The sequence below is a fragment of the Pleurodeles waltl genome, chromosome 1_2 (genome assembly GCF_031143425.1).
Source record: "Pleurodeles waltl isolate 20211129_DDA chromosome 1_2, aPleWal1.hap1.20221129, whole genome shotgun sequence".
Lineage (NCBI taxonomy): Eukaryota > Metazoa > Chordata > Amphibia > Caudata > Salamandridae > Pleurodeles > Pleurodeles waltl.
The window spans coordinates 856,336,066-856,480,244 of NC_090437.1; positions in this window are offsets into that span (position 1 = coordinate 856,336,066).

Here is a 144,179-nt window from a genome sequence, read left to right on the forward strand (position 1 = left end):
CTGGGGGAGGTGTTAGCATCTCCACCCAGTGCAGGCTTTGTTACTGGCCTCAGAGTGACAAAGGCACTCTCACCATGGGGCCAGCAACATGTCTCTAGTGTGGCAGGCTGCTGGGACCAGTCAGCCTACACAGATAGTCGGTTAAGTTTCAGGGGGCACCTCTAAGGTGCCCTCTGTGGTGTATTTTACAATAAAATGTACACTGACATCAGTGTGCATTTATTGTGCTGAGAAGTTTGATACCAAACTTCCCAGTTTTCAGTGTAGCCATTATGGTGCTGTGGAGTTCGTGTAAAACAGACTCCCAGACCATATACTCTTATGGCTACCCTGCACTTACAATGTCTAAGGTTTTGCTTAGACACTGTAGGGGTACAGTGCTCATGCACTGGTACCCTCACCTATGGCATAGTGCACCCTGCCTTAGGGCTGTAAGGCCTGCTAGAGGGGTGTCTTACCTATACTGCATAGGCAGTGAGAGGCTGGCATGGCACCCTGAGGGGAGTGCCATGTCGACTTACTCATTTTGTTCTCACTAGCACACACAAGCTAGTAAGCAGTGTGTCTGTGCTGAGTGAGGGGTCTCCAGGGTGGCATAACACATGCTGCAGCCCTTAGAGACCTTCCCTGGCATCAGGGCCCTTGGTACCAGAGGTACCAGTTACAAGGGACTTATCTGGATGCCAGGGTGTGCCAATTGTGGAATCAATGGTACATTTTAGGTGAAAGAACACTGGTGCTGGGGCCTGGTTAGCAGGGTCCCAGCACACTTCTCAGTCAAGTCAGCATCAGTATCAGGCAAAAAGTGGGGGGTAACTGCAACAGGGAGCCATTTCTTTACACAAGCCCCCCCAGCCCACAGGCCAGGAGACTCAGCCAAAGCTGGGAGAGTCTTCCTAGTCTGGGAGGCGAGGAAGAGTAGAGGAAATAGGCTGGTTTGTTGCAGGGCCTACTCTGCCTTGCATCCTCCTGCTCAGGTCATTCCCTCTGGGGAACTGACCCACTTCCACAGTGATAGGACCTAGTCTGAATTGCCTCTTGTCTGTGTCTTTAATGTCTCCACCCATTCTCTCTATTTTGGGGTTAGAGGTATCCACCTCTGCTAGTCTTATTTTAGCCAGGGTCACCCCTAGCTTACCCAAAGAGGTTACCCAGAGCTGGAGTAACCCCACCATGACCAACAGGGTCAGGGGGCCTAACTTGCTATGTGGCATGGGGTCAGACCACCATGCCAAGGATAGTGCAGCCATAAAGGCTAACACCCAGCAGAGGCCACTGACAGCTGTCAGTGCCCAGAACCACACCTTTAGCTCTTCACCTACAAGGGAAGGGGCTAAGTTACAGGCTTCTTTGAGTTCAGGGTGCCTGTCTGCTGTATTAGAGTGAGGGGTTACCACATCTTGTAGTAAACACCCTTCTTCCACTCTTTCTTCCGTTAGCTGAGGAGCCATCCACTCATGCTTAACAGTTGCCTGACTAGCCAGGACTTCTTGTAGGTCAGGTTGGACTTTACCAGTGCCACTTTTGGAGTTCTCCCCTACTGGAGCAGAATCTCCTTGGCTTGCTGGAACCTTGGCTAAAGGTTGTCCACCCTTCCTGCACTGTTTTTTTTTCTTTTTCTTCTGGGGCCTACTTGCATTTACTGCAGAGGCAGGAACTCCAGAATATTTGGGAGAGGACTGGCACTGGACCAGTTCCTCTCTTGGGCTCTGACTAACCTCTGGGTAGTCATTTCCAAGGAGACAATCAAGGGGGAGGTCTGTACTGACTACCACCCTTCTCCAGCTAACAGTCCCACCCACTTCTATGGGCACAAAAGCCACAGGCCTATCAGTGACCCTGTCTGGGCTAACTTTTACTCTGGCCATCTCACCTGGGATGTACTGGTTTGAGAACACCAGCCTGTCATGCACAATAGTGTGACTGGCACAAGTGTCTCTCAGGGCAGTGGCTGGGATTCCATTCATCTGTAGGTGGTGGAAGTGTCTACTTCCCTCTGGAATCTCCAACTCACCTGTTGGGCCCTTTTTCCAGTTGAAGGCTATGAAGACCTCCTCATCTGAGGAGTCATCCCCAATGGCTACACTGGTTACCCCTGGGATTTTGCTAGGGGGTTTGTTTTTGGGACAAGAAGTGTCCTTGGTGTGGTGCCCTGTCTGTTTACAGTTATGGCACCATGCCTTAGTGGCATCCCAGCTCTTACCCTGGTACCCACCTTTGTTTTGGGTTGTGTCTCTGGGCCCACCCACCTGGTCTGGTTTTTGGGGGCCTACAGGGGACTCTTTTTCTTTGTTTCTAGTGTCACCCACTTTCTCCTGGGGAGGCTTTGTAACCCCTTTCTTTTGGTCACCCCCAGTGGACGTTTTGGTTACCCTAGTCTTGACCCAGTGGTCTGCCTTCTTTCCCAATTCTTGGGGAGAAATTGGACCTAGGTCTACCAGATACTGATGCAAAAAATGTGTTCTTTCATAAACAAATTATAAAGCCCAACATAGTCATACACTTCATTTCCAGTTACCCAACCATCCAGTGTTTTCACTGAGTAGTCAACATAATCAACCCAGGTCTGGCTCGAGGATTTTTGAGCCCCCCTGAATCTAATTCTATACTCCTCAGTGGAGAATCCAAAGCCCTCAATCAGGGTACCCTTCATGAGGTCATAAGATTCTGCATCTTTTTTAGAGAGTGTGAGGAGTCTATCCCTACACTTTCCTGTGAACATTTCCCAAAGGAGAGCACCCCAGTGAGATTTGTTCACTTTTCTGGTTTCACAAGCCCTCTCAAAAGCTGTGAACCATTTGGTGATGTCATCACCATCTTCATATTTAGTTACAATCCCTTTGGGGATTTTCAACATGTAAGGAGAATCTCTGACCCTAGTTATGTTGCTGCCACCATTGATGGGTCCTAGGCCCATCTCTTGTCTTTCCCTTTCTATGGCTAGGATCTGTTTTTCCAAAGCCAATCTTTTGGCCATCCTGGCTAACTGGATGTCCTCTTCACCGGAGTTATCCTCAGTGATTTCAGAGAGGCTGGACCCTCCTGTGAGGGAGCCAGCATCTCTGACTATTAATTTTGGAGTCAGGGCTTGAGAAGCCCTGTTCTCCCTAGATAGGACTGGTGGAGGGGATTCTTCCTCCAGTTCACTATCATCCTCCTCTGTGTTATCCACAGAGGGGTTGGCTCTATCATACTCTGCCAACAGCTCCTGGAGCTGTACTTTGGTAGGTCTGGAGCCCATTGTTATTTTTCTTATGTTACAGAGTGACCTTAGCTCTTTCATCTGGAGATGGAGGTAAGGTGTGGTGTCGAGTTCCACCACATTCATCTCTTTACTAGACATTATTCTTCTAAAAGTTTGAATGCTTTTAAGAATCTAAAACTAGTTCTAGAATCTAATTCAAACTTTTACAAACTTGTAAACTCTAAAAGAAATGCTAACAGGGACTAACACAAGGCCCTAGCAGGACTTTAAAGAATTTAGAAAACTTTTCAAATTGCAAAAATCTATTTCTAATGACAATTTGGGAATTTGTCGTGTGATCAGGTATTGGCTGAGTAGTCCAGCAAATGCAAAGTCTTGCACCCCACCGCTGATCCACCAATGTAGGAAGTTGGCTCTGTATGTGCTATTTCAAAGTAAGGAATAGCATGCACAGAGTCCAAGGGTTCCCCTTAGATGTAAAATAGTGGTAAAAAGAGATAATACTAATGCTCTATTTTGTGGTAGTGTGGTCGAGCAGTAGGCTTATCCAAGGAGTAGTGTTAAGCATTTGTTGTACATACACATAGACAATAAATGAGGTACACACACTCAGAGACAAATCCAGCCAATAGGTTTTGTTATAGAAAAATATCTTTTCTTAGTTTATTTTAAGAACCACTGGTTCAAATTTTACATGTAATAGCTCTTTTGAAAGGTATTGCAGGTAAGTACTCTAGGAACTTTGAATCATTACTTTAGCATGTATACTTTTTACATAAAACACAATAAGCTGTTTTAAAAGTGGACACAGTGCAATTTTCACAGTTCCTGGGGGAGGTAAGTTATTGTTAGTTTCAACAGGTAAGTAAGGCACTTACAGGGTTCAGTTCTTGGTCCAAGGTAGCCCACCGTGGGGGGTTCAGAGCAACCCCAAAGTTATCACACCAGCAGCTCAGGGCCGGTCAGGTGCAAAGGTCAAAGAGGTGCCCAAAACACATAGGCTGTAATGGAGAGAAGGGGGTGCCCCGATTCCAGTCTGCCAGCAGGTAAGTACCCGCGTCTTCGGAGGGCAGACCAGGGGGGTTTTGTAGGGCACCGGGGGGGACACAAAGTAGCACAGAAAGTACACCCTCAGCAGCGCGGGGGCGGCCGGGTGCAGTGTGCAAACATGCGTCGGGTTTCCTTCAGTTTTCAATGGGAGACCAAGGGGTCTCTTCAGCGATGCAGGCAGGCAAGGGGGGGGCTCCTCGGGGTAGCCCCCACCTGGGCAAGGGAGAGGGCCTCCTGGGGGTCACTCCTGCACAGAAGTTCTGTTTCTTTAGGGGCTGGGGGCTGCGGGTGCAGGGTCTTTTCCAGGTGTTACAGCTCCTGCCTGGGGGAGGTGTTAGCATCTCCACCCAGTGCAGGCTTTGTTACTGGCCTCAGAGTGACAAAGGCACTCTCCCCATGGGGCCAGCAACATGTCTCTAGTGTGGCAGGCTGCTGGGACCAGTCAGCCTACACAGATAGTCGGTTAAGTTTCAGGGGGCACCTCTAAGGTGCCCTCTGTGGTGTATTTTACAATAAAATGTACACTGGCATTAGTGTGCATTTATTGTGCTGAGAAGTTTGATACCAAACTTCCCAGTTTTCAGTGTAGCCATTATGGTGCTGTGGAGTTCGTGTAAAACAGACTCCCAGACCATATACTTTTATGGCTACCCTGCACTTACAATGTCTAAGGTTTTGCTTAGACACTGTAGGGGTACAGTGCTCATGCACTGGTACCCTCACCTATGGTATAGTGCACCCTGCCTTAGGGCTGTAAGGCCTGCTAGAGGGGTGTCTTACCTATACTGCATAGGCAGTGAGAGGCTGGCATGGCACCCTGAGGGGAGTGCCATGTCGACTTACTCATTTTGTTCTCACTAGCACACACAAGCTGGTAAGCAGTGTGTCTGTGCTGAGTGAGGGGTCTCCAGGCTGGCATAACACATGCTGCAGCCCTTAGAGACCTTCCCTGGCATCAGGGCCCTTGGTACCAGAGGTACCAGTTACAAGGGACTTATCTGGATGCCAGGGTGTGCCAATTGTGGAATCAATGGTACATTTTAGGTGAAAGAACACTGGTGCTGGGGCCTGGTTAGCAGCGTCCCAGCACACTTCTCAGTCAAGTCAGCATCAGTATCAGGCAAAAAGTGGGGGGTAACTGCAACAGGGAGCCATTTCTTTACAGTAGGTCCTTGCACCTCTTCCTGCAATGCAGGCTGCATCGTTTATGGACCCCCAGAGTCTTCACCTTCTTGGCAATGGGCTTCAAGATTTCATACTTTTGATAGGCTTTGACATGCATAGATGAGAAAAAATAAAACCAAAATATGTTGTGAGTGATTTTGTTTGTCTGTAATGCTGTGACACAATTTTGTTGCACATCTCATATGCATTATTTGCACATACCTCACACACAGCTACATTGGCTTAATGCCTAGTGCTAAAAGAGTCAGATACTATGATCTGAACCACAAACAGTGACTATGGGCAGTCTGGAAGGGCTGCCATGTGTGTCGCTGAGTGCATGATTTTTGGTGATGTGTGAACAAATGTGTGCAGTAATGAGCCTGTGTAATTTTGACTTGCAACAGAGGCAATACCTTTCCCCGTATGATGTGTTGAATACATGCAGATGCTCTCCTTTCAAAATATAGGCTGTAGTTTAACTTAAAAGGAAAAACATCAGTCAACTGCATAACTTAAATGTTTCTTCTTACAATTCACATTTCTCCATTTTGAAATGGGCTGTTTGTTTTCACTTATGCTACTGGTACAATGTATACTGGCCACTTGAAGTAAGGGGCCTGCAGTTCGTCAAATGAAATCTGGAATTGTGAGTAAGATTAACTTAAAATTCGATTTATTCTTTAAGATGATTTTTAATTTCATTGTACACACATTTCGAACATTATCAAATAACATTCTGTCCCCAGCTAAAGTATCCAGTTCACTATACTCCAATCACAACCCCTTCACTCATGAACAAAAAGGGACAAATTAACCTGTGTAAAAAGTTACTTAGTAAAACATTTTCTACTCAAACATGTACCTGTTGCTCTGGGTTCCCATATAGCTGGACGTACAGGGACAGGACTTCAGTAGTGAGGATTTACAGCTCCTCCGGTGAGAAGGCAGGGGCCCAGCATCCTGGCACCCAGAGGTCGTTAACAGCAGCAAAAGTTTAGGAGGTGTTGCTGGCTGCAGTGTTGGGAGGCAAGTGACCTTTTTTTGATACACTGCGTACAAGTATCCAGCGTATATGTTCTGTTATGGAGACGGACACTTGTGAAGTGCTACATCTACTACAGGTAAACCTCTGCTGACTACCATCAGATAGCAAATATTGTGATGGCAAGATCAAACGGCCATCACTTTAGGATGTGAAGCAGAGTATTTTTTAATTATTTGTGCATCTCACCATTCAAAAAGGTAGCTAGTTTGTTTATGAATGTCAGATATGTACAACAATGTTTTTGCTAAAATATGACACATGAAAAAGTGAACCATTATTGTGTTTAACGTTAATATTGCTGGGGTGTATGTTATAAAAAAATAACAATGTTCAAACAAAACATTTTAAATGTAATATTTACACATTATTTGGTAAACATGTCATGTCTGTCTGAGATTTCAAGTTGCAACATTTTGCAAAATTATGTGTACCTATATGACACAATAAGATTACTACTTTTACTAAGACATAGGATGTTTGTGGGATATCAAAGTATTGTGTGACCATTTTAAGTGATAGTTTGCTCTCCTTAAATGCAGACAAATGAACTGAGGGATGGGTAGAAAGTGACAGCCTCGAGTCTTCTGACCAATTCCAGACTTTGCCCATGGAGTAAAGGGACATAATTAAGAAATTCAGATTAAATAGACAAACTATACTGGATTTATGTCACCAGCTGGAGCCTGATCTCCTGCCTCAGAATAGGAATACGACAGCAATAACACTAATAGTGAAAGTTGTGGCAGTACTTTATTTTGTGGCCACAGGATCTTTCCAATAGACTGTGACAGTATAAGTATGCATGTCACAACCAACTTTCAGCGGTGTGCTACAAGAAGTCCTTTCTTCAATGATGAGACACATTAACAGTTTCATCCAGTTTCCAAGATATCAGGATTTTGCCAATATGAAGGGAGATTGAGGTGGAATACTACATGTGGTTGAAGCAATTGATAGCACTCATATTGCCTTGGTGCCAGCACACACCAGGAACATGTTTACTGCAATCACAAGAACTTACATTCAAAGTGCAAGTTGTCTGCTTACTTGATTTTTACATCTCAAGTGTGTGTCCCCATTTCCCATGGTCAATACATGATTCTGTTATACTATGGAGCAGCACCATACCCCTGCAAATGTCACAACTTAGATCTAAGATGGTGTGGGTTGTTGGTAACTAGAATATGATATGAGGATCATTTTCTTTATTTACAGGTGAGGAATGTACAATGGGATGAAATATTTTTGCTCAATATATTTTTTACTTTCAAATAGGAGACTCAGTTTATCCTAATCGACCATGGTTGTTAGCACTGCTGAGGTATCCAACAATGCCAGGGGACGTTTGCTTTAATGAGGCCCATGGAAGAACACGGAGACCAGTGGAGTTGGCTTTTGGGCTCCTGCAGGTCAAATTTAACAGCTCCAAGAAGGCCAATGGAGCCCTCTTTTACTGACCCGATGACATGTGCCAAATCACAGCTGTTGGTGCATGTTGCACAACATTACCCTGCAATAGAAGATCCCAACCATCGCAGAGGATGGCGACCATTAATAGCCACCAGATGAGGATATTTAACTGCAGAGTGAAGATGACAGTGGTGAAGAGAAAGGCATTTACCTATGTTAAGATGTTATTGACCACTTTTTCATCTGAGTGTAAGTTTACCTTTCCATGTTGTAACATCAAATGTCAGAACAATTTGTGACATACTGAACATATCAAATGATAATTTGGTAGGAAGGGTCAGTTCAGAAAAGTCCAAGGCAGAGATGTTTGTTGATCAAAGTTTCCATATACTGACTATTGTGTTTATTGACATAGATTATCTTTGCTTTGCTAAAAATATGTGTCTTCCTAAATTAAAATTTGTCTTTTGTGAAATCATTAATTTTCCCTTCTTCTTCCATTTTATGGTATTTCACCATGTCATCTTCATTTAGACATTTCAAAGTTATGACATTTGCAGCAATATGTTGTTGTTGGAAAGTACAAAGTAAACATGGGATGATCCTGGGAGAGACACACACTTTGGTTGTACAGAACTTGCACAGTGATTGAATGGAAGTACTTGAGATTGTATCAGACATGTTTTCTGTTGGATGTTGCCACCAAGGCAATATGTATTGCTTAACTTGCTCTAATCAGATGTATATTTCAAGCCATTTCATACTGATCTCCCTTCACATTGGCTAAATCTTCATTTTGTGTTGAGTGTTTGAATTTCTTGAAGTATCTCATCATTGTAGAAAGAATGTTTTTAGCACACCACTGTAATTTGGTTGTGATATTCCTCTAGATACTGTCACAGTGTATTGCAATGATCCTGTAGCCTCCAAAATGTAGTACTGCCATGATTTTGACCATTGGGGTAATTGATGTGGAATTCCTATTGTGAAGCAGGGTGGCTACATCCAGCTAAATATTTGAAGCAATAATAGTTTGCCTATGTAATATGTTTATTTGGAATATTTACCCTTCATTCCATGGTGCCAAGGCCTTGGAGCATCAAATTCTAAATGTCACAGACTATTTGGGTTATGTATGGATTGTAGAAGATTTATGTGCAAATTTCTCTACAATTCAGATAATTGAATAATTGTTGCTAACAAATGTATGACACCGATACATTGAGATTTCTTTTATGTTTGTTTGTAAGAAATGTGAAAACACATAACCTAAATGTGATATCTTATTTTTGTTGGAAACTTATTGATTAATATATTTTTTTTTAAATGAAGGAGGCCATAAAAAGGAAATGCCACATCAGTATTTAGACCTCATTACAAGTTTGGAGGTCAGACCGCCATGTTGGCACCATGTTGCTGGTCTTGCAGACCGCCCTATTATGAGTCTTAGGCAGGATCGCTGATCACCAATCAAAAAAAGATAAATCAGCAGTAGCGCTGAGGTCTGGAATTAGGCGGTCCAACCTCCAGTGCCGACAGCACCATGACTAACCATTGACCTATTACAAGCACACAGTCGCCATGGCGGCCAGCCAATTGCAGTCCTAACCATGTACGCCTGTGGTCACCAAAGTAATACATAACTGCACATTGGATGAATTTGAACACAACACAGCTGACACACATTGCCACACTGAACAAACCTGCAAAGGACACTATAAAACACACCTCTTCACACAACATAGTCCTTTGCATTTACACTGTAACACACACAAACAAACCAAATTATTTACCACACAGTGCTGATACTAGGCACCATTTTTTCACCATTCCATACACACCCTGCACACACTTTTGTCCAGTAACACCGTTTTGCACTTCTCTGTAGCAAGTCACCCATTTTTCCCCCCACCATGGCAAGTTGAAAACAAATCCTTGTTTTCTGAAGATGAAATATGACTCATGGTAGATGAAATCATAAAAGTAGAGTCACAATTGTTTGGAGCACAAGTCTAGCATACTCATCTCAGTAGGAAAATTGAAACGTGGGATAGGATTGTTGACAGAGTCAATGCTGTAGGCACCACTCTGTGCACATAGGGGGACATTAGGAAGAAATAGAATGACCTCAGGGGCAAGGTCTGTTCCCTGGTCTCCAGATACCAGCTGCAGGCCAAGAAGACCGGTACCCTCCGAGTACCCCATCACGTCTCTTTCCCTGGGAGGAGAAGGTCTTCACCATCTTGTATCCTGAGGGCTTGACAGGAATACCTGGGTGAGTGGAGTCTGGTAAGTCAAAACACTATAAATGCCACCAAATGATATGACATGCATGCTCATAGCTCACATTTTGACTCATTTACTGGTATTAAACTCCCCAGCCCAGTGTTCACCTGTCCAAAGACCTCTATTGTGCAAATCACATTTAAAGTGCACTCACTTCGGGAAATGACATTTGTATAGTGTGTGTATTACAGTAACTGATAAGACAACAACTCCCAGCAGGCCCTGTTCCATAACTCCAATCATCAGACCAGTGGTCATCTCTCCAAATGCCCTAGTTGTGTACATATTAATTTTAGGGTACACACCTGGGGAGATAACATTTGCATAGTGTGTGTAGTACAGCGCACAGCAGGCACTAGTTCTGTAACTACAAACACTAGCACAGTGGTCACATGCTATAATACATCTGTTAGTGAACTCTCAATTGAAGTGTACTCACCTGGGGGAGGACATTGGTCAAGTGTGTGTACTAGAGAGAGTGACCTGACTGCAACACCCAGAAGGCCCTGTTTCAGTAACTCCAACCACCAGCCCAATGTTCTCTTGTCCAAAGACCCCTATTTCTCATTTCCCAAATGCCGTTTACTCACCTGGGGGATACCATTTGTCAAGTATTGGGAGTAGTGGGAGTGACCTGACTGCAACTCCCCGCAGACCCTGTTTCTGTAACTCCAACCACCAGCCTGGTGTTCTCTTGTCTAAAGTCCCCTGTTTGTCAATTCCCAAATAATATTTACCAACCTTGGGGAATAAAATTTGTCAAGTATTGGGGTGTATTGAGAGTAACCTGACTGCACTCCCAGGAGGCACTGTTTCTGTAACTCCAACTACCACCCCAGTGTTCTCTTTTCCAAACACCCCTGTGTCTTAACTTTCTATTGAACTGTACTCTCCTGGGGGGATGCCATGTGTGTGTGTAGTGCAGGGAGTTACATGACTGCTAAGGCCAGGAGACACTGTTTCACTAACTCAAAACACCAGTCCAGTGTTTAGTTCTCCAAATACCCTTATTTCAAAACTCAGAAATGAAGTGAACTCACCTGTGAGGATGACATTAGTCAAGTGTATAATGTGGAGGGAGTGACATAACTGCTAAGACCAGAAGGCTCTGTCTCTCTAGCTCATAATACAAACCCAGTGTTCTCATGCCCAAATACTCCTGTGCCTTAGCTCTCAAATGAAATTTACTAATCTGGGAGGATATCATTTCCATGGGGGTGGGAAGTAGTGGGAGTGACCGTAATTCAAAACCTGAGTACCTGTGTCCCTAACTCGAACCACAAAAACAATGTTCACCTGCCCCAATCTATCTATTTCTGAACTCTCAATTGAAGTTTAGTCATTTGGGAAGATACCATTTGTCAAGTGTGTGTAGTATAAAGAGTGACCTGACTGTAGCATTCAGGAGGCACTGTTTCAGTAACTCCAAACAGTAGAACAGTGGTCACTTGTTCAAAACCCCTTGCCTGCTAACTCTCAATTGACGTTTACTCAAATGGGAGGGGCCAAGACACAGATCATGCTCAACTCGGAGATATGTCAGCCATCTAGCTCCATCTTGACCAGGTAATCCAAGATGAAACTATTGAAGACAGGAAGAACAGCTTACCAGGTAAATAAAACAATAATCCCTAATGTCTCAAGATACATCACCAGAATGATATTAGCAGCAGACATTCACAATGCATTGGCTACATGATGACTCCAGTCACACATACTACAAAGTCCTGGGTCTGCCTGTATAACAATCAACTATGCCTCAAAATGGGCAAAGACATATTTTGCTAAGCCACTGTTTTGCTTGCACTTGTGGCAAGATGGCATTCTCAGGCCACCCTCCCAAGAGCTAATGATCTGCACATTTTAGCAGCTGTTTCACTTAGAAGGTTTTGGCATGCTTCACAATTGTCAGGTCAAGACAACACATATCATAGCTACTTGCCATGATAAGAATGACTGCAAAATAACTTTGTACAAGGTCTATGCTTAATAAAACACTAATTTGTTAGAGGTAGATGCCACAATACAACCAATAACATTATATCTTTCACATCAACAGGTCGAGCTGCCACTGGGCACACAGAGGACACAGAAGAAACTGCCACTGCCCCCCTGGATGAAGACTGAAGTGAAGAAGACACTTGTGGACATCTGGGCATGGAGGACGTTCTTGCCCATCTGGGCAGCCTAGTCAGACCCAACAGTGAGTGTCACTGGGCCACATCAACACCTCTCAGCCCGGTTGCTTTAACATCATAGGCAAGCATTCACCCCCAACCTATGTGCCAAGTACAGTGTTTACCATCAGTCCTGGATCCAAAGTTGCAATGGCACACTTCCAACAATGAGGGTCCAGGACACAGATGAAAAGTGCACCCTGTGGCAAGGGCACGGGGCCATGGGGGTAGGGTGCATAGGAGGGATGCTGTGGGCCAGTGGAGTGAGTCCACTTGGGCTGTTCCTGGCAAGGACACCATCAACCACTTCTTGGGGGTCTATCCAGAGTCCCAAGGTGTGATGGGGAAGAGCATGGCCGAACTCCAGGAATTCAAGCAGCTACAGTGGGACATCCATAAGGATATGAGTGAACAGTCAGAGGTTCACAATACCAACATGGCTTCCCTAACAGGAGGGATCAGGGACATAAACACTACCCTGAACAGGGCTCTACAACACTACTCTACCCCTTCCTTTGGCGCATCAACACCAGGCCCTTCTTCATCGGTGCCAGCCACTGAAAGGAAGGCCCTGCCAGAGGAACAAGCCCCAGACAAACCTGACTCTGTAGTAGCAGATCCTCCCCACCACACAAGCAAGGACATCCAGGGAAGAATACAGGAGGTGCAGATGGCAAGACACCTACCACTGCCAGCAAGTGACCTCTTCCTAAATGAACCCATTTGTGTGGCACACATTCACTCCGTTGACTGATCCTGAACTACCCACCAGTTCCAAAGAGTAATCTGGATTTTGGATTCCAATTAGTGTGGCATCTACGCCAATGATTTCATTCACCATGAATGACACAGTCACTTACATTTTTTTCTTCTTTCTTATCCAAATTTTATTTACTGTATCCTCTCTGAAATAAATTCTCCTATCTCAAAATTACTGTCTGCTTGCTTAATTTCAACATTGTGCTATGTAGAGATGTAAGACCATGTGAACCATATGATGAAGACATAACTTACTTGTGCAAGGAGAGATATGTTAGAGGTACACAGTGTCCTGCTCAGAATTACAACCATCGCACACAAATACTTCAGTACAAGTGTCTAGTCACAACAAACATTTTATTCTAGTAGACAGCACATAGGCGGTCCATATGTCTGGACTATTGTAACATAAGAAGATGTGAGTCATACTGAATCAAAGTACATATTCCTGGGTACAGCCCCCAGAAGGGAGGGAATTGTCAGAAATTGTCCTGTAGAATAGGCAAACATTAAAGTGGATGATGTCAACAGCCTGAGCCTTATCACATACCACACAAAAGTAATCCAACATCACATAATCCAAGATATTGCTGGGTACAGCCCCCAGAAGGGAGAGATTTGTCAGAAATTGTCCTGTAGAATAGACAAACATGATGTCAACAGCTTGAGCCTTATCACATACTACACCAAAGTAATCCAACATCACAAAATACAAGATACAGACAAATGGCAGTACAATAGACCCTGATCACAGGCTCATCATTATCCAATGAGCATGCATCTGGTGGTATGACACAAACATATATCAGTGTTATGGCGCATGCACTGTGGCCTGCAATGATGAAACACATTTACAGCTACATAAAGGTCTTTCAAAAATAGTGGTTAGCCAATGTAAAGGTTGAATGCCTTACTCACAATCAATGATTATATATTTCATGCCTACATGATGACAAACATAATGCAATCAGCCCAACACAGAACACAAAACAAGTCCAATGTGCACTTCTGACCTTCTATTAAAATACTGTGCAAGCTACCTGGCACAGGTCTCATACGCTCCAAATCTGTGACATACATTACCTGGAACAATCCATGTCCACTTTGTGTGTCAGAACAGCATCAGATACCTGTCAATGTTGTAACTCTGAAAAGCTCATATGAGGATGTCATGGTGAAGGCAACTGTACAAAGACAAAACAAGGAGTATAGGCTTAAAAATATACCTATTACACAAATCACTTAGCAAGCTACTGGAAATGTAATTACATTGGAAAAAGACTGACACACACAAAGCAACATTATCAAGGTGGGGATGTGCCAACGGCTAACTCTTCAAGCAGCCTTAGGCTGAATATTGCAGAGTATCAGCTCCCTAGTTGTTGGCACAGAAACTGAAATAAAAGACAAAGGTGGTCATTCCAACCTCGGTGGTAAAAGGCGCTTACCGCCAGACAGAAGACCGCCATAACACCGCTGTGGTCGCGGTAAACCGCCACGGTCATTCTGACCCACAACAGGCAAACCGCCAAAATACCGACATCCACAAAAGTCCGCCACACCAAAGGTCAGCGATAAACTGGTGATGACCAAACCTCCACCGTCAGGCCAACAGAAATACGCCCATGCCATTATGACCCACGAATCCACGCGGCGGTCTTTCAACCGCGGTATTTTATTGGCGGTACACACCGCCGCGGTCGAAATACACATACTCGTACAAAACACTACTACATTGGACAATTCGAAATACCCACACCTGATACACATACACACACCACTCCCACACAACCAACACAATATAAAACACACACCCACATCACCCACAAACTTCCACTCCTAGAGATTCGTGAACACGCACCGAGAAAAGACATCCGAGCACCCAGACGCCCAATTCACTGTCACCCTGCAATATTAGCACGCACTTCACACAACACAACAATACACATCACCACACTTAGCACCACACAATCCATCCCACACATCACCCACACCACCCCATGGCACCTCAAAGACACCCCAGGTTCTCAGATGATGAACTCAGGGTCATGGTGGAGGAAATTGTACAAGTAGAGCCCCAGCTGTTCGGGACACAGGTGCAGCACACCACCATTGCCAGGAAGATGGAGCTATGGAGCAGAATAGTCGACAGGGTCAGCGCTGTGGGACTGCACCCAAGAAATCGGGACGACATCAGGAAGAGGTGGAACGACCTATGGGGGAAGGTGCGTTCCATGGTATCAAGGCACAACATCGCGGTGCAGCGGACTGGCGGCGGACCCCCACCTACTCCCCCACAATTTACAACATGGGAGGAGCAGGTCTTGAACATCCTGCATCCTGAGGGCCTCGCAGGAGTAGGCGGAGGAATGGACTCTGGAAAGTCTCCTCTTCACTACTTCATCCCCCCCACCCCACCTGCATGGCAACTCATACCCCCACCCTCACCCCCACCCCCATCACAACTACCCCTTGCAAATGTCTCACCATCACAACCCACCCATCCCAAAACTTAGCCCTGCATTCGACCCCAAAGTATGGACATCCATCACCAAAGCATGCCCAATGCACATCCCCATCACCCCCCCCAAAACACCGTCACAACAGCCTCTACAAAGGAATGCCAGCACTGGGGTACACGGGCACCCACCCATTGCACGCCATTGGCACACACAGAAGCAATAACTATACTTTTATACCCCTGCAGGACCCGAACGCCAGGTCACCGCGCAGGAGGGTCCACAAATGTCCACTCCACCCCCAGAAGAGGCCCACAGTGATGACAGCAGCTCTGTCTCCCTGGATCTAGATGACCAGCCCGGTCCATCGGGGACCTCGGGACAGTCGGTTCCCCTCAGACAGTCACAGGCCACAGCAGACCTTCCCCCCTCTGGGAACACCAGCACAGCACCCACCCAGCGGGCCCATACCTCTGTCCCCATGACACGTCAATCAGCGGTGTGTCCACCACTACAGGGAACCCAGGCTAACCCACCACCCCAACAACAACAGGGACCTGGGGGCAGTGGTAGTGGGCACACGGTCCAGGGGACAGAGGCCCAGGGAAAGAGGGGAACTGGGAGGGCTGCTGTGCGACAGGGGGGGGACAGGCCAAGGGAACGCACTCTCCACGAGGCCCTCTCCTCCATCATGGGAGCATACCACTGCTCCCAGGAGACGATGGCGACGGTCCTGGCCAGGTTTCAGGACATTCAGCTTCTGCAGGAGCAACAGTATATGGGGTTCAGGGAGGAACTAAGAAACATCAGTTCCGCCATGGGTACCATCGTAGTGGCCCTGAATGAGTTAATCACCACATTGCAGAACACTGTGGCACCTCAAAGGGACCCTGTCACTAGTATGGACCAAGAACTGGCTACCACCTCCGCCGGCGCTAGTGGACAGGAGGCACAAGACCAACAGGCCACCAGAACCCCACCCCCTGCAGAAGGAGAACCACCCCGCAAGCGGGCCCTGAGATCCAGGAAGAAGACAGAGTAAGATGTCAAGACCCCCGCCAGCAAAGGATACCGCCCTGATTGTCATCCCACTGTCCCACATTGTCACCCAGTCCATTCTTATACTGCCCATGCTCCACTTTCCACAGGCATTTGGACAATGCACCTGTGATACTGATAGTCTGGAATCTGCCATGGACAATCCTCCACCATCACCCCTCACCGATTTGCAACCACCCATCCAAATTAGAGCACTTGAATAAACACACTTATTGCACATAAACAATCTGGAGTCTGTCTGTGATTTTAACAAATGTATTAGACATGACAGTGCCAAACTTTTTATTCACATTGTGATGCCAACAAACCGCTGTCACACAGCTGTAGTCCATGGGGAAACAAAGCAGATGTCACGCAGTGGGGCCCACATCTCTGAAAACGGAAGGGAAAGTCACAACACAGTTACCATACACTGGGGGAAAAAGTCAGACAGTAGAGAGGTAGGAGTCTTTAAGTAAATGTAATATGCCGGTGTGTACTCTTACCTGTGTGTCACTGAAAATATTGCTCTATTACTGTGTTCCTGTTCTCTATGTCGTCCTCTTCGGCTTCCTCTTCTTCACTCTCCACAGGCTCCACAGCTGCTACAACACCACCATCTGGACCATCCTCCTGCAGAAAAGGCACCTGGCGGCGCAAAGCCAGGTTGTGAAGCATACAGCAGGCCACGATGATCTGGCACACCTTCTTTGGTGAGTACATTAGGGATCCACCTGTCATATGGAGGCACCTGAACCTGGCCTTCAGGAGGCCAAAGGTTCGCTCGATCACCCTCCTAGTCCGCCCATGGGCCTCATTGTAGCGTCCTCTGCCCTGGTCCTGGGATTCCTCACTGGGTCAGTAGTCAGGACAGGTTGGGGTAACCAGAGTCCCCTAATAGCCACACACGGTGCCTCTGGAGTTGACCCATCACATACGGGATGCTGCTATTCCGCAGGATGTAGGCGTCATGCACTGAGCCAGGGAACTTGGCATTAACATGGGAGATGTACTGGTCTGCCAAACAGACCATCTGTACATTCATCGAATGATAACTTTTCCTGTTCCTGTACACCTGTTCACTCCTGCTGGGGGGTACCAAAGCCACATGTGTCCCATCAATGGCACCTATGATGTTGGGGATATGTCCAAGGGCATAGAAATCACCCTTCACTGTAGGCAAATCCCCCACCTCAGGGAAAACGATGTAGCTCCGCATGTGTTTGAGCAGGGCAGACAACACTCTGGACAACACCTTGGAAAACATAGGTTGACACATCCCTGATGATATTGCCACTGTTGTTTGAAATGACCCACTTGCTAAGAAATGGAGTACTGACAGCACCTGCACTAGAGGGGGGATCCCTGTGGGTTGGCGGATGGGTGACATCAGGTCTGCCTCCAGCTGGGCACACAGTTCATGTATAGTGGCTAGGTCAAGCCTGTATGTCAGAATGACATGTCGTTCCTCCATTGTCGACAGGTCCACCAGCGGTCTGTACACGGGAAGATTCCTCCATCTCCTCGCTTTGCCCAGCGGACTGTGCCTAGGAAGGACAACAGCGAGCACAGAGTCAATCAACCCACATGTACGTTCCCACAGCTTGCACATAACACGATTCACTATGCATTGAATGGTTTGTATGAGTGTTGAGGAAAGGCCTAGGTATGTGTGACGCAGTAGAAATTAAGCCATGTGGGCCCTTGAAATGGCGGCTGCCTGACCTGTGAAGTGTGACAATGGGATGTGATGTCAATGCGCTGGCGTGGCACACCGTGGCGGTAGGCGGTCGAAGACCGCGGCGCAAAGCCGCATTGGTTAACATTGAACCCTATGGGTTTCACGAGCCAATGACGATGTGCGCCGGCGGTCGCGGTACGCACCGCCGCGGGCGTGACCGCCATTTTCTATCTACTTAATCACTCGATACCTGATCTTCCACAGGAGAGGACCTACACTGCAAGTGCTGCTGTGACCTCGGTCTGGAAGAGACAATGGCTGCTGCGACTGGGGAAAGGGCCCCTGCCTTCACTTTTGAAGAATTGGAGAAACTCGTGGATGTGGTCCTCCCCCAGTATGCGCTACTCTACGGTCCTCCAGACCAACAGGTAAGTTCACTGGGACCATGCTTTGTGGGCAATGCCTGGGTTGAGTCGGGTGGATGAAAGATGGTGGGGAGGGGAGCGATTGAGGCATGCATCAGACGACAGATGAGAGCATGTGCCACATGGCAAGGGTGGGGATGGGGGGCCACTCACATCGAGCATGCAGAAGGTGATGATTTTTTTTCTCCCCCTGTACATGTCACATAGGTCAGCGTCCACCAGAAAGTCGCGATTTGGCGTGCCATCGCCAAGGACGTCCGGACCCTGGGGGTCCACAACAGACGGGGCACCCACTGCCGGAAGAGGTGGGAGGACATCCGATGCTGGAGCAGGAAGACGGCGGAGGCTCAGCTGGGGATGGCCTCCCAATGTAGGAGGGGTACTTTGCCCCCTCTTATGTCCCGGATCCTGGCGGTGGCCTACCCCGATTTGGATGGGCGCGTGAGGACATCACAGCAGACACAAGGGGGTGAGTACACTCTCATTCTGGTGACTTTGCACGCAGTGGAGGTGTCTGGGTGGGGGAGGTGGGCTGTGGGTATCCCTAGGCCAGGGCGATTTCTGTAGGCTAGGCCCCTCCGTAAGGCATGGCCCTGTGCCCCCGCCCCCCACCTCTGTAAGGTGCCAAGTACAGCTATTCATGGCCCTGTGTCATCTATGTGTGCAGTTGTCGTCCATAGGCTTGTAGGCCATGTCCCACTGATTGAGTAGTGGACCCCAAGTGCGCAGCGTAGTGCAGGGGTCTTCTGTGTCTGTCCTCTCCGCCAACGGTGTCGCCTATGCATGCACTCAACATGTCTTTCTTTCTCCCCCCCCTTTTTTGTGGTCTTCCTGTTCATGTGTGCATTAGCATCATCAGGCAGAGGAGAAGTGGCATCGGAGCACGAGGGAGCTGCATCAGGGCCATGCAACGGACTCTGAGTACACCAGTGGGACGGAGGGCGAGGGGAGCTCCACAGCGGGGACTCGTGCTGATGTCAGTGGCAGCGACTCGTCCTCTGAAGGGAGCTCCCTTGTGGTGGCGGCAACATCCGTGCCCCCAGCGCACCAGCACCGCCCTCCCAGCAGCCCCTCAGCGTTTGCCCCGTGCCCGCTCACCCAGGAAGGTGGGCAACTCCTTCGCCCCAGGCACCTCAGGCCCTGCCCCTGACACCCCTGCTGCCCTCAGTGAGGCGTTCATTGACCTCCTGAAGACTATCATTGTTGGGCAGTCTACCCTTTTGAATGCCATCCAGGGTGTAGAAAGGGAGGTGCACCGGAGTAATGCATACCTGGAGGGCATTCATTCAGGTCAGGCTGCCCATCAGCGATCGTTCAACGCTCTGGCCTCAGCACTGACGGCAGCAATTGTCCCTGTCTCTAGCCTCCCCCCTCCAACTTCCTCCACCCAGACCCAATCCCCAGTACCTCTGCCTATCCCAGACACACCTACAGACCAGCCTGCACACACCTCAACACCCAAAGGAAGCTCATCCAGACATAAGCACCACACATCACACAAGCATTCACACAAGCAACATCCACATGCAGACACACCAACAGCCACTGCCTCCACTGTGTCCCCCTCCTCCTCGTCTCCCTCCTCCCTCCCTGTGACGTCTCCACTCACACTTGCATGCACAACATCTTCAGCCACTACGTCCATCACCAGCACACCCACCAGAACACTCCGCACACGTGCAGTCACCACCCCCACTACCATTTACACGTCCCCTGTGTCCTCTCCCAGTGTGTCTGTCACCCCCTCTTCCAAACCACACAAACGCAGGCAGCCACCCACCCAACAGCCATCCACCTCACGACAGCCCCCAGCCCAAGCACCTGCACCCAAAGACACCAGACTTCACACTCCTACAACCACATCCTCATCCTCCACTCCCATACCCACTACACCTACCCGTCCCTCTCTTTCCAAATTGATTTTCCTTTCCAAACTTGACCTCTTACCAACAACTCCCCCACCCCGTCCATCTCATAAGACTGCAATCAGCACCTCAGCCACCACCAAACCAGGACCTATCAAGACTGTTGTCCCAGGACTGTGGAGTCCCCCACCCTCAAGGGCAACTAGTTCTGCTAGGAGCCAAGGCACGGCCAGCCCACCCCCGAAAAAGCCCCCAAAGATTACCAGTGCCTGGCGCGAGAGGCCAAGGACACCAGGGACCAAAATCCCTACCCTGGCTCCGGCTGGAAGTGGGGTGCCACCTGGCACACCGCCAAAGGTGGGAAAGGGCCACAGATGACCAGGGAAGGGTGGGAAGGGCAGCACGCCCGACAAGTCCGGCAGCAGGCCAGCTGCCCAGGAGGGCCCCACCAGCCCCATCCCAGGTGTGCAGGAGGACACCCAGAGGCCCGGTACGGCAGCCCAGGAGGGCCCCACAAGCCAACAGACAGATGGGCAGGAAGGCCCCGCCAGTCACATGTCAGGTGGCGAGTGACATCCATGCCTGGGCCGGAACCGCTGCACTGGACACTCATCTCAAGCACCGCTGAACTGGGCCCTTTCACTCAAGCACCGCTGAACTGGGCCCTTTCACTCAAGCACCGCTGAACTGGGCCCTTTCACTCAAGCACCGCTGAACTGGGCCCTTTCATCTCAAGCACCGCTGAACTGGGCCCTTTCATCTCAAGCACCGCTCCGCTGGGCACTGCCGTCTCAAGCACCGCTGAACAGGGCACCGCCGTCTCAAGCACCGCTGCACTGGGCCCTTTCATCTCAAGCACCGCTGAACTGGGCCCTTCATCTCAAGCACCGCTGAACTGGGCCCTTCCATCTCAAGCACCGCTCCGCTGGGCACCGCCGTCTCAAGCACCGCTGAACAGGGCACCACCATCTCAAGCACCGCTGCACTGGGCCCTTTCATCTCAAGCACCGCTGAACTCGGCCCTTCATCTCAAGCACCGCTGAACAGGGCACCGCCGTCTCAAGCACCGCTGAACAGGGCACCGCCGTCTCAAGCACCGCTGCACTGGGCCCTTTCATCTCAAGCACCGCTGAACTCGGCCCTTCATCTCAAGCACCGCTGAACAGGGCACCGCCGTCTCAAGCACCGCTGAACAGGGCACCGCCGTCTCAAGCACCGCCGAACTGGGCCCTTCATCTCAAGCACCGCTGAACTCGGCCCTTCATCTCAAGCACCGCTGAACAGGGCACCGCCGTCTCAAGCACTGCTGAACAGGGCACCGCCGTCTCAAGGACCGCTGAACTGGGCCCTTCATCTCAAGCACCGCTGGCCCATTTGCGGAAGGGGCAGTGCCGCATCTGTGTCGGGCAGGGCTGCACGAAGCACTCTGGGCACCAGTCCCCCTCCAGAACCAGTGGACACTGTCATCCACTTGAGAGACTGTGGCTTTGCACTCCCCAGGATGCTACAGTGGGCAAACCACCCACTGTATGGACTTGAGAGACTGTGGCTTTGCACTCCCCAGGATGGTACAGTGGGCAAACCACCCACTGTAGAGACTTGAGAGACTGTGGCTTTGCACTCCCCAGGATGGTACAGTGGGCAAGCCACCCACTGTATGGACTTGAGAGACTGTGGCTTTGCACTCCCCAGGATGGTACAGTGGGCAAACCACCCACTGTATGGACTTGAGAGACTGTGGCTTTGCACTCCCCAGGATGGGACAGTGGCCATGGAGGCCCCTCGTGGATCTGGCGTCGTGTACTCATGTGGCTGAGGTGCCCCCCCTTCCCCCTGAGGTGCCTGTAGTTTTTCTATCTGATGCCCCTGCAGTGTTCTCTCCGTTGGTGTCAGGTATCCTGTGTGGGCCTTGCCCATGTGATTTGGGCCCAGTGGTCCACGGACAATGACTGCTAAAAGTATCGGACTTTTAATATTTATGTATATATTAGTTTTAAATGTGTGATATTTTTATATGCCAATAATACAATATATTCGACTGTTTATGATCATTTCATTTTGTCTTTGCATTCTTCCGGGGGTTTGGGGGTTGTAACAGTGATGTATTGCTATGCATTGATGTGTGTGTTGTAGTGGGTGAGGGTGGTGGTGGGTGTGTAGCGTATGTGGGCCCGTAATATTTTCTCCTCCCCCTCCCCTGTGTCGTAGGTGCAGTACTCACCGTAGTCTTCTGCGCCGGCGTTCGTGCTCCTGGAAGAGGAGCAGGAATACAATAGCTGGTAGGATGTGTAGTTCGGGTTCCATGCTGTCCAGATTCCTCGTGGGGTGTATGGAGGTGAGCGTTTTCCGTTTGAAATGTCTATTTCCGCCGTGTTTTTATCGGCGGGGCTACCGCCCCGGAAAAGGTGGCAGATTGGTGGGTTGTGATAGGGTGGGCGGTACATTGACTCCCGCCTGTCTGTTGGCGGTGACCGCCGCGCTGTTTGTTTGTCCCGCCGTGGCGGTCGGAGTGTTAAAGTGGCGGTCTCTGTTGGCGGTGTCCGCCAGGGTCAGAATTCCATTTTTTTAACCGCCAGCCTGTTGGCGGGTTAGCTGCCGCTTTAACACCGACCGCCAGGGTTGGAATGACCCCCAAAGTTTATTAAACCTCATGAGGTGGTACCACAGTTCAAACAGCACCCTTCGGTAATGTTTGAAGTAGCACACTGAACTAAGAGAGCATGGTCTTTTATACCCACGCAGGGGCTAAAAAGAAGGTGGTACAAGTATAGAAGCAAGACTTATATACATATAAGGTCATATGGAAATGCACAGTCAACAGGTAGGAGGGGCTAACAGTTTTCAAGGACTAGTAGACACATTACTGTCTGTTACTAATTACTAACAGCTGCAGACCTCACTGGGCATGTGCGAAAGTGGGAGATGCTAAATATAACTTGCCACTAGACAGATTTTCAAGAGCAGTAAACAGGAAGATAGGACAGAGTACATGGCAAGCACATGGCAGCATGTGGCAGAGATAATAGCTGCCATGAATACAAATGGATTCCGCGAAATGTTCACAATAGTTGCTAAATACAAGATGTCTTCTGCTAATGCTTAATCTAATCGCTACAAAATTACAACAGCAATTTATGACAAGACATGATTTTAACATTAGTCAGTGTGTCCGCAGACACATATGTGATGCACGTCAACGATATCATGTGACAAGGCATTTCTGAATGTATAGACATGGCAACCAGGACACATCACAGCTACAAATAACACAAGGGTCACATGTGCCCCCGTAGTTTTTCACACATGTGGTCACACAATGTATGTTGACAAAACTCAAAGATGTGCAACACAATTGCCCCTTGAAATGTGACTGGATATCCCTACCGCCAAACTGACCATTAGCGGTGGTGTACTGTTCCCCACTGTTAAATATCATCTGTGCCCTGCAACATACTACTATGGTGTTTGGGTAGTAGGACCTACATGACAAGAAAGGATAAGCATGTTTGAGAAGTAAAAAAACCTTTTACGCAGGTGTGATGCAGTTTATATAGACCAATATAGCATTTCAGGCCACCACAATGGTGGCTGCCTGACCTACTCCACCAGACATTATGAACAGCCCATGACCGCCGATGGAAGTGTTCACGGCAGTAGGTAGTTGTAACCACAGCAGATAAAGCCATAGGCTAAAATTGTTGCCAGCGGCGGTCTCGGGCCAACTGCTGTGTCCATTGATGGCGACAACAGCATATTTAGCGGACGAGTCAGCCATGTTCTGTAGATTCACTCACTTTACTCCTGACACTGCTGCCAGCAATACCTCAAGGACCTCAGCTTCTATGTGCCACGTCTGGGAGCAATTATGCCATGTCCAGCAGGTGATAGGGCCCCTGCCTTCTCTCCAGAGGAGCTGTAGAGGCTAGTTAATGAGGTCCTACCCCTGTAGGAACAGCTTTGTGGCTCACCAGAGGAGCAGGTAAGTACCTCATGTGCACAATTAGTTTTGTACTTCACCATCCTTTCCCTCCTCACAGGTTAGAATGTGCCCATGTGTATCAGTTAAACTAGTCGTGTACCTGTTGTTGCAGGCTGTGTGGCATCAAATGGATGGACAATGTACAGGTATTGGTGTCCAGTGCCACATGTTAAGTTCAGTCACATTGTGTTTTGTGGGATTTTTTGGGTCCTAGATCCTCGTGTTGGATGCACAAAACTAAGTAAGGAGACATTACTGGCATCCACTGACATCTCTTGCCTTATGATTGTTGTAAATATCAGACAACATGTATGTGCATGACAGCATAAGCTGTGCATGCATGTTGTATGAGTCAGTTGAGAGTCATGTGAGCAATGTTTATAGTGCCACAGATCAGTTAACCCAGATCTGCCCTTGCTACGTTTTTGTGTGGAAAGCATACCATGAGTTACTCTGCCCTTCAGGTTTTCACACACACCACATGACAAATTGCTTTTGGCAACATCATGTACTGTCATGCATAGATGTGATAAAAATGTGAGTGTCATGTAGGTTCTGTCAGCTCAGTCTGAAGAGGCCAGGGCCTCTCAAATGTATCTCCCAGTATAGGACCTAGTCTAGACTGTGGGAGAGTCACTGTGGCTATGCAACTGTGGTACTGTGCCCACTCCCTGTACCCCAGCAGACCCTGTCATGTGGCCAATATGAGAATCTGGTGGCAAAACCCTCCCTGACTACCTCATTCATTTGACTAGATTAGGAATGGGTTCAGAGATAAATCCTTTAACTAGTCCATATGTGCATTTAGCATCATTGGCAAAGTGTGTCTTAGACTCATCACACATTCCTTACTCCCACAGCTCTGTTGTCACCCTCATACAGATCATATTTGTCCCGTACAGGTGTATTGCATAACTGACAGTACCAAAGTGTAGGCAGTGTATAGATACTTGAAAGGTGATGTATGATGGAACAACGCATGCATATATAACGCATGCCTTTACAACGCGGTCTCTACAACAACTGCGTCTTTATCACACATGCTTTTACCACGCATGCATTTACAAATACATTCTTTGTAAAAGCATGTTTGGTAAAGGAACATGCGTGGTAAATTCCCACTGCATCCTACATCTGACATCATACTCCACCCGCCCAAGCACTTAAAACTGCCCCTTCCACCCACTCCCCTGAGCCCTCAACCCGCTCTACCGTGCCCTGTCCTAAAACCGACACCACCCCGTCCTAAAAGCGACCTGATCCCCGCTCCCACCCTAAATCCTAAAAGCTACCCTGCCCTGTCCTAAAACTTACCACGCCCTGTCCCAAAAACTACCCACCCTAAACGCCCACCCTAAACAGTAAAACCTACCTGTCCTAAAAACGATCACTCCCTGTCCTAAAATCTACCCCGACCCCCGCCCAGAAACCTAAAACCTAAAAACCCTACCCTACCCCAGCCCCCACCCTAAAAGCTACCCTGCCCTGTCCTAAAAACTACCCCAACCTCCTGTCCCCACCCTAAACCCTACCCTGTCCTAAAACCTACCATGCCTTGTCATAAAAAGTACTCTGATCCCCCAACCTAAAACCTACCCTTTCCTAAAAATTACCCCACCCTGTCTCAAAAACTACCCTGACCCTCCGCCCCACCCTGAACCCTAAAATCTATCCCGCTGTGTCCTAAAAACTACCCTGACCTCCCGCCTTCACCCTAAACCCTAAAACCAACCCCACCTTGTCCTAAAACCCGTCCAAAAAACTACCCAGCCCCCTCACCCTAAACCCTAAAACCTACCCTGCCCTGTCCTAAAACCTAACCTGCCCTGTCCTAAAAACTAACCAACCCTAAACACTAAAAGCTACCCTGCCCTATGCTAAATCCTACCCAGCCCTGTCCTGAAAGCTAACCTGATCCCCCGCCCCACCCTAAACCCTAAAACCTACCCTGTCCTAAAAACTACTCCGACCGCCGCCCTGAAACCTAATACCTACCCCACCCTGCTCTAAAAACTACCCGACCCCCACCCTAAACTCTAAAAGTGACCCTGACCTGTCCTAAAACCTACCCCACCCTGTCCTAAAAACTACTCCAACCCCCACCCTGAACCCTAAAAGCTACCCTGCCCTGTCCTAAAACCACCCCGCCATGTCCTAAAAACTACTCCACCCTGTCATAAAAAAATACCCGACCCCCAAACCCTAAAATTTACCCTGTCCTAAAACCTAGCCCACCCTGTCCTAAAAACTACCCCGAGCCCCACCCTAAACCCTACCCTGCCCTGTTTTAAAACTACCCATCCACCACTCTAAACCCTAAAGCTACCCTGTCCCGTCCTTAAACCTACCCAGCCTTGTCCTAAAAACTACCCTGCCCCCACCCTAAAACCTACACTGTCCTAAAAACTACCCCACTCTGTCCTAAAAACTACCCCAATCCCCTGCCCTAAATCCTACAATCTACCCTGCCCTAAAAACTACCTCACCTCCCACCCTAAACTCTAAAAGCTACCCAGCCCTGTCCTAAAACCTACTCAGCCCTGTCCTGAAGGCTAACCGGATTTCCCCGCCCCACCCTAAAATCTAAAACCTACTCTGTCCTAAAAACTATCCCGACCGCCGCCCTGAAACCCAATACCTACCCCGCCCTGCTATAAAAACTGCCCAACCCCCTGTCTTTAAAACTTTCCCAATCCCCCACCCTAAGTCCTAAAACTCACTCTGGACTAAAAACTAACCCGACCTCCCACCTTCGTCCTAAACCCTAAAAGCTACCCTGACGTGTCCTAAAACCTACCCCACCCTGTCCTAAAAACTATCCTGACCCTCCACCCTAAACCCTTACCTGTCCTAAAACCCACCCCCTCCTGCCATGAAATCTACCCTGCCCCAGCCCTAAACCCTAAAAACTACCCTGTCCTGTTCTAAAACTACCCTTGCCCCGCCCTAAACCCTAAAAACTTTCCTAAAAACTACCCGATCCTCTGATCCTGTCCTAAAAACTACCCCAAACCCCCCCAAAAACCCTGGCCCCACTTATCTCTCTCTCCTCTGGTCGCTACTCCTTCCTGTTCCGCCCAGACTGCTGTCTCTGCCGTCACCACGCATATGAAAGGTAAAGACATGCGTAGTAAATGAATATGCGTGGTCAATGTGTAGCATTGCATTGACCGCTTTGCTAGTGATGTTTCCCCTGAAAGGCCATGATGGACACATATGTCCAAAGGAGTGTTCTGAGCTACAGGTACATAGCACAGAACCCCACACATTCACACATGCACAAGGAAGACAATTTCTGTACCCACCATGCCAGCCCCTTGATTGTTAATCATGTGTAATGTTGAAGTTTGTACTATGGCAGTTGCCTGTAGGGACTGCATGCAGTGAGTTATTCTCACTGAGTGTGAATGTGTTGGTCCATTAATGCCTAAGGGGTTTATCCTTCAGAAGCCACATAGTGGCTCATATCACAGGACAGATTGCTAGAGCATGGGATACCTGATGTCAGTACGTTGGCTCAGTCATTGTAGGCCCTGAGCAGGGTAGTGGGTTATTCTGCAGATGGAAATGTATATGCTTGTCCCTATACTTATTGGCTTGTGTGTGTTTCACACATGGGGAATATTGAAAAATAGAAAAGTCCTAGCATGATGTTACTGACATGTATGCGACTCAACCATTTGTGATGAAACTTATGATTACAATCTCTAGATTTGTGTTTTGCATCCATGCAGGTCAGTGCCCATTAAAAGAGGGCTCAATGGAGCACCATCGGCAAGAAGGTGCGGACCCTCGGGGTCCACAGCCGGCAGAGTGCCCACTGCAGGAAATGGTGAGAGAACCAGGGACCCTGGGCCTAGAAAATCACAAAGGTCCAGCTGGGGCTGTCCTTCCAACATGGTTGGGGTGTCCCTCAAGCCACGATTCCCCTAAAGGCCTGCATTCTACCAGTGGCCTATACAGACCTTGAAGGGCATTTGAGGACAGCACAGCAGACACAAGGGGATAAGTACAGAGCATATTCCTGCCTGTCACATTGCCAAGTGAATGCGTTAGGTTCTGATAGCTCCCCCTGATAATTAGGGATGCACCATGTGTAACAAAGTAGATGAGTGATTGTTTGTGTGGACATGGCATGTGTGATTAACTGTTGTGCTTTGCCTGTTAGCCCAGCAACCTAGGACACAACTGTGTACAATCCACAAACAACTTGCTCTCCAGGGGCAACATATAGATGTACACAGTGATCAATCAAGTGGTGTTTATTGTTATAGTACGTGTACATTCTATATAACAAACCACTACTCCTGAATGTTACAGGCCAAAGGTAGGGAAGTGATGAGTAAATCAGTATATTGGCATCTGCCACCCATAGGCTAGTTGGCTTCAGTGTATGATGGGGGCTAGTGCCTCACTGCAGTCTGTAATGTGAAGATGGGCATAATACATGTGACAAAGCATACATTGTACTTTGGGTGCAGCTACAGATCAATACTTTCCCTTGGTAAGTGGGGAATGTACATTGACATGATTTATGTTCCATTACTGTTGCCAACATTCCTTATGAATACCGATCAGCATATGTCCCTTTCTCATTAGAAAAACATTTGTAAGCTGCTGGTTCATGCATGGTCTACCTGTATTGATGGGATTATGCTTGTGTTCCCTCACACTTATGTGCATGGCAACCTGTGTGTGGAATAAGACGTTAACATGGGGGCACATTCCATGCTGTGCCACATACAGGAGGGTGTCACTGTTGTTTATTGGCTCACACATTCCCTCATGCATCATACCATATCATTTAGCATGTACAACTGCATTAGCAATGAGGGATATGACAAGTAGGCCTAGAGTTTTAAGCCACAATGTGCATTACTATGCCATTGAGGTGGGAGCATGTAGCAAAGTGCACTGCACATGTGTAATGGTTAAGATTTGAACCTTGAGTGTTGGCATGTATCATGGAGTGTGTTAGAATTAGGGTCTCAAGTTGGCAGTCGGTCTACACCTTGTCCAAGTAGGCATCCTCATTCTGGTCAGAGTAAGAGGGTCATACCCCTAAGATAAACCCTCCTCACCCTTTTGGTAGCTTGACACAAACAGTCAGGCTTATCTCAGGGGCAATGTGCAAAGTATTTGTACAAACATGCACAGTAACACAGTGAAAAAAACACAAAAGGACTCCACACCAGTTTACAAAAATAGCCAATGTTTATCTAAATCAACAAGACTAAAATTACAAAAATCCAACATACACAAGTAAAGATATCAAATTTTAAATTAAAAAGAGTCTTAATCCTTAAGAACCAATAAATGCATTGTTTTAGCCCAAAGTACCTGGTATGCATCAAAAATAAAGCCGTAAGAGTGGGCGTACGGCAGAAAAGCAAGCAATGCGTTGATTCCTTACTTGCAAGTGAGGCATTGATTCTACCCTTCCTCCGCCGGGTAAGCGATGCGTCGATTCCTTCCTCGCAGGAACGGGATGCATCGATTTCCGGGCAGGTGGACTCGGGTCTGTGCGGTGATATTGAGGATTTGAGGCCCAGGGAGGATGCATGGAAAATCCAGATGCATGGCAGTGATGAATCCGTACTGACTTGACAATATGTCGATTTCACCGGCACCGCATCTATTTTTCAGCTGCAGTGCAGGCGCTGCATCGATTTTTCTGCCAATCTGTTCCAGTCTGTAGATTTTCACCTTGAGTTCAACAGATTCTCCTTTCAAGCCCCCAGGACTGGATGCAGTACCACTTGGAAGGGTAGGGATCTCAGCAAAAGAGTCCAGGTGGTGGCAGATAAAGTCTTTAACGGGCCTAAGACTTCAGAACAAGGGGCAAGCTCAGTCCATACCCTTGGAGAAACTTCACAAGCAGGATTTCAGAACGCAAAATGCAGTTTTGTCCATCTTAAGGCAGAAGCAGCAACAACAGACCAGCACAGCAAATTAACAGGGAGAGTGGCAGTTCCTCATTAAGCATTAAGCTCTTCTCCTTGGCAGAGCTTCCTCTTGATCCAGAAGTAATCTAAAGTTGTGAGGTCAGCAGTCCAATACCTATAGTCATTTCAGCCTTTGAAGTAGGCAAACTTCAAAGGAAAGTCTTTGTAGTGCACAAGACCCTGCCTCTTCCTTGTCCTGCCCCAAACACACACTAGGGGGCTGGCGAGTGTATTGTTAGAGGACAGGAATAGCCCTTTTAAGTGCAGGCGTCAGCTCCTCGCTCCCACTCTAGCCCAGGAAGACTCATCAAGATATACAGGACACACTTCAGCTCCCTTTGTGTCACTGTCTAGGGTGAATTTACAAACTGCTCAACTATCAGTCTGACCCAGTCCTATATTCATCAGCCAAGGAGATGCACAGAATGGTTAAGCAAGAAAATACCCACTTTCTAAAAGTGGCATCTTCAAACTTACAATCTAAAAACCATTTCACAAAAAGATATATTTTTAAATTGTGAGTTCAGAGAACACAGACTCCATATCTCTACTTGTCTCCAATAGGAAACTGAATTTAAAAGATATTTGAAGGCAATTCTCATGTATCCCTAAGGGAGAGATTGGCCTTGTGATAGTGAAAAACAAATTTAGTAGTATTTCACTATCGGGGTATGTAAAGTAAACTTGTGCATGTCCTACCTTTTAACACACTGCACCCTACCCATGGGGCTGCCTTGAGCCTACCATGGGTATGACATTTATGTAGAAAAAGGGAACGTTGGGCCTGGCAAGTGGGTATACTAAAACTGCACTGCACACATAGACACTGCAGTGGCAGGTCTGAGACATGTTTACAGGGCTACTCATGTTGGTGGCACAATTAGTGATGCAGGTTCAGTAGTAGCATTTGATTTACAGGCCCTAGGCACCTCTGCTGACCTTCACTGGGGACTTACCAGTAAATCAAATATTCGAATCATGGCTAAACCAATCACCAATATAATTTAGACAGAGAGCACTTGCACTTTAGCACTGGTCAGCAGTGGTAACATATCCAGAGTCCTAAAGCCAACAAAAATGAAATTCAGCACAGTATCAAAAACAGGAGGTCAGAAGCAAAAACTACAGTGAAAATATGCCAAGAGCTGAAAGGTCTAACAGAATGACTTGCACGTATGTTGAAGTCACATGTGTTTGGGTACAAGCATTTATCTACAGATAAATATCTGGGTCTGTATGACCATAACGGAGACAATGATGTAGCTTCCAATTGGGCAACATGTTGAGGGCCTTCAACAAGAAGTTGCAAATCTCAGGGTCTTTCCAACATCCAAGGGACTAATGGTGTCCTCTGATGCACTCAGTGTATGGCTTAGAAAGGAGTGCCGGACATTAGTGGTGATTACCCTGGAACTTGCTGATTTACTGTGTTGTGATTTTGGAGACATCTCTCCTTGACATATTGCACATCATAGCTACAGTGTCCATTTCCATACCACGTGTGGCCTATCAGAGCAACATTAGTACTGCCTCAATGACTCTATTGGGACAAATATTGGTTGGTGAAGTGTGCATTGTGGAACTGCTTCCAGTGTCACATGACTATTTCCATGTCACCCTCTCCAGGCTATTGTACTTTTGTCAGCAACATGGTAGGACTTTAGATCATTATTTACTGTTTCTGGATCATTAAGTATGTGACAAATGGATGTCTGCATGACTTTTTATGGTATTTGTGCAAATGCAATTGGCATTTTCCTACTATTGAATGTCAACAGGTAACTGAGGTCTGCTTCAGGGGGCGAAGCTTTGAGGGTGATGAGGTCTCCTACTAGTTCAATGGTTACTGTGCACAACTTCAGCCATGCAATTGTAGTTGTCAGAGATCATGATTTTCCTATGGGCAATTGTTGATAGTTCAGATGGCATGCATGCATGTGGTGTGGCACATGTATGGGCCACCTATATGGAGTGTGTTGCAGGGGTCTACTTGACATCATGGTAACGTTTGCTAATCAGTGTTGTTCTTTAAGTGTGATCATGGACATGTGATGAGATTATTTCTTTTTTTAGTTGCTGCATCAGCACTGGCAAGCAAAGGAGACAGGGCACAGCAGAGTGGGGACTCATCCGGCCACAGGACCTTTGAGTCAAGACACCACTGATACGGAGGGACCCAGTGGCTAGGAGGGCTGGAGGGAAAGGGGAGACTGGGATATCTTCTTCATCAGTGGAACCTTTCTCCAGTGGACACTATTTAGTGGTGGCAGACCGATCAGGGCATAACCCTGTACCATCTTTGCACCCAACCCCTGCTCTATCGCTGCCCTCCCTGTTGCGTTCCTCCCAGTTGGCCGTGCCCGCTCACCCAAGATGGTGGGTGTCTCCTTTGCCACAGGCACCTCTGCCCCAGCCCCTATTATCCCTTCTGCCCTCAGTGAGGCAGCTACAGACCTCCTGAGAAGTATCTCTGTGGGTCATAAAGTCATTGTGAATGTAGGCCAGGGTTTGGCAACCCAACTCCAGCAGACAAATGCCTTCCTGGAAGGCATTCATCGTGCCATATTTGGCCAACAGAGATCTTTTCAGGCTCTGACCTCAACACTGACGGCAGCCAGTCACCCTCCACCTTCCATCCCTCCTCCACCTCCCTCTTCCCAGTCTGAATCTCCCATTCTTCTACCTACCTAAAGTACACAGACTGATCCACATGCACCCATCTCTGCACACAAGAGCAGCACACAGACACAAGCACCACAAAACACACTGGCAAGTAAGCAAACAATAGGCACCCATAGACACAATGTCAGTCACCACATCCCAAGACACCTCTAATGGCTCACACAAAACAACACCGAGCATTCCCACAGACACCACCCCAAACCGACACACAGATATCCACGATAACCACCATACCCGCAGACACCACCGACAAGCAATATATCCACCACATCCAGCGTACTCAGAGACATCACCCCAAAAGATACACATACATCTATCACTCCATTCTCCAGCACCTCCACCTCCCAGCCCCCAAGACATACGAACACACCCACTCACCCACAGAACAGACACTACTCAAACACAAACAAACCTTCCAGACGCATGCACTCATGACATCCACACTGACACAGCAGACAACCACTACCTTGACCTCCAAATTCCCACCCCTTCTGCTGACCGCCCTGTGTACCTAATAAAGTTTTTTTGTTTGACCTTGACCGGTCTCCTGTTCCCTCCACTCCCAGTCCCAAACCCAAGAGCCCCTGATCCACCTCCCAAACCCTCCCTTCCACCTCCAAGTCCTCCCATGTCATATCTGCCCCCCCTGCAAGTAGCCATACCCCTCCCCCAAGAAGAAGCCCACTCCTCCCAAAAAGCAGTCCACCCCTTTAAAACACAAGACTAAACTCACCCCTCCCAAATCTGACCCCCCCAAAGATCATCCCTGAAGTACCTGCCTGCCCAGTTCATGCCCCTTGCTGTGAAGGTTCCAGGGCAGTTAGGAGTCAAGTGAAGGCACCATGATGTGCCTGTGCTGAGGCATTTAGACTGGCCAATGGCCTTGGACATAACAAAATTTACATTTAATAAACCCAAATAATTGTCTTTTTGGGTATTCAATGTCCCACAATTTATTTTCTACCTTTATGTTGTTCCTGAGTGACTTGTGTTGTCTTCCTACAATTGTGTGTGTTTCAGCCTGTACCTGATTAATTTGATGTTGGTTGAAGCATGTGACTTAGTGGGCAGTGCTGGCAACCCTTAAGACAAGATTATGGGGGTCATTCTGACCCCGGCGGGCGGCGGTCGCCGCCCGCCTGGCGGGAACCGCCATTTGGCCGCTCCGCGGTCAAAAGACCGCTGCAGCCATTCCGACCTTCCCGCTGGACCGGCGGGCGCTAACATTGTTAGCGCCCAGTGGGAAGGCGGCCTGCAACACTGAAGCCGGCTCCGAATGGAGCCGGCGGTGTTGCAGGTGTGCGACGATGCAGTTGCACCCGTCGCGCTTTTCACTGTCTGCTAGGCAGACAGTGAAAAGCAGGCTGGGGCCCTGTTAGGGGACCCCTGCACTGCTGATGCCAGTGGCATGGGCAGTGCAGGGGCCCCCAGGGGCCCCTAGACACCCGTTACTGCCAGCCTCTTCCTGGCGGTGACAACTGCCAGAAACAGGCTGGCGGTAAGGGGGTCATAATACCCATGGCGGTGCTGCTTGCAGCACCGCCATGGAGGATTCGCCCAGCCGGGGGAAAACTGGCGGGAAACCGCCGGCCCCGGTTTTCTGACCGTGGATTTACCGCCGTGGTCAGAATGGGCAAGGAAGCACTGCCAGCCTGTTGGCTGTGCTTCCGTCGTTCGCGGCCCTGGCGGTCTATGACCGCCCGGGTCGGAATGACCCCCTATATGTTCACATGGAGTGTGTTCAACTGTGCTACCTTTGTTTGCATTTGACTGTGCATATGTCAATTTAGCTGTGTGTACCTTGTAGCTGCTTCATGTATGCTCTATGCAGTTGGAGTTGTATGTGCTTTCTTGACTTGCACTTCCACATTGTGCAGATAGGCATGTCATTTGTGTCTAGTATTGATTATTCCAGAGATACCTGAAGGGCCAGTTCCTGTGCAAATGTTCTTTTTTGGGCATGTGCAAAGTGAAAGGTGCCCTAGTGTGCTTCTGATGGCCCCATCCCTATTGCACAGTTATTGTTTGCATAGTGATGTTTGTATATTTGTCTCTCTGTCTATTGTGCATTCCATTGTCCTTCTATTGTGCTGCTTCATGACTACTGGTCTGTGCTGCCTTGTGGTGCCGGCAGGACCGTGGTGGTATTTCTCCGTTGGCCCCAATGACTCGTAATATGGAGGTCCAAAGGCCAACCTGATGGAGGTCAGACCACCAATGTTGCCATGATGCTCCATGAACCACCAAACTTGTAAAGAGGAACTTAGTGTTAAGTGAAATTAATTTATTGACTCAAATTAACCTTAAATGTTTGGGACACAAAATAAAAGGAAAAACGAAAAAAGAAAGTATGTCCATCATGGGGGATGAAACTATTTATGATTAGCTTAAATTGTTTAGAGCCCAATGTACAAATTACAACTGATCACAAAAAAGGTAAATTTGTTCATGAAATAGTCCATTGAGTGAATGGTAGACACACACAGTGGACAATTAGGTTTGGCATCTCATGGATGTGGTGGTGGATGTCTTGCCATCCTCTCCAGCTAGTCCAGATGAACGTCCCTTCTGGGGACTGGAGGGCACAGTTGCTGGGCCTTGTGTAGGTGGAGCAGTTTCCTGTTGTGGAAGGGCCTCCCTGTCTGTGACTGAGAAAGGTGTATTTTGCCCTGATGTTATAGGACCACAGACAGGGCTAGATAGTATAGGAAACGCTCTGCACATATTTTGATAAAAGTCAAATCTCATCCAAGTCAAGGATCACAGGATGGAGTTGTATGTCTGCATTTCAACATTGTGCTCCCACTGCACCTGACTTGGGACAGCTGTAGTGCCCCGAAGATTCATTCAATGGTAGTCTGGGTGACAGTTATCCCAGTGGCCTCACTTTGCTGGCCCACAGATTCCCACCCATGTCCCCTACCCACAGTACCCTGTGCCCTTGAGGCAGTGTGCCCCATCTCACTGGACCCTGGCAGAAATGGAGGTGGTGGTGGTATTGTCCCAACGGCAGTCTGGACTGGGAGGCACAAGATTGTGTGATGTTCCTTTAGACCCAGGAAAAGGAGGTATCCATTGACTGAGGTGATGTTGCAGCTGAAGTGGGAGGTGTAGGTGTGGGCCGAGTGAATTTCACCGTAGCTGTCTGCCTTGCAGGTGTGATGTCTTCAGTGAAGGCTTGATCTTGGTCTAGAGTGGAGATGTCTTCAGTTGCAGGTGGTGGTCCACTGGCTCTGGGTTTTGAAACTAAAATGAATTACAAACACCATGAATTTAAAAGTCTGCATTGTACCTCAAATGTGTCTTCATCTACAAATAAATAAAACTATAAGTGTAAATTATGATTGATAGAAAAATTAGGCCTTTGTGTGATTTTCATTATTTTACAAATGCAGGCTGATTTACACAGATGCAAATTTTAATAATAATGTTGAAGAGATGTCCTAAAATGAAAAATGTTATTTATAAAGTGTACGTTAAATGGACCAGATATTCAACTCAACACAATAGTGAGTAGAATTGAGTACTAAACTAATCCAATACTTAACAGGTAAATAACTACAGTTGTGCAACTTTTTGGAGTTAATGACATTAATCATCATATGGGCACTGCAAAGTCAATTTTGTATCAATACTAATTGTAGTTAAAATGCCACATAACATAATTGCAAATGTTTGATTCAACAAGCTATGAATAATGTATGTAATGACATCAATTCAATGGAGTAAAAAGATGACAGCATGCTGGTATCAACACAACCAATGATAGTTTCTGACATAGCTTGAAATGGTGAATGACAAATGTGCAACACTTTGACTTATATTCATATATGGAAGTAAAATGAGGTTGAGCAGCATCACATTGCACTATTGTTTTGCAGAGAGAAAAAAAACAGGGCATCGTGGTAGCTCTAGTCATTCATTGACAATACTTTCTAAAACATGAGATGCACATGCCCATTCAAATAATTATAGTGACATTTACAATATGTGCACACGTGCATAATGTGAATAGGTGAAAATACCATCTAGAAGCACTATACCTTCATATGCAAATAGATGGAGTTTGCAACCTGTTTTTTCAAGAGCAACAAACTATGCTGAGATAAAGCAAGGGACTAGGAAAATGCAAGGGATGATTCATGGAGAACAACACACAGTCTGACAAAACATATTGAGTAAAAAGAGATACACAATCATGATGCTAGTAATCTGGGAGAAAAAATAAATTTTGAGGAGTTTGTATCTTAATGTTTTGATGAGGACCTTCAAACATTTTGTACCACCAACTTAAGGGCAAAAACTCAATTTGTGATTAATAAGACATTGTTAAGTCCAACTTATAAGTCTCCACTCTACAAAGGATTTGTGTCAAACCTTCTGCAATACCTACTCCTCCCAGGGAACTAGTTATAATGGGGGGCTGGGAGAACCACCACCAGTCTTTTGGGCCTCCAGGTGATACTTGGAGGACAGAGAACACACTCTCCCCTGGAGGGCGGTCCATCTCTTCCTATTTTCCTCCTGTGTGTGCATATTGTTAGCTACAGCATTCACTCTGTTCCCTATTCTGGTTCATACTTCCCTTTCCTGAGATATGGTTGTATTTTGTACTCCAAACAATTGTGGCTGTACTCTAATAATTTCCTCCACCATGGCAGACAATTCTCTCTCTCTCTGAAACATGGATTCCTCCTCCCTATAATAGTGGTATTCATATAACAAAATCTTGTGCCCCAAAAGTCAGTGGAAAAAGGATTAAATTAAAGGTCATGGAAGAAAATACAGAGGGAGACAAAAGCAGATAAAAACCTATGGCCTTAGTGGCAACATGAGCATCAAAATGGTGTTCTGCAGTGGAATGGTAAAGGACCATGGTCTGAAATGGAGTGTGTTTTATAGCATGGGTTGCAGGTGTTCACAACTGTCCAATAGACATCAGTTGTGGGTTGCTAGCATCCGTCCAATAACCCCAGCCATAGTACAATGCTGAATAGGACCCGCAATGGACTTATGCCGTCATGGGAGCACCGTTAGTACTCCACCAGCACAACTGTGTTATCTAAATATGGTCAGCACAATCCTGCTGTTCTGGCAGTGATAAAGTAATATTCACCAGCACTGGAGTCCGCCGTGTCAGCTTCCGGATACAACTGGTACAATGGAGTACACCCCATTGATACAGATGGCTGTTGAACCGACATAGGTCTAAGTGCTCTAGTTGGAACTTGTGCAGCTTGATGGAGTCCTTGGGACCACCGCTGTGGCAGGACTGCAGTATTACCATCAAGATCCATATTAGGCCCTTAGTCTCTGAAATGGAAGTGTTAAATATTCTATGGAAAGAGACAGAGGGCTGTAGCCAAAGAAAGTTACACGAGGTCAGATATTCCACTGACAAAATACCACTGAACAGGATTTTCTGCTGTGGGGAAGAACACAGAGGGAGAAGTCGGAAATCTAAGCCCACCAGCGATGCACCTCGGCTAGAAAGGTGAGCACTTTAGTCCTGGTTCTCAGATCATTTTTGAGCTAACAATTCTGCACTTTTGGATGTTGGCTATCTTGTCACCTATGGAACCACTTCCAAAGGTCCAGGACTGGTGGAGCACCACTTGGAGTGTTGGGATTCAGCTATTGGTCCAATGTGAATGGAGCACTTCTGTCCCTGAAGCTCAGTCAGGAAATGAGCAAATCAGTCTTTTGGGGTCAGTCTGGTGGTTCTGGGGTCAAGTTGGAAGTCCAGCCCTTCTTCCTCAGACAAGAGGGCAATAGGACAGAAATGCAGCAATTCACCAAGGAAGCAGTAGGTCAGCAGTCCAGCAGATTAGCAGTCCTTTCAGCAGTACAGCAGTTCTTCTCCTGGTAGAGTATCCACAAGTCCAGAAGTGTATTGAAGAGTTGGTGTCTGAGACCCTATTCTTATATAGGGGAGCCCTCCTTCTTGAAGGAGGGGTAAGCTTCAAGACAGTGGCTTTGCAGTGCATGGAACTGACTCCACTGTCCTGGCTCCAAGCTGGCATTAGGTGATAGCTCCTTTGTGTGAAGGCAGAGCTCTCCCTATTCAGCTGCAAGTGGGGCTGTGTTCTGCTCTGCCCTACATCCTGCCAGAACATGGCCAATTCAGGAACACCTAGTCCCTCTATTGTGTGAGTGTCGGGAATAATTCACATAGTCTAACTGTCAGTTACACCATCTCATGTGGCCCAAGGCAGGCTACAGGCACAAAAGCACTAGAGGCAGAAAATGCCAATTTTCTAAAAGTAGCATTTTCAAAATTGTAATCAAATGCCTGACTTCACCATTAAAAAGGTTTTTTTTTCATTACATTTCTAAAGACACCAAACATGATATCGCTCCCGAATTAGATAAACAGCTTTTAAATGTAATAAAGAATACCCTATGTTATCCTAGGGTAGTGTTAGGCCTCACAGTAGTGAAAAACGAATGTACGAGTTTTCAATACCAGGATATGAACACAGCGCTTTGCCCTATGGGCTTCCTATGGCTTCCTATGGCTTATCTAAGGAGTGGCATATGTAATGAAAGGGGTGCAAATATTTGGCAAGGGGGTTTTAATGTGAAGTTGACATAACAGTTTAAAACTGCATTCAGGCTACATTGGCATGTTTAGGGTGCTAGTTAAGGGTATGGCACAATAAGTAGCATTTAACTTACAGGCCCTGGTATTTGGTATACTACTCTAAAAGGGACTTATGAGTAAATTAAATACATATGCCAATTGGGTATAAGCCAATTTAAACATATTTAGGAGTGAGCTCAAACACTTTAGCAATAATAAGCAGTGGTGAAGTGTACAGAGTCCTAAAGCCAACAAAAATAACCCATCGGTGGGTTCAGAAGATATAGAATTTTAAAGGAATAAATAATTTTATCATCAACCACAAAAAAGCATTGGTCAACAAAAACTTTAGAAACTTCTGAAAAGTTTGGAAAGGTTAGTTCAGCAGCTCTGGCCCCAGTTGAGAGACCAAGTCCGGCAGTACAGAGGTCCTGGTGGGCAGAGTGGATACTTTGGGCAGTTATCTGGCCACCAGAGTGTTTTTAGAGTAAGATCCAAACTTTACAGGATGACCACCATGCACAATAATGGAGTGATCTCGATGACGAGGGATGCAGTCTCAAAGATGATCAAGGATGTTTCAGATGCTGTGCGGTCCACGGGGTTAGGTCCAGTCGAGTCTTTGATCCACAGGTAAGTGAGGGGTGACTCCATTCATAGGTTTTGGGGTTCAACAAAGTCCTCTTTGCAGAGTTCCAAAGGCTTGCTGATGCAGACGTTGTGCTTTTGTAAGAAAGCAAACACAGTGCAAATCTTTGGTAGAGGCTGGTGTCCCTCTTGTGTGAAGAATCCAGTCACAATTAACACTCACGGGCCACAACCAACAACTCACGGGTCCAGCAGACACTGGTGCACCTTTAGGCTACCTCCGAATTGTCCTTGGGAGTGCCCGACATCCAGTTGTGGCAAGACTACATGGCTACCAGAGATGCGACTTGGGATCCTTCAGCTTTAATGTCCCAAGTGCTGCTCTCGAGGGCCAGCCAACTGACCCTTGAGTGCCACATATACGTTCCTTTACCTTCTGTGGGCTAAATCACATCCACGGAGAGGCAATCTTGAACTCAAACTTCGACAAAATGAAAGTAAACTTATAATTAGTTTTAACACTGTCCGAAATGGCCTTAACAAGGATCCAGAATGGCACTACTGGCTTCATTGATGATAATCAACAGTTTATATTGGTGATGAATATCATATCCCAACCGAATAGTCTCCTAACATAATTATTGCTCACACAAAAGGATGCTACATATGCCCTTGTACTCACAACGACAAATATAATTCCACACTATCTAACAGGGCAATATTATCATAAAGAACTTATTTAGAATAACTACTTATACTTCATGAACATCTCTACTATAAAACATCAATGGATCAACTATATGTCTCGAACTACTAGACCATGAATAACCACTCTCCCTTGCTTAGCTTCTTCTACTTATAACTCTTAGATCATATGGACTTTGAAGAACACATTTGAATTATTCGATATGGCCTTAGATTTATATTGCCTATTTTATCTTAACTAATTGTCTATGAAAACAATACATACACCTGAACCACTAGTCATGGTGCTTATACCTTACTTACCGACAATACAATAACTAACTTATCGCTCTGGCACATTATTGGTTGTGTATTCCATATCTGGGAATCTCTCTATAATTAAACATGATCGGACAAGATGGTCGACTCATTTCCTAGAGATACCGTCTTAGGAGCTAGTAAATGATGGTAGGCTGAGGCCTTCCATTTGAAAAATACAATGGAATTAGGACTTTTTGAATCCATTCAAGTAGTGTTTCTTGTTTGGATAAAAACGATTGACCTAAGATGGCCGACACATTTCTTTTTTTTTGCCTCAGAGCCATGTAAACAATAGCACAACCTGTTCTCTCTAGGAGTTAGTGAACTGTAGTAGGTTTCGGCCTTCCACTTGCAATTTAAAATAGAAGTAGGACTTTTTGAATTTATTTAGTCAGTGGTATTCCTTTTATAATGATTAATAATCGACCTAAGATGGCCGACGTTTTTGTCACCCATTTCGTTCTTTTGTATTTGAGCCATGGAAACAATTGAAGGACCTGTTCTCTTACTAAGTTATAAAAAATTAGGAGAAGGACTGCTGCAATATCTCTTTTCCAAGATGGTGCACGAATAGAACACCGTACCAGGACTTATCAGATTTATACCGAAACTTTGTTCAATTTTTATATTGGTGAGTGTATCCTTCGAGAGTATTCAATAATCTATCGACAATATAAGTCCATATGGCATAATAGACTCTTAGCTATTATCAACAACGATATGCTCGCCTACCTAACACCTTACATGGCTCATTCTATTTGATGCCTTTTCTACATTTTTAACACCGAGCAAACAGCATATTAGTCCTAATTGATTCATATAATGTTGTCTGAAGAATGACTCAACAAGTTTGTCTTTTATCCTCATCATCCCAATGGATACTAGATAATAAGCTCCTCTGAGTGTTTTTTGATATAGGAATTGGCACACTCGTAAAATTATACTAGCTCAGACTGCCCTGTAAATATAATAATGAGAATATCACGGGTCGTTTGAATTAACGTAAAGAAGCCTCCCTTGTCGTATTGCCTAATTTATGACATATTTCTTAAATTGCTCACTACAATAAATACAATAGCTAGCTTCCCACATGATACTCAGTATTTTCCTGAACTAATTTAACTCTTTTATGCTTTGCTGACTTACTTGACATAAATGTTAGATAGATTGTAGCATCCTATAAGGATCACATAAGTGGCTCAATAGGGAAAATCATACTATTCCTGCAACAACATGTCTGGCTTGGTTTAATAATGAAATTTTTCTATTATAAAAGTGCATCATACTTGTTTGTTATCAACTATGAGGAAAACATGTATGTACCTAATGATCCAATATTCTCATCCAGCTCTATCACAATTGAATGGATGTCTTATAATGAACAAAACTTAGGTGTGATATTTATTTATTTTCATCTTTATTTATCACTATATATATTTTTCTGAATAATTCTCACTAATACACTAGAGAAAAAATCACCTCTTTTTTTCTAGCTAGCACCAGTCTCACGTAATACAAGACTTTTAAAGGTACGCTAATTCTATAAAATGCATTCTTTGCCTTAATGGCTTATTACTCAAACGTGATATTCTTGTTGTATAGGTTGAGGAATAAGGGACTATTTCTGTTATTTCGTTATTGTTTTTTCTTTTCCTCTAACACTAAAGTAATGGGGCACCCAATGGTGGTTCTCTAACTTTGCACTTCTCTTTATTCCTCACAGTCTTACTGTGCTACCTAATCATTATTTACCATTTGCAGCCTTGAAGAAGCCCCAGGTGAATCTACCACAAGAGGTTGAAACACGTGTCAGCTACTCTTCCTCTTTATCTTCAAATTCTCTACACAGATCAAGACATTTAAAGATTCTGAAGCATAACTGTGGCTAATAAATGCACTTAAATTGAAAAAACTGGACTTGAAGCATTATTATTCATTTCAAACTGAGGCACTCCTACATGGGGTATCTATTTTTTTGGAGTTCTGACCCTTGAGGTCTCTGTTTTGGACAAGCGCTGGGGAATCACAGTGTCCCCAAGCTAGGCATGCAGAACAGGATCCAAATTCCACTAGCCCAAAGTGCATCAGGTGTAGATGCTCCAGCATCGAAGCTTCTCTTTCTGCACTTCCAACAGTTATAGAATGATCTCCTTCTCGTCGTCTTTCCAAATCCAGTGAGTACTGAAGTCTCAGGTGCCAGGGATATCCATTATATCCCAGTAAAGTGCCAGAGGGGACAATGTCATCACCACTGAATGAGCTAGTTGCTCCCCTCTTCTCTGATGACCCCGTTCCAGTGATGTGTGGCATTTGGCTATCCCAGAGTGAAACCCACAAACAACATGGCAGTACCATACCTTGGCTGTAAGATCCTTGGTAGCTCACCCCCAAAGGAGTGGCTACAATGGAGTTACACACCCTTGGAAAACCGGTTTGTGAAGTGGTTTTCCCTACTATGTCCCCGGCTCTACTCTGTCTGCAGGAAATAAAAGGCATCCTGCTAGAGAATGTGGTCACAGTGGCACTTCAAAGATGGCTTCAACTTTGAAGCTTGGCTTTTGGGTTGACACCCTGGGCTGCCATCCAGGAGGTCATACCTTCTAGTGTGGTAACAGCCTTTGTTCCTGGTCTAGGAGTTGTTTACATGTCTCCCCAGGTGGGCAGAAAGCTGTCTGTATGTTGGTGACTATGTGAGGCCACTGGACTAGGTGGGGTACAGAGTAGCAACTTCATGAAAGTTGCTTACCTTTAAAAGTGACATTCATTTTGACTAGCCCATCAGGTCGCACTTAATGCCATGATTAATTTGGTACCTTACTTGACCTACTTTGGTAGTCCAAGTCAAAGGTGTGCTGGGTTGGGATGCCATCCGGTAATTCTGTATTAGCCAGTGGGGCAGCCACATAACCCTGAGCAAAAAGACAATTTGGAAGTGTTGCTGCTAAGACATATCATAAAATGCAAGCCTTGCTGAACAAAATACAGGTCACTGTCATAGGACTCCATTAGCCTAGACTTATATATAATGTCAAGGGATAAGATGGTTTTTCCATAGGTTTAAATGGCAAAGTCGAACTGTCAGTGAAAACACTGTCCTTCCAGTCTGCAGTACCAGGCTGGGGGGCATTTTGTATCTTGTCACACAAAGGGAGGCACACTTTGTCTTACATGCCCTGGGTACCATGTACTAGGCCTCAATGCATGCTCAGAGTCAGAAAACAGCAGCTGATATTCCAAATGGGAGCAGAAAAATTAGGAGGGGGTACAGAAAGCCTGTTTCCTTACAGCATATATATTTTATTTTTGGGAGGAAGGCCGTCCCCAGCATCAATATCATGGGTACACCGATGTATATGCCCAGGAGTGATGGAAAATAGGGAGGCAACTGGCAACAGCCCCTCTGCTGCTCTATGGTCAGTATAGAGGAGAGGATGCCATCCTCTACTAACAAATGCTTCTCTTTGGATAATAGGAAATAAGGGAGAGATTCACTCTCCTCCTTCCCATCACCTGTCACCAGCAGCATAGTGACATCAGACTTCCCATAGTGAGGTTTGAGGCAGTTGGGATAGAGTACCCTCAGGGAGTTTCTGGAGGTCTTGAAGTCCACCAGGTAGGTGGACTCTCCATTCATCTCCACTACCTCTTAGGGCCCAGTCAAGCAGCCCTGGAGAGCCATGGGCTCTACTGGCTCTTTCTCCCACACTTTCTGTCCAGGTAAGTATTCCACCATGGTGGCCGATTAGCCATACCATTGCTTTATTACCTCTTGGCTATCCTCAAAGTTTTCAGAGGTCTTTTTCAAAACTTGCTATCTGGTTCCTAGAATGCAGCTAACCATATCGTAGACATGTTTCTTAGGAGCTCTGGTGAGGATGGCATATGATACTCTGAGAGGGTATCCTGTTTATGTGTGGAAGAGATGTAATTGATCCCTGGTGTATAAAGTATTAAAGAAGAAACAAGAAGTATGCCAATGATAAGTGCACTCTGAACTCAGAGCTAATGAGACATGTCAAGGACACACTGTCGACTTTGGAATAATCGTATCTAGAGCGATAGTACTTTTCATCTTGAGTATTTGGATGGTATTTGTTTTGACCCAGAAGGGATACAGAGTACCCGTATTCTGATGCACAGTATGGTAGAGTTTTGATATGCATATGGTCCTGAAGAAGGTGGATTATTATGTTTGTGCATCCACTAAAACGGGCAAATGGGTATGTATGGTAGGAGTGTGTGAGTAGATTGGATATGGAGTAAGTTTTATTGGATGGTTTTTCTGTGTAAAGCTAGATTGTAAAAAATACATTATATCTTTCTAAGAAGCATAGGCATGAATACGTTCTGTTGATATGTATATCTGTGATTAAGTCAGACTTTGAAAATGTATCAGAGAAAAATATTTCTTGTGTAATGTTTTGAATAGACAAATGTGGTAGCAGGGTATAGAAAAGGAAGTAAAAATTGCTTATGAAACAAATAATTTAATTTGTACTTTTATTTGTTTTGTGACTTGTGTAACTGAGATGTATGGTCAGGCCTATATATAATTAGGATTTATTCAAATGCAAAAGGTGTAAGGTTGAGTGGAAGCATCAGATATTGTTATGTTTCCTTTCCCCTTTCTCCCAGAGCCTTAAGAAGTATAAGGGGTACCTGGTCTAAATTGGATTGCTTTGATCCCTCCTTAACCAGACTAAGAAGATCAAATTGGCCGAAGCCCACTAAGCAGGCATGATAAAAGGATGTCCCACTTCTGCCTCATGGACTAAGGCTAGCCCATCATCTTGCCTTTAAGAGTCTTGCTGAAACTTTCAACACCCCATTGGTTTGTGGATGGCAGGGTTTCTCTGTCTCACACTTCTTTCTGGAACCCACTCTGATAAAAATGGCCATCAGGGGCCGGTCAACTACAGGTCCACTACTAGTCTGACACATGAGACAGGTCCTCCAGACTGCATCAGAGGTTATCCAAGGCCAACCAAAGTGGGTGACAAGTGTAGCAAAGGACTTATCCTGCCCTTGAAGTCCTGCTGCTGCTGGGGTATCTCATGAGCCATCACCCACAGGAAGGTCCTTAAACATTGGGGGACTACCAACAAATGAGTAGCACCATGCTCAGGAGCCTTTGGCTAACTATACAGGAGGTCATTCTCCTAATTTAAGAAGTGATCTCCTGAGGTGTCAACAGCTGCCTAGAATTCAGCTTGCTGCCTCAGGTCCTCAAGGGTTGGGCACTATTTCTTTGTAGAACTCTTGCCTGGTGTTTCCCCCCTCTGTTTGCCATCCTAAAAGCTCAGTCAGGTCACCAAGTGAGGCAATGTCCTCCTCAGTATACTCTAGGGTTGCCTCATCTGGTGCTTCGTCCACTTGTACTGTGGGACATTCAGAGGCTGGTTCCCCATGCTCCTTGCCCTTACCTTTCCTGGCAGCTGACTGGGCCATTTTGCCAGGCTCCAGACCTTTTTGACTCCCCTCCTGGCAGCCATGGACCTGGTGGTTGCACACATCCACTCAGGTAACTCTAACATTTCCAGGTGTGACCTGAGCTCCACTTTCTTTCAGGGAATATGTTCCAGGTCCTTACCTAATATACAGCCATGGTTATAGCAGGTCTCACAGTAATTTTCAGAAGACCTGAGACAACCTCACTCAAAAGGAACTAGAGCCACAGTGTAGTGTCTCTCCGAGTAGCCAGCTACCATAACCTGGTGGCATGTATTGGGCATCATTTGCTCTAAGGACACCAGATGACACCTAACATTAGTCAGACTGGCTCATGTGTCCCTTAGAGACTCCACCTTCTGCCCATTGATAGCAACCCACTGCCTATACTGCCAAGTATTGGAGGTCATGTGGGCTTTGGGCACAATCTCCTTGTCAACAAGACACTAGGATAACCTCACTCCCCCACACTAACTAGGGCCATCTGCTTCCCAAGCGCTATATTGACCATCCCATGTGACTGCCCACCACTGGGGGGCGTGGCCTCTTGGAACACTTTGCATCTCTCTTGACATGCCCATATTACTGGCACACAAAGCACTTAGGGACAATCCTTCCATTATGCTCATCTATGAAGCCTTTCTTCTTGTGGCCAGATTGTGATTGGGACCTGTTAGAGGACGGTTCTGACCCTCAGGTCTGCCCTGATTTTTCGATTTATTTGACCATCTGGTTTTTGACTGTTTACTGTGAGGAAGCCTCCTATGAGGTGACTCACACACAGTAAACACATGGTAAAATGGACTGCACGTGTTTACCACCGGTGCTGCCGTGCTAAGGAAAGGCTGCTGTGGCGCAGCAAGGGCAGGAGGCCCCGGGCAGGTTACATGTGATCATGTGTGCGCATGGATGTGCACCCATGTGAGGGCTGTGGGAGGAGGATTCCTGGTGTGCGCAGCCCAAGAACTGCGCTTAGGTAGTCCTGGTGCAGGAGGATAGTTGTACAACCTATGGGTCATCCATGGATGTCATCTTTCTCTGACTCAGTTCAGGATTAGGGCCAATTACTGCTCTGACCAGTTGCTTGAGGAGGGCCTTGCATCAATCAGCCAGCTGTCATACTGTGCCAGGAGCAGGCTGGAGAAGCCATGCGAGGAATGTCAGGGAGGAGGGGCTGAGACTTTCAGAGCACATGTGGCAACTAACTCCTGGAGGAGGCCATTTTGAGCTATCCCAGAAGACTGTGCAAGAAGGAGGGGACGGGTGCAAGGAAGTGATGTGGCACATCTGGATAGGCCAGAGGTGCAGACCTGCTGGACACTTCCACTCCCACTTAAAAGGTCCTGCACAGGGGAGAGCTCTTTCTCTTGGCTGTGCTTCACTGCTGGACACTGGGACTGCAGACGGGCGTCATGGACAACTGGAAGGAAGAACTTCCTGTCTGCCCTTGGGGCAGGGACTCTGCCCCTGAAGGATTCCAGGCCAGCGAGGCGAATGCCAGGGCCAGGCAAGCTGGCCCCCTTTCCCCCCCCGAGAGGACTAGTTGGGGGAAGGACTGGGCTAGCGCAAGGAGAGCGCACTGCCCAGAAGGACAAGAGGGAACCCAGAGGAAAGATTGGCGCAGGGAGTCAGTGGGACTGGCTTCCTGATGATCTGGGACCCTTCCAGGCCAGGAGGCCTAAGGAGAGTGCTCCTGGTGGCAAGGGCTTGTCACCAGGAGCGGAACGGCACAAGAATAATGAAAATCGGCCCTTGGGGGCCCGAGATTTCACAGGATAAAGGAAGGCGACCTTTGACCTTTGGGAAAGCAGCTACGAAGCGCGTGGAGCTCCGCAGCTGCTTGAGACTGTGCCCCCAGGGTGGGCCAGGGCCTGGGGGCTGCCCAGGAGGAAGAGGAGTAAAGGGGAGTGCCGTCGCACTCCCCCTCTGAAGAGGAAGGGGGCCCCTGACCCCATCCCGGGGCCACATGAAGCCTGGTTCATTGTTTGTCATCAGCTGGGGGGCGCCATCGCGCACCCCCCTGCCGCTGTGGGAAGGGACCCCGATCCCGGGACCCCGGCGGCGAAGACAAGCAGTGAGGAATGGGGGGGCACCGTCGCGCACCCCCCACCAGAAGGGAAGTCGGGTAGCGCCGTCACGCTCCCCGTGAAGATGGCCAAAAGGGGCCCCGGTCCCTATAACGGGGCCCCGTGAAGAGGCAGGAGTGGGGGTGCGCCGTTACGCACCCCCAGCCGAAGAGGAAGCCGGGGAGCGCCGTTGAGCTCCCCGTGAAGGTGGCCAACAGGGGCCCTGGACCCCATCACAGGGCCCTGAGCAGAGGAGGGCCTCGGAGAGAGCCGTCGCGCTCCCCACCAAGGAGAGGAGGGGCCCCGGACCCCATCCTGGGACCCCAAGAAGAAGACGACCTTGGGGAGCGCCGTCGCGCTCCCTGCCACGAGGAGGAGGGGCCCCGGACCCCATCCCGGGGCCCCGAAGATGCCTGGAGGAAGGGGGGAGTGCCGCTGCACTCCCTCTTGCGGCCGGTCCGGCCGCGAGTATTCCTGTGTCTGCCCGCTGGAGCGGGCAGACCGCAAAGCAACAGGCCGGCTCCCGCGGAAGCACCCGGAGGTGCTGGCCGTGCAGGGAGCCGGCGGGGGCGGCCAGGGGTGGGCTCCCTGGGCCGCCCTCCAACGAGGGACTCCATGTTTGGTGTGGGGGTGTCTGGGTGGGACCGGCACCCCCAAAAAGAAATAGCACAGAGCGAGGCACAGCAGCTCTCCCAGCTCAGTAGGAGAGCCGCTCATCATGTATGCGGCGGCCCCAGCATGCTCTGTGGGGCAGGGGTTGCAATTTGAGCTCCAGAAACGGCACTGGTGGTCCCAGGGAGATGGGGCTACCACCAAAGGAGTACCAGGAGATAGAGGGAGCTGCAGGAGCAGCGCAGCCTCCCCCCAACATCGGTTGGTGTCCCCACCCTAGGTAGGGTGGGACACATGAGAGATAACCCCTCAAGGTGTGGACTGGTATATGAAGCACAAGCTTCAGTGAACTTTTGTTCCTGCTTGTGCAAGGGTGCCTGCCATAGATGTAGGTTGGTATTGCCCCATGTATTGTACTGTTATTTTATGGTCAATTAGGAGTAATCCAAAAGTTATCCTGATGGTTCTAGTGTTAGAATTTGGTTCCATGTGTTTCCTGATTATGCTAATTTGATTAATGATACTGATAGCCATCTCTTGGCAAGATGGAAGTATTTAATCACAAATGTAGGTGTCATCATTGCACTGTACTGTCAAAATGTGGAATACTGTCAAATGTTCAAATGTTGGAAGGGGGGTACTGGGATTGTTTTGCCATGTGGATTGCTGGATTATACTCTTCCTTGAGGAGACCTGAGAGATTACATAATGTTTGCCCAGAGTGATTCTATCACTTTGTAGAGATTTGTAGATTGTTGCATAGTATTGAGTAGTGTGTGTGAATAATAAATGTGCTTTTACTTTATCAAAAGAAAAAGCACAGACTGGACATTCATTTATTGAGAGTCATGCTTGTGTGCTCGTGAATGGGGATTACTAGCTCACACCACCTCCCTTGAGTAAGCCTTGGACTGCTCTGCAACGCTACCCTATGAGAGTCAGGCGCTACAATGGGGTGTTTGGTTCCCAGTGGCAGTCGTGTGCGGACTCGTTACTTGTGCAGGCCACACAACTAATGACCCCCTTTCCAACAGGACCCTTTCTTCTGTGAACTGTTTTTCGAGCTTTGAAAACACCCCTTAGTTTTATTTTAATCTCCCCCAAATTTCTTCTGTTGGGAACACTGTAAACCTATTTGGGAGTCATCCTCAAGCTCCATCTTTGACACTCTGGTGTGACCCAGAGGTCTGCATCATCAGCAAGGTTCTGGAATCAGGAAGCATGCTAATTACTAGGTGCTGTTGCAGCTATGTAAAACAAATATTGAGCATCTGTTCCGTCACAATTAGGTTGCACAGCCCAGTATAATCATCCATGGTGCAGCCCCTCATCCACCCCTTCAGTTCCATGCTGCCATAGTCTATGAAGTCCAAACAGGGCTGGTTTGGGAGTTTATGGCTGCTCCTAAACTTCTGATGGTACTTCTCAGGGGTCAGCCCAAATTTAGCAATAAGTATTGCTGTCATGGGGCTCTCCCTGCAGCTCAGGGTCTCTTCTAGGTCCTGCTCCTCATCCTCATTTAAATCCATATCCCCCTGAATGTCATCCTTTACTGTTACTGAATGCAACCTCTTAACCTCCTTTTAGGCCCAGAGAGCTATTTGTAGATTCACTTTAGAAGCTTTCCTTCTCCTTGCACAGCCCTTGCAGCTGAGGCTTAATTAGGTTGTCAACATTCATCAGCTCCCACTACATGGTACTATTGGAGGTTAGGTTACTTACATTTCCAAAAAGTTTAAAACAGCTATTGAGACTAAGACTAAATTAAAAAGCTTGAGTTGATAAATTATTTAACTGGGATTTTGTGTTACACATATTACTGTATAGTACTGCATAAATGCAAGCCCTTATCTTACAACTGCGACCAATGTGAAAAATTGGGTTGTAAATTGGGTTGTTAGTTGACTGGGGTATGAGTCTTGGTCAAGCAACATCCACAATCGTTTGTGGGGTGAACCAAAAAAAGTAATTAAATTAACCTCTGCTTACCCTGGGTAGCTTGGCACAAAAAGCAGCAAGATCACAAGCAAAGTTGCAGGTTTCACATGTTAAGGGGAAAAAACCCAACGACAGAGCCCAGCAATCAGAGGAGCAGATAGGGCATAGAGCCTTCAACTGCTCAGAAGAGCAAACTGTTCCCTTTTGAGGGGGAGGACCAGCGTTCCTAATATAATTATCTAATATCATTAGTGGAATGGGACCATCTAAATAGATTCTTAACCAAAAGTGTAGTATGGTACCTGAACTCAAACAATGGTTAAAGAAGTGTGAATAAAACCTCAATTTTCAGGTTTTGAGGCGTTACAAATTGTCAGCTAAGGAGACATTGTCTAACCACATGCCTTATACTTTGATTGAGTTGATTAGCCAGCTGGAGCTGATAGAAAACAAAACATTGAGAAATACTCTATTCAAATCCCATCAAATTAATGGCACAATTTACACGTTAATAACAATTAACTGTTATTTTATCAAGACTACTCTCATTGAGTATTCAAGTTTTCAACAAAGGCAATATACTTTCTCATTTAAAAGCGCATCCAAAACAAATTAATTTAGGCTCTAAATATATTTTTTTAGCATAGCCTTAAATCTCCTGCGAGAAAGGAAGAACGAATCAACCTAAGTCTATTGGGCATCACTTGACATACTTGATTAAGGCGGTCATTATGAATATGGCGGTGTGGCCCACCATGCTGGCGGTGGCGGGTAAAAACACCAGCCGGCATGGCGGGCCACACTGTCACATAATGTAACCCATGAAGGCCGCCATCGGCAGCCCTCACTCACCGCCAGACTGCCTCTGTCAGGCAGCCTGGCGGCGGGCGGAAACATTATCCGATAGGGCAGCTGTGCTGCCCCTCGGATAATGTTTCCTCAGCCACCAGCTAGCGGAAGGGGTGCACCGGGCACCCCTGTAGGCCCCTGCACTGCCCATGCACTTGGCATGGGCAGTGCAGGGGCCCCGGTACAGTGCCCCATCGCTCAGGTCACTTCCTGATTTTCAGGCAGTGATCTGCGTGACGGGTGCAGCTGCACCCACCTCTAAGAGGCATTGGCAGCGGCTCGATGTGGAGCCTCCGTAAATGTCCTGGCCAGGCCTTCCTGTGGGCCGGCCCACAGGAATGTTCCTAATATGGCCGGCGGGAATCCGGGGACGCTGGTGATCAAATTTTGACCGCCAGCATGAACACAGCGGTGTTTACCGCCGTGTTCATAATGAAGGCCTAAGTGTTCAACAGCAGCGTATCATTCAGCAAAATGAATTCATGTCACAATGTGTGCCAAGATTTGTTGTTCTGTAATAAGGCCAATACCACCATATCTGGGCAATATTTGATGGGAATGTTGAAGAGTTGCGTTCAATGCTTACACTGGGTGAACTTGGCAAGCCTTAGCAGAGACCTCATCAGATCCAAACTTTTCGTGTATGTATTTAGTGAGTTAAAAATGTATTGTTTATTGACATTTTGGTTTTCAATATTAATCATTTTAGATATTTTCGAGATCAATATTTTTGCTATTGATATTTGTGTATTTCTTTTTATGTACAGGATGATTATAAAGTGGTAATTGATAGTTTTCTTGACATCGTGTTGGACCATTATAGTCTTGATCAATAATAGATCATACAACCAACTGAATCTAGCAAGACAATGCATTTATTATTTGTGGTGGACCTCAACCCACCCCAACTAATAAACCACATTCTCATAGTGGGCAAGTTTTTTTTTACAGGGAATAACAGCTACTTCAAAGAAGGTTTTGTTTTCTTAATCCAGGGTTCTACTTTTCTTAACAAATAAAAATGGTCTGGATCTTTTTTCATTCATATTTGATTTTCCTATAGGATTTATTATTTTAAATATAGGTTTAGGGTTTGGAGGTTTTCAAAGGATTTTTTGTGACAGAGTATATTTTGCATTTATTGGGGATTTTTATTTTACTTTGGCTTCCTATTTGTTTTTCCTACAGCATTTATGATCGCAAATATTGTTGTGTGTTTTAGAGGAATTTTCAAAGGATTTTATTTGCATTTATTGAGTATTTAAAAAAAACCTCCATCCATTCATTGCATCTTTTTAGCAGGGCTTCCTGATCCACTATATCGTAAGATGAGGAGAGGCCAAGCAGTATCACTGTTGCTTACTTTTCTTCATCTAAGGTAAGAAAGAGGCCAGTCGTAATGTTTCCAATAACAGTTTACTTTCCTCACAATGACCGGAATGCTGCTTAAGTGCAATATGGCAAACTAGACAAACTTTAATATGTATCCTTCCAAATGAAATCCGTTTATTCCTTCACACACAGGTTTGCACACAAAGAGGAAAGTCCCAGTAACTGCAGCAGTGCTTACTTTGAGCCAGTGGTTTCCGGTGTGAAACACCAGCACTTATTTTTGGAAGTGGGCACTTAGCGCCTGATTACGACGCTGGTGGTCTTGAGACCGCCAGCCTCGCAGTGGCAGTCAGGACCACCACTGCAGTGGCAGTCTGACTGCCACATTATCACCCTAGCAGTCAGACCGCCAGGGTACCGCTGTCTCCACCAGGCTGATGGTGGCAGAGATCGGAATCAGCCAGGGCGGCGCTGCACCATTGCAATGCTCACTGGCTGATGTGCAGACAGTGAGAATTGCGAGGCTGCTGGTGCACCCTGCAGTGGCAGCATTGCTGCTGGCTTGATTACAAGCCAGTGACAATGCTGCTGCCCCTTTCTTGCTGGGCTGGCGGGACAAAGCGTTGGTTTCTGCCTGTCAGCTCAGCGGGAAAGTCGTAATGGGCCCGGCAGGGAAGTAGCCATCCTAGTATAATGACACCCTTAGTTTTCTGCATCAGGCATTTACTGCGAGCAAAAGACACACATGGGAAAGACGAGGAAGAGAAAAACGGAAATGCATACAAATGGAGAAAGCTGCAAGAGTGAGCTGAAGCAGCAAGGAGTGGCTGTAAATGGATTAAAGATACCAGAGAGGGCCTCAAGATTACAATGCCTCAGTATTTTGTTTCAGAGGAGAGCTTTGGGCATCAGCACATTATAATTTACGAATGAAGCGATGAACTGTACTCACAATCACCTCTGAACAGGAAGTTGCCACTATGTCCAGTTTAAAATATGGACCGACAACTAAGAACCCACTGCATCACTCCAGGAGTGTTTAAGGGCAGGTGCCTCTAATACAGAATTCTTTCCCATATGGAATTTAGGCATCAGAAAACACTGCACATTGTTTCTTTAAAACCCATTGAATCAAATTTAGAATGTTTTTCTGTGATTTGTCTAGAGCCGGTGCCATGTCCCTGTACCACTATCAATAACCATGCATAATGTTTTTATGTGGCTTATTAGGCTACTTATGTATTTGTAGGCTTGCCTTTCCAGCTGCTACTCTGGTGGAGGAACTATTCCTGCATGCCAGTGAAAGAATGTCCACATTAATTAAAGTTTGCCACTGTAGCATATGCTGAGTTTTCTGTTAGGGTAGCTTCTGCATGAACAATGGGGGCTGACCTGGTAAGGTAAAACTTATGTCACTACATTTTCAACATGCTCAGGTGGTATGGCATATACAATACCAATATGGCACCAATAACTGAGATGTGCATGCACTGTATCTAGCAACTAAGGGCATTTTCAGGGCTTTCCATGGAAGACAACTATGCTTTAAATGGGGGTCCTGCATGGATGTCACAACACCGGAAATGGCAATGGAGAAGGTAACCTATCGTTGGTGGCAGAGCTGGAAGTTGACTTTCCCAGAGAAGATGTGGGTGAGGGTTCTGTAAGTCTAACATAAATCTCATTGCAACTGCCCAGTAAAGAAGGCCTTGCATGTTCAGTTGTCTCTCCAAGAGTTTACGTTTATGGTTCTGTAAAACCTATATGCGCATTTTAACATCTGTTATCTTTGCAATGGAAGCTCCTATCGGGTTTTAGCAATATAAGGTGACAATATCTACAACATGTCTGTCTGTTCAAGGTTTATTCTGTTCTAGCATCCTCAAAAGTCTGTCAAGGTCTTACCTTTCTTATTAAAGGAGGACTTGTAGAACACAAAGAGGAAATTGGTATTCTGGCTGTGCTTGACATACATCGTAGCACCCGGCACACAATGTCAGCCTAGTAATTTCCTCTTCTCACACTACCAGATGATGGTTGCTGCAGGAGTTACAAATATGTCTATCTGCTGCATGCCTTTTTCACTATTCTTTGTGTACTATTCATAAAGATTTGATTTGTAATATTTATACAGAAGTATTTTGACTATTATGGTATCTACCTTTTTATTATTTTGTGTTCAACATGATATTATTATTCTTTCTTTTTTCTTTTTTTCCAACAGAATGCTTAATGCTTACAGGATACCATATTTCGATATGGCATTTGTTAATTAGTGGTACTGTTGTAATGGGAGAAAGGACTGAGACTTCTGATTTATGTGATACCATGGATCTTGATAACCAAAGTTCAAATGATTGGATTACATTATGAAGTGTTCTCCTAGGACGGGAGTGGTATTCTGTCAATTTGTCCTGCATGCTATAAACCAGACAAGGTAGTTCTTCTTTTAGTTTAAGAATGCTTTATTTGAAATAGAGTTAACAAAGGGGTACAATATCTTATCACAGGATTAAAAAGTACTCCAAAGAATAATACAAAGAAGTACAGTAGATAAAAGGTTAGCAAACAGTATATAATTATAAAATTAACTGTAAGAAAGTAAATAATGCATATAAAATGTACCTTATTAAGACTGCGTTTTATGTTTTGTATTTTTCAGGAAATGAAGGAAGAAGGATAAATGTAGCTAAAAGAAGATGAGAGAGAAAAGAGTAATGGAAAGAAAAAAGTAATACGGGAAAAATAAAAATGTATGAGATTGAACAATTACAAGTGTCAATGATTATCTGAATAACAAAACAATTGCCATATACTTTAAAACTGTAAAACAACCAATGAGCAATATAATTTGTCTTGAAGTGCTATTTCAGGGTGGCTGAAAAACAGAATTCTTGTTCTGAAGCTCAGTAGATTGATAACATAAGTAGGTAGTAAGACTTGGCCAGAAAGAGTCTGTTTGAAGACGTTGCTGTGTGGAATTGACAGATGCTATGTCAAGCCTGTGATGACAAAGTAAATTCCACCATTCATTAAAGGATGGTGTTTGGAGAGGGATAGAGGAGTTAAAAAGAGCCTGTGGTAAAAGTAGTAGGTAGTTTGTGTAGTGCTAGCATTGCAGGAGGCTTGATATATTTTTGACCATGTACAACGCCATGTTTGGACAGAGAAAGAACAATGGAGATCTGATTCCCATATAAGTTCTATTTTATGTTTAGGACAATTTGGAAGCTGATAATGAAGGTATTTGTATATGTAAGAGGCCCTAATAGAAGTGGAGGAAGAGAATTACAAGGGAGTTGGAGCTGGGGTGAGAGAGGGGTCCTGTGATGTGATAGATAATTGTTGTGTAAGACAATGAATTAAGGATTGGCATTTTAACGTGGAAGTGGCTGATAGATTAAATTTGGACTGAGATTTCAGGAGGTGAGTGAGGTTGCATGTTTTGAAATAGTTTTTTGACTTGTATAATTCCTTCAGCTACCCTTTCCTTTCAGAGAAGGGTATGATTAGATAATTTAATAAGGAAAAGTCGAGAAACGTATGTAAAGATGAGAAAGATTTGGTAAAAAATGGAAAAATGATTGATATAGAATGTGAAAGTTATGCACATGACTGAAAAGGACCAGGGGAAATCACAGTACCTTCCAATCTGTGCCAGATCGGCAGGAGAATGCCACTAGAAGAGCAGATATAAGGTAAAACATGTTTTAGTAAAACTGAAGAATGATATTGGTGAATATTAGGAAAACGGACTCCCCTATTTCTTTAGGCTTACATAGAGAGGAAAGATATACGTGCTTTCCGTCCATTCCACAGGAACTTAGCCAGTGTGCTATTAAGAGATTTAAAGAATTTCAGAGGGATTTTAACCGGTAACATGGACAATAAAAATGAATCACCGGACGGAACCATCATCATTTTAATTCATTCCAACCAACCTCACCAGGATAGATACAAGGGAGACCATTTATCAGACATATGATGGATGTTTTGAAGAAGATCATCCAAATAAATCTGAATAGTTGTTAAAATTGAGGATTCATAGGAATTTTATGTAGTTGGGATTCCATTTAAAGTTGGTTCCTGCAAACATATAATTGAGACTAAATTTGTTCAAGGGAAGTACTTCAGATTTATTAAAGCTTAATTTGTAACTAGAAAGGTTAGAATACTGTATAGGTTTAAGAGATCTGTAAATGCAGGTAATGATGTCTGTGGATTAGAAACATGTAAAATGATATCATCCGCATAAGCAGTACATTTAATATGCAGATCTTTATGTACAAAACAAGTAAAAGAAGGAGAATGTTGCAGGGAATGTAAAAAGGGTTATAGGGATAAAATGTATAGTAATTGTGATAATGGACAGCCTGGCCTGGTACCTTTGATGAAGAGAAAAATCAGAGGATTGGATTCCGTTTACTCAGATGGAAGTAGTTGGGGATGAGTAAAGTATATTTATGTACTTTAAGATCCCAGGACCAAAACCATGCCATTTAAGTGCTCGTATTATAAAAAGCCAGGTAACACTATCAAATGCTTTTTTTGGCATCTAATACAATAACGGCCAAGGGGGTAGAACTTTTAGAAGTTAAATGCAAAATATTTAATAAAGTTCTGAAATTATCAGTAATATATTTGCCTTTAACAAAACTGGTTTGTTCTATGCCAAGGAATAATCTAAATAATTTGAAGCGCTAAAATCTTGGCAACTATTTTTCAATCTAGATTAATAAGAGAAGTAGTCCGATACTTGACGCAGAGGGAAAGATCCTTGTCCATTTTAGGAAGAGGTAGCCAGTGCTTTGGAGAATGTGCCTTAAACTTCATTATTAGGAAGAAATTGATAGTATTATGAATGCAAGTGTAGAAGGAGAATGTGGGAGAAACAAAGGTAAATTGCAACTGGAAAACCATCAGATCATGGAGCTTTCTCTTTAGGTAGTTTAGTCAAAGCAGCCTTAATTGCTGCAAAGATATTTCTTTATCTAGAGAAAGGGGGTCCAGCGGTTGATGAAAACGAGCTGGAAGAGATTAAAAAAAGGAGTCATGGTTGCCTACGATGGGGAGAATACAGATGTATAAAGATTTTGGTAAAGATCAGAAAAGCATTGTAAGATCTACTCATCTCTAAAATGATTAATATCCTTATCATCCATGATATTCAAAATTTTTGATTTTTGGGATTTGACTTTAAGATAGTTTGCAAGGAATTTGCCAATGTTATTACACCTGCCATAGAACTTGGAATTGATCCTCAAGAGCGTACCCGAAGCTTCTTCAATTGATTTCTTATCGAAAGCCAGCTTTGCTTGAATAAGACATTTGTGAGTGTCAGTATTATTTAAAGTATAACATTTATTTTCAAGTTGCTTATTAGATGATAGAAGAAGTGCAGAGGCTTTAAGAAATTGCTTCTTCTTTGTGGCAACATAAGCTATAATAAAGCCTCTAGCCTTGGCTTTAGAAGCATCCCAAATGATATGGAGCCACAGAGTTGAGGTAAGGTTAGATTCAAAATATTCTTTAAAGAATTTTGTCAACTTTTCAGCAATTATCTGATTCTTCAACATATAATTGTTAAAACGCCATCTCTTTGATCTATATATAGTTCAGATATTGTTTCTATACCAGTGAATATAGGTGCCTGTTCGGATAATAATATAGAGCCTATTTCAGCATGCACTAAAGCTGTGAGTAAGTGGGGTGTTAAAAAAATGTGATCAATCCTGGATTTGGATTTATGTTCTGGAGAATAAAAGGTGCATTTTAAATGATCTGGATTTTATATTATCCAAGCATCAATTAGTTCCCTACAGTGAATAGTGTTTTTGAATGTTTTTTGTACTTTGTTTGGGACATATCTGTTGAGAGACTGTCTGTCAGTAAAAGGGTCAATAATTTGATTGTAGTCCTCACCCACAGGAAGTTTTTCAGTTGAGCATGAGCGCAAAAGGTGTGAGATGTGTTCCCAGAACTTTACATCTATACCTGTAGAACCATAAATATTAAGTATGGAATAGGGAGTGTTAGTAATAGTAAGGTGAAAGAGAAGCCACCTCCCTTCATCGTTGTTCTCCTCTCTCTCTATCTGTCAGGAGAGTGACTTTTGAAATAGGATAATAATACCATTTTTATTATGGTGTGCAGGAGAGCAGGACACATGATCCACCCATTGTTTCTTAAAATAATTAAGATCTTTTTCAGATAAGTGGGTATCCGGTAGGATAGCGATCTTGCAATTCAACTTGGATATATGTGAAAGAACTCTCTGTTTCTTGATGGGGTTGCGTAAACCTTTCACATTCCAGGATGCGACACACATAGGCCCTCATTACAAGTGTGGCAGTTTAGATCGTCTTATTATGACTATGGCGGTTTGGGCGAAGCCAAACCGCCTCAGTGCCGCCGGTACCGTCAGGGCAGTCGATGAGCTCATCCAGCCCGACAGCAGCCGTACAACTGGCGGTGGTATTATGAGTCAGCATACTGCCAGGTTTTTTGTGGCAGTCGCACTGCCATGAAAACCCTGATGGTAACGCAGCAAGCAACAGGAATCTCCATTTCTGTTGCTGGCACACGCACCCCCATTCATCCGCACACCTTCAAACATGCACCCCTATTCATCTGTACAGCTTCAAACACGCACGCCATTCATCTGCACACCTTCCAACATGCACCCCCATTTATACGCACACCTTCAAACATGCACCCCCATTCATCTGCACACCTTAAAACATGTACCCCCATTCATCGGCACACCTTCAAACACACACCCCCATTCATCAACACAATCCCTGAAATACACCCCCACTCGCTTGCACGGATCCACACAAGCACCCCTACTCGCATGCATCCTCATACACACACCAACTCACTCGCACCCTGACACATCCCCCTCCCCTCCTCTTCCATTCAGACACACAACCTCCACGCACTCATGCATAAACGCATGCACTCACACATACCCATACCGGGAAACATACACACACATGCACACAACCCCCCCCTTTTGGATGGTCCACCTACCTGTCTGGGCAAGGTGGTCGTCCGGGAGGGGATGGGTTTCGTGTTTTCACCACCAGTGCTGTCTTGTAATACAGCGGGCAAAGTCATTTTGGTGTGGCAGTGCTTGTGCTAGAACCGCCTCTCACCTGCCATTGGTCAGGCTGATGGTGTTGGATTTCCGCCCCTAAATGGGCAGAAATCCTTGGGTGAGTCCTTGTAAGGTGGTCTTTGGGTGCCTGCGACGACATCAATCTTTCCAAAAGACCACCAAAATCATAATGAGGGCCATAATGTTAACCATATAGTAACACACTAATCAAATATTCTTGTGGCAGCCTCTTTAAATAAAAAATAATTACATGGCAACCAAAAGAAAACCACTGGATCATAAACTTAGAAAGGCAATATATGATGGTAAGGTAAAGTTCAATTAAGTGGAAGAGGAGGAAAGAAGAGATAAGAGAAAGAAATAGAAAAGAAGTGTAATACATGATAAAAAAAGAATAAATGGCTATAAGCCAAATAGCTTCAACCATAATTAAACAAGGCATGTCCAATGTGAAAACAATTGGAGAGAGGGGTGGGTAAATGCAAAAAGAGAAAGGATGTGCATAGCACCGGAACCTCTCAAGCAAGGGTATAGGAAGTCACGGAGACAATAGTTAAAAGAGAAATATATAAGAAGGCATTTAAAAGAAAGGACAAACAAAACATGTAATATAATTACATCAGGGAATGTGAGGGAGACCAGATCCTCGGGGTCTGCGCACGTTCCCAACATGTCCACCACAAGACAGCTCCAAAACTCTGATAGACATATCACAGAGCCTAAAAGAGTCCAAGTGGGGAAAAGGGGATTAGGTAGGGAACAGCTGGGAAGGAGACCTGTAGGAAGCAAAAGGTTAAACAACACAATATCAGAATATAATCACATTGACTTTCACTAGACTATGGTTCTAAGCATTGTCTTACTGTAACCATGGATAATCTAAGAAGTGACTTTAACTAGACCTCAAGAACTCTGGGTACCTGGAACAAATCAAGAATGATGAATGCAATGTTTCATATGAGCTTTTCATAAAATGTCACATAGGCCCTCATTAAAACATTGGCAGTAAAAGCCGCTTACTGCCGTGCAGAAGACCGCCAACACACCGCCGCGGCCGCAGAATTCCGCTGCAGCTATTATGACCCACATCTCAGAATCTGCCAAAATTCAGACACCCACACAAGTCCGCCACACCAAATGTCAGTGATAAACTGGCGAAAACAAAACCGACACCGTCACACCAACAGAAATAGGCCCACACTATCAGGACACACGAATCCACCCGGCGGTCTTTCAACCGTGGTATTCCATTGGCGGTACATCCCGCCTCGCTCAAAATACACACACACATACAAAGCATCCCCACATTGGACGAATCAAAATACACACACCAGAGACACATACACACACCACTCCCACGCACCCAATACAATATAAAACACACTCCCACATCACCCACAAACCCCCACAACAAAAAATTCTGAAAGAAGGCCAGAGAGAGACACCACCAGCAAGTACAACAGCATCCACAGGCACATAACACCATCACCCACACAACTTCCACGCACCTCACACAACACACCACTACATATCACCACACTTATCACCACACACTCCACCCCACACATCACCTACAACACCCCATGGCACGTCAAAGACACCCCAGTTTCTCAGAGGAAGAGCTCAGGGTCATGGTGGAGGAAATCGTCCAGGTAGAGCCAGAGCTATTCGGATCACAGGTGCAGCACACCTCAATTGCAAGGAAGATGGAGCTATGGCGAAGAATAGTGGACAGGGTCAACGCAGTGGGACAACACCCAAGAAATCGGGAGGACATCAGGAAAAGGTGGAACGACCTACGGGGGAAGGTGCGTTCCGTGGTCTCAAGACACCACCTGGCAGTTCAGCGGACTGGCGGCAGACCCCCACCTCCTCACCCACAACTAACAACATGGGAGGAGCAGGTCTTGGCGATTCTGAATCCTGATGGCCTTGCAGGAGTAGATGGAGGAATGGACTCTGGTAAGGCAAAGCTTTACTATTACATCCCCCACCCTACCTGCATGCTATCACATACCCCCACCCTCACCCCCAGCACCCCAACTCCTCACGTATGTCCCCACATCACAAACCACCCATCCCAACACCAAGCCCTGCGTGCAACAACAAAGCATGGACACCCATCACCAAAGCATGCCCACTGCACATACCCATACACCCCCTAAACCATCATCACACAAGCTCCCACACAGGAATGCTAGCACTGGGGTACACGGTCACCCACCCATTGCACAACATTACACACATAGATGCAATAATCATGCCTTTACACCCCTGCAGGACCCCTACCCAACGTCACCAGACAGGAGGGTCCAGACATGTCCACTCCACCCACAGAAGAGGCCCACAGTGATGACAGCAGCTCTGTCCAACTGGATCCAGATGACCAGCCCGGACCATCGGGGACCTTTGGACAGTCGGTTCCCCTCACACAGGCACAGGCCACCACAGACCTTACCCCCTCTGGAAACACCAGCACAACACCCACCCAGCGGGCCATACCTCCGTCCCCCGAACACGTCAATCAGCTGTGTGTCCTCCACTACAGGGAACCCAGGATAACCCACCACCCCAACAACAACAGGGACCTGGGGGCAGTGGCAGTGGGCACACGGTCCAGGGGACGGAGGCCCAGGAACACAGGGGAACTGGGAGGGCTGCTGTGTGACAGGGGGAGGACAGGCCAAGGGAACCCACACTCCACGAGGCCCTCTCCTCCATCATGGGAGCATACCATCACTCCCGGGAGATGGTGGCAACGGTACTGGCCAAGTTTCAGGAGACCCAGCGCCTGCAGGAGGAACAGTATTTGGGCTTCAGGGAGGAACTCAAAAACCATCAGCTCCACACTGGGCACCATCGTAGGGGTGCTGAAGGAACTTGTGAACACCAGGAGGGACACTGTGGCACTCCAAGGGGCCCCTGACACTAGCATGGACGATGAACTGCCCACCACCTCCACCAGTGCTAGTGGACAGGACGCCGCGCCACAGGACCACCACACCAGCTTCCCGCCCCCTGCAGAGGGAGAACCACCCGCAAACGGTCCCTGAGATCCAGGAACAAGACAGAGCACGATGCCAAGACCCCCGCCAAGAAATGAGACCACCCTGATTGTCATCCTACTGTCCCACTCTGTCACCCTGTCCATAATTAAACTGCCCCAGCTCCACTCCCTATGCCCATATGGGCAATGCACCTGTGAGACTAATAGACTGGACTCTGCCATTGACATTCCTCCACCATCACCAAACACCATTTAACTTCCCCCTCCAATATTTGGCATTTAAATAAACAAACATAAATCGCAAAATGATCTGGAGTCTGTCTGTAATTTCGAAATAGTGTATTTGCAATTACAGTGACAAAATGTTTTTGAAATAGTAATGTCAACATACCTATGTCACACAGCTCTAGTCCATGAGGAATTTAAGCAGATGTCACACAGTGGGACCCACATCTGTGAAACCGGAAGGGAAAGTGACAACTCAGTGACCATACACTGGGTGGAAACGACAGACAGGATAGAGGTAGTAGTGCAAAAGTACATGTAGTAGGCAGGATTGTATTCTTACCTGTGTTTCGCTGGAAATACTGCTGGATCACTGAGTCCCTGTTCTGCATGTCTTCTTCCTCTGCTTCATCCTCATCACTGTCCACAGGCTCCACAGCTGCCACAACACCGCCATCTGGACCATCCTCCTGCAGAAAAGGCACCTGTTGTCGCAAAGCCAAGTTCTTTGGTGAGTAGAATAGGGATCCACCTATCATGTGGAGGCACCTGAACCTAGCCTTCAGGAGGCCGAAGGTCCGCTCGATCACCCTCCTAGTTCGCCCATGGGCCTCATTGTAGCGTTCCTCTGCCCTGGTCCTGGGATTCCTCACTGGGGTCAGTAGCCATGACAGGTTGGAGTAACCAGAGTCACCTGCAAATGGCGAGGGACGACTGATAGACACACACTGACCTGTAGGGAGATACCCAGACAACCATTCCAACTGTCTTGCTTCCAGGTGCTCACCTAATAGCCACACACGGTGCCTCTGGAGTTGACCCATCACATAAGGGATGCTGTTATTCCGCAGGATGTAGGCGTCATGCACTGAGCCAGGGAACATGGCATTCACATGGGAGATGTACTGGTCTGCCAAGCATACCATCTGTACATTCATGGAATGATAATTCTTCCGGTTTCTGTACACCTGTTCACTCCTGCGGGGGGGACCAAAGCCACATGGGTCCCATCAATGTCACCTATGATGTTGGGGATATGTCCCTGGGCATAGAAATCACCTTTCACTGTAGGCAAATCCTCCACCTGAGGGAAAACGATGTAGCTCCGCATGTGTTTCAGAAGGTCAAACCTGTAGGTGATTATCAAATGTCGCTCCTCCATTGTCGACAGGTCCACCAACGGTCGGTACACCGGAGGATGCCGTCATCTCCTCACATGTCCCAGCAGATGGTGCCTATGAAGGACAACAGCGAGCACAGAGTCAAACAACTCAGAGGTACGTACCCACAGCTTACACACAACACCATTCATAATCTAAAAAGTGGCCTGTATGTGTGTTGAGTCTAGGCCTAGGTATGTGTGATGCAGTTGAAAATGAAGCGATGTGGGCCCCTGAAATGGCAGCTGCCTGACCTCTAAAGTGGGACAATGGGATGTGAGGTAACTGCGCTGGCGTTGTACACCGTCGCTGTAGGCGGTCGGAGACCGCGGCCCAATGCTGCATTGGTTAACATTGGACCCTATGGGTCCCAAGAGCCAATGATGATGTATGCCGGCGGTGATGGTACGCACTGCCGCGGACGTGACTGCCGCAGACGTGACCTCCATTTTCTATCACTTCAATCACTCGATACCTGATCTTCAACAGGAGAGGACCTACACTGCAAGTGCTGCTGTGACCTCGGTCTGGAAGAGACAATGGCTTGTGCGTCTGGGGAAAGGGCCCCTGCCTTCACATCGGAGAAGTTGGAGAAGCTCATTGATGGGGTCCTCCCCCAGTACACGCTACTCTACGGTCCTCCAGACAAACAGGTAAGTACACAGGGAGCATGTTGTATGGGCTATGCCTGTGTGGAGAGGGCTGGATGTAAGAAGGAAGGGGGCAGAGCGCTGCGTGCATGAAAGACGGTGAGTGCATGTGCCACATGGCAAGGGAAGGGATGGGGGCCACTCACTTTGACGGTGCAGTTGGTAATGACTTCTCTTCTTCCTCTGTACATTTCATGTAGGTCAGCGCCGACCAGAAGAAAGATATTTGACGTGCTATCGCCAAGGACGTCCGGACCCTGGGGGTCTACCACAGACGGAGCATCCACTGCCGGAAAAGATGGGAGGACATTTGCCGCTGGAGCAAGAAGACGGCGGAGGCTCAGCTGGGGATGGCCTCCCAACGTGGGAGGGGTGCCCGTCGAACCATGACCCCCCTGATGTTCAGGATCCTGGCGGTGGCCTACCTGGAGTTGGATGGACACTTGAGGGCATCACACCAGACACAAGGGGGTGAGTACACTCTCATTCTGCTTACTTTGCGTGCAGTGGAGGTGTCTGTGTGGGGGAGGAGGGCTGTGGGTTTCCCTAGGCCAGGGCGAGTTCCGTAGGCTAGGACCCTCCGTAAGGCATTGCCCTGTGGCCCCCCCACCCCACCTCTGTACAGCGCCAAGTACAGCTATTCATGCCCCTGTGTCATCTATGTGTGCAGATGTCGGTCATTGCCTTGTAGGCCATTTCCCAGGAATTGCACTGTGGAGCCCAAGAGCGCGGCGTAGTGCAGGGGGCCTCTGTGTCTGTGTTGTCCGCCAACTGTAGCGGTATTGCATGCACTCAACATGTCTTTCTTCTGTCTCCCCCCCCCCTTTTTGTGGTCTTCCTGTTCTTGTGTGCATTAGCATCATCAGGCGGAGGAGCAGTGGCAGCTGCATCCCACATGGCCCTGGAGGGCGACACTACGGAGTCTGAATTCACCAGTGGGACAGAGGGCGAGGGGAGCTCCACGGCGAGGGCATCTGTGCCCCCCGCATCTACAGGTACAGCCGTCACCCCAACTACCAGCACCGCCCTCCCAGCAGCCCCTCAGCCTTCGCCTCATGCCCGCTCAACCAGGAGGGTGGGCATCACCTTCACCCCAGGCACCTCAGCCCCTGACCAAGTCACCCATGCTGCCCTCAGTGAGGAGGCCATTGACCTCCTCAGGTCCCTCACTGTTGGGCAGTCTACCATTTTGAATGCCATTCAGGGTGTAGAAAGGCAGTTGCAACAAACTAATGCATTCCTGGAGGGCATTCATTCTGGTCAGGCGGCCCTTCACCGAGCTTTTCAAACTCTGGCCTCAGCACTGATGGCAGCCATTGTCCCCATCTCTAGCCTCCCCACTCCAACTTCCTCCACCCAGACCCAATCCCCTGTACCTCTGCCTATCCCAAGCACACCATCAGACCAGACTGCACACACCTCACCACACAAGGGGAGCTCAGGCAAACATAAGCACCACACATCCCACAGGCACTCACGCAAGCAACACACAAATGCAGACACACCAACATCCACTGCCTCCACTGTGTCCCCATCCTCGTCATCTCCCTCCTCCCTCCCAGTCTTGTCTACACTCACACCTGCATGCACTACCTCTACAGCCACTACGTCCCTCACCAGCACACCCACCAGCACACCACGCTCACGTGCAGTCACCACCCCACTACCATTCACGCATCCCCTGTGTCCTCTCCCAGTGTGTCTGTGACGCCCCCTCCCAAGATACACAAACGCAGGCACACACCCACCCAACAACCATCCACCTCACGACAGCCTCCAGCGCATGCACCTGCACCCAAAGTCACCAAACGTACACCTCCTACAACCACCACCTCTTCCTCCACTCCCAAACCCCCTCCAGCTACCCGTCCCAGTGTGTCCAAAAGAATTTTCCTGTCCAGCCTTGACCTTTTTCCCACACCTCCTCCACCCCGTCCATCTCATAGGTCTCAAACTAGCACCTCAGCCACAACATCTCCGGGACCAGTGGTGCCTGTAGTCACAGGTATGTGGAGTGCAACGGCCACCAGGACAGCCAGTGTGGCACGGAGCCACAGCATAGCCAGTCTCCCCCTGTGAAGCATCAGAAGTTGGCCAGTGCCCGGCGGGACAGGGGGAAGACTCCAGCCACCAATGCCGCTCCCAGGGGTCCCAGTGGGAGTGTGGAGTCAGCTGTGACACCTCCCAAGGTGGGGAAGAGCCACAAGAAACCCGGGCAAGTCTGGGAAGAGCTGCACAGCGGAGAAGACCGCCATCATCCCTAGCTGCCCAGGAGGGCCACGCCAGCTCAAGCCAAGCTGTCCAGGAGGGCCCCGCCAGCCACAGCCCAGCTGCCCAGGAGGGCCCCACCAGCCCCAGCCCAGCTGCCCAGGAGGGCCACGCCAGCACAAGCCCAGCTGCCAAGGAAGGCCCCGCCAGCCCCATCCCAGCTGCCCAGGAGGGCCCCGCCAGCCCCAGCCCTGCTGCCCAGGAGGGCCCCACCAGCCCCAGCCCAGCTGCCCAGGAGGGCCCACCAGCCCCAGCCCAGCTGCCCAGGAGGGCCCCGCCAGCCCCAGCCCAGCTGCCTAGGAGGGCCACACCAGCACAAGCACCGCTGGGCCATGAAGACCACCAGCACAAGCCCTGCAGGGCCATGAGGACCGCCAGCACAAGCCCCGCTGGGCCATGAGGACCGCCAACTCAAGCACCTCTGAACAGGGCACAGCCAACTCAAGCACCGCTGAACAGGGCACCGCCAATTAAAGCACCGCTGAACAGGGCACCGCCAACTCAAGCACCGCTTAACAGGGCACTGCCAATTAAAGCACCGCTGAACAGGGCACCGCCAACTCAAGCACCGCTGAACAGGGCACCGCCAACTAAAGCACTGCTGAACAGCGCGCCGCCAACTCAAGCACCGCTGAACAGGGCACCGCAAACTCAAGCACCGCTGAGCAGGGCACCGCCAATTAAAGCACCGCTGAACAGGGCACCGTCAACTCAAGCACCGCTGAACAGGGCACCGCCAACTCAAGCACCGCCCATGAGCGGCAGGGGCACTGACGCAACTGGGTCAGTCACGGGGTGAGTGATACACTCTGGGCACCAGTCCCCCTCCAGAACCAGTGGAGAGATCCATCCACTACCTAGGTCCTTCACAGGATGAAGCACTCTGGGCACCAGTCCCACTCCAGAACCAGTGGAGACATCCATTCACTACCTCTGTCCTACACAGGATGAAGCACTCTGGGCACCAGTCCCCCTCCAGAACCAGTGGAGACATCCATCCACTACCTCTGTCCTTCACAGGATGAAGCACTCTAGGCACCAGTCCTCCTCCAGAACCAGTGGAGACATCCATCCACTACCTCTGTCCTTCATAGGATGAAGCACTCTGGGCACCAGTCCCCCTCCAGAACCAGTGGAGACTGTTATCCACTTGAGAGACTGTGGCTGTGCACTCCCCAGGATTGAACAGTGGGCAACCCACCCACTGTAGAGACTTGAGAGACTGTGGCTTTGCACTCCCCAGGATGCAGTAGTGGGCAACCCACCCACTGCATAGACTTGAGAGACTGTGGCTTTGCACTCCCCAGGATTGAACAGTGGGCAACCCACCCAACGTAGAGACTTGAGAGACTGTGGCTTTGCACTCCCCAGGATGCAGCAGTGGGCAACCCACCCACTGTAGAGACTTAAGAGACTGTGGCGTTGCTCTCCACAGGATTGAACAGTGGGCAAGCCACCCACTGTAGAGACTTGAGAGACTGTGGCTTTGCACTCCCCAGGATTGAACAGTGGGCATTGAGCCCCCTCGTGGATCTGGCGTTGTGCACTCATCCGGCTGAGGTGCCCCCCTTCCCTTCCCCCTGAGGTGCCTGTTGTATTTCTAACTGATGCCCCTGCAGTGTTCTCTCTGTTTTGATCGGGTATCTTGTGTGGGCCTCGCCCATGCATTTTGGGCCCAGTGGTCCACGGACTATAAATGGTACAATACCTGGACTTGTATTATTGGTGTATATATTTGTTTATATTGTATATATATTTTTTAGTACTGGATTTTAATAGATTACAATCGTTACAATCAGTTCCTTTTGTCTTTGCATTCTTCCGGGGGGCTTGGGGGTGTAACTGTGATGTATTGATATGCATTAGTGTGTGTGTTGTAGTGGGTGAGGGTGGGGGTGGGGGTGTTGCGTGTGTGTGTGTCCCTGTTTTTTGCCTCCCCCCTCCCCTGTGTCGTAGTTGCAGTACTCACCGTGGTCTTCGCCGCCGGAAGTCGTGCTCCTGGTAGAGGAGCAGGAAGACTTTCGCAGGTAGAATTTGGAGTTCCGGTTCCATGGTGTCCTCGTTCCTCATAGGGTGTGTAGAGGTGAGCATTTTCCCTTCGAAATGCCTGTTTCCGCCGTGTTTTTATCTGCAGTGAATCCGCCCCGGAAAAGGTGGCGGATTGGCCTGTCATAATAGTGTGGGCGGTACATTGTCTGCCGCCTGTCTGTTGGCGGTGACCGCCATGCTGTTTGTTTGTACTGCGGTCGTAATTGCAATTTTTTTACCGCCGGCCTGTTGGCGGTCTTACCGCCGCTTTAACACCGTCCGCCAGGGTTGTAATGACCACCATAACGTCTAGAAATACAAGAACCTTCTAGAATACTGTTTCAGAACAAACACTGCATTTTTAACATGAGGACAAAACTATCTGAAACATTCCCTGGAAAACAATTGGAATAGTACTAGGGACTTAATATGCACAAAGAACATCACGTTTTGAATTTATCATCTTCACAGGAAATCCATAGGCTCAGGATAAATGTGTGTACTTCAACAAACATTATACATCAAAGTTTTTACTTGCCATGAAATGATCGCGCAAACTGTTGCCGATCTGAACACCAAGTTTTACATGCAGGAAATGAATTGCGCACACTGCCGATTCTAACAAGAATATGTAAATACCATGAAATCATCGCGCAAGCCTTTGCCGATCTGAACACCAAGATTTACATGCGGGAAATGAATCGCGCTCACTGCCGATTCTAACAAGAATATGTAAATGCCATGAAATGATTGCGCAAGCCTTTGCTGATCTGAACACCAAGTTTTACTGGTGGAAAATGAATCGCGCACATTGTCGATTCTAACAAGAATATGTAAATGCCATGAAATGAGCGCGCAAGCCTTTGCCGATCTGAACACCAAGTTCTACTTGCGGGAAATGAATTGCGTGCACTGCAGAGTCTAACAAGAATTTGTAAATGCCATGAAATGATCGCGCAAGCCTTTGCCGATCTGAACACCAAGATTTACATGCGGTAAACGAATCACGCTCACTGACGATTCTAACAAGAATATGCAAATGCCATGAAATGATCGCGCAAGCCTTTGCCGATCTGAACACTAAGATTTACATCAGAGCAATGATTTGCGTACTCTGAAAGCTTCACAAGTAGGCCCAAAACTCAAGAGTCTTTTAGAACGGGTCGGGGGCCCAGCCCGACCTCCGTCTTACCACCCTGCTCAAGGATCACCAAGATAATGCGGGGCAGGCCTGGAACGTCAAGGTAGGCCTCCGGAACAGGAGCTCAGGAAATTGCTGCTGCTCTGCACCGGGACCTCTGAATAGTGAGCATGTGGAGCTGGGCTGATTCCCTTATATAGAGACTGGCCCAGCCCACAAACCACACCCAGTCATACTGCAGAGAAAGCTTCTAGAAGGTCCTATAAAGGGACCACACCCTAACACACTCAGTCAGTCTGCAGCAATACCTTACAAATGAACAGTTATTGCAAACATCATTAATAGTGTTTTTCAAGGTTAAAATCTGCAATGCAAAAGGTTAGCATTTTGCATATAAACACAATGCATGAATTATGCTCTTGCATAAAGGTTGGGTTTTTGCACTTTTGTCGCCCGTAGAGCGCGCACTGTCCTGATGCTAACAGGGAATATTAAAAAAAGAATGAACACGATTGACTGATACAAAATACTTACAGACATATGAGAAGATATTTAAAACAATGGATCTGGGATAGAAGACACAAAAGGAAGACTCATCTGAAATAGGGAATCGGGCAATGCATGAAATACCTGTAAAGAAAAAGAAATAGTTATTGAACACAAAGAAATACTCTTCGTTAGTAAACAACACCATCAAATCTATATGCAACACAACAATATATGTATACAAATGAGATAAGGTATCAGTTAAACAGAAAAAATGGAAGCAAGTAAGCAAATCAAGTTTTGCCAAGTTCCATTTCTTCACCCTTGCACTGACAAATGAACTTTCTCAGATCTGCAGGAGAGTCAAACAAAAAGGACCTTTCTTTATAAATCACTTTGAAAAAAACAAGAATGTACCAGGCCATATCAAGCATTCAAGCAAAACAGAGCAGGACAAAATTAAAGGAATTCCTTGAGTCGAGCTGCAGTAGCGTGTGCTACATCTTGCAAAGCGAGGACTCTTCGCCCAGACCATAAGATTTGTTTCTGTTGTTTAGCCGCAGATCAGACCATAAATAATTCAGTATATTCCAGAAAAAGAACTATTATGCCTCTTTGTCGGTCAGATGATGATGCTCCAGATGGTTTGGGCCCCATTTGATGGGCACATTGAAGATTAAAAACCATCCCATCTTTGAGACCAACTACCTCATGGATGTTTGTTTTAAGAAAAACAATTATGTCAGAAACTTCCAGTCCTCAGGAATACCATAAATTCTGAGACTGTTACCTCTGTTGCGATTTTCCAAATCTTCAGTTTGCTGTTTCAGATGCAAATTTTCTTTAGACATAACATTTTTCTTAGTTGTTTCATCTTGTACATTACTTATCCTTTGCTCAACCTCCGTGACCCTGGATACTAAATTAGCATATAGATACACACACAAAAAACAGGAACTGGTAAATATATTGAAGCAGCTGAAGGAAAGCTCATATGAAAAGGACTCAAGCTACAAATTCCACAGGCTCAACCAAATTTCAAAGAGGCGTAGTAATGATAATTATTAGATTATTAGAGTAAAAAATAAAGTAGGCGCAAGGATGTTTGTTCAGTAGCAGGGGAATTCAATGAATGTGTTAACAAACAGAGAAGACTCCAATGTGCTCCACTTAAATGTATCCCCTGACTGTCAAAGTTATAGAAGAAAAGGTATCATGAAGCGTACACAACAATAGTCTAATTCCTGCAAGTGTTCCAAATATAGCAGTAATTCAACCCATGCTGAAGCAGCAAACACAGTAACCAAAGATACTTATATAAATTCCATAGATAAGGATTAATTGCTGACTAGAAGGACTTGGAAATATAACAGCGTCGTGAAGGAAGGACAAAAAGAAGAATCATCATGCTTTTCAGTTTAAAATGGAGGCCGCACTGCTGTGTGGTGAGGAAAGCCGACATGGGGGAAAAAACTGGTGAAACAGGTGCAAAAGGCAATTCAAAAACAAAATGCCTGTTTCCTCCATGCTCTCACCGCCTGCCATTAAGGCAAGCTCTCAATAGTCTGTGCAAACTGCCGAAATCCTGACCTGAGCACCGTGATGGTGTGGAAACTCAATGGGTTGCAGCCATCTTGTAGGCGGCTTGACCATGCCTTCCCAGACGAGGTAGTTCTTAGTAGACCTTCCACCAAAGAAGCAAGGCAAGTATCGGTTCTTTGGGCTTTAATCTTGTAGGACTAGAGGGCAAAAAGAAAATCTCACCATCAGGTCAGTCAGAGAGTTGATATGTCCCACATGCCAAAATGAGTTCTGTTGTGGCTGCCAACCTGTCTGGTGTAATTAAATGTGCTTTGTAAGCCACCAGTTGTATTGAGATTAGCATATCAATGGGTATTTTTCACACTACCGGGCAAATTTACAAAAGTTTGGCACTGGGTAGTGCAGCACATCATTTTGCTGTGCTGCCCTGCATCAAAAGGAAAGAGGTGGGATGCGCTGTATCTATGTGATATGACATATTTCTGTCCCTTTTAACTGAACTGGTGCAGTTTAGGCTGTTTTGCACCAAAGCAGGCACCCTCGCACCATGGTGCAAGGGTGTCTGTGTTGTTTTTGGGATTGTTTTTGTCCAGAAAGTGGCATCTTACTGCACAAAAACAACCCTGAGAGGTTATGTCCTATTTCTATGTGTGCTACAGAATGCAGCACACATGGAAAGAGGAAAAAGCGACGAGAAATGAAGATATTTCTCCTTGTTGCTCCTCCACTGGGGAGGCGTAAGGTTTTAGTGTATCCCCAGGTTTAATACTCTCGTAAATCTGGGGATGTGTCAAAGTCCATGCCCATGTAATGCCTTCCTGCCGCAGAGTAAGGCTATGTAGCGACTTGCACTGCCTTGTCCATATTGATAAGGTCATTAAAAACCATGACAAAGTGTCTGTGTGGACTCATTGATATGTTTCAGAGGCTTGCACCTCCTCTGTCACTGAAAGTGACGCAACGGTAGTGAAAGCCTCTCATACATATGCTCCTACATCTGGATTTAAAGCCAAATTAATTTTATTGACAGAAAAGATACTTCATCACAATGGTGAATGAGTACACTTTCCGCCAATATAGTGGTCCGCCTGCCTAATTTAAATGCGGGAGCACCTTTGGTGTAATGATGGCAGAGACTGCTCTACTCTGAAGGCCTCATAGAGCATGGGCTGAAAGAGGTTCACTTGTATGTCACCTCCACCTAAGTTAGACTGGTGGATATGCAGATCAGTTTTCACAGTCAAATTTCCAATGCATTTTTAAAAACCACTGTGATGGTGGCTCCAGGAAATACTAGATATGTCTGCTGGCCCAACAGACATATCTAAATAAGGCAAGTAAAGTACCCTGGGCATGGCAGTCATAAAGTACTCTGCCATGGTGATGGATAATACACTACCTAAATATGAAACAGGCCCTGAGTCCTAATGGTCACTTTTTCTATGAGCCTTCACCTTGATTTAATTAACAGAAACAAAACCTTTTCTCAAATCAGGCGTACTGCTAGACTTACTTCTTTCCTGCCTTTTTCACCATATTGGCACTAGAAAGGTATTGCTCTGTTATTACTTCCTGTCTTTCATCAGAAAGGATCCCTCATACAGTCAAAGAACATATTGTGCCACTTCTGAGGAAAGCAGGTCTAGTCTCTACCTCTCTGGACCGCTAGTGTCCTTTTACGCTCTTTTTTGTGCTGGAAAAAATCAAGAAATCTCAAGTGGTCAGGCAGCTCTGCAACTCTGACTAGACCATTAAGGTATTACCTGACACTAAGGTTGGATTCCGCCAAGCCTGGATAAGTTTTTTTTGCCACTGGCATAACCCTTTATAATTTTGGATACTTTGCCATTCGCTTGTGATGCATAATGCCTGATATTTCAATATTTTTGGCGTCATGTAGAGAACATTTAATTTGGGAGAAAAAAACAAAAAGAAAAACAGGTCGCGGGAATGAAGCAACAATGCAAGAAGACTTTTATGAATGCAAGAAGCTGTTTATGTGTTATATATGTTGTTCTTTGTTGTTGGGCACCAATTATTGATTTCTTAATTGTAAATTGATTTTTATAAACGAGTACTATTCGAGCAACTTTTTTCATTTAAAAATTCTTTATTTTAACAGGTGAGCTGCCACAGAGCAAAAAACGAATGTACATAGAGTAGCAAATTCTTCTTCCTGACCTGAAGATTCCTTCATCTTCCGGATTAAGTCATATGTTATTTTGAATTTGGAGTCTGGAGGGAAAGCATCAGTCATCATTATCTTCAATTTCTGCTGAATCATCCACTCTTGTATTTTTGGGAACATCCATTACGTTTAGTAAGGTACTTTTCAAAATATTTGATGTTCGAGGGAGAGAATACACCACCGTTTTGTTCTGCTTTTTTTTCAGTTTGTTTGTTTATTATTGGATGACCAACACTGTGCACTAGGGATAAAAGGCAGGGACATCTGGGAATTAAGAGAAAGTAGTGTAAGGGCAAGGGCATTTAGGATTGCGGAGGAATGCGGATTTATTGACTCCTTTACTCTTTTTTCCAGATTTGTGTCAGTAATGTGGTGCTTTACAGTTACTTAAATAGATGTGTATTACAGTATTACAATTGCTATGCTTAACGAAAGTAGGGGTCTGTTGATGGCCTAGAATTCTTGTCGGATCCAGGTATCCAGACACAAGCAGTCAGCATTTTTCTTTGCCACCTTCTTCTCTATATGTGGGCAGAAATGATTAGCGTGTATCTTCAGCAGTTTTTAAAAGTCTTTGGCATATGTAATTATTGGCTGTAGGTGTATGGTGCATTTTTAAAATGTCCTTTAATTGATTTTTGTCAGTTTCCATGTTGCTGCCTGTGGTTCTTATAGTTGGATTTTTAACCATTTTGTATGCACTTTTAAAAGACACCTGCTTAGGACCCTTGTATATATGGCACTTTAGGAGCCACATATACTTCAATAGTAATACTTTTATACGGGCTTCCCCTCTCCTGTCATCGGGGTTCCATCAGCTCTAGAGAAGAAACGGATATGGTTTCTCATTTTAAATTTGTTTTCAACATTTCCTTTTATGTTGATCGGCCCTGCTTTGCCATGGTTATTCTGTTAGGTGAATGTTGTTGTTTTCTGACCAACCTCATCGTAGTTCTCATAGGGGTCGCATGAGCCTGTAAGGAAATCATATATTACTTCTTTAATTTTTCTGTTTTTATTTTCTGCCACAGTGATTGGCCTAGCTGGGCCATGATTATCAGTTGCGGCTTGAAGTGCGCAGAAGGGGGGGTGGCACGCAGGGGGGAAGTGAATAAAAATTTACTTAAAAAAACAAAACAAAAAAACACTTACCTTGCTCGCCACCACATCGCTACATCGCTCCTCCATCCTTGAGTGCAGTCACACGCTCCCAGCCTGCCGTGCAGCTAACCGTGACGCTGCTCAAAGCAGCATCAGAATTGGCTGGGAGCGCCCAGCCAGGACACTTCCAGGCAGACTGGGAGCCAATGCAGTCTCTCTACAGCCCGGCAACTGTGTTGCTGGGCTGGAGAGAGCCTATTACGCAAGTGTGTTTGGCCGGCCTGAGACGGCCGGCCAAACACACAGGTGCTTAGTGCTGGGCACTCCCCCTCATTGGTTGTCACCCCCGTGGCTCCGCCCCTTTACAAGGAAACAATAATAAACTCAGTTTATTATTGTTTCCTTGTAAAGGTCTTGCAGCTTCTGGCGGGGGAGGGGGGCGACGCTTCCCTGCCCTAAAGGAGGAGGCACCCCTGATGGTTATTATTCTGAAATAATCTAAACATTTTTGCTGACATCTCTGTGCTTGTTCTTATAGGTGTTCTATGAGCACTGTAAGACCATCAAATATTTGCTATTTTATTTCTCTTTAACATAGACCTTTGTAGGTGTTTATTTTAGTGGTGTTATATTAATTTTGATTTTATTTTATATTTCTAAAGTGCACTAATGCTCAAGGGCGTCTAATCACTAGTATTATCCTACGTCTAACCTGATACCAAAATCGGGAGGACAGTAAGAGCTATAGGGAAAGTCACAGCAGCCAAGAATTCAAGTATTTGCAAAAGCTGAGAAAGTTAGCCTGACTTTTGAGATGCATGGGCTGTCTGTTCCAGAGTTTGCAGGTAGAATAAACAAAACTGCAGCCATTCCATGAAGCTTTCTTGATTCTAGGAATAATCACTGAACGTGAGGTAGCAGATCTTAGCAATCTTCTTGGGGAGTACCACTTGAATTTACTTTTAAGATCAAGTGGTCTGGTTCCTTGCAAAGCTTTGTATGCCAGACATAGAGCCTTGAAGGCAATTCCTTTTCCTCCTGAGAGCCAGTGCAGCTCCGCAAGGGCACCCAATACTGAATTAAACTTGGGTATTTTTTTAAGTAAGTGGCAGGCTGCTTAGACTAATTAGCTTATATAAGACTTTTTGTATGAATTAATTAATCATGAATTATCAGTCTCAAGCCAGGTTTTATTAATTGACAACAATATATTTACATGGCTTTTCATTGATTTTTGTCCACTTAGTGCCTTGCATGCCAATTACTTTACAAATGGGAATTATTTCATATAGTATTGTCAGTTAAATTGCATTCACTAGAACTAGCAAATCTGACTGACCTCATTCTTATTTGTTATTGCCTGCAGGTGTGATACTGAGATTGAGACTAGTCTGTGAATTAGCTGACCCCAGATTTCAGAGTCTTTTCTATTAAGTAGCTACCCAGTGAGAAGTTAAGAAGAGAGTGTTCAAAAGCAGGCAACTAACAAGAAACAAGCAAGGGGGTAAGTTGTTTGTTGCCACCACTAGGGAAAGATGTGACACCAAACACTCTTTCTTTTTCCACCAGTATGTGTAACATGGTGTACCTGTTCCATGTTGCACCCTAGTCTGGGCAGGAAGACATTAGGATTACCCCTGGATCAATGACGGTACCTCCCACACCAAAGGATATGACTGTCAGTGCTGTAGTGACTGGCTGAGGTCAGTGTGTCTAAAATTGAACTGTCACAGTTGACCAAATTGTTCCAGCAAACCAAAAAAGAGAAGAGGTTGCTATCCCTCATGTTCCTGAAAGCAGAAAAACAAAAGTGGGCTTGCAGCACAGCAGGCTGTTCTGCCTGCTCTTACATCAGACACATCCTCTTCACTATTTCGTCCAAAGAGGAAAAGAAGGATCACTCTTCTTCAAATGAATATGACATGGAGTGGAAGTCTGATTCCTGTCATGACACAAGGTGAAGGAAGGTTGCAAAAGCTAGTTGTGAGAAATTGGGTTGTTTATGAACTGTGGTGTGAGCCCTGGCCAAGCAACAGACTAAATCACCTGCAGGGTGAACAACAAAACGTCAATAAACTAACTTTTGCTTGACCCTTTGTAGCTTGGCACAAAAAGCATTCAAGCTTTATTTATAGGCAACATGTGAAGTATTCATGCAACACACAGACAGTAATAAAGTGAAAACACAACACAAGAAAAATTACACACCAATTTAGAAAAATAGATTACATGTTAATACATTATTTGACACCAAAATTCAAATCAGCAGAACCAGAGTAATGATTTTTTTAAGTTGAGGTAAAAGCTAGCAACTAAATGATCAAAGTGTTTACTGCAGACATCTCAATTGCCGGACCAGGTCAAAATCGAAAAATATGGCCAACTGCAGTGGAGTGCAGGTTAGACAGAAGTAGATTGGACCAGGTCATACTTTACTTTCAGACTTAGAAGAAATGTTAAGAAACATTTTCTGAGTAGGTAAAGTTCAGTGGGGTAAGGTGACAGGAAGTGTTCGAGGAGGGAGCATCGTCAACTCGGAGCCTTCAGTCAAAGCCGGAGAGCTGATTCTACTTTTGGACTTTATGACATTGGCGGTAAATACCACTTACCGCCATGCTGACTGCTGCCAACATACTGCCACGGATAACCGTTCACCATATTATGACACACACACACCAATCCGTAACTATACAGCCACACACAAAAGTCCACCACACCAAAGGTCATTGATAAACTGGCGGTATCAAAACCCACACCGTTACGCCAACAGAACAACACCCACAACATTATGACCCATGAATCACCACAACAGACATTCAATGGTGGTAAACCACTGGAGGTACATATTGCTGCTCTCAAAATACACACACTCAAACAAAACAACACCACATTGGACAATTCAAACTACACACACCTGATACCTATACACACACCACACCCACACACCCACACCACTATAAAACACACACCCATATTTCCCACAACCCTTTACGACTACAAACCATTGGCACCTGAGAGAGACAGAAAGAGTACTCACACAACCAGAGCCACATACCACCATCACCTATACACCATCCATGCACCTTAAATCACACACCCCAACACATCACCCTACACACCCTCACTCACACCACTCACACTACACCCATGGCACCACAACAACACCCCAGATTCTCTGATGAGGAGCTAAGGGTCATGGTGGAGGAATTAATCCGGGAAAGCCACAGCCATTTGGAGCACAGGTGCAGCAGATATCCATTGCTTGGAAGATGGAGCTATGGCGGAGGATCGTGAACAGGGTCAACACTGTGGGACAGCACCCCAGAACAAGGGATGACATCAGGAAGAGGTAGAACGACCTACATGGGAAGGTGCGTTCCGTTGCAGCAATACACCAGCTCGCAGTACAGAGGACTGGCAGTGGACCCCCACCTCCTCCCCCACAACTAACAACATGGGAGGAGCAAACCTTGGCAATCATGCATCCTGTGGGCCTGGCATGAGTAGCAGGAGGACTGAACTCTGGTAAGTCAACTTTCTATTACTATCAACCCCCTACCTGCATGTCTTCACATACCCCCACCCCACCCTTGCTCCCCTCACTCCACCACCTCCCACACACCCCACCATCACAACCCACTAATCCCAATGCCAAGCCCAGCATGCACCACCAATGCATGGAGAGCACTCACAGCCCTGCATGGACACCTATCACTAAAGCATGAACATTAGAGAATCCCCAGGAGGAAAATCACAGGGCACAATGCACTACCACTTTCACCTGTACATAACATTCTTCTGAGTTTGTCTGTAAGAAAACTTGTCTTGTAGGTTTTGGCCTTCTTCCACTTATGCTGAAAACGGAATAGAGTGAAGCCTTACAATATGCCGCAAAAGAGTGCACTGTGGGAATCCAAGCAGTCTTGTCATTTTGAAAAACATTCAGTCCTATGAAAAAACTCTCAAAAGAAACTGGGATTGCTGAGACAGAAGATGAAGAAGTGATCATCAGGGTAAGCAACCCTTCTGCTCTGTGTGCATTCACTACTAGCACCAACATCAGCAGCCTGACACAAGGAAAGGATGGATAGTATGGTTGACCTAAATTGCCCAAGCAGTGAACCTCCATGGAAGTCACTTGAGGTGGGATTTCCATCATCATAAGATTAATCATAAAAAAAACAGTATCGCAGCTAAGTTCAGCAACGATATACTGCACCACAAACCCATCCCAGTCCCATACAATGATAAACTGTCCACAATGTTGTTAATTGTCCCTGTCTATTTTTCAATGCTGGGAGGAGGGAGGAATCTTGAATGTGTGGATACCCCAAGTCCACAAATGAAGCTTCAATGCTGGGCCTGTTTTTCAACTACTGCTATGCCACAGCTGCATCATGAAGTGCTACCATTTCCTCATAAGACAATGAAGGAGGGTATGTGTTGGGAATCCATCAAAACACAGACTTCTGGACTAGTTTTAACATGTTCAGAACTGCACAATGGGTCTACTTCAAGGAGGTTAAGGGAAGGCTATCTTTTAGTGCCACTTGTAGTGATGCTTTTAAACACATTAATCTGCATGCAAAAGTTGAAAAGCACGTACAGATGCCAGCATTCCAAAATAATTCAGTACCATGGTCTGTCAATGGTTTCAACCCAGGGACCTCTGTATTGGATTCTTTGCCACTGCAAATGGCACTAACATATATTACATGGCCAGTATCATAGCAGCTAGTGGTGTTTTTCAGAGAGATCTGGATAGCCCATTGCATCTACTCGACTGTGCAGCATTTCCTCAAAAAGGAAGAAATAGATCACAACTTAATGATCACCTGTCTAGGGATTTAAAATCATTTTAGCCAATTTGTGTGCCTATACAAATACTCTCAGACATGCAGTTTAGAACTGTTTTAACACCACAGTTTATATGCTGCAACAACCTGTTTAAGCAGTACAAGTCTATAAATTATTATGTGCTACAGGTACAAATGGGAGGTGATGCTTCTGCCAAAGTTGTATCAATGAAGGTTAACAAATGAGGGCTAAAGGAATAGCTGATCATAATGCTCGCAGTAGGAAATCCTCCTTTTCTACATGGTTACACCTGATTTTCCACCTTTTGCCACCCTATGTTATTGCAAATCTTAGACTCTACACAGTGGGGCACTGCTGTCCAGTGCCCAGTGTATGTGTCTTGACTGCTAAATCAAAGTGTATGTGTTGTGACCGGTAAAAGACAAAGAAATTAGCTAATCCCTTTTTGCAGTATTTAAGATTTCCATACATTTCTATAGGGCTATAGTTTATGGTGCAGAAATACACCTGTGGCATGAAAAGTTAACTGTCACATGTCACATGTGAACTGCAGCTTTTATTGTGCCATCTACTAGTGTGACAAATGGCACCATATCTTAGGTACAACATTGGAGTCTGACTACTGCAGTGTAAAACCTGCAATGCCATTTGTGAAAATAAACCATATTGACAGGCTAAAATCTCCCTTTTAGATGTTGTCACTCCTGTGTGGGTCTTGCATCCCATAAGGTAGGGTGCATAGTATTTAATAGTGGGGCATGTAGAAAATGTATATTACCATGCCCCTCAGTGACAAGGCCCAAAAATCTAGTTTTACGATTGTTGGCCTAGGTGTCCTATGTTGAGTACAGATTAAAATAATAATACTGTATCTCACAGAAGTGGGACCAGCTAGAAACATAACTTAAACATTATTTTATAAATTTATTAAAATGGTAAAGTTGGATTTCTAATAAATATGAAGGAAGAGTAACTGCTGGAAACTCCTTCAGGCTCATTTGCGTTCGCTTTCCTGCAGCAGCCAGCCAGTGAATAGGCCTGAATAGTTGTGAAATGTCTCTCAGGAGCAAACAATAGGCTGACCTGAATGGGCAGAGATCACTCCTCCAACCTCCACAGACTATTCAGAGTGGGGACAGTGAGCATCCTATAACACCACACTGTCAAATCCTGCTTGACAGATCTGTTAAGCCACATGTAATATTTGGGGCACATGTGAAAGTGAGAAAATAGGATACCAAAACAATTCTTGTGTTTTGACTGTCTGGATGCTGAAGGGCTGTGCTTTTATCCTGTCCAACTTCTGCCTCTGAGTGTGATGTAAGTACACTGCCTGCTTCAAATTGGGGTTTAATGTTAGATGTGGGAGAAGTGATGAATTGCAAATGAAACATCCACACACAATCACTCAGCCATCAGAACCCAAGTTTAGTGTGGCTTAAGGCTTTGACCATATTGATAATGACCTGACATATGGAACTTTGAGGCTATTTCAAGGAGGCAAACAGAAACTACTGAAAATTTTGGTAGGTTTGGCCCAGGGAATGTTTATCTCATTGATTAGTGACTGTACAGGAGTCACAAACACCCACTAGCTGGTACCAGGCATAAATGTGGCATCTCCAACCCTCACGGTATCGCAGTTTCTGGATGAAATGAGCTGCCAACTTACCACCATCATCAATGCTTCAGCTACCCAAACCCTTTTCCCAAAGCCTGGAAACACGCTGAGGTTAGACCCCTTCTTAAGAAACCCTCAGCAGACCCCAACAAACTACAAAACTACCAACCATCTCACTGCTGTCTATTCCTGCCAAAGTCCTGGAGAAGGCAGTCAACCTTCAACTCACCAAAAACCTGAAGAGATACAACCTACTAGACTTGTCTTAATCAGGTTTCAGAACCAATCACAGTACAGAGACAGCTCTGATCTCTGCCTAAGACGACATCCATGCCATACTCGACATGGGAGAATCCGCTGCCCTCATCTTGCTCGACCTGTTCACCGCCTTCATAACGATTCTCCAACACACACTTATCTAGCACTTGCACCAGATGAGAATAATTGACGATGCACTCAGATGGAAGGCATCTTTCCTGACATAGCACACCCGGAAAGACCACCTCCCCCTTCACATCGCAAACCAAACATAACATCTGTGATGTTCCCAGGAATTGTCCCTTAGCTCCACACTTTTCATCATCTACATGGCTCCCATTGCAGACATCGTCAGATCCCAGTACATCATCAACTCCTATGCCGACGACACTCAGCTCGTCCTACCACTTCTGGTCGACCCCACAGCTACCAAGACAAATTTCCACAACTGCATGATGAACTTCTCAGCATGGATGAAGGACAATTGCTTAAAGCTAAACACAGAAAAGATGGAGGTTCTCATCTTTGGCAAAAACACCACCCTCTGGATCGATTCCCGGTGGCCGTTGGAGTTTGGCCCCACCCCACAAAAAAAGACCTTGACCGCAACCTCAACATGATCCTAGACAGTGAACTCTCCATGAGACGTCAGGTGAACTCCGTCACCTCAGCCTGCTTCCACATGCTTTGCATGCTCTGGAAAATTTTCAAGTGACTACCCATCAACACAAGATAAACAGCTACTCATGTCCTCATTATCTGCCACCTTGACTATGGCAATGCACTCTTTGCAGGCACCACCACCACCAAACTCATACAAAGGCTCCAATCAACACAAAAGGTGGCTGACAGACTGATTCTTGACCTGCCCAAGAGAGCCCACATCACCCAGCACCTGAAAGACCTCCATTGGCTCCCGGTCCAGAAGAGATGCCACTGTAAGGTCCTTACCCATGCCTATAAAGCCCTCCATGATCAAGGACCCACCTACTTCAACCAACGTCTGAACTTCTGCCACCCCCGCAGGAACCTCCTCTCCACACACCTGGCCATCTCATAGATTCCTTGCACATGCTACTGAAATGCTGGAGGTCACTCCTTCTCTCATCTCGCCACCAAGGCCTGATACACTCTCCCCCCTCCACCTTTGTACCTCCCCTACACTGACCGAATTCAGGAAAGGGTTCAAGAGCTGGATCTCCGATTGAGAAGTGTTCCAAGCACCTGGATATCCTCACAGATGAAAAGCTGCACTGTCCAAATACTTATTGATTGATTGATTGATTGATCGACCTGCAAAAAATACAAAAAGGATTGGACTTGTTATCTGTGACTTGAGGAGTCTTGGGTGGCTGGACCTGCTCCTACTTCTACATATGAAGTGGGCCCCAAGGGTCAGTAGGCTGACCTCCTGTGTGACTACAGGGAGACAACAAGGTACAAGAGGCCTTTTACCCAGAGTGCCCAAATGACCAGTAGCAACTTGATCGGGATTGGACCTTACTGGTTGCCTGTGCTAGAGTAAGTCCTGTCAAATAAGTGCTGCCCCTGAGGTCTTGGGATCCTTAAATGTCACCCACAGGCATTGCTCCAGAAACCCTGGAAACTTGGAACTTAAAAGACTAATGGCCTGTTTTAGAGTTTGGTACAGGGGTTACTCTATCACAAACATAACGGATATCACATCTGATGTATTACAATTCCATTATAGCCTATGGAACTTGAAATACAGGAAATCCGTCAGGTTTGTGACAGAGTGACCCATTCGCCAAACTCTAAATCAGGCCTCAATTGAGAAGGTAAAATCTTTGACAGGAATTAACCTGGTCGGTGTATCATACCTGCACTCAATGGAGGTCAGCCTTAAACTGCACATAGGTCTACAGAGACTATTGACTGTCCTCAATACTTTTCCGTTTTTGGTGCTACGTCTACATAAAATGTTTAAAAAATAATATCTCCTGTTCCCCTTGTTGGGTTTTTCTCATTTTGGCATTGATTTATTTACTAAATCTTACTCTAGTTGTCTAATTTTGGAAATTCTATTGTTTAGTAACTTGACTTTTCTACTGCTATGGCTCTGCGTAAATACTTTACACCTTGTCTTAAGTTAAAACTGTCTGTTCTGCGCCATAGCTTCATAGCTTCAAGGGAGGTAGAGGTCAGGTTAATTTAATGAGTTTGATGGTTAACCCTGACAAGGTTTCTGGCATCGTGGGTGAAAAAAGATGGATTGGGATGCATCCCGAGCCATTGCTAGTGAATGAGATTAATTCAAACATTGGTTTGGTGTCTTCAGCAGGCCACCATCCCTCTGAGGGCTGACATTCCCAAATGGGTCGCAAATTGCGACCTACCGCATGACTAGTCACGAGGTAGGCATTTGCAACCCCCTTGCGAGTCGCAAATAGTGTCATTGACACTATACAACATTTGGTTTTGCGACTCTCAAATTGCAAATCGCAAAACCAAAGTTTGATACATGTAGCCTTTAGTGATTTTAATTCAACAAAAATATTGTATGTTATGTACCCAGAATATCCTAATGTAAGTGTTGGAACAGAAAAGACCACTACATAGTGACAGACATGCTTCCCTAACCTGTGTGTCTCAGCTCCTTGAATATCTAGACTCTTGGTAGTGATGGTTGCTCACAGAAAAACATAGATCTTGCTTGTGAGCCATGAGGTAAACCTTTCTCATGGTAATGCTGTATTTTTAGACCGGGGGGGTGCATGACACGCTACCCTCATAGTGGATTAGGGCTACTGCCTTAGCAAGGAGTTAATCTGCATTGTTGTGGTGGTAGCAGCATATCTGTTTTGTGTTTCTTAATAGGCTTTTTTACCTGTGCCAGTGGAGTGGCACCTACTGGCCTACTCCTAAAAAATCCCACTGCTGTGTACCTAACTCATCCTTGGTCTACTTGATGACAGTATCTACCACTGGGCAACACTTGCTTTTTGCATATGATTGCTGTTGTATTTGTGTACCTATTCATGGTATATAACATGGACCCCTGTGGGTCCCATTTTGGAGCCTGGGGCCTCAAAAGGCTAGTTTCAGCTGAGAACTTCAATCCCAGATAGGGGATGTTAATTCCTGAGGGCTGGAGTTGGAAAACACTTTTAGACAAGGAGGGAAGAGCATTTTCTGTTCACATCAACGTTCTCTTTGATTCAAGGAAGAGTTTGTGGTCAGTGGGACCTGGCCTTATTGTCAGGATAGATGGTGGGTCTAATAAGGTTGGCACCGTAGAACCAGAGAATAGTAATAGAGGGGAAGGTTTAGGCTTTTGAACCGTGTGAGACACATTGCAGACTAACAGGCAGATGTGGTCCTTGGTTACTTTCTTGGTCTGTGTTGTGTCAGTCAGAAATGCAGAAGATCCTGCTGTAGTAGACTGTACCTTTGACAAAGGAGAAGAGGGCACTTCAAAGGAATCAACAACCACAATGCAAATTTCAGAGACCCAAACACCAAATCACATCTGTGTTTGGATATAGACTACAAAAGTTGGAGCATGCATCCCACCAGATGTTCATCAGTGTAGACAAGATCACCACGACTTTGAGCTGCTGCACCCAGGGCAGGGAACCACAGTCTGCAAGTGTCCCAGCTGGGTGAGGGGTCATCAGCCAGGAAGCCAAGAACAACTACCCTGTACCAGCCTGGCAATCAGGACCAGTGTTTACTATGAGGGAGAGGAGAGAACCTGAAGGAAGTGATGCCCAGCCGGGATCCGGGAGACTGGTTCCAGAGAGCAAGGTGTGAGGAGTCAGATCTGGTAGGTACTATTGCTATGCGAGAGAGCCATCCACCATTTTACAGAAGTCAGTGACAGCTGTCGGGTCGACCATGAAGTTTTTTAGTGGTTGCACTTCCCATGACTTCCATATGCCAGGAGGGGCGACTCAAAAGTTTGAGACGTCACCTGCTAAAGAAAAAAATTGAGGCCCTTGCCCATTGCCTTGTATGCCAGGAGGGAGTCACTTGTACTGATAGAGCCATTGATCAATAATACAAGTTCATTGGGATTGCCATGCTTTTTCTGTGACCTCCATACACCATGAGGGGGCCAGTAGGACTGCTGAGGCCATCCTATCTATCAGAGGAGTCCCCTCGACCACCAAAGGGACTTGCGATTAAAAGCAAATGCCACCTTACATCACTGCAATTGCCATGTCATCTTACCTGCTTATCTGCTTGAACCCTGAAGGGGGATCTGCCTGCTTAAGCAGAGGCCAATGTCAACTGTAACTGCCTCAGCACATGGCCCCTGCTGTACGGTGGAAAAATGCAGTGCATTTTACTCAGTACTGAAGTGATATAAGATGAGCCTTGGCTCCCAAACACTTCTTCAGGCCACAAGTGTGTAAGACTGAAGCAGGCCTTTTGAGATTTGCATGAACATGGTGCATTAGCATCATAGCAAGCTGAATTTTCAGTTTCAAAGTGAGACTTTGTTGATCATTGCTAGTGTAGACATCACTTTTAGTGGTACCTCAAGTAAACCTTGAGGAACATTTCTTAGATTGGAAGAGGGAGAAGCAGGACCCAGGAGACAATGCCTAAGAAACCTGAAAAGCACGTCCCCTCAGAGACTTTTGTTTTTATAATTTAATGTGCTGTATTATTATACATTGGGTGTGTAATAAATATTTATTTTATTACAAAGAATAAATGGTGGACTGGACAAACAGATAATCAGATTGTTGGGGGTCTCTGATTGTATTTTAAGCCTTTCACCTTTAACAATCATGCAGCTAGTCCCCCCCCCCCAAAAAAAAAGAGCCTAGGACAGCTGGACCCACCCTACCATTGAGAGACAAGTGCTGAAGGGTTAAAGTACTTGACACAGTTGCTCAGGATCCATAGTAGGTTAGGCCCCAGGACATTAGGAGTAGAAGCCATAACCCCCAATGTTGGGCCCAGCAGCCTCTACTTGCCCCATGATCTACTAATAGGACTCTTGACAGTCAACCACAGATTTTGTAGTGAACAAGGGCTTCTAAGTCTGCAATGAATGCCCCATATCCTGAAAGAACAAAATGGGTCCCAACCCTAAACTTTCATTTCTATGCCTGACTGTCACGAATGATTGAAACAACTTTCTGGCATATGTTAATGATAAAAAAAAGAAATGCTTAGATAAATACCACATTTGTTTTAAACAGTTAACTTAGAAGAATTAATGAACGTTGAACGATTAATGTGACAAATGTGAGTGGCTTATTGAAACTTCAAATTTTTTAACATTTGTACATTCATTTTGGATGCGCAAGTCTATGCGTCTAAGTGAGTGTCACTTGATTGACCTTTAGTTATCTCTACACCAACATCTGTTCCGAGACTTCTCAGTTTACCTTTAGTCTACAACTCAGTTTTGTTTTGGTTGCTTGACAGATCGGTATCATATTAGGGAATAGAGAAAATCTGGACGCCCTACCAACAACTTTCAGGAGGACCCATAACTTTATCTATGGGAAAACACATCTCACCATTTGGACTGGAAATAGGTACCCTTTGCAGAGTAGTAACTCAAATGGGAAACTCTAATGATCAGCATAACTAAATTTGCAATTTTTTTGGTTTGGGTGAGCATTAACCCCCAGGGTAACTGGGCGAGCTGTCCTCGTCCAGACACACGTTTCCCCTGTGCCCTGGACAAGGCCAGCTCGTCCTGCACCTGGCCCATGGAGGGAGCGCTAGCGTTCCCCCATGGGCCTCCCACCCACACACCCCCAGTCGAGGATGGAAGGGGAATCCCTTCCCCTTCCACTCCCGACACCCCCCTCGGCAATCTGATGATGTCAGCGTGCTCACAGCGCGCCAACATCATCAGAAGCTGCCAAGGACGGCTTCCAGTGCGTCGGCAGGAGAGGACTTCAAAAGGTAAGTCTCTCTCTTTTGGGGGAAAACAGACACGGGGGAAAGGAGAGAGTTTTTCCTTTCCCCCTGTGCCTGTTTTCAGTGGATTCCTGCTCCACGATCAGGAATCCCCACTCGGCACCAGGGATTTCCTTTGAGTTTTATTTCAGGGAGCGACCGGTTTCGGCCCCCCCTGGGGACAGATAGACTGTTTGTTTGGCCAATCTGCCTCCAGAGGGGGTCGAAAACCACTAGACTACCAAGGATGGTAATTTTTCTTATGTTTTTGAGCAGCAACCCCTTAGGCAAGGGTCGCTGCCCCGAAGGCAATCATTTTTTATATGTTTCAGCCCCCCACGTTTTTGCCCGATCTCCCCCCCGGGGGTCGAAATCCACTAGGCGCCAGGTATTGTGTGGTATGTGTGTGTGTTTTGTGTTTTTGGGGGCACCCCTTGGGCAATGGACGCCCCCCCAAAGGGGAGAAAATTTGAATTGGACATTTCTGTCCCCCTTGGGGGCAGATAGGCCTATTATTTTAGGCCCATCTGCCCCCAAGTAGATACCACCAATACGCCAGGGATTTTTTTTTTCTTCACTTTTTTTGTTTTGATCTGGGGGTGCCCCCTTTGGCAAGGGTCGCCCCCCAAAGGGGGCACGTTACTGTTGGCCATTTCTGCCCCCTTGGGGGCAGATCGGCCTATTTTTTTATGCCCATCTGCCCCCAAGGGGGGCAGAATCCACTTAGGCACCAGGGATCCTGTGTGTGTTTAGTGTGGGGGGGCGGCACCTTTGGCAAGGGTCACCCCCCAAAGGGGGCACGTTACTGAAGGCCATTTCTGCCCACCTTGGAGGCAGATCAGCCTATTATTTTTCAGGGCCCATCTTCATCCCAGGGGGCAGAATGCACCAAGATATCAGAATTTTTTTTTTTGTGTATTACAAACCCAGACATTTTTTTAAACTAGACACCCCAAGGACTCTGGGGAGCTGTGGCTTGCGTGGATCCCCCAGACACCTCTGCAAACTTCAAAATTTGCTTAAAAAAGCATATTGTCCGGACTTTTCTTAGTAGGATCACTGCTCCAGCACAAAATTCCTACTCCTCAGCATTGCCCTCAGTCTCCCAAGTAAAATGACACCTCACTTGTGTGGGTCCCTAAAGCAGAGTCAGCTTAAAGATGTATAAAAGAAGAGTATGTGCTTATCAACTCGCTGTGCTATCCCCTCAATCTCTACAAGTTTTTGGCCTTTTTCTGTTGCAGACACCTGGCCCACCCACGCAAGTTAGGTATCATTCTTATCGGCAGACTTGGGGGAATGCTGAATGGAAGGAAATTCGTGGCTCCTCTCAGATTCCAGAACTTTCTGTCACCAAAATGTGAGGAAAAAGTGTTTTTTAGCCAAATTTAGAGGTTTGCAAAGGATTTTGGGTAACAGAACCTGGTGAGAGCCCCACAAGTCACCCCATCCTGGATACCCCTAGGTCTCTAGTTTCCAAAAATGCACAGGTTTTGTAGTTTTACCTAGGTGCCGGCTGAGCTACAGGCCAAAATCCACAGGTAGGCACTTTGCAAAAAACACCTCTGTTTTCTGTGGAAAAATGTGATGCGTCCACGTTGTGTTTTGGGGCATTTCATGTCCTGGGCACCAGGCCTACCCACACAACCGAGGTATCATTTGTATCGCAAGACTTGCGGGAACGGTGGGTGGAAGGAAATTTGTGGCTCCTCTCAGATTCCATAACTTTTTGTCACTGAAATGTGAGGAAAAAGTGATTTTTTTAGCCAAATTTAGAGGTTTGCAAAGGATTCTGGGTAACAGAACCTGGTCAGAGCCCCACAAGTCACCCCATCTTGAATACCCCTAGGTCTCTAGTTTTCAAAAATGCACAGGTTTGGTAGGTTTCCCTAGGTGCCAGCTGAGCTACAGGCCAAAATCCACAGGTAGGTCCTTTGCATAAAACACCTCTGTTTTCAGTGGAAAAATGTGATGTGTCCATGTTGTGTTTTGGGGCATTTCCTGTCCCAGACACCAGGCCTACCCACACAAGTGAGGTGTCATTTTTATCGGGAGACTTGGGGAAATATAGAATAGAAAAACAAATGTTATTGTCCCTTGTCTTTCTCTACATTTTTTCCTTCCAAATATAAGAGTGTGTAAAAAAGATGTCTATTTGAGAAATGCCCTGTAATTCACATGCTAGTATGGGCACCCCGGAATTCAGAGATGTGCAAATAACTACTGCTCCTCAACACCTTATCTTGTGCCCATTTTGTAAATACAAATGTTTTCTTGATACCTATTTCTCACTCTTTACATTTCAGCAAATTAATTGCTGTATACCCGGTATAGAATGAAAACCCACTGCAAGGTGCAGCTCATTTATTGCCTCTGGGTACGTAGGGTTCTTGATGAACCTACAAGCCATATGTATCCCCGGCAACCAGAAGATTGCTTTCAAAAATCTGACATCGCAGGAAAAAGTTACAGAAAAATTGTAGTTTTTTTACCTCAATTTCAATATTTTTTTATTTCAGTTGTTATTTTCTATAGGAAACCTTCTTAGGATCTACAGAAATTATCCATTGCTGAATTCAGAATTTTGTCTACTTTTCAGAAATGGTTAGGTTTCTGGGATCCAGCGATGGTTTCACACCCATTTCTGTCACTGAGTGAAAGGAGGCTAAAAGCACAAAAAAATCGTAAAAATGGTATATGTGCCAGTAAAATGCCAAAATTGTGTTGAAATACTGGGTTTTCTGATTCAAGTCTGCCTGTTCCTGAAAGCTGGGAAGCTGGTGATTTTAGCACCACAAACCCTTTGTTGATGCCATTTCCAGGGAAACAACCACAAGCCTTCTTCTGCAGCCCTTTTTTCCAATTTTTGTGAAAAAAAAACATTTTCACTGTATTTTGGCTAATTTCTTGGCCTCCTTCAGGGGAACCCACAAAGTATGGATACCTCTAGAAGCCTTAGGATGTTGGAATAAAAGGATGCAAATTTGGCTTGGGTAGCTCAGGTGGAAAAAAGGTTATGAGGGCCTAAGCGCGCCCTTCCCCAAATAGCCAAAAAAAGTCCTGGCACCTGAGGGGGAAAAGGCCTGGCAGCGAAAGGGTTAATTAAGGGTGCATACATCCAGTAATCTGGTTGACCAACACTGGTACTAAATTGGTCTTTAGGAAATTATACTTTCATTAGTTTTTGCTCTTCACACCTATACTATTTGCACCATGTTTACCTTGTGTTTCAAATAATTCCCTTTCTGTTTCTCATTCAACCGATATTCTCTTCTACAGGTTACCTCCATGGTGCACCTGCTCCTAGCTTCGAGGATGGAGAATGTCAGTATGCAGATGAAATATTTTTATGAAGCATTAATTTTCCTTATTTTAATATCTATTCTTAAACTGCCTAGGTAACTGACGTATATGTCTGTCAGCTGCTAAAGACTGTTTGAAATGTGTTAATTGTCATCTTCCTTCCATGGCAATTGTGCCACTCCTATAGAAGCAGCTTAATGAAGTGTCTGTCTCTCTCAACTTTTTCCTAACTACTCCTACTGATTTATTTATTCATTTTCTAACCCTTTCCCCCAGTTGGGTAATCTAGTGTACTGTAATCAATTTCCACCATCAAGAGATTGAGGATTGGATATGGCACAATCTGGTGCTCAACAGTAATACTCATTGACAGGCTAATGTTAGGCAGTGTGTACTTTTCTGTTTAAAATCTGAATCTCACAGAGAATCTTGTTATTGAAAACAACTCCTGATTTCAAATGTGGATGTACTGTAATCCATAGTTTGCCTATGAATTATATAAAAGTGTTATATTTGTTATTTGTACTACTTTTGATTGTTAAAACATAGGCCCTCATTACGACCCTGCCGGTTGGTGTTAAAGTGCAGGTAATACCGCCAACAGGCTGGGGGTAACTACTGCCAAATTATGACCATGGCGGATAGATAGCCAATGTACCACACCGACGCCAGGGCGGAAACACCAGCCACCACGGCGGTATCCACCTACAGCCAGGAGAGAGTCAATGTTCCGCCCACCATATTATGACCCAGGAAACCGCCACCTTTTCTAGGGCGATACAAACAATATCAAAAACCTGGTGAAAACAGACCTCAGAAGGGAAAGGACTCACCACTGGAGACATAGGGAACAACCACGCCGCCATGGAACCTGAACTGCATGTCTTCCCCATGATCCTCTATGTTCTACTCCACCACGAACACCAACGTCGGCGGAGAAGAGGGGGAAGGAAAAAAAGAGTGACACACACATGCACAACACCCTGACAACACCATACACACAACCAGGTGCATTACAAAAACAATTTTACCCCGTATCTCGGAAGAATAATGCAAGGACAAAACGATTTAGCAAAAGTGTTTGTTATAAGATATAACAAGTTAGGCAAGATCATAGATATATACATATGTACAGAAAAAGGGACACAGCTCAGTCCACTATTTGCGTAGTCCACATGGCCACAGGCTAAAGTCCAAGGCCACAGATGTCACCTGCTTCAACATGGAGAGAACACCGCAGGGGCATCAGTTGGTAAATAGGCAGGCACCTCAGGGGGAGTGGGGGCACCTCAGCCGGGAGATGTTACAAGACCACTGGTTCTGGAGGAGGCAACATGCCCTGTGCTTGATTCTGGGGAGTGCAAGTCCACAGTCTCTTAGGTGGCTGTCTTACCCACTGGTTCTGGAGGGGGCAACATGCCCTGTGCTTGATCCTGGGGAGTGTTGGGCATGTGGTGTCTTGCCCACTGGTTCTGGAGGGGCATCATGCCCTGTGCTTGATCCTGGGGAGTGTTGGGCATATGGGTGTCTTACCCAGTGGTTCTTGAGGGGGCATCATGCCCTGTGCTTAATCCTACGGAGTGTTGGGCATGTGGGTGTCTTGCCCACTGGTTCTGGAAGGGGCATTGTGCTCTGTGCTTGATCCTGAGGGGTGCAAGGTCACAGTTTCCCAGGTGGGTGTCATACCCTCTGGCTTTGCAGGGGGCAGGCCACACAGCAGCCCAGGGAGGCAGGTTTACATACCGTCCACTGGCAGTGACGGATGTACAGTGGTGGTGGTGCTGCTGGTAGAGGGAGGCTCCTGCCCATCCCCTGCAACCTCGGATGGCTGCATTGTGGTGGTGGGGTTGCTGGTGGAGGGAGGCTCCTGCCCATTCCCTGCAACCTTGGATGGCTGCACTGTGGTGGTGAGGCTGCTGGTGGTGGGAGGCTCCTGCCCATCCCGTGCAACCTTGGACAGCTGCACAACCATGGTTGGTGGTGGGGCTCAGTCACAGTTCCTGCCTCAGGCCCCTTTGTCTTCCTGCCGGCTAGTACAGGCTCCTTGGTCTTTCTGGCAGCTGGGACAGGCTCCTTTCCCTTCTTGCCTTCTGGGGCAGGCTCCTTTGTCTTCCTGGCAGTTGGGGCAGGCTCCTTTCCCTTCTTGCCTATTGGGGCAGGATTCTTTCCCTTCTTGCCTGTTGGGGCAGGCTCCTTTCCCTTCTTGCCTGCTGGGGCAGGCTCCTTGGTCTTCCTGGCAGCTGGAGCAGGCTCCTTTCCCTTCTTGCCTGCTGGGGCAGGCTCCTTGGTCTTTCTGGCAGCAGGTGGAAGGCTCCTTTCCATTGAGTCTGCCTGGTGCAGGCTCCTTCACCTTCAGGACATGTGGCCTGGTTCCTTCTCTACCACAAGTAGGTGTGGTGACGACTGGGCCCATGGACTGTGTGGCTGAGGTGCTTGGCTGGGTTCTTCCTACCCTGCCCATATGTGCAGGACAGGGGGGAGGGGGAGGGATGAGGTTAATGGTGGATAGGAACAGTTTTTAGCGACATTGGGGCAGGAAGAGAGAGTAGGAAAGGGAGTGGAGGAAGAAGGAGTGGTTGTTGGAGCAGTCTGTCTGCTGCCTTTGGGTGCAGGTGCATGGGCTGTATGCTGTTGTGAGGTGGATGGCTGTTGGGTGTCTGAGTGCTTGCGTTTGTGTACTTTAGGAAGGGGGGACAGACAGCGGTCTAGGACACAGAAGACGTGTGCATGGCTGTTGTGGAGGTGTCTGCCAGTGATATGTGTGTTCTGCTTGGTGTAGTGATGCTGGTAGTGGATGATGATGTAGTGCATACAGGTGTGAGTGTTTGGACGGAACTTGGTGGGAGGTGGTGGAGGAGGAGGAGGGGGAGACAATGGAAATAGTGGATGTTGTTGTGTCTGCAACTGGATGGTATTTGTGTGAGTGCCTGTGGGATGAAGTGTGGTGCTTGTGTTTGCCTGTGACACTCTGGCTGTTGTCTTGTGTGCATGCTCATCTGCCTGTGTGCTTGGGATGCACTGGGTTTTAGGAGAATGGGACTGGGCAGTGGAAGTTGGAGGGGGGAGTGTAGAAACAGGGCCAATGGCTGCCATCAGAGAGGAGGCCAGCGCCTGAATTGATCTCTGTTGGGCCACCAATCCAGTGTGAATGCCTTCCAGGAATGCATTAGATTGTTGCATCTGGGCTGGCAGTCCCTGGATGGCATTCAAAATGGTTGACTTCCCTACAGAGATGGATCTCAGGAGGTCAATAGCCTCCTCACTCAGGGCAGCAGGGCTAACTGGGGGAGGGCCTTAGGTGCCTGAGGTGAAGGAGATGCCCACCCTCCTGGGTGACCGGGCACGGGAAACTCGATGAGGGGCTGCTGGGAGGGCGGTGATGGTACGGGGTGGTGGCTGTACCTGTAGCTGGGATGGTCACAGAAGTGTTCGCCACCACAAGGGAGCCTCCATCAGAGGAGGTATCTGTGTCAGAACTGTCCCCTCCAGTCTCCGCTGTGGTGCTCCCCTCGCCCTCTGTCCTGCTGGTGCCCTCACTGTCGGTGGACTCTGCCTCCTGGGTCATGTGGGATGCAGCTCCCTCCATCGCCATTGCCTCTGCTCTTCCACCAGATGATGTTAACGCACATAAGGATAGGATGACAACAAAAAAGGGGGAAAGAGACAAAGGATATGCTTGGTCAATGGCTGCACCAATACCACCGTAGGCATACACAGCACCCTCATACGCAGGAAACAGGCATACGCAATATGCCATAGCACTATCAGAGAATTTGTTAACCGTCAAGGTATGAAGAGTGTCACACACCGCCTAATGCAGCACACCTTAAACCCTCACAGCCCTGATCAGTAGTGGATGCCTACGAGCTAGGTAGGCAGGATAATCCCTTCTGAACCCTAGTCACTAGGGAACCTACGCTGCAATGTCAGGCCTGGCCTAGGGGCACCCACTGACACACATCCCCACCCTGATACCACCCTACCATGCGTAAGTTGTAATGATGGGTACTGTACTCACCCCCTTGTGGCTGCTGTGATGCCCTAAAGCACCCATCCAGCTCAGGATAGGCCACCACAAGAATGCGGGCAATCGGGGGGTCAGGGTTCGACGGGCACCCATTCCTTGCTGGGAGGCCATCCCCAGGTGGGTCTCCGCCATCTTCCATGCCCAGCATCTCGGGTCCACCCACCGTTTGCGACAGTGGGTGCCCTGCCTGCCATAGACCCACAGGGTCTGCACCTCCTTGGCGATGGCATGCCATTTACCCTTCTTTTGATGGGCACGGTCCTGCAGAGGCAATACACACAGGAAAATTGAATTACACAAATAGTCCTACCTGTTACACATATGCCCCACCATACCAGTTTCCATCACCATTGGCACACACATGGCCCAGTACACCAGCTATACGCTACCCAGAGGACATCCACCCACCCCCATACACAAGGCCTTCACACTCACCACTCCATGAATTCATGCCACATGCATCATGCCCACAGTGTACTCACCTGTTGGTCTGGAGGCCCATACAGCAGTCCGTACAGGAGAAGGACCCCATCCACCAGTCTCTCCAACTCCTAAGAAGTGAAGGCTGGGACCCTTTCCCCGATCACACGGGCCATGGTAGGTTCCATACACAGGCCACAGCAGCACATGCAGTGTAGGTCCTCTCCTATGGAAGATCAGGTAGCAAGTGAGGAATATGATAGAAGATGGTGGTCACATCCATGGTGGTGCATACCGTCACCGCCGGCGTAGATCACCATTGGCCACTGTAACCCTTATGGCCCAATTATAACCAATGAGTAGTTGCACGGAGTTTCCCGACAGCCTCCCGCAATGGGGGACAACTTCAGCAGAATTACCTCACTTCCACCTGTCCCTCCACACAGGACAAGCGGACACCAATTCAGAAGGGGGGGCAGCCCCTGGAAAATTGCTGCATCACTGGTGAAATTAGGACATACTGGACAAATCACACTGTCCCATTAAAAGTTAACAGCATGCAAAGTTCGGTTGTAGCTCCATTGGTCAGTTTGTGACCGATCCTCACTCTTTTGCCCCACAGATTCCTACTGCTGGGGATGAATAGGAATGGAGACATATCCCCGTGTACAGACCACTGGTGGACTTAGCAACACAGGAGGATAGGGCACATTATCCTCACCTATAGACTTCACAGGGTCACACTCACTGAGCTGTATGCCCAATTGGAGCCTGACCTGATATCTGCTATCCGTCACCCCACTGGGATCCCCCCTCTTGTGCACGTTCTATCAGTGCTCCATTTCCTGGCAACTGCTTCTTTCCAAGTGACAGTGGGCTTGGAAGCAGGAATGTCACAGCCAATGTTCTCAATAGTGCTGACAAGGGTGTTGTCTGCCCAGATTAAACACATGTGCAGCTACATTGTTTTTCCCCAGGTTGAAGATTTGGCCACAGTGAAGGCCGAGTTCTATGCAATGGGACATATCCCCAACATAATTGGGGTGATTCATGGAACACTTATTGCATTTGTCCCCCCCGCCAGAATGAATAGGTGTTCAGAAATTGGAAGAGTTTCCACTCTATGAATGTACAGATGGTGTGCTTGGTGGACCAGTACATCTCCCACGTCAATGCTAATTATCCTGGGTCGGTGCATGATGCCTTTGTCCTGAAGAGTAGCACCATCCCAAATGTGATGTCCCAACTACAGAGGCACAGGGTGTGGCTAATAGGTGAACCCTGGTTCCCACCCAGTAGATGTTGGTGTTGGCCATATGGTACAGTGTGTGGCTAAATGTTGTCCCTCAATATTTCAGGTGACTCTGGTTACCCAACCTCTCATGGCTGTTGACCCGTGAGGAATGCCAGGACAAGAGCTGAAGAAAGTTATAATGAAGCACATGGGTGAACCAGCAGGATAATTGAAAGGACCTTTGGCCTCCTGAAGGCCAGGTTCCGGTTCCTCCATCTGACAGGTGGATCCCTGTGCTACTCACCCAAGAAGGTCTGTCAGATAGTCGTGGCATACTGCATGTTGCATAACCTGGCCCTCAGATGCCATGTCCCATTCCTGAAGGAGGAGGAGGCTGGAGATGCCAGTCTGCCAACAGTGGACGTTTGGACAGTGAGGATGAGGAGGCAGAGGATGAGAATGAGGACAACAGAACATCAGTGATCAGACAATACGTCCAATGACACACAGATAGGCAAGTGTTACTTCACATTTCAATGACATTTGTTTGACTTTCTGTGGCACTGGCATGCTGATATTTCCCACCTCTGCCCAATTACTGTTCCCTTTGGCAGGTCATTTTGCAGATGTTGGTGACCTCACATATACTCCTGGTGTGATCACTGCAGCCAGCTACAGGTCATTAATCTATGCTGATTTTCTGTACAGTTGAATTGCAATGTTTGTACCTGTTTCAATGAATACATAAATGACATGACATACTCCAAACTTCTGTTTTTTTCCAAGGGTGTTTATTGAAGTGTTACAATATAGAGGGGCAAGTGCAATTGGATGGGGTGATGATGGAGGAAAGTCCAAGGTATTGTTCCAGTCTGTTTGTAGCACAGGTGCTTTGTCCAAGGGGACATATGAAGGGGAGCAATGGCAGTTCAAGGTGGACAGGGTGACAGTGTGGGACACAAGGGAGACAATAAGGAGAGTTTTATTTCCTTGCGCCGGTCTTGGCAAGTGTCTCTGGATTCTGTCTGGATTGCAGGGAACATTTGCGGGGTGGTTCTCCTTCTGCAAGGGGAGGGGTGCTAGTGGGCTGTGAGTCCTGTGGCGGGGCCTCCTGGCCACTAGTAGCAGCAGAGGTGGAAGGCTGTTCAAATGTCTCGCTAGTGGCAGGGGCCCGCTGTTGTGACTGCCTCCCTCATAATATTGGCCATGTCTGCCAGCACCCTTGCTGTGGAGATCAGGGTGTTGTTGATGGCCTGCAAGTCCTCCCTGATCCGCTGGTACTGTCCCTCCTGCAGCCGCCTGTTCTCCTGCACATTGTCCAGGATCTGGCCCATCGTATCCTGGGAATGTTGATAAGCTCCCAGGATCTCTGTAAGTGCCTCCTGGAGAGTCAGTTCCCTGGGCCTGTCCTCTACCTGGCACACAGCAGTCCTCCCACTTTCCCTGTTAGCCTGTGCCTCTGTCCCCTGAACCATGTGCTCACTGACTCCAGGTCCCTGATTGTATTAGGTATGAGGGGTGGCCTGATGTCCCTGTAGCGGTGGACACACTGCTGATTGACGTGTCCTGGGGACAGAGGTGTGGGTACGCTGGCTGGGTGCTGTAGTGGTATTTCCTGATGGGGAGGCTCTGTGGTGGTGTGTGACTGGGCTTGGGTAACCAGCTGTCCTGAGGTCCCTGATGGGCCAGGTAGGTCATCCAGATCCTGAAGACCAGAGTTGCTGTCATCACTGTGGGCCTCTTCTGTTGGGGGATTGGATATTGCAGGCACCTCCTCCCCGCTGACATTAGCTGGGGTACCTGTGAGGATGTAAATGATGTGTTATGGTTTCTGTGTCTGACATATTTGCAGCAGTGGCTTGCTCTCTCTGGTTGTATTTGCCCTGGCAGCTTTTACTTCTGTACGTTGATTTATGGTGGGATGATTAGTTCTCTATGGTGTGCATGCTTTAGTGAAGAGTGTCCATGCAGGGCTGTGAGTGGTGTCCATGCATTCGTAGAGAATGCAGGGCTTGGCATTGGGATGAGTGAGATGTGATGGTGGAGTGTGTGGGAAGTGGTGGAGTGATGGGAGTTTGGGGGTATGTGATGGCATGTGGGTAGGTGGGTAGTAGTAGTAGAGTGTTGTCTTACCAGAGTCCAGTCTTCCTCCTTATCCTGCCAGGCCCTCAGGATGCAGGATTGCCAAGACTTGCTCCTCCCATGCTGTTAATTGTTGGGGAGGAGTCCAATCAATCAATCAATCATTTGTAGAGCGTACTACTCACTCGTGAGGGTCTCAAGAGGCTGAGGGGGGAAGATGGGGAGTTGCTACTGCACAAGGAGGTGGGGGTCCACCTCCAGTCCTCTGTACAGAGAGCTGGGGCCAGATGTAGCAAAGGGTTTTACCCATTCTGTGTCTATGGGAAAATGTGTTCGTACATATGGCCCCTGGTGTCTTGCTACAATGGAATGTACCTTCCCTGTAGGTCGTTCCACCTCTTTCTGATGTCATCCCGAGTTACTGGGTGCTGTCCCACAGCATTGCACCCGTCCACGATTCTCTGCCACAGCTCCATCTTCCTAGCTATCAATATCTGCTGCACCTGTGCTCCAAATAGCTGTGGCTCTCCCCTGATGATTTCCTCCACTATGAACCTTAGCTCCTCCTCTGTGAAACTGGGGTGTCTTTGTGATGCCATGGGTGTTGTGTGAGGTGTGTAGGTGAGGGTGTGTTGGGTAATGCGTTGGGGTGTGTGATGTTGGGTGTGTGAGTGCTATATAGGTGTGTAAAGTGTGTGTCTCTGTTTGTGTGAGTGGTCTTGATGTCTCTCTGCTGGCAATGGTTTGTAATGGTAAATAGTTGTTGGTAATGTGGGTGTGTGTTTTATGGTGGTGTGGGTATGGTATGTGTATGGGTGTCAGGTGTGCGTTTGAATTGTCCAATGTGGTGTTATTTTGTCTGTGTGTGTCCATTTTGAGCACGGCGGTATGTACCGCCAATGGTTTACCACTGTTGATTGTCCACCATGGTGATTCGTGGGTCATAATGTGGTGGGTGTAGTTCTGTTGCCATAACAGTGTGGATTTTGATACCGCCAGTTTATCACTGACCTTTGGGCTGGCAGATTTGTGTGTGTGGCTGAATACTGATGGATTGGTGTGTGTGTGTCATAATATGGTAAACGGATATCCACCACCGCCGCGGTATGTTGGCAGCAGTCAGTGTGGCGGTAAGTGGTATTTACCGCCAATGTCAAAATGAGGGCCATTGTACACTTAAATGGCTGTCGTAGGAGTATTGTTGCTATGATTTGTGTTGGAGTTTTCTTTGGATTTGAGACTGACTTCGGGTTTGAATATGAGTTTGGCCAGTCTGAGGACCTCCATGGTGGCCATAGCGGTCTGACCACCATCGGCTTGGCCATCAGACCACTGTATTAGGAAGCATGTCTCTTAGAAGAAAGACTGCCACAGTCCAGCTAGCATTGTCAGGCAGCGCAGACTGTGGCAAGGCAGATCAAACAGGCCGGTGGAGCCAGTGTTTCTGCCAGACACATTATGATGTTGCCTATGGCCAACTTGACCATGGCGGCACAACCACGATGTCCCAGCATGCGGAAACAGAGATCATAAAGGAAGAAACTCAACTGCAGGCAGCCTTACACATCCTGTGCTGTCATGGAGCCCATCACGCATCTCCTGCCACTTAAACTGTAAGCTTTGCATTTGTATAGCGCACTACTCACCCGTTAGGGTCTCAAGGTACTGTACACATACTGCTGTGGAACCCCTTCTGGCTTTTCCCTGTGAGGCACCCACTCCTGGACAGCCAAGCATCTAAGTGCTGTGAGGGCTGTTGTGGAGATTAAGCAAGCTATTGCCCAGAGTTACAGAGTGGGACCCATTCATTAGATTAGGCACTGAGGCGAGAATTATCTGGTCCAAGGGAATTGAGCCCAAGACACACTGAGGTGGGAATTGAACCCTGGTCCCAGACCAGATCTCTGCATCAGAGGTCTGCCTCTCTAACCATTGTGCCACACTTCTCCACACCAGCACTTGCTTATAGATGGAGGCCAACATACCGCCACCGTTCACGCAACCGAAGGTAAGAACACACACCTGTCTGTGTACTGAAGCACAACAATAGAGTGTTGCACCCTCATCCACACAATATGGGGCTTAAGCTACAGGCACCAAGTATACTTGACATTATGTCCCAGGTCGGAGTCATTCACAAAGAATGGCATGTACACAGTGATAGACCTGTCAGCTCTTGGCGTGGATTCCTCTGACTTTTTTGCTTCTGACCTCCTTTTATGATCCTGTGCTAAACTTTGTTTTTGCTGGCTTTAGGACTCTGGGTACTTTAACACTGCTGACCAGTGCTAAAGTGCAAGGGCTCTCTGTATAAATTAGATTGGTGATTGGCTTGTCTATGATTGGAATATCTGATTTCCTGGTAAGTCCCTAGTAAAGTGCACTATATGTGTCCATGGCCTGTAAATCAAATGCTACTAGCGGTCCTACAGCACTAATTGTGACACCCACTTGAGTAGCCCTGTAAACATGTCTCAGACCTGCCATTGTAGTGTCTGTGTGTGCAGTTTTAACTGTCAGTTCGACCTGGCAAGTGTACCCACTTGCCAGGCCCAAACCTTTCCTTTTACTTCATGTAAGTCACCACTAAGGTAGGCCTAAAGCAGCCCCATGGGCAGGGTGTAGTACATGTAAAAGGTAGGACATGTACTGGTGTGTTATTTTCATGTTGTGGTAGTGAAATAATGCTAAATTTGTCTATCGCAAGGCCTATCTCTCCCATAGGTGAACATGGGGGTTGCCTTTAAGTACCTTTTAAGGGAAATTTCTCTGTGGGAGCAGATAGAGATATGGAGTTTGGGGTCTCTGAACTCACAATTTAAAAATTCATCTTTTGGTAAAGTTGGCTTTTAGACTGTCAGTTCAAAAATGACACTTTTAGAAAGTGGGCTTTTTCTTGCTTAATCATTCTGTGCCTCTGCTTGGCTGCTGAAACCACATCTAGGTCAGACTGACAGTTGGGCTATTTGTGAATTCATTTTAGACAGTGACAAAAGGGAGCTTAGGTTGTTCTGCATATCCTGATGGGTCTTCCTGGGCTGGTGCGGAGGGAGGAGCTGACACTTGCTCCGCAATAGGGCTTTGCCTTTTCTTACACAATACAGTCTCCAACCCCATGGGGTGTGTCTAGGGCCTGGACAGGGAGAGGCAAGGTCCTGTGCACTTCATCGACTTTCCTTTGAAGTTTACCTTCTTTAAAGGCAGAAATGAGTATGGATATTGGACTGCTGACCCTACAACTTCAGGACACTTCTGAACTGAGGACATTCTGCCAGATAGAAGAGATGGATGCTTGAGGAAAACCTGCCACTTTGCCTGTTGCTTTGCTCTGCTGGCCTTCTGCTAGTTCTGCCCTGGGAGTGAAACGACCAGACTTTGCCTTCTACATCCAGCTTTCCAAGGTTCTCCAAGGGCTTGAACTGATCTTCCCTCCTGTTGTGAAATCTAAGGGACATCAAAGGGACATCTTTAGCACCTGGGCTCTCTTGCGGAGATCCCTGACTTGCCAAGTGGTTCCAAACCCAGTCCCTGGGCCCTTGGAAGGAGAAGCTGCTTAAACCTGAGGAAAAATCCATGCACGGGAGCTGAGCAGCAGAAAATTTGATGCAGCGCTTGCACCGCAGCTGAAAAATTGACACAGCGCTGATGAAATCAACACGTAGGCTTCTTCAGCACAGATCCATTGTGGCTGTGCATCTGGATTTTCCATGCATCATCCCTGGGTGCCAAATCTTCAACATTAGAGCAGGGAACTGAGGCTGCTTGTCTAGAAACCAACACATTCCTTCCCTATGAGGAAAGAATTGACGCATCACTTACCCAGAGGAGAAAGAATTGATGGACAGCTTCACTGTGCGTAAGGAATCAAAGCTTTGCTTGCTTTTCTGATGCACACTCGCCCCTGCAGCTTTATTTTTTATGCATACCAGGTACATTGTGCCAAAACAACACATCCATTGATTTTTGTTGATGAAGAATCTTTTTACTTTAAAATTAGATATCTTTTTGTGTACGTTGGATTTTGTGTCATTTCTGTCTTCTTTGATTTAGATAAATATTGGCTATATTTCTAAACTGGTATGGAGTCCTTTTGAGGTGTTTTCGCTTTGTTACTGTTTGTACAAAAACTTTGTGCATTGCCTCTGAGATAATCCTAACTGCTTGTGCCAAGCTACCAAGGGGCTTGACAGGGGTTATCTTAGGTGTATGACTCCCTTACCCTGACTAGAGTGAGGGTCCATACTTGGACAGGGTGCAAACTGACTGCCAACCTGAGATCACATTTCTAACCCACAGCTACTAAATGCCCCATTCGGATAGTTCAATGACACTGTACCACCATTCACAATAACACATGTCTGCTCTTCTTTGGCACATGAACAGTGAATTGTACAAAACATTGTGTCACACAACAGCAACACCATAGCAACATCATATCTACCAATTCAACTGACACCCTCACATCGCTCACATGCCATGGACTGTTGTCATATTGAAGACACATATGTGTGGATGTGTCATGGAACACAAATACCCCTCCCATGAAACATCACTGTAAAGAACCCACATATCACCCACATTGCAACACAATGAAAGGTCAATGGGATGCACAATATTTTGAGAGACAAAAATCCAAACTCACAATACAAACAATACCATCACAATAGGGATGGGGGCATCAGGAGCACTCATAGAAGGATGCTGCCCTGGGACACATTTCACTTTGCACATCCCCTAAAGCACCATATGCATAGGAACTGGCCTTTTATTTATCTCAGGGACACCTGATAGTAGAGCCAAGTGACATGCCAATCTGCATAATGTATCAAGTCAAGAAAGCATATACAACAGCAACAGCAGGGGCCATCTATCTAGGTGAAGTAGCTGCAAGATACACACTTCAAAATGGACACATGGTCAGTCAAATGCAAAGGAAGGTAGCACAACTGAACACCTTCCATGTGTAGACAAACAAAACTATAGCTTCCACACTTGAGACGAGTGTACAGTTCATTGCAGGGGGACAAATCCAATACCATGCATGCTGACATTGGCCAACACAAGTTTAAGTACTTACCATAGCAAACATAACACAAAGCAATGACTCCCCAGTTGGATTAATACCAATATCTATACAGTGTACATCTACCCTTGCCTTGGGTGACACCAGCACTGCCCACAAAGTCATATATTGCATCCAATAGCAAATGGATGAGCAATCAGGGTGAAACACACACAATTGCAGGCATACAATACAACTTTACTCAGGAAAAACAAAAAGGTAGGGACGTGATGGCAGGACAAACGTGTACCTAACAAAACAAACAACTTAGGTTTATTAATTTAAAATGATATATGTCAAAGACCATTGCCCAGTGCATATGAATCCATGCACAGTACTGTGTCCAACTTTGACTCCAATCACTGCCAGGGAACCTTCACAGAAAGGGGCATTAAGTGGGCAGACAGGAATCTCAAGGATCATTCTTGGTTGGGGTGGGATCAGATTTGAGATGGGTGGGTTTAGGTTTTTGAGAGGGTTTTTTTCAGAGGTAGGGGCTTCTTCTTGGGAGTTAGGGATATGGGTGCTTGCGGGGGTTCAGGTGTGACAGGGGAGGACTTGGCATGGAAGGGATGGGTTGAGATGTAGGTGGGGTTCTCTTGGGTTTGGGAATGGCTGGAGGGAACAGGGGAAAAAGCAGAATAAAAGAAGAAACTTTCCTGGGGAAAACAGATAGGGTCACCATAAAGGGTTTGGGATTTGAAGGTTGAGGGGGTGGTGGTCTTGTCTGTGGGTGTTAATGCCTTAAGGTGTGTGCATGTGTGAGGTATGGTTATGTTTGGGCAGTGTCTGTTGCATGTGTGGGCATTTGTGTAACCTGATGGGTGGAAAGTGGAGGTGCTGGGTGATGTGGGAGTGGTGGCTGTGTGCGTGTCTGTTGGGGTGGTGTCTGTTGGTATGGTAGATGTTGTGGATGTGTCTGTGTGTGTTGGGTTGGTATCTGTGGGTATGGTGGATGTGAAGGATGTATCTGTGTGTGTTGGGGTGGTGTCTGGGGTATGGTTGATGTGATGATGTGTCTGTGGGTGTTGTGCTGGTGTCTTGGGGTATGTTGTCAGATGTCTGTGGGTTGTGAGCTGTTGTCTGGGTGTAGGTGGGTGTGGTAGATGTGTCATTGGGTATTGTGGTGGTGTCTGTGGGTATGGTGGTTGTGGTGTGTGGGTCAGTTGGGGTGGTGGGGGTATCTGTTGTAATGGTAGCTGATGTGGTGTCTGTGGATGAATGTTGAGTGCCAGAATGCCAATGTGTCTTGTGGTGCTTGTGTCAATGTGTGCTGCTTATGTGATTTGAGGTGGGTGCGTGCAGATGTGTCTCTATGCTTGGAAAGGGTAAGGGAATAGGGAATTTGGATTGGGAGGAGAGAGGTGCAGAGGGGAGGAACATAGGGGGTGGGTGGCTACTGTCAGTGAGGATGCCAGAGCCTGAGAAGCTGAAAAGATCTCTGTAAGCCACACATGTCACTATGAATGCTTTTCAGAAAAGCATTTGTCTGCTGAAGTTGGTTTGCCCACCCCTGGATTTCATTCACAATGGCAGTCTGCTCCACAGAGATACTCCTCAGGAGGTCAGGAGCCTCCTCATTCAGTGCAGCAGGGATAAAAGGGGATGGGGCCGAAGTGCATGGGGCGAAGGAGATTCCCATCCTCTTGGATGAATGGGTACAGCCAACTGGGTGTGGAACAACAGGGAGGATGAGTATATAACTAGGGGTGGTGGACAAGGGATGGTACCGGAACAGAGTCTGATGTGTTTGCCACCACTAGGAAGTGGCCACTGCAGGTAGAATATCAAGATGATTAGGTTGATCCTGTGTGCTCCATGGCACTCCCCTTACCCTCGGACCACTGGGTCCCTCCGTGTTGGTGGTGTCATGACTGGAGGCACAGTGGGCAGATTCTCCCCTACTTAGTTCCGCTTTGTCTTCTTCGTTTGCCTGGGATGATGCTACAAATACAAAGAGAAAAAGGGTCGTCACATGTTCCTCATCACAATTGAACAATAGCTGTGATCAGCAAACATTACCATGAAATCAAGTAGGCCCTGGCAACAAACTTAATCAAAGTGGCTCATACATGTAGCATATGTAGGAGGTTGGCCCTCTATGTAGTGTGCAAAGCTAGGCACACTGTGTAGGGGGTCCAGGCAATTACATGTTAGTTTATAGGAGTAAAAACTAGATCACCTAATGCTCTAATTTTTAAGGTAGCTTGGTTGAGCAGTTAGGCCAGTCTTGGAGAAGTGCAAAGCATTGTTGTACTCACAGTATCAATCATGCAACTCACACGCTCAAAGGAATAACTCAAGACCAATTTACAAAAATACTTCAGATTTGTAATTTTTCTGACCAAGAATATCAAAATTGGCTAAGTGCTTTTTGAAATATTAATTTTTTTAAGTTTAAGGAAAATAGTCTGTAGGACTCAATGGAAAGTCATCTTTAAAAATACACATAAAATTCTTGAGTTGGTTTACCAAGCTCCTCTCAGTTGGTTTCCCAGGTTGGTTGAGAAGGTCAGTAGGCATACTATGTCAGCTGGAGAAGTTTGGGCGGCTGTCAGTTCTAGCAGAAGCAGCTGTAAAAGGTCTCTGGAGCTGGTGCAGGGCCACTCCTAGGGACCACTTGGAAAAGCACTACACATGTAAGTTTAGATGTGGTTCCTTGGGGTCCCCTTGGAATATTAAGGTTCCAAGGGGTGGGGGACCATTAGGGCACAACAGGTTTTTCAATGCAGGGCACAGGGCAAATTGGTGAGCCAGAAGCTGTGCGCTTGGAGGCCGTTTGGAGCTGGAGGTAAGGTGGTTCAAGGGTTGTTTGCAGGACTACAGGGGTACTCTGGTGGGAGGACCAGGATGTTCCTGAAGTCCCTTGACTGAGGCTTCTTCCTACTCCTTTTTCAGCCCTGGGCAGGCTGGATTTCCTGGTGTCCGATGTTAGTGGACTAATACCCAGTGTATTGGTATGATTTGACCACTTGAGGGCGAAGTGCCACCAAACTTGGCACAATTACAGGGTTTTGTGCTCACGTTATTGGTGTGTCATTGGGTCCAGCTGCAGCTTCTGCTTCAGGAGTTAGCAGCTGGTCAACAAATTGACTCTCACTGGTTTGCAGGTTATTTACTGTTGTAGAGTACTCTGGAGGGAGTTCTAAAGTGGTTTTTGAAAACTAGAGATCATCTGGGATTCCTTAGAGTTTTTTCAGTGTCCAGCAGATCCTCAGTTGCGATTATCGGGTCCTAGGTGCAACTGGCAGGAATGACGCCTTTTCTTTGTTGCAACAGTTCCACAGTTCTTCTGCCTTGGTTCTTCTTGGTGCTGATCTTCTTTTATCCATTGAATCTCACTACCTAGTCTAGGGGGGCTATTAAGTATTGAATTTAATGGGCGTTTTAGGGGGAACCTGGTAGTGTCCAATGGGACACCTACTTTTGGGTGGCTACACCCACTATAGTGACCAGTTCCTGTGGGAAGGGTCAATTCCCTATCCCTGATTGGCCATTTTCCTTAGATCCAAGATGGATAAAAATGAAATGGAGGGCCCACCTTGCACGCAACACCTTAGGGGTGGTACATGCCAGGTGGGGCCACTCCTCCTTCTCTTTGTGTGGCTTCCTACCTTTGCTCCCACCAGAAGTGGGGGTTTCCAAAGGATGTGACCATCTGCTGCTAGCAGAAGGGCTGGGAGTCGAATTTCAAAGACGTTTAGGGCCATATTTATACTTTTTGACGCAAAACTGCGCTAACGCAGTTTTGCGTCAAAAAAATTAGCGCTGGCTAACGCCATTCTGAAGTGCCATGCGGGCGCCGTATTTAATCAATGACGTTAGCCGGCGTTAGCCGCCGGCGCTGCCTGGTGTGCGTGGAAAAAAACGACGTACACCAGGCAGCACCGGCGTAGGGGGATATGGAGCTTGGGCGCCAAAAAATGGGGCAAGTCAGGCTGAGGCAAATTTTTCGCCTCAACCCGATTTGCGCCATTTTTTTCGACTCCCAACCCCCATCGAAATGACTCCTGTCTTAGCAAAGACAGGAGTCATGCCCCCTTGCCCAATGACCATGCCCAGGGGACATCTGTCCCCTGGGCATGGTCATAGGGCATAGTGGCATGTAGGGGGGCACAAATCAGGCCCCCCATGCCACAAAAAAAAAAAATAATAATACTTACCGGAACTTACCTTAATGTCCCTGGGGTGGGTCCCTCCAGCCTTGGGTGTCCTCCTGGGGTGGGCAAGGGTGACAGGGGGTGTCCCTGGGGGCATGGGAGGGCACCTCTGGGCTCCTTCCGAGCCCACAGGTCCCTTAACGCCTCCCTTGTCCAGGCGCTAAAAAACGGCGCAAAAGCGGCCGTACGTAATTTTTTTTGACCCGCCCACTCCCGGGCGTGAATTTTGCCCGGGAGTGTAAATACGGCGCACATGCCTTGCAGTCAATTTTTGAGACGGGAACGCCTACCTTGCATATCATTAACGCAAAGTAGGTGTCCACGCTAAAAAATGACGCAAACTCCATGGACTTTGGCGCTAGACGCGTCTAATGCCAAAGTATAAATATGGAGTTAGTTTTGCGTCGGAATTGCGTCAAAAAAACGACGCAATTCCGGCGCAAACAGAGTATAAATATGCCCGTTAGCCCTTTCAAGCTTACCACCAGGATATTGCACATTCCTGAGGCAGTGGGTGTTAGCACCTCCACCCAAGAAGAGCATTGTTCTATTAACCAGAGAGACAAATCTCTCCCCCAAGGTTTGTAGAAAGTGTGTCTGTAGGTGGCAGGCTGGATAGGACCAGTCAGCAACTATGCCAGGGTAGTTAGCTTTTGCAGGGGGCACCTCTAAGGCGACCCCTGAGTACATTTAGGGGTACATCCAATACTGGTATCAGTTAAGATTCATCGTTCTGAGTTGTTTGGTATGTGGTTATTTTAGGAAGACAATCATTTCAGCTTGTCTTACTTGCTTTTTTCTCTCTGAAAGGACTGGCGATTTTGTGGCCAGGGCAATCCTTACCTTTGAATCTGCCCATACTCGAGGGAAGCTTCAATTGAACTATTTACTGTAACTTTCAGTCTCAAGATAATGTCTTGATTTTTTCAGTAATTTTAACTCTAGTAGTACATTCTTCTAAATGGTTTCTTAAACACAGGCCTTTCTGCCCCTGAATCAACTATGGACAAATTCAAGCCCAAATAATGTTTCTGGTAAGAGTTTTTTTCATGGGGTTTTACTTTGAATATTTTTTACATTATATTTAAGGATTTCCTTCATTTTTTTCATTCCAGATGCTATTTTTTAATTCTAGACACTATTAATTGATGGTTATAATAAGAAAATGCATCCGTAGTGATTTTACCATTCTGTTCCATTTCACCTCATATTGCGACTAGTACGTAAAAACATTTTTTGATAAAAAATAAAACAATTCAATTTGAATGATAAACCTTTCTGCTTGGATAATCTAGCTATGTTTTTTAATATGTCAGTTCCCCAGATTACGTTTGGTCCTGATGAGACCCTTACATCCATAATAAAGGTTGAAACATCATCAACAGTTCACATGTTAGACCTTCCTTTGTGTTTGTTTTGAACTGTGTTATTGATATAACAGGTTGAGAAAAGTAGGAAGGCTGTCTTGATTTGAATTGATACACCTACAAATTAATGTTAAGAAACATTAATGTACTATTTTAATTTTCTCTTTGTGGTGTTATGCTTTTGTACTTGTGGAGCGCTTTCTTTCTCAATGGTTTAAAACAATGGTTGATGTAATAAGTGTTTTTTTGAAAATGCTTAATAAATATTTTTTTATATGTCAAAATCTGGTAGCATGGCATATTTCAGTAAAAAACTGTCCAAAAGAGAGAATCTTGAGGTTGATTAATTCTTTTGCATAATGTTTGTTTAAATTTAAACATTTCTTTTTTAATGAATTTAACGTGAATGTGTGCTCCTTCTGTCATTTAACCCAAATTCATGTGAACATTTGGGTGTGCTTTTGCAGATAGAGATGACACTCCAACCTGTGGCACCACATGAAATGTAGCCCTATTACATGTGCCCAATTCCAAACACAGACTGGCATGCACACATATGTGCGGGAATACAGAAATTATCCTATGAACACAGGTGGGTCATGCATGAAACATCAGTGTACACATTCTTTTAAAGAGAAAGGGACACACGTTAACATGTAGGAACAAGGGATGTTGGCAACACTGATGGATGATAAATCATGTCAGTGGACATTCCCCACTTAACAAGGGAAAGTATTGATCTGTAGCTGCACCCAAAGAACAATGTATGCTCTGTCATATGTATGATGGCCACCTTCACATGTTAGGGTGTAGTGAGGCACCAGCACTCACAACACACTGAAGACAAGTGGCCTCTGGGAGGGCAGGTGCCAATTTACTCACTTGACCTGACACATGGCTGAGGACAGTGATCTATCACTTTTCCTTTGGGCTGTAACAGTGAGGATTAGTGGTCTGTTGCGTAGAATGTAGACCCACTACAACAAGAAACATTACTTGACTGATCAATGTCCACAGCCATGGTTTGTCCCTGGAGAGCTCATGTTTTGTGGAGTGTGATCGGCTGTGTCCTAGGCCCCTGGGTTAATAAGCAGGGCACATCAGTATGCCCCAAATTCCATACCTGCACAAACAGTTACTCATCTTTTGTGTCACTCATGGCCCATTCTCAATCATCAGGGGGAGATGTCAGAATCTAACACATCAATGTACCAATGGGTTAGGCAGGAATATGCCCTGTACTCACCCCGTTGTGGCTGCTGTGCTCCCCTTAAATGCCCATCAACCTCTGGGTTACCACCAGAATGTAGGCGATTGGAGGGGTCATGCTCCAACATGAGCCACACTCACGTTGGGAGGACAGGCCCAGCTGGACCTTTCCGATCTTCTGGGCCCAACATCTCAGGTCCTCACACCTCTTGCCATAGTTGGCGCTTCACTGGCTATGGACCCCCAGGGTCCGCACCTTCCAGGCGATGGCTCTCCAAATGCCCTTTTTCTGATGGGTGTTGACCCATATGAATGCAAAAGACAAATCCAATGATTACAAACACAAGTTTTATGACCAAATGGTTGTGTCACACACATGTCAGAAACACCAGGCACAAAATGGACAATTTGACAACACAACATAATTGTAAAGCATACATGCCAATAAGTACAGGGATATGACTACATACTTTTGGAGTCATCTGCAGACTAAGGGCCAGATGTAGCAAATTTAAAATTTGCGAGGTGCAAAGTGCGAGTCCATGCGACTCGCACTTTGCACCTCGCAAATTGGTATGCAGTACGGTGTCTCAGACACCGACTGCAACTCGCTATGGGGTCGCAATGACCCACCTCATGAATATTCATGAGGTGGGTCGCAAATTGCGGCCCCATAGCGAGTATAGGCACTCGCAAACATGGAGGCCTGCTGTCGTCAGCAGACCTCCATGTTCGTGACTGCTTTTAAATAAAGCAGTTTTTTTTTTTTTTAAGTGTAGCCCGTTTTCCTTACAGGAAAACAAGCTGCACTTAAAAAAAAAACGAAACCTTTAGTTTCGGTATTTTTTCAGGGCAGGGAGTGGTCCCTTGGACCACTCCCTGCCCTGAAAAAATATTTGTGGGTCCAGTCACAAACTGGAAGGGGTCCCATGGGGACCCCTTCCAATTTGCGAGTGGGTTGCCATCCACTTGAAGTGGATGGTAACTGCGATGCCATTTGCGACCGCGTACGTGGTCGCAAATGGTATTGCATACCACTCAGACTCGCAAATAGGAAGGGAACACCCCTTCCTATTTGCGAGTCGGAAATGCATATTGCGAGTCGGTACCGACTCGCAATATGCATTTCTGCATAGCAAAGAGGCATTTGCACCTCGCAAACGGCGATTTTCGCCGTTTGCGACGTGCAAATACTTTGCTACATCTGGCCCCAACTCAGTACTCTGCTCATGGCCTACAATAATTAAGCACGCTCACTGACATCAGGTAGCCCATGTTCCGCAATAAGTACTATGATGTTAGCCACAATGAACCACTACACACCAATGTGACTTCTGAAGGATAAACTCCTTAGACCTGTTTTGGACAAACACATTTACACTCTGCAAGATTGACTCAATGACTATAGCCCATACAGGCAACTACTATAGTAAATATTTGAACCTTACACTTGAATGACAATGAAAGGGCTGGCATGGTGGGTACACAAAGTGTCATCACTGCGAATGTGTGGACATGTGGCCTACCGAATGCAGACCTCTGCCACTTCAGAGTGGGGTTCTGTGTATGTCCCTGTACCATAAAATACAGCTTTGAACATATGTTTTTAACCTGCAGAAAGGGCATTCAACATACAAGGTTATGTTTTGTACAATTTCTGCTGAGTAACCAAGCTACTGTGTGGCATGTTACAGCCTCCAAGGAATCTACACACTGTCTGCATTGTGGATTTGTAATTTGTGCAAGAAGCCTTTACTGGACAAATATGACTTATGTGAAGGTGACAACAGAGGTGTGGGTGTAAGGGACCTGTCATGAGTCAAAAGCACACATTGACAATGTGGCAAGATGCACATATGGACTTGTTCTAGGATTTACCTCAGTATCAATGGACTGAGGCATTTAGGGCAAGTATTGTCACTAGATCCTGATAATGGCCATGTGACAGGATCTGTAGGTCTAAAGGGAGTGGGCACAGTGCCACATTTGCTTAGCCACAGTGACTCTCCCATAGCCTGGACCATGTCCCATACTGGGAGATACATTTGACAAGCCCTGGTCTCTGCACACTGATTATACGGAGCCTACATGGCACTTACATTTCCATCACTTCCATGCATGACAATACATCATGTAGCCATCATCAATGTGTGGCAACCTGAAGGGCATAGTGAGTCATGTTATGCCTTCCAGGCAACAGTTTGGCAAGGCCAGATGTTGGGTGAAAGATCTGTGGCACAATACACCTGCTGGATGTGGCATGATTGCTCCCAGAGGCTACACACAGCAGCTGAAGTGGTGGAGGTGTTGCTGGCAGAAGTGTCTGGAGTCAAGTAACTGATTTTGCACAACATGACATAAACGTACGCAATGTGCATGGTCATCATCGGCGACGGACACAGACATTAGACTGCGACTGCCACAGCAACAATGCTAGCCTATGACTGTGTCTGCCGCAGTTGGAACCACCCACCGTCCGGATGACTTTCACCAGTGGGTGTGGGTGGTTCCTGATGTGCAGTAGAGTAGGTCGGTTGTCCGCCATTTTGGTGGTTTAAAATACTGTAAATGGCCCGGTTATATGCGTCACAACAACAATGTATGTTTAGTATCATCACAAATATCCTCAATCTGTCCTGTTGTGTAGGTTTGACTACACAACCACTAGTGTAGTGTGCTGCAGGGCACAGATGGCATATGACAACGGTGCACAGTCCACCACCGCTACGGTATTTTTGGCAGTTGGGAAAGACTGTCACATTTTGAGGGACAATTGAGTAACAGATAGTTGGGTGTTGCCTGAATCCCTGTTGTGGACATATGTGTACACAACCATGAGGGTCACATTTGACTAAGGTGTGGGTGCCAGCTGTGATGTGTACTGGGTGTAATGTATTTCCAATTAGAAATGCTTTGTCACATGCTGTTGTTGCATGCATCATGTATGTTGCTGTAAAGACAGCGACTAATGTTCCAAATCATGTATTTTCGCACACAGGTATCCTGGGATAGGGAGGATGTGACAACCTCCTGTCTACTGTCTATTGCCAGACCTTAAGACCATGGAGGAATGCCACATCATCCAGCTCTACCATCTGAAAAGGCAAACAATAACAGATTTATGCCATCAGTTGGAGCCAAATCTGATATCAGCAATCAGTAATACATACTGCATACCACCCATTGTTCAAGTCATGTCAGTATTGCACTTCCTGGTGACAGGATCCATCCAACATACAGTGGCCCTATGTAGTGGTATGTCCCAACCTATATTCAGCGTGGTATTGGGAGATTTCCTCTCAGCAATGTTGAAACATTCCCCAACCTGAGGATTTAGCTAATGTGAAGGCTGACTTCTATGGTTTTGCCCGCATCCCACATGTGGCAGGGACAGGTTGGCTTGGTGCCACCTCAGGCCACTAAAGAAATCTATCACAACAGAAAATATTTCCATTCCTTCAACGTGCAAGTTGCCTGTTTGGCGGATCTTTACATCTCCAACATATGTGCCCGTTTTCCAGGATCAACCCATGATTAATTTATAATGCAGGACAGAACCATGCCACAACTGCAACCAGAGAGGGCCTGGCTTGTTGGTAAGTCACATCTGTCCCAATTGTGTGTGAGCAATGTTAGGTGCTACAATCATGAAGTGAACAACTTATTGTTCCACTTATGTACCATTTGTTAACAGGAAACTCAGCATATACAAGCTACACCAGGTGATTCCACTTCAGTGAGGCCAATGGAAAAACACAGCAGTAGGTGAAGTGGGCTTTTGGGCTCATGAAGACCAGATTTTGCTGTGTGGGCAGGACTGGAGGAGCCCTCCTCTGATGATAAGGGAAAGTGTGTCAGATCACTGTAGCATGCTGTAATGCGTCACAACATTGTGCAATGGAGGAATATACTGTATATCCCAGAGGAATGGGATCCTGCAGTGCTCCCCGGTGAGAATCCTGAAATGACAATTGAAGATGACAATGGTGACGAGGAAGGAGCTGATTTGTGAGAAAATCTCATCAACAGCTACTTCTCAAGAACTTTAGTTGTGAAAATGTGTGAAGTCCAGTGTTTTGGAAACATTTACGCAGCTGGTAAGTTGCAAAAATCCGCCAAAGGCTGATTGATAATATAGCTTTTGATACATCCCCACCTTTATGATATTGCTTTGTTTGTGTCTGATTTATTGAAATGTACTTTGTTTTCCAGATGCTTGCTATGTGACTTTTGTCATATGTATGGTTTCAAGCCTATACTCCTTGTTTTGTCCTTTGTACAGGAACCTTCACCATGACATCATCATGTGAGCATTTCAGAGTTGTGATATTGGGAGGTATGTGATTCTGTTCTGACAAATGAAGTGGACATGGATTGCTCCAGTTAATGTAGGTCACATAGTTTGGGTATAGGAGCCCTGTACCAAGACAACTTGCACAGTGTCTGGATGGAAGTTCAGAAGTGCCCATTGAACATGTTTTGTGTCCTGTTGTGGGCCTGAGGCATCATGTGTCCATAAAACATGTAGTCGTTTTGTGGAATGTGATGAGGCTCAGGCTGTTGACATCAACCACTGCAGTGTTTGCCTTTTCTACAGGACAATGTCCGGAAAACTTCTTCCTTCCTTGGTCCGGAGGTCAATACCTGTAAATATGTTAATTTACTCAGTATAAGTCAATAAATTGTGATTTCCAATAGCTCAGATATATTGACAACCTATGTGCTGAACACTATATACAATGTTTTTGTTTGACCAGACACTTGCATTTAATCATGAGATGGAAGCTGTGTACATGCAACATATCCCATCTTGAACAAGTTCCTTGTATCATTTTCCTGTGGTTCAATCGGTCTGACATGTCTACATAGCTAAATATGAAATTAATATCAGCAGACTATGAGTCAGTGATGGGTGATTTTATTGTGAAGCTACAACTATATGTGACATGAATCAACCTATATAATAAATGTGAGGGGTCAGTCAAGGTGAATGAAATCATTGGAGTAGATGCCACACCATTGGAACTCCAACGTCTACAGTACTAGTCCCATCTGAAATGGAAGGTGGTTCAGGACCAGACTATAGAGTGAATGTGTAACACGCAAAGGAGGACCGTAAGGAAGACGGTTATTGCTGCAGTGGTAGGTGCTCAACACCCCTGTTGGAGAGGCCATGTTGGAGTTGTGGCCCTCCATTTATTCATGCATGCCCCTGTGCATGCCCCTCTTTAGCTGCTTGATTTCCTGAGTCCGGTCAACACCTGGCACATCACGCCTTGGGACTACTAATAGACGTCCAAGATGTGGCTGATGGTGTCCTGGCTGAGAGCAGCCCCAGTGGCCACAGCCTGCTGGCTCACAGCATGCCTCCCATGCACCTTCCTGCCACATGCCTGTGCCTTTTGCACGGGGTGCCTTCTCCAACTTGGTCCTGAATCCTCAGTGTCCGAAGTGTTGAGCTGCAACTCAGGGTCCAGGACTGGGGGGCACAAGATGGTGGAAATGTGCTAGGTAAATAGGTTGGGGGCAAATGGTTTCCTGTGATGTTGATGCAATGGAGCTGGGAGGTGACATTGTGGGTACAGTGAGAGTCACTGCTGCCGTCTGATAAATTGGACCAAATGGGCCAGAACCATCCTCCACGTCCACCAGTCCAAGAGTGTTGTCATCACTAGGGGTGTTCTTTCAGGGGGTTAGTGGTAGTCTGTTCTGTGGGGGGTGTGTGCCCATCAGCAGACCCACCTCTTGATGAAAAACGGACATTGTTACCGGTTGAAGCATGACTTCTACCTCCAAAGGTTTTGTATTACAGTAAGCATAGACCTTGGACAAAGTTAAGTTGTAGGTAATCCAGTTGTGCAAAATAACCATGGTATTAGTGATTTGACATGACGTGTGAAGCATGCCAAACCGATTTGACTGAAACATCTAACGAAATATGCAGATCAGTTGCACTTTCGAAGATGGCCTGAAAATTACATCTTACCACCAGAATAGCAAATATAGTAGAGAGGCAACATATGGCTTTGACCATATGGAGGCCTAGTTGAGTGGGGTGCAGGCAAACCAAGGACTTTGTTGTATATGTGACTGGAGTCATCATGTGCACAGTGATGTGTCAATGTGTCTGCTGCCAATACCAATCTGGTGATGCATCTTGCGGTCTTAGGAATACTTGTAGTACACACTGGGTAAGATGTTATTTCTGTCCTCAATAGTTTTATCGTTGGGTTAGCAAGTCAAGTTGGAGCTAAGGAGATAGACACGTCTCAGAGTTGAGCATGATCTGTATCTTGGTCACTCCCAGGGGAGCACATTTCAATTGAGTCCTAACAAACAGGGGTATTTGGACTAGTGACCAGTAGGCTGGTGTTTGGAGTTAGAGAAACAGGGCCTCCTGGGAATTGCATTCAGGTCAGACTCACTACTCCCAGCACTTGACAAATATTTGGTATTATATAGCTGTATGCAGGTTGCATTTAGGTTTGAGCATAAATTTATACTTTGGGACACTTTGCATTGTTGTGACAGTTTTTGTGTTGTAACTTACCAGACTCCACTCCCCCAAGTATTCCTGTCAAGGCCACATGATGCAGAGTGGCCAACACCTTCTCCTTCCAGGCAAAGAGTCTCAATGAGGCACTGGGAGGGCCACCACTAGGTTTCTTGGCCTCCACCTGCTGCCTTTAGATCAGGGAGCGGACCTTGCCGCTGAGGTTATTCCACCTCTTCCTAATGCCTTCCTTTGTGCATATGGTGGTGCCTAGGCATTCACTCTATTGACTAGCCTGTTCCACATTTCCATTTTCCTACTGAGAGGAGTGTGCTGGACCTGGGTAAGACAGAAGTCTGGGGACTCCTGGTGCAGTGGTCTTTTAGGGACCACCAACATGACAGTCTGGTGGTCTGACAGTCAAACTTGCAATCAGGCCCTTTGTCTTTTGATGATTCATCTTTTCCCTCAAAATAAGAAACCTCATTTCCTGTGATGTCATCCCTTGTGGGCCTGTTTGTGTAAAAAAATAGTTCATTTGGCAAAAGAAAACTCTTACAGGATCAGCTGCTCAAAGATTTTGAGAGAGCTGACAATTTACACAACTGCTCCTCCTATTAATTCATTATCAAAACCAGAAATATTTTTCCTGGGTTAGGGAGCAAGTAGTGCTAGGTAATAGGGACTTTAGGCCAGGGTTTGGGCTGGGTTTATATTTGGTTATGGATAGTGGAATGGTTTGCGTAAGGAACATAGAAGACAAACCAGTGTAAGTGATGACATAAGAAGAAAGTTAGGAAAAAGGCATGGGAGAAGTGAGGAATATGATGTGACTGTAGTTATGAGAAGGACAGTACACCATCTTGATGCGTCTGATATGGCTTCTAGGTGCACTTTAATTGTAACATGCAATACAGTCTGGTTGCATGCTAATGTGGACACCGTTTATACATAGATGCACTGTAGTACATGGTGTAATTATACGACTTAGAAAGTATTCCTGCTCTTTTTCTAAAAATGTACTGTTTAAATTGAGCAGGTAACAAAATGTGTGCTCAGCAGACTCAGGAAGAAGGTATGACCAACACTTGACAAGTGAGCTCTAAAACTTGTGTTGGTCCAACAAGAGTACAGATGAATACGATGCAGGAAAAGATGTAAATATGAATGAGTAAGGTTATGAAAGCATGCTGATACATTTGATATATTATGGATCAGTTGCTTCTTGTTCTTTCTTTCCCTGCTTCTTCTCACCTTCCTGCACTCCAACAGAGACAGTTACTTAAAGAAACATGAGAAGCACAAGAGCGCCGTGATGTTCATCATATTTCCCATTGCAGAGAGGAAAAATATTGGCTAGGAGACAGAAGCAGAATAACAGATCTAAGAACAAAAGTTCATACATTTTCTCCGAATTAAGGGGAGACGAAAATCAGAAGTGAATGAGCGCAAATCAAATGATAATATACCAGCACAACAACACTAAACAGGATAATTTTATTAGATCAGCAGAGAACGCGAAGAAGTGAATGCAGCTTCAACTGATTGCTCAGGTCTGGATGGCTGCTCAGCATCCATCTATTTGCGTAACCACAATTCATGGGATGACAAGCCGAGAGTGCATTGAGTGACAGGGACTAAGATGGGCAGACATGCGTAGTGGAGGCAGATTCTAAGATATTTGGCTGAAAATTACGTCCGTGTATAAATATCTCAAATGGCAACAACATGGGTAAATATTTAAAGCAGTTAAAAAGTTTAAGAAAATTGTAGGAGGTGAAAACTGTGGCGAAATCAATACTAAGGGCCAGATGTAGCAACCGTTTTGCATGTCGCAAACTGAGAAAAACGCAGTTTGCGACATGCAAAACGGCCATCGCAATGCTGATTCACATTTTGCGAGACGGTACCGACTCGCAAAATGTGAATCCGACTCGCAAATAGGAAGGGGTGTTCCCTTCCTATTTGCAACTCGCACCGCGATGCAGAATTGCTTTGTGACCGCAAAATCAGTCGCAAAGCAATTCGCAGTTAACACCCACTTGAAGTGGGTGGTAGCTCATTCGCAAACGGGAAGGGGTCCCCATGGGACCCCTTCCCCTTTGTAAATGTTGTTGAAATTTATTTTTCAGAGCAGGCAGTGGTACTCTGAAAAAATGAAACCAAATGGTTTCATTATTTTTTTGAATTGCAACTCGTTTTCCTTTAAGGAAAACGGGCTGAAATTCAGAAGAAAAAAAAACTGCTTTATTAAAAAAGCAGCCAAAGACATGGAGGTCTGCTGTCTCCAGCAGGCCACCATCCCTGTGAGTGCAGGGACTCGCTATGGGGTCACAATTTGCGACCCACCTCATTAATATTCATGAGATGGGTCTTTGCGACCCCATAGCGAGTCACAGAAGGTGTCTGACACACCTTTCTGCATACAATTTTGCGAGTTGCAAATTGCGAGTCGGTCTGACTCGCAATTTGCAAGTCGCAAAATTTTCTGTTGCTACATCTGGCCCTAAGTTTCCAGTGATGGTGTGGGTCTCTTAGAAAGTACTAGCTAATTTAAGGAGGATAAAACTAAGGTATAATAGAAAAGAAACAACCTCAACAATCTATGGCAGATCTCTAAAGGAAAATACCACACTAGTGCCAGTCTACAAAATTAACCGTAGTAATGGATAGTGCAAGTAGCACACATGAAGAAAGCTCTTCCACTCCACGCATATTTAAAACAAACACTAAGGGGGTCATTCTGACCCTGGCGGCCGGTGACCGCCAGGGTCACCGACCACGGGAGCACCGCCAACAGGCTGGCGGTGCTCCCAAGGGCAACCGCCGCGGTCAGAAAGGGTAAACCGGCGGTCTCCCGCCGGTTTACCGCTGCCCCATTGAATCCTCCATGGCGGCGGAGCGCGCTCCGCCGCCATGGGGATTCAGACACCCCCTACCGCCATCCTGTTCATGGCGGGAAACCCGCCATGAACAGGATGGCGGTAGGGGCTGCCGCGGGGCCCCTAGGGGGCCCCTGCAGTGCCCATGCCAATGGCATGGGCACTGCAGGGGCCCCCGTAAGAGGGCCCCACAAAGTATTTCAGTGTCTGCTTTGCAGACACTGAAATACGCGACGGGTGCAACTGCACCCGTCGCACCCCTGCAACTACGCCGGCTCAATTCTGAGCCGGCGTCCACGTTGCAGGGGCATTTCCGCCGGCCCAGCGGAAATGTTTGAATGGCCGCCGCGGTCTTTTGACCGCGGTGCGGTCATTTGTCGGCGGTACCTTGGCGGACGTCCTCCGCCGTCTGCCAAGGTCTGAATGACCCCCTAAATCATTTGTCAAGGATTAAAACAGCATGTATTACGCATCCCTCAAGTGATAGTGAAAAATAAATTCTGAAATCTCTGGGCTCAATTCAAAAACTGCATTTTTGAGTTTTTAAAGTAGCACTTTAGCAGTACTACTTCACACACTACAAAATGCAATTCACAAACATACGGACATGTCACCTATTTTTTTTGTACAAACGACTCTCCCCATTGGTGATCTTCGTACACAATTGCATAGAATTTACTGGTAAACATGTTGAGTGTGGAAAGGAGTGGTGGGAAAATAGAAATAACTACTATAAAATTGGTAGGGTTGATGATTACTTAATAAGGGGGTTGGAGGGACATGCTAATACAAAATACACACCCATAAAAAATTGCTATTCCCAAAATACATTACATTACATACATACATATATTTTGAATTATACATATAAATTCACTTAAAAACAAAGGTTAAAGTAACATTATGGTTAGGTGAAAATGTCAGTTAATACATTCTGTTTTACATGAACAAAATTAAGTATAATTCCTGTCCTAAAGAAACTATAACTCATGACCCGCAATGCACAGACTTGATATACATAATGCCATTTCATTTGTTGCAGTCATGTTATCAATTATGTCATAGAATATGTCGTGAGTGATGTAATATGACGAGGGACACTATAACTGGTGAATTTCAGTTAGAAATGGTGTACTGTAACTGATATTTTCACATAATTATAAAGTCCTTTAATTGTTTTATTCAGTGAATTTCTAAGGTTTTTTCAATGCAGAGTAAGACATTATTACCATGCCTAACGATATTGTCACTTTAACTTTTGTTTTTTCAGTGAACTTCTAGGGTTTTTTAACATAAAGTAATATTGTATTACCTTACATAATGCCAACCCTGTGCTATGCATGATGTTTGCCCATGCACTTGTTAGCTGCAGGACTTGTGTCCAACCCCTCGCAGGTAAGCAACCACATGTCGCACATGGCCTTCTGCTGTTAGTCTTGCAGGCCCTGTCCGCCCTCAGGCAGACTTCCTGACTTTTTTAGAGTCACAACACCAATATATAAAATTTCACTATATATATATATACATAACAGTTCCCAAAAAACATGAATATTTTTTTATATTTTTCAATAATTGACACAATGCAATGTTTAATAATTGTGATTATTATATAACTGTTTAATAAAGTTTTAATGATAAAATAAATCAACATGTCTATGAGTCTTTCTTTTAACATAGTGTTTATGATTGCATTTTTGGGCTGAAGAATTTCAAAAGTAAGACTCAAGGACATGATGTTTTTTTTTAAAAATGAACAAAACCAACATTTCTCTGAGTCTTTAAGTGTTTTTTAGCCCACAAAACACAATCACAAAAACAATCTCAAGAGGGCCTTGTACTGCAGCAGAAGAGCATAAGCTCCAGCTAGGAATGTTTTTGAAAAATAAGGTAAGTTTTCCTTCGGTCATGGATTTAATGACCCAGGAGGAGAGCCACTTTTATTTACTTTTATTTATGTTGCTGGAAGGCTGCTGCACTCCTTGTAATTGCACGTTGTGAAAGCACAGATTGCCATTGAGAGTAGGTGTGGTGGATGAACAGGGGTGGATGTTGGCTAGCGAATCAGAAATTCTAATCTCTGGTGTTAAATTTTTCTCTACTGGAAAACAGCATTTTGAAGCCTCTGTGTTAACATGCAGGGCCAAATTCTAATTTCTTTGTGTGTATTCAGATTCCAAAATCACACCAGTTACAGCAGATGTAGTAACCCTTGGGAATGGACTTTACACATTTCCAGCCTCGGAGATAAAAAAAAGATCATGATTAAGTATATCTGGTATCTGGTGGATGATACATAAGGGTCCACTTCCCACATCAGGTGTACAGGCGTAGAACCACTAGACTGCAGACTGCAGAATGCAGCAGATAATCATGCACCTTAGGTGAATCAGGAATTGGAGAGTCGGGTCAGACTCAGCCCGGATACACAAATATTTTAAAAGGGCTTGGGTGGCCCCTCAAAACTTATCAGCAAGCAATATATGTCACCCACTACAAAACCCTGCAAGTCCCACCACCATCCACAGGATTGGCTCTGATGGAATTACACCAAAGGAGAAATCGAGCAATCTAGGGGATTCAAACAACTAAAGGTGAACAAGATCTTGCCCAAAACTCGGGAGATTACAGAACATTCCTCAACAATAATGAGGAACACCAAACCAACGGCATTCAAACAGGGCTTCTTCCATCTCACTGAAACTGATGAAATAATCAGGGGGGTAGCCTCAACGGGCTAGGGAAGGAATCGAAAACGATAGCTCAACTTCAGCGATCAACTATTCACCAACCTGATCAGGAGAAAGACAGAGAAAAATTGGAAAGCTTTTCCTATAGGCACCTGCAACAGAGGCAATGATCATAGACAAAAATCTCTGACAAGACCCTGAAGCAAACTTTCCAGTCCTTAAGCCCCAGAACAATAGCAAACTTTATACACATACCAACTAGGGATCGTAACATCATAGGTGCACAGGAAGGTGTATCTGCTCAATAAGGGGGAAAAGGGTGCCACATACAAGGGAGATAGTCCTGCATGAACTAATGCACAAACATATGCACAGAAGCAAAAATCAACTGCACACAATATGATTCTCAACATCATCAACTCTGTTCTCAAAGCCTTAACATGACATCGACAAAAACTAGAGGTCCAGGTGCATCTCATAAAATTTCTTGCCCAAACTATGCTAACGCTTGACAAGAAGATGGAAATCCTTGCCCAGAAACTAGACAACTGCATGTGTAGTCATAAGCCCCATGGTAAGACAGAAGACACTGCAAACCACAATACCATAATAGACAAACTTTCTGTCTTACCTGTTTTGCTATCATTATTAGTAAATTATTTTAAAACCTCTAGGCCAGGACCGTTTAACCTCCCTTACATTAATCCAACAAGAGACTAGGCCTCCAGCTCGTAGTTTATGACACTTCTGCAGCCCCCACAAGGTGTCAGATGCCTCTAGACATTGGTGAGGCTGGACAGAATAAAACATCCCTCCTCATGGCCGAGCAGGAACAACTGATAGAAGAACATATTAAGTATCAAAAAAAAGTGCCACGAGATTGCTGAGGTACAGGTAGCATGATATGCCATGGAGGCAGACACATACCCCACACTGCTGCGGCTTTGCATTCCATATGCAGGTGACAACTGTGATGACAGTGATGCTTCATGGAAGCTGCCCAGGGTCCTTGAACTCACCACCAGCCTCGGACGACTGACCACTGGGGATGGTAGCCATGTCTGCGGTGGTGCCACTGTCTGAGGACGTCGCAGGGCCACTGGCGGTGCTTGCGCCAGTGTCAGTCGTGGAGGTGCTTGCAGCGGGGTCTGTGGCGGCGGGGCTGGCTGCGGGGTCTGTGGCGGCGATGCTGGCATCAAGGTCTGTGGCGGCGGTGCTGGCTGCGGGGTCTGTGGTGGCAGAGCAGCACTTGCAGTGTAGGTCCTCTCCTGTTGAAAGCTGTATGTCTCCTGCAGCCTCGGATGGCTGCCACACGGGGGAAGGGGCTGGGGATTGTCGCAGACGTGCCGGAGGCGGTGCAGGTAGCGGTGCAGGTGGCGGTGCAGATGGTGGTGTTCCCTGCCATACAGGTTGGCATGGACGTGGACAGAAGGTGTGACACTGGTCAATCAGTCGGTGCCACCATGCCCTCTCCTGACCTGCCCTTCAGTTTTTGGCCCTTCCCCACCTTTGATGGTGGTGCAGTTGTCTTGCCACTATCCCCTTTGGTTTTCGCTGACCCATTGGTGGCAGGTGTTTTCGACTTCTCCCTCCGGGATGTGGGCACCTTTTTAACCTTGGCAGGTGGCGGAATGTCCTTGCCCTCACTCCGTGGCACACTGGCAGCCCTGATGGTTGGTGCACTCCATAACCCCTCAGTTGCTGGCACCACTGTGCCTGGGGATGTGGTGGCTGAGGTGCTGGCCTAGGACCTGGAAAGCCTATCCCTGGAGGAAGGACCGGGGGGAGGTGTAGGGAAGAGGTCAATGTTAGCCAGGACAAGTTTTTTAGACACACTGGGACGGGTAGATGGAGGGGGTTTGGGAGTGGAGGAGGAGGTAGTGGTTGTAGGAGGTGTACGTCTGCTGAATTTGGGTGAAGGTGCATGGGCTGGAGGCTGTTGTGAGGTGGATGGCTGTTGGGTGGGTAGGTGTGTGCCTGCGTTTGTGTAGTTTGGGAGGAGGGCTCACTGACACACTGGGAGAGGACACTGGGGATGTGTGAATGGTAGTGGAGGTGAGTGCACGTGAGCGGTGTGTGGTGATGGGTGTGCTGGGATGGAGGTAGTGGCTAAGGATGAAGTGCATGTAGGTGTGAGTGGAGACGAGACTGGGAGGGAGGAGGGAGATGTGGAGGTGGGGGACACAGCAGGGGGAAGTGGATGTTGATATGTGTGCATGGGTATGATGCTTGTGTGAGTGCCTGTGGGTTGTGTGGTGCTTATGTTTGCCTGAGCCACTCTTGTGTGTTGATGTGTATGCATGCTGGTCTGATGGTGTGCTTGGGATAGGCTGAGGTACTGGGGATTGGGTCTGGGTGGAGGAGGTTGGAGGGGGGAGCTGGACACAGGGACAATGGCTGCCATCAGTGCTGAGGCCACAGCCTGAAATGCTCTCTGTTGGGCTGCCTGGCCAGAATGAATGCCTTCCAGGTATGAATTTGTTTGTTGCAAATGCCTCTTAACATCCTGGATGGCATTCTGAATTATAGACTGCCCAACAGTGAGGGATCTCAGGAGGTCAATAGCCTCCTCACTGACGGCAGCAGGGCTGACTGGAGCAGGGACTGAGGTGCCCTGGGCGAAGGAGATGCCCACCCTGCTGGGTGAGCGGGCAGGGACACACTCTGAGGGGCTGCTGGGAGGGCGGTGCTGGTAGGGGGGGTGGCGACTGTTCCTGTTGATGCGGTGGGCACAGAGGGGCCCACCACTGCAAGGGAGCTCCCATCAGATGAGGAGTCGCAGTCGCTGGTCTCTGCTCCTGTCCCCGCCGTGGAGCTCCCCTTGCCCTCCATCCCACTGGTGGCTTCAGATTCCATTGTTTCGCCCTCCAGGGCCAAGTGGGATGCAGCTCCCTCCTGCTCCGGTGCCAATGCTCCTCCGCCTGATGATGCTATTGCACACAAGAACAGGGAGACCACAAAAAGAGGGGGGGGGAGACAGGAGAAAGACATGTTCAGTGCATGCAACACCAATACCGTTGGCGGACACAACAGACACAGCAGCCCTCTGCACTATGCCATGCACTTATAGTTCCTAGATTAATCACATGCCCATGGGGTACAAGGCCTAAGCCTGATAGCTGCACACCTGGAAGTCACAGGAGCCTGACTAGGTGTAGATGGCACTAACCACTAGTGGGGTTAGGGTGCCACATAGCCTGCCTCACAAGGGAACTTGCCTACCAAGCTCGTCCTGGCTTAGGGGAACCCACTGCCCACCTCCCCCTCCCAGACACCTCGTAATGTGCGCAGAGTCAGCTGAATGAGAAGGTAGTCACCCCTTGTGGCTGCTGTGATGCCCTCAAGCGCCCATCCAACTCCGGATATGCCACTGCCAGGATCCGGAACATCAGGGGGGTCATAGTGTGACGGGCACCCCTCCCACGTTGGGAGGCCATCCCCAGCTGGTCCTCCGCTGTCTTGTTGCTCCAGCGGCGCAGGTCCTCTCATCTTTTACGGCAGTGGGTGCTCCATCTGTGGTGGACCCCCAGGGTCCGGACGTCCATGGCGATGGCACGCCAAATAGCCTTCTTCTGGTGGGCGCTGACCTAGAGGAATAGTACAGGGGGAAGGAAATTCTTTGCTTGCCCTGACAAACATGTACTCACCGTCCGCACATGCAGGCCTCAGCCCCCCCCAAGTATCTTCCATCCACACCACTCCAAACAGGCATTGCCCATGCAGCATGCTCACAGTGTACTCACCTGTTTGTCTGGAGGACCGTACAGTTGTGTGTACTGGGGGAGGACCCCATCCACTAGTTTCTTCAACTCCTCCGAAGTGAAGGCAGGGGCCCTTTCCCCAGACACATGAGCCATCGTCGCTTCCAGACACAGGTCACAGCAGCACCGTCACCCCCGGCGTACATCGTCATTGGCTCCTCGGACCCATAGGGTCCAATGTTAACCAATGCAGAATTGCGCTGCGGTCTTCGACCGCCCACCGCGACAGTGTAGAACGCCACCGCAGTTACCTCATATCCACTTGTCCCACCTTACAGGTCAGGCAGCCACCATTTCAGGGGGCCACATGGCATTAATAATAACTGTGTCACACCAATGTAGGCCTTGAATACACACCGTTACAAGCACATTGCGGATTAATAAATGTGTGAAAATTACATTTTGTGATTCCTCAGTGTTGGCTGACTCCCTGCTCGCTGTTCTCCTCCATAGGGCACGTCTGCTTGGGCAGGTGATGAGATGGTGGCATCCTCCAGTGTACAGACTGCTGGTGGACCTGTCGACAATAGAAGAGAGACACATCATAGTCACCTACAGACTTGATCGTGCAACAATCCAGGAACTGTGTGCCCAGTTGGAGCCAGACCTGATGTCAGCTGTCCGGCATCCCACAGGGATACATATTCTAGTGCAGGTCCTGTCAGTACTCCATTTCCTGGCAAGTGGTTCCTTTCAAACAACAGTGGCCATTGCATCAAGGATGTCCCAGCCAATGTTCTCTAACCTGTTGTCCAGAGTGTTGTCTGCCCTGTTGAAACACATGCGCAGCTACATCGTGTTCCCTCAGGTGGAGGATTTGCCCACAATGAAAGGTGACTTCTATGCCCTTGGACATATCCCCAACATCATTGGTGCCATTGATGGGACACATGTGGCATTGGTACCCCCACGCAGGAGTGAACAGGTGTACAGAAACCGGAAGAGCTACCATTCTATGAATGTGCAGATGGTGTGTTTGGCAGACCAGTATATCTCCCATGTGAATGCCAAGTTTCCTTGCTCAGTGCATGATGCTTACATTTTGAGGAATAGCAGCATCCCTTATGTGATGGGGAAACTCCAGAGGCATCGTGTGTGGCTTATAGGTGAGGACAAGGACCCTATACAGTGTGACGAGGTGTCTGGGTATGAGGTTGTCCCTAAGGGTTAGTGTGTGTCTAACAGTTGTCCCTCGATATTTGCAGGTGACTCTGGTTACCCCGACCTGTCATGGCTAGTGACCCCAGTGAGGAATCCCAGGACAAGGGCAGAGGAACGCTACAATGAGGCACATGGGCAAACTAGGAGGGTGATTGAACGAACCTTCAGCCTCCTGAAGGCCAGATTCCGGTGCCTCCATATGACAGTTGGTTCTCTCTACTACTCACCAAAGAAGGTGTGCCAGATCATCGTGGCCTGCTGTATGCTGCATAACCTAGCTTTGCGACGCCAAGTGCCTTTACTGCAGGAGGATGGGCCAGATGGTGGTCTTGTGGCAGCTGTGGAGCCTGTGGACAGTGAAGAAGAGGAGGCAGAAGAAGAGGATATCGACAAGATAAACAACATAATCATGCAATACTTCTAGTGAGATACAGGTAAGAAGATGTCACTGCCTCCCATATCTCATACCGTTATTGGACCTAGCATAAGTCTGTCATTTTCACTCAGTCTATGAACCCTGACTTGTCACTTTGGCTTTCCATTTCACAGATGTGAGTCCCACTTTGTGCCCTCTGCTATATTTCCTCCAGGCGTACAGCAGTGTTACATCGGTATGTGCACAGGTAAATTGACATTGCTATATTCCATGGTTATTGCAATTACACGTTTGTGAAATCACAGACTGACTCCAGATTGTTTTGTGATTGAAGTGTGTTTATTTTTGTGCAAATAAAGTGGAGGGGGTTGTAAAATGAGCAGGGGGGATGGTGGAGTAATGTCCATGGCAGAGTCCAGTCTATTTGTTTCACATGTGCATTGTCCAAAGGGGCATAGGAAGTGGAGCAATGGCAGTTGTAGGATGGACAGGGTGACAAAGTGGGACAGAAGGGTGACATTCAGGGGGGTCTCATTACCTGGCGGGGGTCTTGGCAATGTTCTCTGTCTTGTTCCTGGATCTCAGGGACCGTTTGCGGGGTGGTTCTCCATCTGCAGGGGGTGGGGTGCCGGAGTTGTGTTCCTGAGGCGGTGCCTCCTGTCCACTTGCGCCGGCTGAGGTGGATGGCTATTCATCATCCAGGCTAGTGTCAGGGGCCCCTTGTTGTGCCACAGGTCCTCCCTGATCCCCAGATAGTGTCCCTCCTGCAGCAGCTGGGTCTCCTGAAACTTGGCCAGTACTGTTGCCATAGTCTCCTGGGAATGATGGTAAGCTCCCATGATGTTAGAGAGTGCCTCGTGGAGAGTGGGTTCCCCATTCCTGTCCTCCCCCTGTTGCACAGCAGTCCTACCAGCTTCTGTGTTTTCCTGAGCCTCTGTCCCATGAACCGTGTGCCCACTGCCACTGACCCAAGGTCCATCATTTTCTTGGGTTCGTGGATTTGCCTGGGTTCCCTGTAGTGGTGGACACACTGCTGATTGGCGTGTCCTGGGGACAGAGGGATGGGCCCGCTGGGTGGGTGCTGTGGTGGTGTTTCCTGAGGGGGGAGGCTCTGTGGTAGCTTGTGCCAGTGTCAGGGGAACCGACTGTCCCGAGGTCCCTGATGGGCCAGGCTGGTCATCTTGATCCAGTTGTGCAGAGCTGCTGTCATCACTGTGGGTCTCCTCTGTGGGGGACTGGAAATGTCTGGTACCTCCTGTCCAGTGACGTTGGTTAGGGGTCCTGCAGGGGTGTAAAGGCATAATTATTGCATCTGTGTGTGCCATCGTGTGCAATGGGTGAGTGACCCTGTACTCCAGTGCTTGCATTCTTGGCTTGGTCCTTGTGTGATATTTGGTTTGGGGTCTGTGTGGGTATCTGTAGTGGACATGCTTTGGTGATGGGTGTCCATGCTTTGGTGTTGCATGCAGGGCTTGGTATTGGGATGGTTGGGTTGTGATAGTGGGGCATATGTGAGGTGTTGGAGGGATGGGTGTGAGGGTGAGGGTGAGGGTGGGAGTATGTGATGGCATACAGGTAGGGTGGGGGGATAAGGTAGTAAAGAGTTGACTTACCAGAGTCCAGTCCTCCTGCTACTCCTGTGAGGCCCTCAGGATGCAATATTACCAAGACCTGCTTCTCCCATGTTGTTAGTTGTGGGGAAGGAGGTGGGGGTCCACCGCCAGTCCTCTGTACAGCAATCTGGTGTCTGGAGACCACGGAACGCACCTTCCCCCGTAGGACGTTCCACCTTTTCCTGATGTCATCCCTAGTTCTTGGATGCTGTCTCACTGCGTTAACCCTGTCGACAATTCTGCGCCATAGCTCCATCTTCCTTGCAATGGAGGTGTGCTGCACCTGTGATCCGAATAGCTGTGGCTCTACCCGGACGATTTCCTCCACCATGACCCTGAGCTCCCCCTCAGAGAACCTGGGGTGTCGTTGAGGTGCCATGGTGTGGTGTGGGTGATGTGTAAGGTGGTGTGTGTTGTGATGTGTGAGTTGATGAGTTGGTGTGTGTTGTTTGAGGTGCGTAGATGTTGTGTAAGTGATGGTGTTGTGTGTCTGTGGATGCTGGTGTTGTTTATGGTGGTGTATCGCTCTGGCATGGTTTCAGACTTCTGGTAGTAAGGGTTTGTGGGTGATGTGGGTGTGTGCTTTATATTGGATTGGGTGTGTGGGTGTGGTGTGTTTATGTGTGTCAGGTGTGTGTATTTTGATTTGTCCAATGTGGGTGTGTTTTTTAAATATGTGTGTATTTTGAGCGCGGCGGTGTGTACCGCCAATGGAATACTGTGGTTGAAAGACCGCCGCGTTGATTCGTGGGTCATGATAGTGTGGGTGTATTCCTGTTGGCATGACGGTGTCGGTTTTGTTAACACCAGTTTATCACTGACCTTTGGTGTGGCGGACTTGTGTTGGTGTCTGTATTATGGAGGATTCCGAACTGTGGCTCGTAATAGCTGTAGCGGAATTCCGTGGCCGCAGTGGTGTGTTGGTGGTATTCTGCCCGGCAGTAAGTGATATTTACCGTCAGGGTTGTAATGAGGGTCTTAGTGCTTTAAAAATACGTTAAGGCTTTCCTGGCGTTATGGATTTGATGACCCAGGAGACTTAGGGCCTCATTCCGACCCGGACGGGCGGCGGACGCCGCCCGCCGGGCGGAAACCGCCCAAACACCGCCCGCGGTCAGAAGACCGCGGGGGGCATTTCAACTTTCCCGCTGGGCCGGCGGGCGATCTGCAAAAGATCGCCCGCCGGCCCAGCGGGAAAGCGCCTTCCACGAGGATGCCGGCTCCGAATGGAGCCGGCGGAGTGGAAGGTGTGCGACGGGTGCTGTGGCACCCGTCGCGCTTTTCAGTGTCTGCTAAGCAGACACTGAAAAGCAATGTGGGGCCCTGTTAGGGGGCCCCTGCAGTGCCCATGCCATTGGCATGGGCACTGCAGGGGCCCCCAGGGGCCCCACGACACCCGTTCCCCCCAGCCAGGTTCTGGCGGTGTAAACCGCCAGAACCAGGCTGGCGGGAAGGGGGTCGGAATCCCGATGGCGGCGCAGCTTGCTGCGCCGCCATGGAGGATTCCCATGGGCAGCGGGAAACCGGCGGGAGACCGCTGGTTTCCCGTTTCTGACCGCGGCGTTACCGCCGCGGTCAGAATGCCCATGAATGCACCGCCAGCCTGTTGGCGGTGCATTCGCTGCCCTTGGCCCTGGCGGATTCAATCCGCCAGGGTCAGAATGAGGGCCTTACTGTGTTTTTTCAATGTTGCTGGAGGGTTCCTGCACTCCTTGCAGCCCCCACAACATTAAAAAAATACTTGCTGGTGCCTCTTCCACTTCCATGGAATCCACCAGACTCCAAAAATATTTTTCAAAAGCCCTTGCAAGTCATATGGGCAGGTGCAAGGGTTAGTGATCAATAAATAAGAGACTACTGTTGCTCATTCATTATTCCTTTTCTTGTGTGCGTCTGTGCCCACCTGGACCACACACGCCATTTTTGAATGTTTGGGGCTTCAGAGGAGCCATGTGCCCCCTGCGGCTGTGGCTCTTGATGGTTCTACACCAATAACCATAATGTAACAGGTGTGAGCAGACAATTCTTTTAAGTGCATCCACAATGCAGGCATCACTGATGGATATAGCTAAAATACAGTTTACAACATTACTTGGCATTATTCTTAAACATCAAATTATGAGAATTCTTTAGCAGTACTTTGCTTTCCTATGGGCATCTTCAGATCAGACTAATATTAGTAACGAGTTGAGAAGATTAAGACCCTCTGTATATTTCAAAAATGGTATATCTAGAATAGAATTAGGAATGCTAGAGAAAGGCAAGGTTTAAATAAGTTCAAAATAAGGGAAACATTAAATGTATGAGCTTAATAAAAAAAATCTGCTTGACTTGTTGGACGATGTAAGACTATCTTCTAATTATAATGCACATGTTTCCATGTTCATGCTCTTCTTTCATCTACAAGGGCCTCTTTCACTTAAAGAATAAATGTATCATCTTAACGACATTAACAAACTAGAAAAGACCGTTAAGATCATTATTCTGGCCCAAACATGTTGTAATGATTGTTGTTGTTGTAATGGAAGGGATTCATATTGGCCCAGTCACTGTGAGCCTCTGTAGAACCCTGTGAGTCTCAAACCCCAAAAGTAAGTCATGCATAGCAATGTATCCAGAAATGTACAGAGGTATTTTAAGATATTTCTCAGTACTAGGAGATGTGTCACCTTGTCCAACTGAGGATGTTGATCTCTGAACACCTACAAAGAACCTGCCTACATCACTAGTATCAATTCTGAGTATCTGTCCACAATGGTGGGAGAAACAGAGAAGGCCATTATAGAAACAACTGATATTCCCCAAAACAAGTACCCATTTATCAACAAGGGGGTTCCCATTATTAGGGTTCAAAGTCACATTGATGGTCAGAGAAGATGCAATATACACCCCTGAGTTATTCTCTTCATGGATTGAATTTGAACCTGTAGATGCAGCAGTCATTTTAACATGATATGATATAATGGCTCCTCCAGTGCATTATGGCCCTCATTACGACCGTGGCGGTCAGTGGTAAAGCGGCAGTAAGACCGCAAACAGGCCGTCGGAAAAAAAAATTGAATTATGACGGTCATCCGCCACTTCACCATTCCGACCGCCATGGCGGTGAGAACCGCTGGGCTGGAGATTGCGGTCTCCAGCCCGGCGGTCGTCACTAGACCGCCAACGGTATCAGGACCCTGCATACCACCATGGATCTCGGGTGGTTGGGTAGAATTCCTTCCCTGTCACTGATAGGGGTCTCCACCACCCCCCACGAATCCTCCCCCAACACCCCCCAAAGGTAGCACCACCCCCCTCCCCACCCTGACCCCGAACATGCACATATACACACCTCTACATACACACACCTCCAACATGCACATATACACACCCCTACACGCAGACATACACCCCAACAACACATACCAGCACACATACAAACAGACATGCACACCGTCCGACCCGCACACATTTCCCATACACACAGCACCCCCCGCACGCATACACTCACTCACTCACCCCCTCTACACTCTCACACGCACACCCACATGCATGCACACAACACACAACACCCCACTACCCCCTTCCCTAACGGACGATCAACTTACCTTGTCCGTTGATCCTCCGAGAGGGGACGGGATCCATGGGGGCAGCTCCGCCACCAGAACACCGTCACCAGAACACCGCCACACCGAATCATGGGACGGGATTCAGTGGCCGGTGTTCTGTTGACATGGCGGTGGAGGTTGAGCAACCTCCACTTTCCTGCCGTCCGCCATTACAAGACTCAGGGCCTTAAATCCCCTTTCCTGAAGAGACTTTTACAAAAGGACAAGAGGGGGTAGAATAGCAATACCCTGACCCTCTAGCCCTTGTATATTTGTAGGGGTGGGGTACTAGATGGACACCCAGGGTCCAAAATTTTAAACAAATGGGGAGCTGTGCAGAGGGAATCTCATGGAACTCCTGATGGAAGGACTGTTGAACAAAATGGAGGGTTGGTATATATGGATTGTTTGCCTGGCCACCCATGGAGGGGTGTATGCATGACACAGCTCCAGCAGTGCAAAGCCAAAGGCAGTGCACAGTGGTTTTGCTGTGCATGGTGGGGCTTTGGATAAGTAATAAGGGCCAGAGGCCTTTTTATGCCTTTTTATGTTTGCAAATGGCCTGATTTGCAAAAAGGCATTTTTAACTGTACAAAGGCCAAATTGTGATTCAGTAACCTGTCACATAATCGCAATTTGGGTTTGCAATTCAGTACTAGGAAGGGGAGTGTTTAGGGTGTCCCTTCCTAATAAAGAACCACAGTAGTAGTCGCAAAACGTTTGCAATTCACCACCAACTCTAATTTGATGGCAACCCATTCAGAAATCAGAAGTGGTCCCTAAGGGACCTCTTGCCCTTTTTAATGTTTGTAAAAATATTTTTTAAGGGCAGGCAGTGGTCCCTTGGACTACATGCCTAAATTTAAAAAATGAAAGCAAACCTTTCAAATTTTTTTTGTAACACATCCCATTTTTCCTTGAGAAAAACACACTTCATCACAAACACAAATGATTGCTTTATATAAAAGCAATCACAGACACACACAAATGGTCGTTGGCTAACCCAAGCAGGCCACCATTCCTGTGATTTTTAGCATTTCCCAATGAGTTGCAAATCAAGACATACCTCGTTGGTACTCATGAGGTAAGTCTATTTGTGACCCATTTGGAATCGCAAAAGGTGTCAAAGAAACATTTGTACATTGGTGTTTGCTGTTACCATATAGCCAATTAATAAAAAATCACTATTGGGCAATTGCAAACAATTACCTACATATATCTGGCCCCAAGTACTTCACATTAAATAAATTCACTAAAAAACAAAAGATTAGGGTGACATTACAGCTAACTAAGGTAATGATATCTTACTTTGCATTAAAAATACCTTGAGAAATTCACTGAAAAAAATATATTTAAAGTGACGTTATAAAAATAGGTATAGTTAGTCGAAAATGTCAGTAAAAATGTTACAATTTAAACACAAGATACAACCGAATTCACCTGTTATAGTTTACTGCACTAACTAGCAATTGTACTCCTACAGTGCTCTGCTTATGATCTCACAGATTGCATAACACCAGACTTGTTCAAAGACATCATTGATGGCATCACTAATAAATTCTCAAATTATATCAATGACTTCAACAATAGGCACATTTTCCAAGTACAAAAGCTATCTAAATAAAGAACTCAATATAACCTATACCCAGCTTCATGATGTTTCCTATAATTGGATTCATCCTGACAAACCCCTTCCTATGGTGAAGGTGGTTTTTTCAATAATAACTTAGAAACGCCACTTCTAGAAAGTGAGCTTTTCTATGCTCTAAAACGTTTTTTGTACCTTTTAACCCCTTCGCTGCCAGGCCTTTTCCCCCTCCTGTTCCAGGCCTTTTTTTGCCTATTTGGGGCAGTTCGCGCTTAGGCCCTCATAACTTTTTGTCCACAAAAGCTAACCGAGCCAAATTTGCGTCCTTTTTTTCCAACATCCTAGGGATTCTAGAGGTACCCAGACTTTGTGGGTTCCCCTGAAGGAGGCCAAGAAATTGGCCAAAATACAGTGAAAATTTCGTTTTTTTTAAAAAAAAATGGAAAAAGTGGCTGCAGAAGAAGGCTTGTGGATTTCCCCCTGAAAATGGCATCAACAAAAGGCTTGCAGTGCTAAACTCAGCAGCTTCCCAGATTTTAGGCAGACTTGAATCAGAAAACCCAATTTTTCAACACAATTTTGGCATTTTACTAGGGCATACCGCATTTTTGCAATTTTTTGTGCTTTCAGCCTCCTTCCAGTGAGTGACAGGAATGGGCATGAAACCAATGCTGGATCCCAGAAACCTAAACATTTCTGAAAAGTAGACAAAATTCTGAATTCATCAAGGGGTCATTTGTGTAGATCCTACAAGGGTTTCCTACAGAAAATAACAGCTGAAAAAGAAAAATATAGAAATTGAGGTGAAAAAACCATCAAATTTATCTCTACGTTTTACTCTGTAACTTTTCCCTGCAATGTCAGATTATCGAAAGCAATATACCGTTACGTCTGCTGGACTCCTCTGGTTGTGGGGATATATAGGGTTTGTAGGTTCATCAAGAACCCGAGGAACCCAGAGCCAATAAATGAGCTGCACCCTGCAGTGCGTTTTCATTCTATACCGGGTATACAGCAATTCATTTGCTGAAATATAAAGAGTAAAAAATTGCTATCAAGAAAACCTTTGCATTTCCAAAAAGGGCACAAGATAAGGTGTTGAGGAGCAGTGGTTATTTGCACATCTCTGAATTCCGGGGTGACCATACTAGCACGTGAATTACAGGGAATTTCTCAAATAGATGTCTTTTTTACATACTCTCCTATATTTGGAAGGAAAAAATGTAGAGAAAGACAAGGGGCAATAGCACTTGTTTTGCTAATCTATGTTCCCCCAAGTCTCCCGATAAAAATGATACCTCACTTGTGTGGGTAGTGGTGTTTTTTGCAAAGTGCCTACCTGTAGATTTTGGACTCTAGCTCAGCCGGCACCTAGGGAAACCTACCAAACCTGTGCATTTCTGAAAACTAGAGACCTAGGGGAATCCAAGGAGGGGTGACTTGCGGGGCTCGGTCCAGGTTCTGTTACCCAGAATCCTTTGCAAACCTCAAAATTTGGCTAAAAAAACACATGTTCCTCACATTTCTGTGGCAGAAAGTTCTGGAATCTGAGAGGAGCCACAAATTTCCTTCCACCCAGCGTTCCCCCAAGTCTCCCGATAAAAATGATACCTCACTTGTGTGGGTAGGCCTAGCGCCCACGACAGGAAACGCCCCAAAACGCAGCGTGGACACATCCCATTTTTTTTAAAGAAAACAGTGGTGTTTTTTGCGAAGTGCCTACCTGTAGATTTTGGCCTCTAGCTCAGCCGGCACCTAGGGAAACCTACCAAACCTGTGCATTTCTGAAAACTAGAGACCTAGGGGAATCCAAGGAGGGGTGACTTGCGGGGCTCAGACCAGGTTCTGTTACCCAGAATCCTTTGCAAACTTCAACATTTGGCTAAAAAAACACATGTTCCTCACATTTCTGTGGCAGAAAGTTCTGGAATCTGAGAGGAGCCACAAATTTCCTTCCACCCAGCGTTCCCCCAAGTCTCCCGATAAAAATGATACCTCACTTGTGTGGGTAGGCCTAGCGCCCGCGACAGGAAACGCCCCAAAGCGCAATGTGGACACATCCAAGATTTTGGAAGAAAACAGAGGTGTTTTTTGCGAAGTGCCTACCTGTAGATTTTGGCCTCTAGCTCAGCCGGCACCTAGGGAAACCTGCCAAACCTGTGCTTTTCTGAAAACTAGAGACCTAAGGGGATCCAAGGAGGGGTGACTTGCGGGGCTCGGATCAGGTTCTGTTACCCAGAATCCTTTGCAAACCTCAAAATTTGGCTAAAAAAACACATGTTCCTCACATTTCTGTGGCAGAAAGTTCTGGAATCTGAGAGGAGCCAAAAATTTCCTTCCACCCAGCGTTCCCCCAAGTCTCCCGATAAAAATGATACCTCACTTGTGTGGGTAGGCCTAGCGCCCGCGACAGGAAACGCCCCAAAGCGCAACGTGGACACATCCAAAATTTTGGAAGAAAACAGAGGTGTTTTTTGCGAAGTGCCTACCTGTAGATTTTGGCCTCTAGCTCAGCCGGCACCTAGGGAAACCTACCACACCTGTGCATTTCTGAAATCTAGAGACCTAGGGGAATCCAAGGAGAGGTGACTTGCGGGGCTCGGACCAGGTTCTGTTACCCAGAATCCTTTGCAAACCTCAAAATTTGTCTAAAAAAACACATGTTCCTCACATTTCTGTGGCAGAAAGTTCTGGAATCTGAGAGGAGCCACAAATTTCCTTCCACCCAGCGTTCCCCCAAGTCTCCCGATAAAAATGATACCTCACTTGTGTGGGTAGGCCTAGCGCCCGCGACAGGAAACGCCCCAAAGCGCAACGTGGACACATCCAAAGTTTTGGAAGAAAACAGAGGTGTTTTTTGCGAAGTGCCTACCTGTAGATTTTGGCCTCTAGCTCAGCCGGCACCTAGGGAAACCCACCAAACCTGTGCATTTCTGAAAACTAGAGACCTAGGGGAATCCAAGGAGGGGTGACTTGCGGGGCTCGGACCAGGTTCTGTTACCCAGAATCCTTTTCAAACCTCAAAATTTGGCTAAAAAAACACATGTTCCTCACATTTCTGTGGCAGAAAGTTCTGGAATCTGAGAGGAGCCACAAATTTCCTTCCACCCAGCGTTCCCACAAGTCTCCCGATAAAAATGATACCTCACTTGTGTGGGTAGGCCTAGCGCCCACGACAGGAAATGCCCCAAAGCGCAACGTGGACACATCCACATTTTTGGAAGAAAACAGTGCCTACCTGTAGATTTTGGCCTCTAGCTCAGCTGGCACCTAGGGAAACCTACCAAACCTGTTCATTTCTGAAAACTAGAGACCTAGGGGAAGCCAAGATGGGGTGACTTGTGGGGCTCGGACCAGGTTCTGTTACCCAGAATCCTTTGCAAACCTCAAAATTTGGCAAAAAAAACACATGTTCCTCAGATTTCTGTGGCAGAAAGTTCTGGAATCTGAGAGGAGCCACAAATTTTCTTCCACCCAGCGTTCCCCTAAGTCTCTCGATAAAAATGGTACCTCACTTCTGTGGGTAGGCCTAGCGCCCACGAAAGGAAATGGCCCAAAACACAATGTGGACACAACATATTTTTTCACAGAAAACAGGTGTTTTTTGCAAAATGCCTACCTGTGGAGTTTGGCCTCTAGCTCAGCAAGCCCTAAAATAAATTTGACCCCCCCCACCCCTCCAAAACCCCCCTGCCCGGGAACGACCCTTGCCTACGGGGTCGCTCCCCCTGCGTGACATTGGCGCCAAAAAACGAATCCCCGGTGCCTTGTGGTTTCTGCCCCCTTGGGGGCAGATTGACCTAAAATCGGCCAATCTGCCCCCAAAGGGGGCAGAAATGGCCTAAAAACAATTTGCCCCCCAGGGCAGCGACCCTTGCCTGATGGGTCACTACCCATCTCTAAAAAAAAATTAAAAAAAACACCCCAAAAAAATTTGCCCTGGCGCATAGAGGGCTCTGCCCCCACCTGGGGGCAGTTCGGCCTAATAATAGGCCGATCTGCCCCCAGGGGGGACAGAAATGGTTTAAAATAAATTTGACCCCCCCGCCCCCACCCAAACCCCCCCTGCCCGGGAACGACCCTTGCCTACAGGGTCGCTCCCCCTGCGTGACATTGGCGCCAAAAAACAAATCCCCGGTGCCTAGTGGTTTCTGCCCCCTTGGGGGCAGATTGACCTAAAATCGGCCAATCTGCCCCCAAGGGGGGCAGAAATGGCCTAAATACAATTTGCCCCCCAGGGGAGCGACCCTTGCCTGATGGGTCGCTACCCATCTCTAAAAAAAAAACACCCAAAAAAAATGTGCCCTGGTGCCTAGAGGGTTCTGCCCCCCCCCTGGGGGCAGTTCGGCCTAATAATAGACCGATCTGCCCCCAGGGGGGACAGAAATGGCCTAAATACAATTTGCCCCCAAGGGGAGCGACCCTTGCCTGATGGGTCGCTACCCATCTCTAAAAAAAAACACCAAAAAAAAATGTGCCCTGGTGCCTAGAGGGTTCTGCCCCCCCCTGGGGGCAGTTCGGCCTAATAATAGACCGATCTGCCCCCAGGGGGGCAGAAATGGCCTAAATACAATTTGCCCCCCAGGGGAGCGTCCCTTGCCTGATGGGTTGCTCCCCATCTCTAAAAAAACAAACAAACAAAATAAAAAAACACACAAAAAATATTGCCCCTGGCGCCTAGAGGTTTCTGCCCCCCCTGGGGGCAGAAATGCCCTAAAATAAATTTGACCCCCCCCCACACCTCCCTTGCCCGGGAACGACCCTTGCCTACGGGGTCGCTCCCCCTGCGTGACATTGGCGCCAAAAAACAAATCCCAGGTGCCTAGTGGTTTCTACCCCCTTGGGGGCAGATTGACCTAAAATCGGCCAATCTGCCCCCAAGGGGGGTAGAAATGGCCTAAATACAATTTGCCCCCCCAACCCCCACCCCCCCCGGGAGCGACCCTTGCCTACTGGGTCGCTCCCCCTGCGTGACATTGGCACCAAAAAACAAATCCCAGGTGCCTAGTGGTTTCTGCCCCCTTGGGGGCAGATTGACCTAAAATCGGCCAATCTGACCCCAAGGGGGGCAGAAATGGTCTAAATACAATTTGCCCCCCTGGGGAGCGACCCTTGCCTGATGGGTCGCTCCCCATCTCTAAAAAAACAAACAAACAAAAACAAAAAATACTTTTCCTTCCCTATGAAGCCCCTCCGGGCCTCCCCCAGTGATTGAAAGAGAAATGCTTTTGCATTTCTCTTTCAATCGCGCTGGAAGCAGGGCTTCCAGCGCGATGGGGGAGGCCCTTGTGACAAATCAGCGCGCGCTCGCGCGCTGATGTCACAGGGAGGGGGTGGAGGGGGGCGGGGGTGGAAGGGGAAGGTGTTCCCCTTCCATCCCCGCCTTGGGGGGGGGAGGGGGGTGCACGGGGGCACGCTAGCTCTCCCCCAAGTTCCCCTGTGCCTAGGTTCTCTGGTGGAGGTCTCAGGGACATCAAAGATTTCCCATGAGGGACTTACACCTTCTGCATGTGACATCTGGAGAGCAGTCCCCTCTTAAGTGTCCACATCATCTTCTGGATTTCACTGGTTAGCAGCTGTGTGAGCGTGGCACCAGGTGTTATGCCTCACTCCGGAGAGGTACAATATTGGTAACTCTTTTGTGTGAACTGAATTGTCTGGTGCTGCTCAAGTCATCGCCCACCAGAAACTGTGCCTCACCCCAGGGAGGTGCGGTATTGGTATCTCTTCATGTGTGACCGGAACTGTCTGGAGAAACTCATGTCATCCCCCACCAGACATTATACCTCATTCCAGGGAGGTATTCGATTGGCAACTACTTGTGTATGATCTAAACAATATGGTGTGACTCAAGTCATTGCGCACCAGACGTTGTGCCCCATTTCCAGGAGCGAGCAGAGATGGGGGTTCATTTACTGGAGTGCCAAACCTGGCTGGGTGCTATTGTGAATGGCGTGTGTCCTACGGCAACCCTGTCCCCATGCTTTGCAGACAAGGGCCGGTGCCAGAAGGCATGGTGTAGCGACATGTGAGTGAACTTCCAAAGTGGGAGCAAAACCTCCATTTGCCGACTGCTGCCTGATACAACTATTCTTTTTACCCACCTTTCTCCTGAATAAGTGTGACTCCAGCCGTGATCGGCCTTGTACCCGGGGAGAGGTTTGTTTCATCTCCAGTGAGTGGGTCAGGATAGTAAGGGATGGTAGAAAGGAGGGTTTGAGCCCATAGGGTCTGCCGGCATATTGACAACTGACCTGCCAGATATCAGTGCACTGTATTAGAGTGTTGGGTGCAAGTGTGTGCAAGTGCATGCTATATGAGCCTGCCTGATATCTGTGGCACTGCATAGCGGTTTTGAGTGAGTGTGTGGGAGTGACTGCCTGTGATCAACTGCACTGCATGGTTGTGTTGCTGTATGCGTTGTTTTAATGCCACAAGAACATCACAGTGTACATTGGTTTTTATCTGTGAGGCCTAGGCCCTCAAAGCTATTTAAAAGTGCTGTAATTGTCAGTGTGTACACATTGCTGCTATCGTTATGAACTGGGGTGCACCCTATAACTATGTGGAATTGAAGTGGAAAAATTGGTAGGGTGGGTCTTGTGCTGACAACGTTTTGCACCACATGAGGGTGTTGGGAACGAAAGTAGGATTTTCCCCAAGTGTATATATTGCTGATGTTGTTTTTACACGGTTGGGCCTAGTACTGCTAGTAATATTTCTTAATGTGATTTATGCCCAGAAATACATGATTTACATATTGTGTTAATTAATGTGTTTTAAATACAAATTTTCTTTACATACACAATGTGTGAAGTCTTTTTTGTGTAGCTCATTGTCTTCATTGTGTAAGAGTGCTGTGCCAGTGCTTTACACATTGCCCTGTTATAAGCCTGACTGCTCAGTGCTATGCTACCCAAGGGTTAGCGTAGGTTATACAGTGAGTAATCACCCACCACTGACAAGAATGGTAGGTTCTGCCTGGCTAGGGGCTTGCCTCAACCAACCAGAAAGTGCTATTTTTTCTTATGAATCTCTATTTCTACTTCCACTAGTTCATTACCATATCTGAGGACCTACCTGAAGTGGAATTTGAGCTGCGTGGAGCTGTACACAGTGACACAGCTCAAGGAGGTCTGCCAGGAAAATGGGGCGGCTTGTAAATGAAGATCCAAGAAGGTGGAGTTGCAGGAATCCTTGAGTTCCTGGGCAGAGGCCCACCGCAAGGGGTAAGTGGATAATGGAGGAGAGTTGGAGTGTGGGTAAGAGTCAGAACAGGGCCAGGGGAGCCCTGACAGACAAAGTCTAGAGGAGGAGGACCCTCTTTTCCCAGACCTGGGGGCCCTTCTAGAACCTGTAGAAGTATATCCGAAGGATGCCGGTCCCAAGAATAGCTGAAGGACAGAAGGGAAGAAAGGAAGTTAAGTTAGATCTTGCTAGCACTGCCAAGAAGCAGGCCCCAGCCCTGGCCAAGCTAGAAAAAAAAGCACGTCCGTCCAGATTAGACAAAGAGCAACCTCTGACTGAGAAGAGACTAAAAGATAGCCTGTGAGCTTCGCTTCAGAGAGTTGGGCATTAGAGCCCTACATATAGGGTCCAACAACAATAATGGTGGCTGTGCCCCTGCAGTGGCTAACAGTGAGAGTAGAAGTCAAATTCCAAAGGATATGGTACAGGATTACTAGGTGGAGGATGACAGCGAAAAAATGCTTTTTGGCTTATGAGGTGGCCATAAAGATACATCGGGTCCCTGAAGAGAGCAGGGGAGGTAGTATATGGTAATACATGCCCCACATGGGGAGGAACTACCGCCTTACCCTAGATGTGGGGGGCCAAACTAACTACCCTGCCATGAATACTATGTTGGTAAATAAGTTTGGCCTGACCGAAGAAAAATACCAACAGAGGTGTAGGGCCAGCCACAAATTGACCACACTAAATTGGGTTTACAGCTGGACATAAAGCATGGGTGCTGGAGGCTGTGGAGCCGGGGGCCCTCCAGGACTGATGGACCAGGAACTATGAGATGATTGAGAGGATAGGAGAGACAACCTACCTGGTAGATCTG